The 143,866-nt window shown below is 36.3% G+C and overlaps 1 long non-coding RNA gene and 38 other non-coding genes across 39 annotated transcripts; 38 read left to right on the top strand and 1 right to left on the bottom strand.

Annotated features, from left to right (window-relative positions):
* The first annotated feature begins 4,440 nt into the window (after nucleotides 1–4,440).
* LOC135764523 (U2 spliceosomal RNA) lies at nucleotides 4,441–4,631 on the top strand. The gene has a single exon (XR_010540070.1). It is a non-coding gene; the product is annotated as a U2 spliceosomal RNA (small nuclear RNA).
* Nucleotides 4,632–5,413: 782 nt separating this feature from the next.
* Nucleotides 5,414–5,578, top strand: LOC135764359 (U1 spliceosomal RNA). Its single transcript, XR_010539911.1, has one exon. It is a non-coding gene; the product is annotated as a U1 spliceosomal RNA (small nuclear RNA).
* Nucleotides 5,579–11,261: 5,683 nt separating this feature from the next.
* Nucleotides 11,262–11,452, top strand: LOC135764504 (U2 spliceosomal RNA). Its single transcript, XR_010540051.1, has one exon. It is a non-coding gene; the product is annotated as a U2 spliceosomal RNA (small nuclear RNA).
* Nucleotides 11,453–12,234: 782 nt separating this feature from the next.
* On the top strand, nucleotides 12,235–12,399 carry LOC135764358 (U1 spliceosomal RNA). The gene has a single exon (XR_010539910.1). It is a non-coding gene; the product is annotated as a U1 spliceosomal RNA (small nuclear RNA).
* A 5,680-nt stretch (nucleotides 12,400–18,079) lies between these two features.
* Nucleotides 18,080–18,270, top strand: LOC135764503 (U2 spliceosomal RNA). The gene has a single exon (XR_010540050.1). It is a non-coding gene; the product is annotated as a U2 spliceosomal RNA (small nuclear RNA).
* Nucleotides 18,271–19,052: 782 nt separating this feature from the next.
* On the top strand, nucleotides 19,053–19,217 carry LOC135764357 (U1 spliceosomal RNA). The gene has a single exon (XR_010539909.1). It is a non-coding gene; the product is annotated as a U1 spliceosomal RNA (small nuclear RNA).
* Nucleotides 19,218–24,901: 5,684 nt separating this feature from the next.
* LOC135764502 (U2 spliceosomal RNA) lies at nucleotides 24,902–25,092 on the top strand. The gene has a single exon (XR_010540049.1). It is a non-coding gene; the product is annotated as a U2 spliceosomal RNA (small nuclear RNA).
* A 782-nt stretch (nucleotides 25,093–25,874) lies between these two features.
* Nucleotides 25,875–26,039, top strand: LOC135764392 (U1 spliceosomal RNA). The gene has a single exon (XR_010539942.1). It is a non-coding gene; the product is annotated as a U1 spliceosomal RNA (small nuclear RNA).
* A 5,680-nt stretch (nucleotides 26,040–31,719) lies between these two features.
* Nucleotides 31,720–31,910, top strand: LOC135764501 (U2 spliceosomal RNA). Its single transcript, XR_010540048.1, has one exon. It is a non-coding gene; the product is annotated as a U2 spliceosomal RNA (small nuclear RNA).
* A 782-nt stretch (nucleotides 31,911–32,692) lies between these two features.
* Nucleotides 32,693–32,857, top strand: LOC135764391 (U1 spliceosomal RNA). Its single transcript, XR_010539941.1, has one exon. It is a non-coding gene; the product is annotated as a U1 spliceosomal RNA (small nuclear RNA).
* A 5,673-nt stretch (nucleotides 32,858–38,530) lies between these two features.
* LOC135764499 (U2 spliceosomal RNA) lies at nucleotides 38,531–38,721 on the top strand. Its single transcript, XR_010540047.1, has one exon. It is a non-coding gene; the product is annotated as a U2 spliceosomal RNA (small nuclear RNA).
* A 782-nt stretch (nucleotides 38,722–39,503) lies between these two features.
* Nucleotides 39,504–39,668, top strand: LOC135760835 (U1 spliceosomal RNA). The gene has a single exon (XR_010537605.2). It is a non-coding gene; the product is annotated as a U1 spliceosomal RNA (small nuclear RNA).
* An 11,406-nt stretch (nucleotides 39,669–51,074) lies between these two features.
* On the top strand, nucleotides 51,075–51,272 carry LOC135764538 (U2 spliceosomal RNA). The gene has a single exon (XR_010540084.1). It is a non-coding gene; the product is annotated as a U2 spliceosomal RNA (small nuclear RNA).
* A 782-nt stretch (nucleotides 51,273–52,054) lies between these two features.
* On the top strand, nucleotides 52,055–52,219 carry LOC135764355 (U1 spliceosomal RNA). Its single transcript, XR_010539907.1, has one exon. It is a non-coding gene; the product is annotated as a U1 spliceosomal RNA (small nuclear RNA).
* A 5,673-nt stretch (nucleotides 52,220–57,892) lies between these two features.
* On the top strand, nucleotides 57,893–58,083 carry LOC135764498 (U2 spliceosomal RNA). Its single transcript, XR_010540046.1, has one exon. It is a non-coding gene; the product is annotated as a U2 spliceosomal RNA (small nuclear RNA).
* Nucleotides 58,084–58,865: 782 nt separating this feature from the next.
* LOC135764354 (U1 spliceosomal RNA) lies at nucleotides 58,866–59,030 on the top strand. Its single transcript, XR_010539906.1, has one exon. It is a non-coding gene; the product is annotated as a U1 spliceosomal RNA (small nuclear RNA).
* A 5,682-nt stretch (nucleotides 59,031–64,712) lies between these two features.
* Nucleotides 64,713–64,903, top strand: LOC135764497 (U2 spliceosomal RNA). Its single transcript, XR_010540045.1, has one exon. It is a non-coding gene; the product is annotated as a U2 spliceosomal RNA (small nuclear RNA).
* Nucleotides 64,904–65,685: 782 nt separating this feature from the next.
* LOC135764390 (U1 spliceosomal RNA) lies at nucleotides 65,686–65,850 on the top strand. Its single transcript, XR_010539940.1, has one exon. It is a non-coding gene; the product is annotated as a U1 spliceosomal RNA (small nuclear RNA).
* Nucleotides 65,851–71,525: 5,675 nt separating this feature from the next.
* On the top strand, nucleotides 71,526–71,716 carry LOC135764496 (U2 spliceosomal RNA). The gene has a single exon (XR_010540044.1). It is a non-coding gene; the product is annotated as a U2 spliceosomal RNA (small nuclear RNA).
* Nucleotides 71,717–72,498: 782 nt separating this feature from the next.
* LOC135764353 (U1 spliceosomal RNA) lies at nucleotides 72,499–72,663 on the top strand. The gene has a single exon (XR_010539905.1). It is a non-coding gene; the product is annotated as a U1 spliceosomal RNA (small nuclear RNA).
* A 5,675-nt stretch (nucleotides 72,664–78,338) lies between these two features.
* Nucleotides 78,339–78,529, top strand: LOC135764495 (U2 spliceosomal RNA). Its single transcript, XR_010540043.1, has one exon. It is a non-coding gene; the product is annotated as a U2 spliceosomal RNA (small nuclear RNA).
* A 782-nt stretch (nucleotides 78,530–79,311) lies between these two features.
* LOC135764351 (U1 spliceosomal RNA) lies at nucleotides 79,312–79,476 on the top strand. The gene has a single exon (XR_010539903.1). It is a non-coding gene; the product is annotated as a U1 spliceosomal RNA (small nuclear RNA).
* Nucleotides 79,477–85,151: 5,675 nt separating this feature from the next.
* Nucleotides 85,152–85,342, top strand: LOC135764493 (U2 spliceosomal RNA). The gene has a single exon (XR_010540040.1). It is a non-coding gene; the product is annotated as a U2 spliceosomal RNA (small nuclear RNA).
* A 782-nt stretch (nucleotides 85,343–86,124) lies between these two features.
* LOC135764349 (U1 spliceosomal RNA) lies at nucleotides 86,125–86,289 on the top strand. The gene has a single exon (XR_010539902.1). It is a non-coding gene; the product is annotated as a U1 spliceosomal RNA (small nuclear RNA).
* Nucleotides 86,290–91,968: 5,679 nt separating this feature from the next.
* LOC135764492 (U2 spliceosomal RNA) lies at nucleotides 91,969–92,159 on the top strand. Its single transcript, XR_010540039.1, has one exon. It is a non-coding gene; the product is annotated as a U2 spliceosomal RNA (small nuclear RNA).
* Nucleotides 92,160–92,941: 782 nt separating this feature from the next.
* LOC135764348 (U1 spliceosomal RNA) lies at nucleotides 92,942–93,106 on the top strand. Its single transcript, XR_010539901.1, has one exon. It is a non-coding gene; the product is annotated as a U1 spliceosomal RNA (small nuclear RNA).
* A 6,549-nt stretch (nucleotides 93,107–99,655) lies between these two features.
* LOC135764491 (U2 spliceosomal RNA) lies at nucleotides 99,656–99,846 on the top strand. Its single transcript, XR_010540038.1, has one exon. It is a non-coding gene; the product is annotated as a U2 spliceosomal RNA (small nuclear RNA).
* A 782-nt stretch (nucleotides 99,847–100,628) lies between these two features.
* On the top strand, nucleotides 100,629–100,793 carry LOC135764347 (U1 spliceosomal RNA). Its single transcript, XR_010539900.1, has one exon. It is a non-coding gene; the product is annotated as a U1 spliceosomal RNA (small nuclear RNA).
* A 5,675-nt stretch (nucleotides 100,794–106,468) lies between these two features.
* On the top strand, nucleotides 106,469–106,659 carry LOC135764490 (U2 spliceosomal RNA). The gene has a single exon (XR_010540037.1). It is a non-coding gene; the product is annotated as a U2 spliceosomal RNA (small nuclear RNA).
* Nucleotides 106,660–107,441: 782 nt separating this feature from the next.
* Nucleotides 107,442–107,606, top strand: LOC135764346 (U1 spliceosomal RNA). The gene has a single exon (XR_010539899.1). It is a non-coding gene; the product is annotated as a U1 spliceosomal RNA (small nuclear RNA).
* Nucleotides 107,607–113,279: 5,673 nt separating this feature from the next.
* On the top strand, nucleotides 113,280–113,470 carry LOC135764489 (U2 spliceosomal RNA). Its single transcript, XR_010540034.1, has one exon. It is a non-coding gene; the product is annotated as a U2 spliceosomal RNA (small nuclear RNA).
* Nucleotides 113,471–114,252: 782 nt separating this feature from the next.
* Nucleotides 114,253–114,417, top strand: LOC135764345 (U1 spliceosomal RNA). The gene has a single exon (XR_010539898.1). It is a non-coding gene; the product is annotated as a U1 spliceosomal RNA (small nuclear RNA).
* Nucleotides 114,418–120,091: 5,674 nt separating this feature from the next.
* On the top strand, nucleotides 120,092–120,282 carry LOC135764488 (U2 spliceosomal RNA). The gene has a single exon (XR_010540033.1). It is a non-coding gene; the product is annotated as a U2 spliceosomal RNA (small nuclear RNA).
* A 781-nt stretch (nucleotides 120,283–121,063) lies between these two features.
* LOC135764344 (U1 spliceosomal RNA) lies at nucleotides 121,064–121,228 on the top strand. The gene has a single exon (XR_010539897.1). It is a non-coding gene; the product is annotated as a U1 spliceosomal RNA (small nuclear RNA).
* A 5,673-nt stretch (nucleotides 121,229–126,901) lies between these two features.
* LOC135764487 (U2 spliceosomal RNA) lies at nucleotides 126,902–127,092 on the top strand. Its single transcript, XR_010540032.1, has one exon. It is a non-coding gene; the product is annotated as a U2 spliceosomal RNA (small nuclear RNA).
* A 783-nt stretch (nucleotides 127,093–127,875) lies between these two features.
* Nucleotides 127,876–128,040, top strand: LOC135764389 (U1 spliceosomal RNA). Its single transcript, XR_010539939.1, has one exon. It is a non-coding gene; the product is annotated as a U1 spliceosomal RNA (small nuclear RNA).
* Nucleotides 128,041–133,714: 5,674 nt separating this feature from the next.
* LOC135764486 (U2 spliceosomal RNA) lies at nucleotides 133,715–133,905 on the top strand. Its single transcript, XR_010540031.1, has one exon. It is a non-coding gene; the product is annotated as a U2 spliceosomal RNA (small nuclear RNA).
* Nucleotides 133,906–134,690: 785 nt separating this feature from the next.
* Nucleotides 134,691–134,855, top strand: LOC135764343 (U1 spliceosomal RNA). Its single transcript, XR_010539896.1, has one exon. It is a non-coding gene; the product is annotated as a U1 spliceosomal RNA (small nuclear RNA).
* Nucleotides 134,856–135,472: 617 nt separating this feature from the next.
* Nucleotides 135,473–136,578, bottom strand: LOC135764296 (uncharacterized). The gene is made up of 3 exons (XR_010539850.2): nucleotides 136,539–136,578; nucleotides 136,129–136,196; nucleotides 135,473–136,001 (listed from the first exon to the last, which is right to left on the bottom strand). It is a non-coding gene; the product is annotated as an uncharacterized lncRNA (long non-coding RNA).
* Between the last annotated feature and the right edge of the window lie 7,288 nt (nucleotides 136,579–143,866).

Raw genomic sequence — 143,866 nt, 5'->3', positions numbered from 1 at the left:
CAGGTAAACAAGTAAAATAATCACTATTTACTTTTAAAAGCATTTTGAAAATTGCTTGCTTATGCTGGGAGTAAAGGTATTTCATGCAAAAGGTATTTCCTCTTTAAAAGGTAATGTATGCTTCTTTTAAAGCTGACACATTTGCCACATTAAAATAACAGAAATGTGTACTGTTTAAACTTTTTGGAGCCGGTGTGTCTGTGTTCTTGGGGCACACATCTACATGTAAAAGCAGAATTGCTTATTATTCTTCTCTATTTCTTGTATAGGTCAATTATGAGTGAAGAACCGTTCACCAAATGAAGACCGCAGCCAGGTGACGGGATCCTGTGGTAATCACAAACAGGTAAACCAGTAAAATAATCATCATTTAATGTTAAAATAATTTTGAAAATTGAAGTTCTGTGTGTTCTTATTGTACTTTATTTATTTCTGCAGGTAAGCACCATACCGTAAGCTTCATTCCCTTTATAACAGGTAAGGTTCATACTGTTTTATTCTTTTGTACTGTTTTATTCGTACTGTTTTAAATCATTCAGTAAATGCAAAGTTAAACTGATGTGTTTTTAATCTAGATTTAAAAGTGTCTACTGTTGAAGCACATCTGATCTCTTCTGAAAGCTGATAATAACTGAATGCTGAGGCACCTTGTTTTGAGTGAACCCTTGTTTTTTCTAAATGACCTGATCCTATTGATCCGAGTAATCGGTTTCATATTCGATTAGCATATCTGTCATGTATTGTAGCCATGAAGTGGTTTTTAAACAAGAAACAGTACTTTTTAAATCCATTGACCATTGCAATAATCGGCCCTGCTGGTGATGAAAGCATGAACAAGTTTCTCTAAGTCCTGTCTTGAGACAAAACCTCTAATTCTGGCAATATTTCTGAGATGGTAGTAAAAGCAGAATTCCTTATTATTTTTCTCTATCTCAGGCTCTACGGCATATATGTCATGATTTTATTTGTCTATTTATATGTCTATTTACAAGGACTGCCTTGGCCAAATGTTATTGTTAATTAATATTGAAGCAGTTATTTAACATAGGTCCTTTGAGTAGTGATTTGTGTAATGATCCATATGTCTATTTTTATGTATATTTTTAACTTAGGAATGTGATTTTAAAGCTCATATTTGTTATTGTATGACACCTCTCATGTTATGAAAGTAAAAAATAAATGTATTTTCTGATGTCTTGCATTTCTGTTTTTAAACTGTTAATCCTTATCAAGTGCTATACATTAGAAAGTGGATATAGAGTGAAATGCACACGGTGAATAATGAACGCAGACCTTCAGTGCCGGACCTCTGACCCGCTAACCTCCATCCCGACAGCCAGCGCCTTCTCCGGATGCCATTGCGGTATCGCTTCTCGGCTTTTTGGGTAAGATCGAGTGGACACCGGGGACTACACGTTTAAATGGATTTTTGACCTTCGGCTATGGAAGCGAGGCTTGTTCCGTCCACTCCGTGCATCGACTCTGGCGCTTTCCGGGGACAAATAAGGTGAGTTTAAAATCAGAGTTTGCTTCTTTAGTGCGTGGTTGCCAGTTTGTTTGCCAGTCCGTGGTCCATAATACGTTCCGCGTTCGTGGTCTCTCCATCGCTCAGTACTTTTCTGTGTTTCTATTTTACGTAAAGCTAACACCAAAACGATTGTGGAAGGCGCTATATAGATTGTTCTCAAAGAAAAAAAACGAGAAACAAACCCATGTGAATATGGGTCAAATTATCTAGGCGGAGCACTTCGTTCAAAGAAAAACGCAACAGAATTGTTTGCGTTGAACAAAGACAATGGTGCCTGCAGACATCGAATGTGTATTGTGGATAAAAAATGGCCAGTGGGGTGGGACAATTTTTCTTGAATTAAGTGTTTATGGGAAAAGTTCACGAATTTTTTCTTACCCTGTAGTCAGATTTATTTGCTTGTTTTAAGCATAAAATAACAGGAGAAGAAATTGTGTAGCGGGAGCAGAGGGTTTTTTTTCGTTCAAAGAAAAGCAGCGTGGCACGAATGAATGTTTGGCTGAAATGCTATCGTAATTTCCCCCTTAATTTTCCTTACAAACATGAAACCAGAGAGAAGGGTCAGTTGGCATCGAATTGCACCTTGTATTCGGTGATTGATTGAGGAAAAATATGCGTATGTGTATATATATACTTGTTTTGTTGAACAGAGACAATGGCCGCGTGCTCCAGCGTCACCTATATGCCTATTTCACAAAATGGCGGCTTTGACCGGAAGTAGGGAAAACATCGTTCAGGTTGCACCACTACGATGGCCACTCAATATAGTATGGACTGACAGCTGCTTTGTTTTCTCCTACACATGAATTTACTTGTAAAAATAACAATAACAGATATTGTCGATTGGTGTTATATTATTTTTTTAGCATTTCGTATTATCAAAATATATCATATGTTAGACAGCTTATCAATTTTAAATAAAATAACGAGACATACATAACTATTCGTGTCTGCTCCCGTTTATTGTAATGAGTGTGCACATTTGGAGAAATACTTAGACATTTTACTTCTTATTTCTTTAGACTGAATAATTATTTCTTATTAATTCCAAAGTATGCGACCCGATGATCTAATCGTGGTGTTGTATGTGCTATTCCTCGTTTGTTTGCCTGCATCCATTGCTTTACGGCTTGCTTGTTGCGTTTAAATGCACATTTGATTTCTTTACCAGCATTGGATTTAGACCATTCAATGAGAAGAGTTAACAGCGTTTATTATGATTGATAAGCCCTCAACGGAGAATGAGGTCGGCATACATTAAAAGCCTTATTTTGTTTTTATCGTGTGCCTTCCAAAATGTATGCGACGAAACTTAAATCACGCAAAATATGAATGGTAACTAGACGTGCTTGTTGTGTGCAAGGAGTGCATTTATTTGTAAACTTTTGCTAAATCAAAATGGTTTATTTGTATTTGCTTTTTACCTGGGTTTTATCAGGTTCGCAGTCGGGACATTTTTAATCCATAGTGTATGCATAATTAATTTCAAAGAAATAAGAAGTAAAATGTGTAAGTATTCCTCAAAATGTGCTTTGGACTAAGTCCCCCGTCATCACAGCAAACGGGAGCAGACCCGAATAGGTATGGCTAGTTATTTTATTAAAAATTTCCAGCCGTCTGTAAATTTATGTTTGAAAGAAAAAAGTAAATTAATATCTTACTTACTGTTTTTGTCTTGTTTTCTAGTGAATATCTGACAATGCTTAAATGGAGATACATTTACTTGGTAAGCAAAGTGGCTTAAGATATTATGTATTGTAATAGAAAATTGTTATAAAAACGTTTTGTTTTTGCTGGGAATTCTTGTATATATTTCACAGCTATATAATTAATTATAATAACGCACTTTTTGTTGATAAACATGTTAAAAAATACATTAACACATAATAATGTGGCAACAAATCAAATGTGCATTTAAATGCAACAAGCAAAAATAAATAAATAAAGCAAATGCACGGAAAAGAAACGAGGAATAAAAGAAACACCGCGATTAAAAAAATCAGATCGCATACTTTGTAAAATAATTGAAATAAATTATAAAAATCAACAGGTTTATATTTAAAACAAATTAAAAATATCTGCCAGCGGGGTAAGAAAAATAAACTTAATTCTAGTTTCAACTTAATTCAATAATAAACTCAATTTAGGTTTATTTTTCTTACCCCACTGGCAGATATTTTTACTTGTTTTAAGCCTTAACCTATTACATTTTAGAATTTATTTCAGTAAACAAGACTTAAATTCTAAGCCACTTTGCTTATTAAGTAAATGTATCTCGATTTAAGAATTATTTTTTAACTCGAAAACATTAAGAAAATACTAAGTAAACGAACAAATTGGGATGTTCAAAACACTTAAATATTTTTTTTCACTCTACCCTTCATATTACAGCTGTCGAAAAACCACAGCAACGTTGACAGACCCGGAAGCCATGATACATTAGCAGTTTTTAAAATAAGTTAAATCTAGAATCCTTATTGGTTTTAGATACTTTAAAGCAATGAATGATCTTCTTTCTTTTGAATTGATTTGGTATTATGGAGGAGCTCTGTGTCTGGTTATTGAAGATGATTTGTTCTTTGCTCCTATGTTGGCTTATTTTTTTGTTATTTCCGTTACTATATATATTTTTTTCTTTGTTTTTTCTGATTTGAGGTTATGAAAATGTTTTAATTTGTAATAAAGGTTTTTTGAAAATTCTAAATTCTCTCTATCTCTCTCTCTCTCTCTCTCTCTCTCTCTCTCATGAGCGTGGATCAGATCCTGCATTAAAACATGAACTTCTGATTTGCTAGCTCAACGTTCTACCTCTGGGTTATACAATGAGAACGTATAGAGTTAAATGCCCGCTAGCCTCCACCCCAAAAGCCAGCGCCTTCGCCGGCTCCCCCTTTGGCTGCGTCTATTCCGGTATCGCTTCTCGGCCTTTTGGCTAAGATCAAGTGTATTATCTGTTCTTATCAGTTTAATGTCTGATACGTCTCCTATCCGGGGACTATATGTTAAATGGATTTTTGACCTTCGGAAATGGAAGCGGAGCTTGCTCCTTCCACTCCATGCATCAACATGGTATTGCAGTGTTTCCATGAATGGTGCGCTCCCCATCTCGGGGATAAATAAGTCAAGTATAAAAAAAGAATTTGCTTCTTTTGTGCGTGAGTGACGGTGTTTTTTCTAATCCGTGTGTTTTAAAATTGCTGTGGTTTCGTTGGCTTTATTGGTTTAACGAAAAGCTTGCGTGGAAATGAACACGCTGATAAAGAAATGTTTTTGTAATGTATTTAATTATTTTCTTTACAAGTTTGCGGAGGTGATACGAGGACGAATTAAACATCCTCGACACAGCTGAAGGCGCAACAAAAGCGAACGAGACCGATTGGAATGTTAAAAACACCTGAAAACTTTTTTCACTACCCTTCATACTACAGCTGTCGAAACACCACAGCAACGTCGACAGACCTGGAAGCATAGCTGTACTTGTTTAACTCACAACGACAACGGGTAAGTCATTGAGCCCTGTGTTTTTATTTATCCACGTTCTAAAATTGCTATGCTTTCGTTGTTTCTTGATTGCTCTGTACATTTCTTTGTTTCTATTCCACGTAAAGTTACTTTGTAATAACGAAACCATATATTTGAATGCGCAATTTAAATCCATTTGATTTAAATTGTTTCACATATTTCACTCTACACGGTTCAACCGGGCTGGAAACGGAATAAAAACAGGGTAGATCTCGAAGAATGTTTGGTCTCAGACGTGGCTTCGTGCGCTTTCCACCTGGTCACACACAGTAAATGAAATGTTAGTCGGACGGCCTCCGGGGGCGCCGTCGATGTGATCGGTCACAGGAAGATGCGGCCGTCTGGCCTCAAAGGGTGTCGCTCATACTTACCTGGCAGGGGAGACACCATGATCATGAAGGTGGTTCACCCAGGGCGAGGCTCAGCCATTGCACTCCGGTTGGGCTGACCCTTTGCGAATTCCCCAAATGTGGGAATCTCGACTGCAAAATTTCTGATAGTGGGGGACTGCGTTCGCGCTCTCCCCTGACCTTTGTGTTAAAAATAGATTCGCTTGTCGTTTTACGTAAAATCCAAGAGACGTCTAACCACGGCCCAAGAATACATTAGTCATCAAAAAAGCGGCTATTCAACGACTACATAACTTTTAATAGACAGCGAATATGTGTCTAGGCTAAAACAAGGCTTAATTTGGGCTGTCAGTGAAAATCTAATAGCCGTTTGACCATTCCAAACGAATAGACTAGCCATTAAATAGAACCACAATCAAACGACTACATGTCTAAGAGCACAAAATAATGCTTAGATGATTCTTTTACTTCCAATATAAGAGGTTCTCGGGAATGGCAATCATCCAAACTAATAAATTATAAAGGCTTTTATAAGAAAATGACAACAGTTAAACAACCTAGACAGCGTTGGGCAATACAAAATGCTAATAAATACAAGACAAATTGAAATATTGTACATGCATGTACATTAAACAAGCCAACAAATCTGCCAATGGGCTACGACAATTTTTCTTGAATTAAGTGTTTATATCTAGATTTGTTTCTTACCCCTTTGGCAGATTTATTTGCTTGTTTTAAGCCCAAATTCTGAGTTTTTTCTCCCTAAAGGCTAGGTTTATTTTCTTAGGGCATTTTGCTCATCAAAAAATGCATCTTATTTTAAGACTTTCTAGATATTTGTATAGTTAAAACAGTTCGAAATAACAAGTAAGAAATGATTTTTTGCAATGTATTCATTCATTCGCTACCCTTCATACTACAGCTGTCGAAAAACCACAGCAACGTCGACAGACCTGGAAGCGTAGCTGTATTTGTTTAACTCACAAAGACAACGGGTAAAGTATTTTCTTGATTACCTAAATGACTTGCTGTAAGAAAATAAGTTTAGGTTTAAGGGGGGGAAATACAGTTTAAAGGGATATTTCAATTTATGATGATAATTCTGTCATCATTTACTCATGCATACAGGCTTACAACAACACGAGGATTAGTTTTTTTCTGAGTAACACAAAAGAAGGTATTTTGAGGAATGATGGTAAACCCACAGCAGATAGTCACCATTGACTTCCATAGTAGGAATAAAAAAATATGATGGAATTTAATAGGTACCATCAACCGTGTGCTAACCATCACTTTGCAAAATATTTTCTTCATCATTTATCACGATACTTCCAAAATATTTTTTCCTACTAAGTCAATATTTCATTATTTGCTTTACAAGCTTAAAAATGATGGTGACAGGATTCCATGGTAATCACAAACAGGTAAACAAGTAAAATAATCACTATTTACTTTTAAAAGCATTTTGAAAATTGCTTGCTTATGCTGGGAGTAAAGGTATTTCATGCAAAAGGTATTTCCTCTTTAAAAGGTAATGTATGCTTCTTTTAAAGCTGACACATTTGCCACATTAAAATAACAGAAATGTGTACTGTTTAAACTTTTTGGAGCCGGTGTGTCTGTGTTCTTGGGGCACACATCTACATGTAAAAGCAGAATTGCTTATTATTCTTCTCTATTTCTTGTATAGGTCAATTATGAGTGAAGAACCGTTCACCAAATGAAGACCGCAGCCAGGTGACGGGATCCTGTGGTAATCACAAACAGGTAAACCAGTAAAATAATCATCATTTAATGTTAAAATAATTTTGAAAATTGAAGTTCTGTGTGTTCTTATTGTACTTTATTTATTTCTGCAGGTAAGCACCATACCGTAAGCTTCATTCCCTTTATAACAGGTAAGGTTCATACTGTTTTATTCTTTTGTACTGTTTTATTCGTACTGTTTTAAATCATTCAGTAAATGCAAAGTTAAACTGATGTGTTTTTAATCTAGATTTAAAAGTGTCTACTGTTGAAGCACATCTGATCTCTTCTGAAAGCTGATAATAACTGAATGCTGAGGCACCTTGTTTTGAGTGAACCCTTGTTTTTTCTAAATGACCTGATCCTATTGATCCGAGTAATCGGTTTCATATTCGATTAGCATATCTGTCATGTATTGTAGCCATGAAGTGGTTTTTAAACAAGAAACAGTACTTTTTAAATCCATTGACCATTGCAATAATCGGCCCTGCTGGTGATGAAAGCATGAACAAGTTTCTCTAAGTCCTGTCTTGAGACAAAACCTCTAATTCTGGCAATATTTCTGAGATGGTAGTAAAAGCAGAATTCCTTATTATTTTTCTCTATCTCAGGCTCTACGGCATATATGTCATGATTTTATTTGTCTATTTATATGTCTATTTACAAGGACTGCCTTGGCCAAATGTTATTGTTAATTAATATTGAAGCAGTTATTTAACATAGGTCCTTTGAGTAGTGATTTGTGTAATGATCCATATGTCTATTTTTATGTATATTTTTAACTTAGGAATGTGATTTTAAAGCTCATATTTGTTATTGTATGACACCTCTCATGTTATGAAAGTAAAAAATAAATGTATTTTCTGATGTCTTGCATTTCTGTTTTTAAACTGTTAATCCTTATCAAGTGCTATACATTAGAAAGTGGATATAGAGTGAAATGCACACGGTGAATAATGAACGCAGACCTTCAGTGCCGGACCTCTGACCCGCTAACCTCCATCCCGACAGCCAGCGCCTTCTCCGGATGCCATTGCGGTATCGCTTCTCGGCTTTTTGGGTAAGATCGAGTGGACACCGGGGACTACACGTTTAAATGGATTTTTGACCTTCGGCTATGGAAGCGAGGCTTGTTCCGTCCACTCCGTGCATCGACTCTGGCGCTTTCCGGGGACAAATAAGGTGAGTTTAAAATCAGAGTTTGCTTCTTTAGTGCGTGGTTGCCAGTTTGTTTGCCAGTCCGTGGTCCATAATACGTTCCGCGTTCGTGGTCTCTCCATCGCTCAGTACTTTTCTGTGTTTCTATTTTACGTAAAGCTAACACCAAAACGATTGTGGAAGGCGCTATATAGATTGTTCTCAAAGAAAAAAAACGAGAAACAAACCCATGTGAATATGGGTCAAATTATCTAGGCGGAGCACTTCGTTCAAAGAAAAACGCAACAGAATTGTTTGCGTTGAACAAAGACAATGGTGCCTGCAGACATCGAATGTGTATTGTGGATAAAAAATGGCCAGTGGGGTGGGACAATTTTTCTTGAATTAAGTGTTTATGGGAAAAGTTCACGAATTTTTTCTTACCCTGTAGTCAGATTTATTTGCTTGTTTTAAGCATAAAATAACAGGAGAAGAAATTGTGTAGCGGGAGCAGAGGGTTTTTTTTCGTTCAAAGAAAAGCAGCGTGGCACGAATGAATGTTTGGCTGAAATGCTATCGTAATTTCCCCCTTAATTTTCCTTACAAACATGAAACCAGAGAGAAGGGTCAGTTGGCATCGAATTGCACCTTGTATTCGGTGATTGATTGAGGAAAAATATGCGTATGTGTATATATATACTTGTTTTGTTGAACAGAGACAATGGCCGCGTGCTCCAGCGTCACCTATATGCCTATTTCACAAAATGGCGGCTTTGACCGGAAGTAGGGAAAACATCGTTCAGGTTGCACCACTACGATGGCCACTCAATATAGTATGGACTGACAGCTGCTTTGTTTTCTCCTACACATGAATTTACTTGTAAAAATAACAATAACAGATATTGTCGATTGGTGTTATATTATTTTTTTAGCATTTCGTATTATCAAAATATATCATATGTTAGACAGCTTATCAATTTTAAATAAAATAACGAGACATACATAACTATTCGTGTCTGCTCCCGTTTATTGTAATGAGTGTGCACATTTGGAGAAATACTTAGAAATTTTACTTCTTATTTCTTTAGACTGAATAATTATTTCTTATTAATTCCAAAGTATGCGACCCGATGATCTAATCGTGGTGTTGTATGTGCTATTCCTCGTTTGTTTGCCTGCATCCATTGCTTTACGGCTTGCTTGTTGCGTTTAAATGCACATTTGATTTCTTTACCAGCATTGGATTTAGACCATTCAATGAGAAGAGTTAACAGCGTTTATTATGATTGATAAGCCCTCAACGGAGAATGAGGTCGGCATACATTAAAAGCCTTATTTTGTTTTTATCGTGTGCCTTCCAAAATGTATGCGACGAAACTTAAATCACGCAAAATATGAATGGTAACTAGACGTGCTTGTTGTGTGCAAGGAGTGCATTTATTTGTAAACTTTTGCTAAATCAAAATGGTTTATTTGTATTTGCTTTTTACCTGGGTTTTATCAGGTTCGCAGTCGGGACATTTTTAATCCATAGTGTATGCATAATTAATTTCAAAGAAATAAGAAGTAAAATGTGTAAGTATTCCTCAAAATGTGCTTTGGACTAAGTCCCCCGTCATCACAGCAAACGGGAGCAGACCCGAATAGGTATGGCTAGTTATTTTATTAAAAATTTCCAGCCGTCTGTAAATTTATGTTTGAAAGAAAAAAGTAAATTAATATCTTACTTACTGTTTTTGTCTTGTTTTCTAGTGAATATCTGACAATGCTTAAATGGAGATACATTTACTTGGTAAGCAAAGTGGCTTAAGATATTATGTATTGTAATAGAAAATTGTTATAAAAACGTTTTGTTTTTGCTGGGAATTCTTGTATATATTTCACAGCTATATAATTAATTATAATAACGCACTTTTTGTTGATAAACATGTTAAAAAATACATTAACACATAATAATGTGGCAACAAATCAAATGTGCATTTAAATGCAACAAGCAAAAATAAATAAATAAAGCAAATGCACGGAAAAGAAACGAGGAATAAAAGAAACACCGCGATTAAAAAAATCAGATCGCATACTTTGTAAAATAATTGAAATAAATTATAAAAATCAACAGGTTTATATTTAAAACAAATTAAAAATATCTGCCAGCGGGGTAAGAAAAATAAACTTAATTCTAGTTTCAACTTAATTCAATAATAAACTCAATTTAGGTTTATTTTTCTTACCCCACTGGCAGATATTTTTACTTGTTTTAAGCCTTAACCTATTACATTTTAGAATTTATTTCAGTAAACAAGACTTAAATTCTAAGCCACTTTGCTTATTAAGTAAATGTATCTCGATTTAAGAATTATTTTTTAACTCGAAAACATTAAGAAAATACTAAGTAAACGAACAAATTGGGATGTTCAAAACACTTAAATATTTTTTTTCACTCTACCCTTCATATTACAGCTGTCGAAAAACCACAGCAACGTTGACAGACCCGGAAGCCATGATACATTAGCAGTTTTTAAAATAAGTTAAATCTAGAATCCTTATTGGTTTTAGATACTTTAAAGCAATGAATGATCTTCTTTCTTTTGAATTGATTTGGTATTATGGAGGAGCTCTGTGTCTGGTTATTGAAGATGATTTGTTCTTTGCTCCTATGTTGGCTTATTTTTTTGTTATTTCCGTTACTATATATATTTTTTTCTTTGTTTTTTCTGATTTGAGGTTATGAAAATGTTTTAATTTGTAATAAAGGTTTTTTGAAAATTCTAAATTCTCTCTATCTCTCTCTCTCTCTCTCTCTCTCTCTCTCTCATGAGCGTGGATCAGATCCTGCATTAAAACATGAACTTCTGATTTGCTAGCTCAACGTTCTACCTCTGGGTTATACAATGAGAACGTATAGAGTTAAATGCCCGCTAGCCTCCACCCCAAAAGCCAGCGCCTTCGCCGGCTCCCCCTTTGGCTGCGTCTATTCCGGTATCGCTTCTCGGCCTTTTGGCTAAGATCAAGTGTAGTATCTGTTCTTATCAGTTTAATGTCTGATACGTCTCCTATCCGGGGACTATATGTTAAATGGATTTTTGACCTTCGGAAATGGAAGCGGAGCTTGCTCCTTCCACTCCATGCATCAACATGGTATTGCAGTGTTTCCATGAATGGTGCGCTCCCCATCTCGGGGATAAATAAGTCAAGTATAAAAAAAGAATTTGCTTCTTTTGTGCGTGAGTGACGGTGTTTTTTCTAATCCGTGTGTTTTAAAATTGCTGTGGTTTCGTTGGCTTTATTGGTTTAACGAAAAGCTTGCGTGGAAATGAACACGCTGATAAAGAAATGTTTTTGTAATGTATTTAATTATTTTCTTTACAAGTTTGCGGAGGTGATACGAGGACGAATTAAACATCCTCGACACAGCTGAAGGCGCAACAAAAGCGAACGAGACCGATTGGAATGTTAAAAACACCTGAAAACTTTTTTCACTACCCTTCATACTACAGCTGTCGAAACACCACAGCAACGTCGACAGACCTGGAAGCATAGCTGTACTTGTTTAACTCACAACGACAACGGGTAAGTCATTGAGCCCTGTGTTTTTATTTATCCACGTTCTAAAATTGCTATGCTTTCGTTGTTTCTTGATTGCTCTGTACATTTCTTTGTTTCTATTCCACGTAAAGTTACTTTGTAATAACGAAACCATATATTTGAATGCGCAATTTAAATCCATTTGATTTAAATTGTTTCACATATTTCACTCTACACGGTTCAACCGGGCTGGAAACGGAATAAAAACAGGGTAGATCTCGAAGAATGTTTGGTCTCAGACGTGGCTTCGTGCGCTTTCCACCTGGTCACACACAGTAAATGAAATGTTAGTCGGACGGCCTCCGGGGGCGCCGTCGATGTGATCGGTCACAGGAAGATGCGGCCGTCTGGCCTCAAAGGGTGTCGCTCATACTTACCTGGCAGGGGAGACACCATGATCATGAAGGTGGTTCACCCAGGGCGAGGCTCAGCCATTGCACTCCGGTTGGGCTGACCCTTTGCGAATTCCCCAAATGTGGGAATCTCGACTGCAAAATTTCTGATAGTGGGGGACTGCGTTCGCGCTCTCCCCTGACCTTTGTGTTAAAAATAGATTCGCTTGTCGTTTTACGTAAAATCCAAGAGACGTCTAACCACGGCCCAAGAATACATTAGTCATCAAAAAAGCGGCTATTCAACGACTACATAACTTTTAATAGACAGCGAATATGTGTCTAGGCTAAAACAAGGCTTAATTTGGGCTGTCAGTGAAAATCTAATAGCCGTTTGACCATTCCAAACGAATAGACTAGCCATTAAATAGAACCACAATCAAACGACTACATGTCTAAGAGCACAAAATAATGCTTAGATGATTCTTTTACTTCCAATATAAGAGGTTCTCGGGAATGGCAATCATCCAAACTAATAAATTATAAAGGCTTTTATAAGAAAATGACAACAGTTAAACAACCTAGACAGCGTTGGGCAATACAAAATGCTAATAAATACAAGACAAATTGAAATATTGTACATGCATGTACATTAAACAAGCCAACAAATCTGCCAATGGGCTACGACAATTTTTCTTGAATTAAGTGTTTATATCTAGATTTGTTTCTTACCCCTTTGGCAGATTTATTTGCTTGTTTTAAGCCCAAATTCTGAGTTTTTTCTCCCTAAAGGCTAGGTTTATTTTCTTAGGGCATTTTGCTCATCAAAAAATGCATCTTATTTTAAGACTTTCTAGATATTTGTATAGTTAAAACAGTTCGAAATAACAAGTAAGAAATGATTTTTTGCAATGTATTCATTCATTCGCTACCCTTCATACTACAGCTGTCGAAAAACCACAGCAACGTCGACAGACCTGGAAGCGTAGCTGTATTTGTTTAACTCACAAAGACAACGGGTAAAGTATTTTCTTGATTACCTAAATGACTTGCTGTAAGAAAATAAGTTTAGGTTTAAGGGGGGGAAATACAGTTTAAAGGGATATTTCAATTTATGATGATAATTCTGTCATCATTTACTCATGCATACAGGCTTACAACAACACGAGGATTAGTTTTTTTCTGAGTAACACAAAAGAAGGTATTTTGAGGAATGATGGTAAACCCACAGCAGATAGTCACCATTGACTTCCATAGTAGGAATAAAAAAATATGATGGAATTTAATAGGTACCATCAACCGTGTGCTAACCATCACTTTGCAAAATATTTTCTTCATCATTTATCACGATACTTCCAAAATATTTTTTCCTACTAAGTCAATATTTCATTATTTGCTTTACAAGCTTAAAAATGATGGTGACAGGATTCCATGGTAATCACAAACAGGTAAACAAGTAAAATAATCACTATTTACTTTTAAAAGCATTTTGAAAATTGCTTGCTTATGCTGGGAGTAAAGGTATTTCATGCAAAAGGTATTTCCTCTTTAAAAGGTAATGTATGCTTCTTTTAAAGCTGACACATTTGCCACATTAAAATAACAGAAATGTGTACTGTTTAAACTTTTTGGAGCCGGTGTGTCTGTGTTCTTGGGGCACACATCTACATGTAAAAGCAGAATTGCTTATTATTCTTCTCTATTTCTTGTATAGGTCAATTATGAGTGAAGAACCGTTCACCAAATGAAGACCGCAGCCAGGTGACGGGATCCTGTGGTAATCACAAACAGGTAAACCAGTAAAATAATCATCATTTAATGTTAAAATAATTTTGAAAATTGAAGTTCTGTGTGTTCTTATTGTACTTTATTTATTTCTGCAGGTAAGCACCATACCGTAAGCTTCATTCCCTTTATAACAGGTAAGGTTCATACTGTTTTATTCTTTTGTACTGTTTTATTCGTACTGTTTTAAATCATTCAGTAAATGCAAAGTTAAACTGATGTGTTTTTAATCTAGATTTAAAAGTGTCTACTGTTGAAGCACATCTGATCTCTTCTGAAAGCTGATAATAACTGAATGCTGAGGCACCTTGTTTTGAGTGAACCCTTGTTTTTTCTAAATGACCTTGACCCTATTGATCCGAGTAATCGGTTTCATATTCGATTAGCATATCTGTCATGTATTGTAGCCATGAAGTGGTTTTTAAACAAGAAACAGTACTTTTTAAATCCATTGACCATTGCAATAATCGGCCCTGCTGGTGATGAAAGCATGAACAAGTTTCTCTAAGTCCTGTCTTGAGACAAAACCTCTAATTCTGGCAATATTTCTGAGATGGTAGTAAAAGCAGAATTCCTTATTATTTTTCTCTATCTCAGGCTCTACGGCATATATGTCATGATTTTATTTGTCTATTTATATGTCTATTTACAAGGACTGCCTTGGCCAAATGTTATTGTTAATTAATATTGAAGCAGTTATTTAACATAGGTCCTTTGAGTAGTGATTTGTGTAATGATCCATATGTCTATTTTTATGTATATTTTTAACTTAGGAATGTGATTTTAAAGCTCATATTTGTTATTGTATGACACCTCTCATGTTATGAAAGTAAAAAATAAATGTATTTTCTGATGTCTTGCATTTCTGTTTTTAAACTGTTAATCCTTATCAAGTGCTATACATTAGAAAGTGGATATAGAGTGAAATGCACACGGTGAATAATGAACGCAGACCTTCAGTGCCGGACCTCTGACCCGCTAACCTCCATCCCGACAGCCAGCGCCTTCTCCGGATGCCATTGCGGTATCGCTTCTCGGCTTTTTGGGTAAGATCGAGTGGACACCGGGGACTACACGTTTAAATGGATTTTTGACCTTCGGCTATGGAAGCGAGGCTTGTTCCGTCCACTCCGTGCATCGACTCTGGCGCTTTCCGGGGACAAATAAGGTGAGTTTAAAATCAGAGTTTGCTTCTTTAGTGCGTGGTTGCCAGTTTGTTTGCCAGTCCGTGGTCCATAATACGTTCCGCGTTCGTGGTCTCTCCATCGCTCAGTACTTTTCTGTGTTTCTATTTTACGTAAAGCTAACACCAAAACGATTGTGGAAGGCGCTATATAGATTGTTCTCAAAGAAAAAAAACGAGAAACAAACCCATGTGAATATGGGTCAAATTATCTAGGCGGAGCACTTCGTTCAAAGAAAAACGCAACAGAATTGTTTGCGTTGAACAAAGACAATGGTGCCTGCAGACATCGAATGTGTATTGTGGATAAAAAATGGCCAGTGGGGTGGGACAATTTTTCTTGAATTAAGTGTTTATGGGAAAAGTTCACGAATTTTTTCTTACCCTGTAGTCAGATTTATTTGCTTGTTTTAAGCATAAAATAACAGGAGAAGAAATTGTGTAGCGGGAGCAGAGGGTTTTTTTTCGTTCAAAGAAAAGCAGCGTGGCACGAATGAATGTTTGGCTGAAATGCTATCGTAATTTCCCCCTTAATTTTCCTTACAAACATGAAACCAGAGAGAAGGGTCAGTTGGCATCGAATTGCACCTTGTATTCGGTGATTGATTGAGGAAAAATATGCGTATGTGTATATATATACTTGTTTTGTTGAACAGAGACAATGGCCGCGTGCTCCAGCGTCACCTATATGCCTATTTCACAAAATGGCGGCTTTGACCGGAAGTAGGGAAAACATCGTTCAGGTTGCACCACTACGATGGCCACTCAATATAGTATGGACTGACAGCTGCTTTGTTTTCTCCTACACATGAATTTACTTGTAAAAATAACAATAACAGATATTGTCGATTGGTGTTATATTATTTTTTTAGCATTTCGTATTATCAAAATATATCATATGTTAGACAGCTTATCAATTTTAAATAAAATAACGAGACATACATAACTATTCGTGTCTGCTCCCGTTTATTGTAATGAGTGTGCACATTTGGAGAAATACTTAGAAATTTTACTTCTTATTTCTTTAGACTGAATAATTATTTCTTATTAATTCCAAAGTATGCGACCCGATGATCTAATCGTGGTGTTGTATGTGCTATTCCTCGTTTGTTTGCCTGCATCCATTGCTTTACGGCTTGCTTGTTGCGTTTAAATGCACATTTGATTTCTTTACCAGCATTGGATTTAGACCATTCAATGAGAAGAGTTAACAGCGTTTATTATGATTGATAAGCCCTCAACGGAGAATGAGGTCGGCATACATTAAAAGCCTTATTTTGTTTTTATCGTGTGCCTTCCAAAATGTATGCGACGAAACTTAAATCACGCAAAATATGAATGGTAACTAGACGTGCTTGTTGTGTGCAAGGAGTGCATTTATTTGTAAACTTTTGCTAAATCAAAATGGTTTATTTGTATTTGCTTTTTACCTGGGTTTTATCAGGTTCGCAGTCGGGACATTTTTAATCCATAGTGTATGCATAATTAATTTCAAAGAAATAAGAAGTAAAATGTGTAAGTATTCCTCAAAATGTGCTTTGGACTAAGTCCCCCGTCATCACAGCAAACGGGAGCAGACCCGAATAGGTATGGCTAGTTATTTTATTAAAAATTTCCAGCCGTCTGTAAATTTATGTTTGAAAGAAAAAAGTAAATTAATATCTTACTTACTGTTTTTGTCTTGTTTTCTAGTGAATATCTGACAATGCTTAAATGGAGATACATTTACTTGGTAAGCAAAGTGGCTTAAGATATTATGTATTGTAATAGAAAATTGTTATAAAAACGTTTTGTTTTTGCTGGGAATTCTTGTATATATTTCACAGCTATATAATTAATTATAATAACGCACTTTTTGTTGATAAACATGTTAAAAAATACATTAACACATAATAATGTGGCAACAAATCAAATGTGCATTTAAATGCAACAAGCAAAAATAAATAAATAAAGCAAATGCACGGAAAAGAAACGAGGAATAAAAGAAACACCGCGATTAAAAAAATCAGATCGCATACTTTGTAAAATAATTGAAATAAATTATAAAAATCAACAGGTTTATATTTAAAACAAATAAAAAATATCTGCCAGCGGGGTAAGAAAAATAAACTTAATTCTAGTTTCAACTTAATTCAATAATAAACTCAATTTAGGTTTATTTTTCTTACCCCACTGGCAGATATTTTTACTTGTTTTAAGCCTTAACCTATTACATTTTAGAATTTATTTCAGTAAACAAGACTTAAATTCTAAGCCACTTTGCTTATTAAGTAAATGTATCTCGATTTAAGAATTATTTTTTAACTCGAAAACATTAAGAAAATACTAAGTAAACGAACAAATTGGGATGTTCAAAACACTTAAATATTTTTTTTCACTCTACCCTTCATATTACAGCTGTCGAAAAACCACAGCAACGTTGACAGACCCGGAAGCCATGATACATTAGCAGTTTTTAAAATAAGTTAAATCTAGAATCCTTATTGGTTTTAGATACTTTAAAGCAATGAATGATCTTCTTTCTTTTGAATTGATTTGGTATTATGGAGGAGCTCTGTGTCTGGTTATTGAAGATGATTTGTTCTTTGCTCCTATGTTGGCTTATTTTTTTGTTATTTCCGTTACTATATATATTTTTTTCTTTGTTTTTTCTGATTTGAGGTTATGAAAATGTTTTAATTTGTAATAAAGGTTTTTTGAAAATTCTAAATTCTCTCTATCTCTCTCTCTCTCTCTCTCTCTCTCTCATGAGCGTGGATCAGATCCTGCATTAAAACATGAACTTCTGATTTGCTAGCTCAACGTTCTACCTCTGGGTTATACAATGAGAACGTATAGAGTTAAATGCCCGCTAGCCTCCACCCCAAAAGCCAGCGCCTTCGCCGGCTCCCCCTTTGGCTGCGTCTATTCCGGTATCGCTTCTCGGCCTTTTGGCTAAGATCAAGTGTAGTATCTGTTCTTATCAGTTTAATGTCTGATACGTCTCCTATCCGGGGACTATATGTTAAATGGATTTTTGACCTTCGGAAATGGAAGCGGAGCTTGCTCCTTCCACTCCATGCATCAACATGGTATTGCAGTGTTTCCATGAATGGTGCGCTCCCCATCTCGGGGATAAATAAGTCAAGTATAAAAAAAGAATTTGCTTCTTTTGTGCGTGAGTGACGGTGTTTTTTCTAATCCGTGTGTTTTAAAATTGCTGTGGTTTCGTTGGCTTTATTGGTTTAACGAAAAGCTTGCGTGGAAATGAACACGCTGATAAAGAAATGTTTTTGTAATGTATTTAATTATTTTCTTTACAAGTTTGCGGAGGTGATACGAGGACGAATTAAACATCCTCGACACAGCTGAAGGCGCAACAAAAGCGAACGAGACCGATTGGAATGTTAAAAACACCTGAAAACTTTTTTCACTACCCTTCATACTACAGCTGTCGAAACACCACAGCAACGTCGACAGACCTGGAAGCATAGCTGTACTTGTTTAACTCACAACGACAACGGGTAAGTCATTGAGCCCTGTGTTTTTATTTATCCACGTTCTAAAATTGCTATGCTTTCGTTGTTTCTTGATTGCTCTGTACATTTCTTTGTTTCTATTCCACGTAAAGTTACTTTGTAATAACGAAACCATATATTTGAATGCGCAATTTAAATCCATTTGATTTAAATTGTTTCACATATTTCACTCTACACGGTTCAACCGGGCTGGAAACGGAATAAAAACAGGGTAGATCTCGAAGAATGTTTGGTCTCAGACGTGGCTTCGTGCGCTTTCCACCTGGTCACACACAGTAAATGAAATGTTAGTCGGACGGCCTCCGGGGGCGCCGTCGATGTGATCGGTCACAGGAAGATGCGGCCGTCTGGCCTCAAAGGGTGTCGCTCATACTTACCTGGCAGGGGAGACACCATGATCATGAAGGTGGTTCACCCAGGGCGAGGCTCAGCCATTGCACTCCGGTTGGGCTGACCCTTTGCGAATTCCCCAAATGTGGGAATCTCGACTGCAAAATTTCTGATAGTGGGGGACTGCGTTCGCGCTCTCCCCTGACCTTTGTGTTAAAAATAGATTCGCTTGTCGTTTTACGTAAAATCCAAGAGACGTCTAACCACGGCCCAAGAATACATTAGTCATCAAAAAAGCGGCTATTCAACGACTACATAACTTTTAATAGACAGCGAATATGTGTCTAGGCTAAAACAAGGCTTAATTTGGGCTGTCAGTGAAAATCTAATAGCCGTTTGACCATTCCAAACGAATAGACTAGCCATTAAATAGAACCACAATCAAACGGCTACATGTCTAAGAGCACAAAATAATGCTTAGATGATTCTTTTACTTCCAATATAAGAGGTTCTCGGGAATGGCAATCATCCAAACTAATAAATTATAAAGGCTTTTATAAGAAAATGACAACAGTTAAACAACCTAGACAGCGTTGGGCAATACAAAATGCTAATAAATACAAGACAAATTGAAATATTGTACATGCATGTACATTAAACAAGCCAACAAATCTGCCAATGGGCTACGACAATTTTTCTTGAATTAAGTGTTTATATCTAGATTTGTTTCTTACCCCTTTGGCAGATTTATTTGCTTGTTTTAAGCCCAAATTCTGAGTTTTTTCTCCCTAAAGGCTAGGTTTATTTTCTTAGGGCATTTTGCTCATCAAAAAATGCATCTTATTTTAAGACTTTCTAGATATTTGTATAGTTAAAACAGTTCGAAATAACAAGTAAGAAATGATTTTTTGCAATGTATTCATTCATTCGCTACCCTTCATACTACAGCTGTCGAAAAACCACAGCAACGTCGACAGACCTGGAAGCGTAGCTGTATTTGTTTAACTCACAAAGACAACGGGTAAAGTATTTTCTTGATTACCTAAATGACTTGCTGTAAGAAAATAAGTTTAGGTTTAAGGGGGGGAAATACAGTTTAAAGGGATATTTCAATTTATGATGATAATTCTGTCATCATTTACTCATGCATACAGGCTTACAACAACACGAGGATTAGTTTTTTTCTGAGTAACACAAAAGAAGGTATTTTGAGGAATGATGGTAAACCCACAGCAGATAGTCACCATTGACTTCCATAGTAGGAATAAAAAAATATGATGGAATTTAATAGGTACCATCAACCGTGTGCTAACCATCACTTTGCAAAATATTTTCTTCATCATTTATCACGATACTTCCAAAATATTTTTTCCTACTAAGTCAATATTTCATTATTTGCTTTACAAGCTTAAAAATGATGGTGACAGGATTCCATGGTAATCACAAACAGGTAAACAAGTAAAATAATCACTATTTACTTTTAAAAGCATTTTGAAAATTGCTTGCTTATGCTGGGAGTAAAGGTATTTCATGCAAAAGGTATTTCCTCTTTAAAAGGTAATGTATGCTTCTTTTAAAGCTGACACATTTGCCACATTAAAATAACAGAAATGTGTACTGTTTAAACTTTTTGGAGCCGGTGTGTCTGTGTTCTTGGGGCACACATCTACATGTAAAAGCAGAATTGCTTATTATTCTTCTCTATTTCTTGTATAGGTCAATTATGAGTGAAGAACCGTTCACCAAATGAAGACCGCAGCCAGGTGACGGGATCCTGTGGTAATCACAAACAGGTAAACCAGTAAAATAATCATCATTTAATGTTAAAATAATTTTGAAAATTGAAGTTCTGTGTGTTCTTATTGTACTTTATTTATTTCTGCAGGTAAGCACCATACCGTAAGCTTCATTCCCTTTATAACAGGTAAGGTTCATACTGTTTTATTCTTTTGTACTGTTTTATTCGTACTGTTTTAAATCATTCAGTAAATGCAAAGTTAAACTGATGTGTTTTTAATCTAGATTTAAAAGTGTCTACTGTTGAAGCACATCTGATCTCTTCTGAAAGCTGATAATAACTGAATGCTGAGGCACCTTGTTTTGAGTGAACCCTTGTTTTTTCTAAATGACCTGACCCTATTGATCCGAGTAATCGGTTTCATATTCGATTAGCATATCTGTCATGTATTGTAGCCATGAAGTGGTTTTTAAACAAGAAACAGTACTTTTTAAATCCATTGACCATTGCAATAATCGGCCCTGCTGGTGATGAAAGCATGAACAAGTTTCTCTAAGTCCTGTCTTGAGACAAAACCTCTAATTCTGGCAATATTTCTGAGATGGTAGTAAAAGCAGAATTCCTTATTATTTTTCTCTATCTCAGGCTCTACGGCATATATGTCATGATTTTATTTGTCTATTTATATGTCTATTTACAAGGACTGCCTTGGCCAAATGTTATTGTTAATTAATATTGAAGCAGTTATTTAACATAGGTCCTTTGAGTAGTGATTTGTGTAATGATCCATATGTCTATTTTTATGTATATTTTTAACTTAGGAATGTGATTTTAAAGCTCATATTTGTTATTGTATGACACCTCTCATGTTATGAAAGTAAAAAATAAATGTATTTTCTGATGTCTTGCATTTCTGTTTTTAAACTGTTAATCCTTATCAAGTGCTATACATTAGAAAGTGGATATAGAGTGAAATGCACACGGTGAATAATGAACGCAGACCTTCAGTGCCGGACCTCTGACCCGCTAACCTCCATCCCGACAGCCAGCGCCTTCTCCGGATGCCATTGCGGTATCGCTTCTCGGCTTTTTGGGTAAGATCGAGTGGACACCGGGGACTACACGTTTAAATGGATTTTTGACCTTCGGCTATGGAAGCGAGGCTTGTTCCGTCCACTCCGTGCATCGACTCTGGCGCTTTCCGGGGACAAATAAGGTGAGTTTAAAATCAGAGTTTGCTTCTTTAGTGCGTGGTTGCCAGTTTGTTTGCCAGTCCGTGGTCCATAATACGTTCCGCGTTCGTGGTCTCTCCATCGCTCAGTACTTTTCTGTGTTTCTATTTTACGTAAAGCTAACACCAAAACGATTGTGGAAGGCGCTATATAGATTGTTCTCAAAGAAAAAAAACGAGAAACAAACCCATGTGAATATGGGTCAAATTATCTAGGCGGAGCACTTCGTTCAAAGAAAAACGCAACAGAATTGTTTGCGTTGAACAAAGACAATGGTGCCTGCAGACATCGAATGTGTATTGTGGATAAAAAATGGCCAGTGGGGTGGGACAATTTTTCTTGAATTAAGTGTTTATGGGAAAAGTTCACGAATTTTTTCTTACCCTGTAGTCAGATTTATTTGCTTGTTTTAAGCATAAAATAACAGGAGAAGAAATTGTGTAGGGGGAGCAGAGGGTTTTTTTTCGTTCAAAGAAAAGCAGCGTGGCACGAATGAATGTTTGGCTGAAATGCTATCGTAATTTCCCCCTTAATTTTCCTTACAAACATGAAACCAGAGAGAAGGGTCAGTTGGCATCGAATTGCACCTTGTATTCGGTGATTGATTGAGGAAAAATATGCGTATGTGTATATATATACTTGTTTTGTTGAACAGAGACAATGGCCGCGTGCTCCAGCGTCACCTATATGCCTATTTCACAAAATGGCGGCTTTGACCGGAAGTAGGGAAAACATCGTTCAGGTTGCACCACTACGATGGCCACTCAATATAGTATGGACTGACAGCTGCTTTGTTTTCTCCTACACATGAATTTACTTGTAAAAATAACAATAACAGATATTGTCGATTGGTGTTATATTATTTTTTTAGCATTTCGTATTATCAAAATATATCATATGTTAGACAGCTTATCAATTTTAAATAAAATAACGAGACATACATAACTATTCGTGTCTGCTCCCGTTTATTGTAATGAGTGTGCACATTTGGAGAAATACTTAGACATTTTACTTCTTATTTCTTTAGACTGAATAATTATTTCTTATTAATTCCAAAGTATGCGACCCGATGATCTAATCGTGGTGTTGTATGTGCTATTCCTCGTTTGTTTGCCTGCATCCATTGCTTTACGGCTTGCTTGTTGCGTTTAAATGCACATTTGATTTCTTTACCAGCATTGGATTTAGACCATTCAATGAGAAGAGTTAACAGCGTTTATTATGATTGATAAGCCCTCAACGGAGAATGAGGTCGGCATACATTAAAAGCCTTATTTTGTTTTTATCGTGTGCCTTCCAAAATGTATGCGACGAAACTTAAATCACGCAAAATATGAATGGTAACTAGACGTGCTTGTTGTGTGCAAGGAGTGCATTTATTTGTAAACTTTTGCTAAATCAAAATGGTTTATTTGTATTTGCTTTTTACCTGGGTTTTATCAGGTTCGCAGTCGGGACATTTTTAATCCATAGTGTATGCATAATTAATTTCAAAGAAATAAGAAGTAAAATGTGTAAGTATTCCTCAAAATGTGCTTTGGACTAAGTCCCCCGTCATCACAGCAAACGGGAGCAGACCCGAATAGGTATGGCTAGTTATTTTATTAAAAATTTCCAGCCGTCTGTAAATTTATGTTTGAAAGAAAAAAGTAAATTAATATCTTACTTACTGTTTTTGTCTTGTTTTCTAGTGAATATCTGACAATGCTTAAATGGAGATACATTTACTTGGTAAGCAAAGTGGCTTAAGATATTATGTATTGTAATAGAAAATTGTTATAAAAACGTTTTGTTTTTGCTGGGAATTCTTGTATATATTTCACAGCTATATAATTAATTATAATAACGCACTTTTTGTTGATAAACATGTTAAAAAATACATTAACACATAATAATGTGGCAACAAATCAAATGTGCATTTAAATGCAACAAGCAAAAATAAATAAATAAAGCAAATGCACGGAAAAGAAACGAGGAATAAAAGAAACACCGCGATTAAAAAAATCAGATCGCATACTTTGTAAAATAATTGAAATAAATTATAAAAATCAACAGGTTTATATTTAAAACAAATTAAAAATATCTGCCAGCAGGGTAAGAAAAATAAACTTAATTCTAGTTTCAACTTAATTCAATAATAAACTCAATTTAGGTTTATTTTTCTTACCCCACTGGCAGATATTTTTACTTGTTTTAAGCCTTAACCTATTACATTTTAGAATTTATTTCAGTAAACAAGACTTAAATTCTAAGCCACTTTGCTTATTAAGTAAATGTATCTCGATTTAAGAATTATTTTTTAACTCGAAAACATTAAGAAAATACTAAGTAAACGAACAAATTGGGATGTTCAAAACACTTAAATATTTTTTTTCACTCTACCCTTCATATTACAGCTGTCGAAAAACCACAGCAACGTTGACAGACCCGGAAGCCATGATACATTAGCAGTTTTTAAAATAAGTTAAATCTAGAATCCTTATTGGTTTTAGATACTTTAAAGCAATGAATGATCTTCTTTCTTTTGAATTGATTTGGTATTATGGAGGAGCTCTGTGTCTGGTTATTGAAGATGATTTGTTCTTTGCTCCTATGTTGGCTTATTTTTTTGTTATTTCCGTTACTATATATATTTTTTCTTTGTTTTTTCTGATTTGAGGTTATGAAAATGTTTTAATTTGTAATAAAGGTTTTTTGAAAATTCTAAATTCTCTCTATCTCTCTCTCTCTCTCTCTCTCTCTCTCTCTCTCATGAGCGTGGATCAGATCCTGCATTAAAACATGAACTTCTGATTTGCTAGCTCAACGTTCTACCTCTGGGTTATACAATGAGAACGTATAGAGTTAAATGCCCGCTAGCCTCCACCCCAAAAGCCAGCGCCTTCGCCGGCTCCCCCTTTGGCTGCGTCTATTCCGGTATCGCTTCTCGGCCTTTTGGCTAAGATCAAGTGTAGTATCTGTTCTTATCAGTTTAATGTCTGATACGTCTCCTATCCGGGGACTATATGTTAAATGGATTTTTGACCTTCGGAAATGGAAGCGGAGCTTGCTCCTTCCACTCCATGCATCAACATGGTATTGCAGTGTTTCCATGAATGGTGCGCTCCCCATCTCGGGGATAAATAAGTCAAGTATAAAAAAAGAATTTGCTTCTTTTGTGCGTGAGTGACGGTGTTTTTTCTAATCCGTGTGTTTTAAAATTGCTGTGGTTTCGTTGGCTTTATTGGTTTAACGAAAAGCTTGCGTGGAAATGAACACGCTGATAAAGAAATGTTTTTGTAATGTATTTAATTATTTTCTTTACAAGTTTGCGGAGGTGATACGAGGACGAATTAAACATCCTCGACACAGCTGAAGGCGCAACAAAAGCGAACGAGACCGATTGGAATGTTAAAAACACCTGAAAACTTTTTTCACTACCCTTCATACTACAGCTGTCGAAACACCACAGCAACGTCGACAGACCTGGAAGCATAGCTGTACTTGTTTAACTCACAACGACAACGGGTAAGTCATTGAGCCCTGTGTTTTTATTTATCCACGTTCTAAAATTGCTATGCTTTCGTTGTTTCTTGATTGCTCTGTACATTTCTTTGTTTCTATTCCACGTAAAGTTACTTTGTAATAACGAAACCATATATTTGAATGCGCAATTTAAATCCATTTGATTTAAATTGTTTCACATATTTCACTCTACACGGTTCAACCGGGCTGGAAACGGAATAAAAACAGGGTAGATCTCGAAGAATGTTTGGTCTCAGACGTGGCTTCGTGCGCTTTCCACCTGGTCACACACAGTAAATGAAATGTTAGTCGGACGGCCTCCGGGGGCGCCGTCGATGTGATCGGTCACAGGAAGATGCGGCCGTCTGGCCTCAAAGGGTGTCGCTCATACTTACCTGGCAGGGGAGACACCATGATCATGAAGGTGGTTCACCCAGGGCGAGGCTCAGCCATTGCACTCCGGTTGGGCTGACCCTTTGCGAATTCCCCAAATGTGGGAATCTCGACTGCAAAATTTCTGATAGTGGGGCACTGCGTTCGCGCTCTCCCCTGACCTTTGTGTTAAAAATAGATTCGCTTGTCGTTTTACGTAAAATCCAAGAGACGTCTAACCACGGCCCAAGAATACATTAGTCATCAAAAAAGCGGCTATTCAACGACTACATAACTTTTAATAGACAGCGAATAAGTGTCTAGGCTAAAACAAGGCTTAATTTGGGCTGTCAGTGAAAATCTAATAGCCGTTTGACCATTCCAAAATGAATAGACTAGCCATTAAATAGAACCACAATCAAACGGCTACATGTCTAAGAGCATAAAATAATGCTTAGATGATTCTTTTACTTCCAATATAAGAGGTTCTCGGGAACGGCAATCATCCAAACTAATAAATTATAAAGGCTTTTATAAGAAAATGACAACAGTTAAACAACCTAGACAGCGTTGGGCAATACAAAATGCTAATAAATACAAGACAAATTGAAATATTGTACATGCATGTACATTAAACAAGCCAACAAATCTGCCAATGGGCTACGACAATTTTTCTTGAATTAAGTGTTTATATCTAGATTTGTTTCTTACCCCTTTGGCAGATTTATTTGCTTGTTTTAAGCCCAAATTCTGAGTTTTTTCTCCCTAAAGGCTAGGTTTATTTTCTTAGGGCATTTTGCTCATCAAAAAATGCATCTTATTTTAAGACTTTCTAGATATTTGTATAGTTAAAACAGTTCGAAATAACAAGTAAGAAAAGATTTTTTGCAATGTATTCATTCATTCGCTACCCTTCATACTACAGCTGTCGAAAAACCACAGCAACGTCGACAGACCTGGAAGCGTAGCTGTATTTGTTTAACTCACAAAGACAACGGGTAAAGTATTTTCTTGATTACCTAAATGACTTGCTGTAGGAAAATAAGTTTAGGTTTAAGGGGGGAAATACAGTTTAAAGGGATATTTCAATTTATGATGATAATTCTGTCATCATTTACTCATGCATACAGGCTTACAACAACACGAGGATTACTTTTTTTCTGAGTAACACAAAAGAAGGTATTTTGAGGAATGATGGTAAACCCACAGCAGATAGTCACCATTGACTTCCATAGTAGGAATAAAAAAATATGATGGAATTTAATAGGTACCATCAACCGTGTGCTAACCATCACTTTGCAAAATATTTTCTTCATCATTTATCACGATACTTCCAAAATAATTTTTCCTACTAAGTCAATATTTCATTATTTGCTTTACAAGCTTAAAAATGATGGTGACAGGATTCCATGGTAATCACAAACAGGTAAACAAGTAAAATAATCACTATTTACTTTTAAAAGCATTTTGAAAATTGCTTGCTTATGCTGGGAGTAAAGGTATTTCATGCAAAAGGTATTTCCTCTTTAAAAGGTAATGTATGCTGCTTTTAAAGCTGACACATTTGCCACATTAAAATAACAGAAATGTGTACTGTTTAAACTTTTTGGAGCCGGTGTGTCTGTGTTCTTGGGGCACACATCTACATGTAAAAGCAGAATTGCTTATTATTCTTCTCTATTTCTTGTATAGGTCAATTATGAGTGAAGAACCGTTCACCAAATGAAGACCGCAGCCAGGTGACGGGATCCTGTGGTAATCACAAACAGGTAAACCAGTAAAATAATCATCATTTAATGTTAAAATAATTTTGAAAATTGAAGTTCTGTGTGTTCTTATTGTACTTTATTTATTTCTGCAGGTAAGCACCATACCGTAAGCTTCATTCCCTTTATAACAGGTAAGGTTCATACTGTTTTATTCTTTTGTACTGTTTTATTCGTACTGTTTTAAATCATTCAGTAAATGCAAAGTTAAACTGATGTGTTTTTAATCTAGATTTAAAAGTGTCTACTGTTGAAGCACATCTGATCTCTTCTGAAAGCTGATAATAACTGAATGCTGAGGCACCTTGTTTTGAGTGAACCCTTGTTTTTTCTAAATGACCTGACCCTATTGATCCGAGTAATCGGTTTCATATTCGATTAGCATATCTGTCATGTATTGTAGCCATGAAGTGGTTTTTAAACAAGAAACAGTACTTTTTAAATCCATTGACCATTGCAATAATCGGCCCTGCTGGTGATGAAAGCATGAACAAGTTTCTCTAAGTCCTGTCTTCAGACAAAACCTCTAATTCTGGCAATATTTCTGAGATGGTAGTAAAAGCAGAATTCCTTATTATTTTTCTCTATCTCAGGCTCTACGGCATATATGTCATGATTTTATTTGTCTATTTATATGTCTATTTACAAGGACTGCCTTGGCCAAATGTTATTGTTAATTAATATTGAAGCAGTTATTTAACATAGGTCCTTTGAGTAGTGATTTGTGTAATGATCCATATGTCTATTTTTATGTATATTTTTAACTTAGGAATGTGATTTTAAAGCTCATATTTGTTATTGTATGACACCTCTCATGTTATGAAAGTAAAAAATAAATGTATTTTCTGATGTCTTGCATTTCTGTTTTTAAACTGTTAATCCTTATCAAGTGCTATACATTAGAAAGTGGATATAGAGTGAAATGCACACGGCGAATAATGAACGCAGACCTTCAGTGCCGGACCTCTGACCCGCTAACCTCCATCCCGACAGCCAGCGCCTTCTCCGGATGCCATTGCGGTATCGCTTCTCGTCTTTTTGGGTAAGATCGAGTGGACACCGGGGACTACACGTTTAAATGGATTTTTGACCTTCGGCTATGGAAGCGAGGCTTGTTCCGTCCACTCCGTGCATCGACTCTGGCGCTTTCCGGGGACAAATAAGGTGAGTTTAAAATCAGAGTTTGCTTCTTTAGTGCGTGGTTGCCAGTTTGTTTGCCAGTCCGTGGTCCATAATACGTTCCGCGTTCGTGGTCTCTCCATCGCTCAGTACTTTTCTGTGTTTCTATTTTACGTAAAGCTAACACCAAAACGATTGTGGAAGGCGCTATATAGATTGTTCTCAAAGAAAAAAAACGAGAAACAAACCCATGTGAATATGGGTCAAATTATCTAGGCGGAGCACTTCGTTCAAAGAAAAACGCAACAGAATTGTTTGCGTTGAACAAAGACAATGGTGCCTGCAGACATCGAATGTGTATTGTGGATAAAAAATGGCCAGTGGGGTGGGACAATTTTTCTTGAATTAAGTGTTTATGGGAAAAGTTCACGAATTTTTTCTTACCCTGTAGTCAGATTTATTTGCTTGTTTTAAGCATAAAATAACAGGAGAAGAAATTGTGTAGGGGGAGCAGAGGGTTTTTTTTCGTTCAAAGAAAAGCAGCGTGGCACGAATGAATGTTTGGCTGAAATGCTATCGTAATTTCCCCCTTAATTTTCCTTACAAACATGAAACCAGAGAGAAGGGTCAGTTGGCATCGAATTGCACCTTGTATTCGGTGATTGATTGAGGAAAAATATGCGTATGTGTATATATATACTTGTTTTGTTGAACAGAGACAATGGCCGCGTGCTCCAGCGTCACCTATATGCCTATTTCACAAAATGGCGGCTTTGACCGGAAGTAGGGAAAACATCGTTCAGGTTGCACCACTACGATGGCCACTCAATATAGTATGGACTGACAGCTGCTTTGTTTTCTCCTACACATGAATTTACTTGTAAAAATAACAATAACAGATATTGTCGATTGGTGTTATATTATTTTTTTAGCATTTCGTATTATCAAAATATATCATATGTTAGACAGCTTATCAATTTTAAATAAAATAACGAGACATACATAACTATTCGTGTCTGCTCCCGTTTATTGTAATGAGTGTGCACATTTGGAGAAATACTTAGACATTTTACTTCTTATTTCTTTAGACTGAATAATTATTTCTTATTAATTCCAAAGTATGCGACCCGATGATCTAATCGTGGTGTTGTATGTGCTATTCCTCGTTTGTTTGCCTGCATCCATTGCTTTACGGCTTGCTTGTTGCGTTTAAATGCACATTTGATTTCTTTACCAGCATTGGATTTAGACCATTCAATGAGAAGAGTTAACAGCGTTTATTATGATTGATAAGCCCTCAACGGAGAATGAGGTCGGCATACATTAAAAGCCTTATTTTGTTTTTATCGTGTGCCTTCCAAAATGTATGCGACGAAACTTAAATCACGCAAAATATGAATGGTAACTAGACGTGCTTGTTGTGTGCAAGGAGTGCATTTATTTGTAAACTTTTGCTAAATCAAAATGGTTTATTTGTATTTGCTTTTTACCTGGGTTTTATCAGGTTCGCAGTCGGGACATTTTTAATCCATAGTGTATGCATAATTAATTTCAAAGAAATAAGAAGTAAAATGTGTAAGTATTCCTCAAAATGTGCTTTGGACTAAGTCCCCCGTCATCACAGCAAACGGGAGCAGACCCGAATAGGTATGGCTAGTTATTTTATTAAAAATTTCCAGCCGTCTGTAAATTTATGTTTGAAAGAAAAAAGTAAATTAATATCTTACTTACTGTTTTTGTCTTGTTTTCTAGTGAATATCTGACAATGCTTAAATGGAGATACATTTACTTGGTAAGCAAAGTGGCTTAAGATATTATGTATTGTAATAGAAAATTGTTATAAAAACGTTTTGTTTTTGCTGGGAATTCTTGTATATATTTCACAGCTATATAATTAATTATAATAACGCACTTTTTGTTGATAAACATGTTAAAAAATACATTAACACATAATAATGTGGCAACAAATCAAATGTGCATTTAAATGCAACAAGCAAAAATAAATAAATAAAGCAAATGCACGGAAAAGAAACGAGGAATAAAAGAAACACCGCGATTAAAAAAATCAGATCGCATACTTTGTAAAATAATTGAAATAAATTATAAAAATCAACAGGTTTATATTTAAAACAAATAAAAAATATCTGCCAGCGGGGTAAGAAAAATAAACTTAATTCTAGTTTCAACTTAATTCAATAATAAACTCAATTTAGGTTTATTTTTCTTACCCCACTGGCAGATATTTTTACTTGTTTTAAGCCTTAACCTATTACATTTTAGAATTTATTTCAGTAAACAAGACTTAAATTCTAAGCCACTTTGCTTATTAAGTAAATGTATCTCGATTTAAGAATTATTTTTTAACTCGAAAACATTAAGAAAATACTAAGTAAACGAACAAATTGGGATGTTCAAAACACTTAAATATTTTTTTTCACTCTACCCTTCATATTACAGCTGTCGAAAAACCACAGCAACGTTGACAGACCCGGAAGCCATGATACATTAGCAGTTTTTAAAATAAGTTAAATCTAGAATCCTTATTGGTTTTAGATACTTTAAAGCAATGAATGATCTTCTTTCTTTTGAATTGATTTGGTATTATGGAGGAGCTCTGTGTCTGGTTATTGAAGATGATTTGTTCTTTGCTCCTATGTTGGCTTATTTTTTTGTTATTTCCGTTACTATATATATTTTTTTCTTTGTTTTTTTCTGATTTGAGGTTATGAAAATGTTTTAATTTGTAATAAAGGTTTTTTGAAAATTCTAAATTCTCTCTATCTCTCTCTCTCTCTCTCTCTCTCTCTCATGAGCGTGGATCAGATCCTGCATTAAAACATGAACTTCTGATTTGCTAGCTCAACGTTCTACCTCTGGGTTATACAATGAGAACGTATAGAGTTAAATGCCCGCTAGCCTCCACCCCAAAAGCCAGCGCCTTCGCCGGCTCCCCCTTTGGCTGCGTCTATTCCGGTATCGCTTCTCGGCCTTTTGGCTAAGATCAAGTGTAGTATCTGTTCTTATCAGTTTAATGTCTGATACGTCTCCTATCCGGGGACTATATGTTAAATGGATTTTTGACCTTCGGAAATGGAAGCGGAGCTTGCTCCTTCCACTCCATGCATCAACATGGTATTGCAGTGTTTCCATGAATGGTGCGCTCCCCATCTCGGGGATAAATAAGTCAAGTATAAAAAAAGAATTTGCTTCTTTTGTGCGTGAGTGACGGTGTTTTTTCTAATCCGTGTGTTTTAAAATTGCTGTGGTTTCGTTGGCTTTATTGGTTTAACGAAAAGCTTGCGTGGAAATGAACACGCTGATAAAGAAATGTTTTTGTAATGTATTTAATTATTTTCTTTACAAGTTTGCGGAGGTGATACGAGGACGAATTAAACATCCTCGACACAGCTGAAGGCGCAACAAAAGCGAACGAGACCGATTGGAATGTTAAAAACACCTGAAAACTTTTTTCACTACCCTTCATACTACAGCTGTCGAAACACCACAGCAACGTCGACAGACCTGGAAGCATAGCTGTACTTGTTTAACTCACAACGACAACGGGTAAGTCATTGAGCCCTGTGTTTTTATTTATCCACGTTCTAAAATTGCTATGCTTTCGTTGTTTCTTGATTGCTCTGTACATTTCTTTGTTTCTATTCCACGTAAAGTTACTTTGTAATAACGAAACCATATATTTGAATGCGCAATTTAAATCCATTTGATTTAAATTGTTTCACATATTTCACTCTACACGGTTCAACCGGGCTGGAAACGGAATAAAAACAGGGTAGATCTCGAAGAATGTTTGGTCTCAGACGTGGCTTCGTGCGCTTTCCACCTGGTCACACACAGTAAATGAAATGTTAGTCGGACGGCCTCCGGGGGCGCCGTCGATGTGATCGGTCACAGGAAGATGCGGCCGTCTGGCCTCAAAGGGTGTCGCTCATACTTACCTGGCAGGGGAGACACCATGATCATGAAGGTGGTTCACCCAGGGCGAGGCTCAGCCATTGCACTCCGGTTGGGCTGACCCTTTGCGAATTCCCCAAATGTGGGAATCTCGACTGCAAAATTTCTGATAGTGGGGCACTGCGTTCGCGCTCTCCCCTGACCTTTGTGTTAAAAATAGATTCGCTTGTCGTTTTACGTAAAATCCAAGAGACGTCTAACCACGGCCCAAGAATACATTAGTCATCAAAAAAGCGGCTATTCAACGACTACATAACTTTTAATAGACAGCGAATAAGTGTCTAGGCTAAAACAAGGCTTAATTTGGGCTGTCAGTGAAAATCTAATAGCCGTTTGACCATTCCAAACGAATAGACTAGCCATTAAATAGAACCACAATCAAACGGCTACATGTCTAAGAGCACAAAATAATGCTTAGATGATTCTTTTACTTCCAATATAAGAGGTTCTCGGGAATGGCAATCATCCAAACTAATAAATTATAAAGGCTTTTATAAGAAAATGACAACAGTTAAACAACCTAGACAGCGTTGGGCAATACAAAATGCTAATAAATACAAGACAAATTGAAATATTGTACATGCATGTACATTAAACAAGCCAACAAATCTGCCAATGGGCTACGACAATTTTTCTTGAATTAAGTGTTTATATCTAGATTTGTTTCTTACCCCTTTGGCAGATTTATTTGCTTGTTTTAAGCCCAAATTCTGAGTTTTTTCTCCCTAAAGGCTAGGTTTATTTTCTTAGGGCATTTTGCTCATCAAAAAATGCATCTTATTTTAAGACTTTCTAGATATTTGTATAGTTAAAACAGTTCGAAATAACAAGTAAGAAAAGATTTTTTGCAATGTATTCATTCATTCGCTACCCTTCATACTACAGCTGTCGAAAAACCACAGCAACGTCGACAGACCTGGAAGCGTAGCTGTATTTGTTTAACTCACAAAGACAACGGGTAAAGTATTTTCTTGATTACCTAAATGACTTGCTGTAGGAAAATAAGTTTAGGTTTAAGGGGGGAAATACAGTTTAAAGGGATATTTCAATTTATGATGATAATTCTGTCATCATTTACTCATGCATACAGGCTTACAACAACACGAGGATTAGTTTTTTTCTGAGTAACACAAAAGAAGGTATTTTGAGGAATGATGGTAAACCCACAGCAGATAGTCACCATTGACTTCCATATTAGGAATAAAAAAATATGATGGAATTTAATAGGTACCATCAACCGTGTGCTAACCATCACTTTGCAAAATATTTTCTTCATCATTTATCACGATACTTCCAAAATATTTTTTCCTACTAAGTCAATATTTCATTATTTGCTTTACAAGCTTAAAAATGATGGTGACAGGATTCCATGGTAATCACAAACAGGTAAACAAGTAAAATAATCACTATTTACTTTTAAAAGCATTTTGAAAATTGCTTGCTTATGCTGGGAGTAAAGGTATTTCATGCAAAAGGTATTTCCTCTTTAAAAGGTAATGTATGCTTCTTTTAAAGCTGACACATTTGCCACATTAAAATAACAGAAATGTGTACTGTTTAAACTTTTTGGAGCCGGTGTGTCTGTGTTCTTGGGGCACACATCTACATGTAAAAGCAGAATTGCTTATTATTCTTCTCTATTTCTTGTATAGGTCAATTATGAGTGAAGAACCGTTCACCAAATGAAGACCGCAGCCAGGTGACGGGATCCTGTGGTAATCACAAACAGGTAAACCAGTAAAATAATCATCATTTAATGTTAAAATAATTTTGAAAATTGAAGTTCTGTGTGTTCTTATTGTACTTTATTTATTTCTGCAGGTAAGCACCATACCGTAAGCTTCATTCCCTTTATAACAGGTAAGGTTCATACTGTTTTATTCTTTTGTACTGTTTTATTCGTACTGTTTTAAATCATTCAGTAAATGCAAAGTTAAACTGATGTGTTTTTAATCTAGATTTAAAAGTGTCTACTGTTGAAGCACATCTGATCTCTTCTGAAAGCTGATAATAACTGAATGCTGAGGCACCTTGTTTTGAGTGAACCCTTGTTTTTTCTAAATGACCTGACCCTATTGATCCGAGTAATCGGTTTCATATTCGATTAGCATATCTGTCATGTATTGTAGCCATGAAGTGGTTTTTAAACAAGAAACAGTACTTTTTAAATCCATTGACCATTGCAATAATCGGCCCTGCTGGTGATGAAAGCATGAACAAGTTTCTCTAAGTCCTGTCTTGAGACAAAACCTCTAATTCTGGCAATATTTCTGAGATGGTAGTAAAAGCAGAATTCCTTATTATTTTTCTCTATCTCAGGCTCTACGGCATATATGTCATGATTTTATTTGTCTATTTATATGTCTATTTACAAGGACTGCCTTGGCCAAATGTTATTGTTAATTAATATTGAAGCAGTTATTTAACATAGGTCCTTTGAGTAGTGATTTGTGTAATGATCCATATATCTATTTTTATGTATATTTTTAACTTAGGAATGTGATTTTAAAGCTCATATTTGTTATTGTATGACACCTCTCATGTTATGAAAGTAAAAAATAAATGTATTTTCTGATGTCTTGCATTTCTGTTTTTAAACTGTTAATCCTTATCAAGTGCTATACATTAGAAAGTGGATATAGAGTGAAATGCACACGGCGAATAATGAACGCAGACCTTCAGTGCCGGACCTCTGACCCGCTAACCTCCATCCCGACAGCCAGCGCCTTCTCCGGATGCCATTGCGGTATCGCTTCTCGGCTTTTTGGGTGAGATCGAGTGGACACCGGGGACTACACGTTTAAATGGATTTTTGACCTTCGGCTATGGAAGCGAGGCTTGTTCCGTCCACTCCGTGCATCGACTCTGGCGCTTTCCGGGGACAAATAAGGTGAGTTTAAAATCAGAGTTTGCTTCTTTAGTGCGTGGTTGCCAGTTTGTTTGCCAGTCCGTGGTCCATAATACGTTCCGCGTTCGTGGTCTCTCCATCGCTCAGTACTTTTCTGTGTTTCTATTTTACGTAAAGCTAACACCAAAACGATTGTGGAAGGCGCTATATAGATTGTTCTCAAAGAAAAAAAACGAGAAACAAACCCATGTGAATATGGGTCAAATTATCTAGGCGGAGCACTTCGTTCAAAGAAAAACGCAACAGAATTGTTTGCGTTGAACAAAGACAATGGTGCCTGCAGACATCGAATGTGTATTGTGGATAAAAAATGGCCAGTGGGGTGGGACAATTTTTCTTGAATTAAGTGTTTATGGGAAAAGTTCACGAATTTTTTCTTACCCTGTAGTCAGATTTATTTGCTTGTTTTAAGCATAAAATAACAGGAGAAGAAATTGTGTAGGGGGAGCAGAGGGTTTTTTTTCGTTCAAAGAAAAGCAGCGTGGCACGAATGAATGTTTGGCTGAAATGCTATCGTAATTTCCCCCTTAATTTTCCTTACAAACATGAAACCAGAGAGAAGGGTCAGTTGGCATCGAATTGCACCTTGTATTCGGTGATTGATTGAGGAAAAATATGCGTATGTGTATATATATACTTGTTTTGTTGAACAGAGACAATGGCCGCGTGCTCCAGCGTCACCTATATGCCTATTTCACAAAATGGCGGCTTTGACCGGAAGTAGGGAAAACATCGTTCAGGTTGCACCACTACGATGGCCACTCAATATAGTATGGACTGACAGCTGCTTTGTTTTCTCCTACACATGAATTTACTTGTAAAAATAACAATAACAGATATTGTCGATTGGTGTTATATTATTTTTTTAGCATTTCGTATTATCAAAATATATCATATGTTAGACAGCTTATCAATTTTAAATAAAATAACGAGACATACATAACTATTCGTGTCTGCTCCCGTTTATTGTAATGAGTGTGCACATTTGGAGAAATACTTAGACATTTTACTTCTTATTTCTTTAGACTGAATAATTATTTCTTATTAATTCCAAAGTATGCGACCCGATGATCTAATCGTGGTGTTGTATGTGCTATTCCTCGTTTGTTTGCCTGCATCCATTGCTTTACGGCTTGCTTGTTGCGTTTAAATGCACATTTGATTTCTTTACCAGCATTGGATTTAGACCATTCAATGAGAAGAGTTAACAGCGTTTATTATGATTGATAAGCCCTCAACGGAGAATGAGGTCGGCATACATTAAAAGCCTTATTTTGTTTTTATCGTGTGCCTTCCAAAATGTATGCGACGAAACTTAAATCACGCAAAATATGAATGGTAACTAGACGTGCTTGTTGTGTGCAAGGAGTGCATTTATTTGTAAACTTTTGCTAAATCAAAATGGTTTATTTGTATTTGCTTTTTACCTGGGTTTTATCAGGTTCGCAGTCGGGACATTTTTAATCCATAGTGTATGCATAATTAATTTCAAAGAAATAAGAAGTAAAATGTGTAAGTATTCCTCAAAATGTGCTTTGGACTAAGTCCCCCGTCATCACAGCAAACGGGAGCAGACCCGAATAGGTATGGCTAGTTATTTTATTAAAAATTTCCAGCCGTCTGTAAATTTATGTTTGAAAGAAAAAAGTAAATTAATATCTTACTTACTGTTTTTGTCTTGTTTTCTAGTGAATATCTGACAATGCTTAAATGGAGATACATTTACTTGGTAAGCAAAGTGGCTTAAGATATTATGTATTGTAATAGAAAATTGTTATAAAAACGTTTTGTTTTTGCTGGGAATTCTTGTATATATTTCACAGCTATATAATTAATTATAATAACGCACTTTTTGTTGATAAACATGTTAAAAAATACATTAACACATAATAATGTGGCAACAAATCAAATGTGCATTTAAATGCAACAAGCAAAAATAAATAAATAAAGCAAATGCACGGAAAAGAAACGAGGAATAAAAGAAACACCGCGATTAAAAAAATCAGATCGCATACTTTGTAAAATAATTGAAATAAATTATAAAAATCAACAGGTTTATATTTAAAACAAATAAAAAATATCTGCCAGCGGGGTAAGAAAAATAAACTTAATTCTAGTTTCAACTTAATTCAATAATAAACTCAATTTAGGTTTATTTTTCTTACCCCACTGGCAGATATTTTTACTTGTTTTAAGCCTTAACCTATTACATTTTAGAATTTATTTCAGTAAACAAGACTTAAATTCTAAGCCACTTTGCTTATTAAGTAAATGTATCTCGATTTAAGAATTATTTTTTAACTCGAAAACATTAAGAAAATACTAAGTAAACGAACAAATTGGGATGTTCAAAACACTTAAATATTTTTTTTCACTCTACCCTTCATATTACAGCTGTCGAAAAACCACAGCAACGTTGACAGACCCGGAAGCCATGATACATTAGCAGTTTTTAAAATAAGTTAAATCTAGAATCCTTATTGGTTTTAGATACTTTAAAGCAATGAATGATCTTCTTTCTTTTGAATTGATTTGGTATTATGGAGGAGCTCTGTGTCTGGTTATTGAAGATGATTTGTTCTTTGCTCCTATGTTGGCTTATTTTTTTGTTATTTCCGTTACTATATATATTTTTTCTTTGTTTTTTCTGATTTGAGGTTATGAAAATGTTTTAATTTGTAATAAAGGTTTTTTGAAAATTCTAAATTCTCTCTATCTCTCTCTCTCTCTCTCTCTCTCATGAGCGTGGATCAGATCCTGCATTAAAACATGAACTTCTGATTTGCTAGCTCAACGTTCTACCTCTGGGTTATACAATGAGAACGTATAGAGTTAAATGCCCGCTAGCCTCCACCCCAAAAGCCAGCGCCTTCGCCGGCTCCCCCTTTGGCTGCGTCTATTCCGGTATCGCTTCTCGGCCTTTTGGCTAAGATCAAGTGTAGTATCTGTTCTTATCAGTTTAATGTCTGATACGTCTCCTATCCGGGGACTATATGTTAAATGGATTTTTGACCTTCGGAAATGGAAGCGGAGCTTGCTCCTTCCACTCCATGCATCAACATGGTATTGCAGTGTTTCCATGAATGGTGCGCTCCCCATCTCGGGGATAAATAAGTCAAGTATAAAAAAAGAATTTGCTTCTTTTGTGCGTGAGTGACGGTGTTTTTTCTAATCCGTGTGTTTTAAAATTGCTGTGGTTTCGTTGGCTTTATTGGTTTAACGAAAAGCTTGCGTGGAAATGAACACGCTGATAAAGAAATGTTTTTGTAATGTATTTAATTATTTTCTTTACAAGTTTGCGGAGGTGATACGAGGACGAATTAAACATCCTCGACACAGCTGAAGGCGCAACAAAAGCGAACGAGACCGATTGGAATGTTAAAAACACCTGAAAACTTTTTTCACTACCCTTCATACTACAGCTGTCGAAACACCACAGCAACGTCGACAGACCTGGAAGCATAGCTGTACTTGTTTAACTCACAACGACAACGGGTAAGTCATTGAGCCCTGTGTTTTTATTTATCCACGTTCTAAAATTGCTATGCTTTCGTTGTTTCTTGATTGCTCTGTACATTTCTTTGTTTCTATTCCACGTAAAGTTACTTTGTAATAACGAAACCATATATTTGAATGCGCAATTTAAATCCATTTGATTTAAATTGTTTCACATATTTCACTCTACACGGTTCAACCGGGCTGGAAACGGAATAAAAACAGGGTAGATCTCGAAGAATGTTTGGTCTCAGACGTGGCTTCGTGCGCTTTCCACCTGGTCACACACAGTAAATGAAATGTTAGTCGGACGGCCTCCGGGGGCGCCGTCGATGTGATCGGTCACAGGAAGATGCGGCCGTCTGGCCTCAAAGGGTGTCGCTCATACTTACCTGGCAGGGGAGACACCATGATCATGAAGGTGGTTCACCCAGGGCGAGGCTCAGCCATTGCACTCCGGTTGGGCTGACCCTTTGCGAATTCCCCAAATGTGGGAATCTCGACTGCAAAATTTCTGATAGTGGGGGACTGCGTTCGCGCTCTCCCCTGACCTTTGTGTTAAAAATAGATTCGCTTGTCGTTTTACGTAAAATCCAAGAGACGTCTAACCACGGCCCAAGAATACATTAGTCATCAAAAAAGCGGCTATTCAACGACTACATAACTTTTAATAGACAGCGAATAAGTGTCTAGGCTAAAACAAGGCTTAATTTGGGCTGTCAGTGAAAATCTAATAGCCGTTTGACCATTCCAAACGAATAGACTAGCCATTAAATAGAACCACAATCAAACGGCTACATGTCTAAGAGCACAAAATAATGCTTAGATGATTCTTTTACTTCCAATATAAGAGGTTCTCGGGAATGGCAATCATCCAAACTAATAAATTATAAAGGCTTTTATAAGAAAATGACAACAGTTAAACAACCTAGACAGCGTTGGGCAATACAAAATGCTAATAAATACAAGACAAATTGAAATATTGTACATGCATGTACATTAAACCAGCCAACAAATCTGCCAATGGGCTACGACAATTTTTCTTGAATTAAGTGTTTATATCTAGATTTGTTTCTTACCCCTTTGGCAGATTTATTTGCTTGTTTTAAGCCCAAATTCTGAGTTTTTTCTCCCTAAAGGCTAGGTTTATTTTCTTAGGGCATTTTGCTCATCAAAAAATGCATCTTATTTTAAGACTTTCTAGATATTTGTATAGTTAAAACAGTTCGAAATAACAAGTAAGAAATGATTTTTTGCAATGTATTCATTCATTCGCTACCCTTCATACTACAGCTGTCGAAAAACCACAGCAACGTCGACAGACCTGGAAGCGTAGCTGTATTTGTTTAACTCACAAAGACAACGGGTAAAGTATTTTCTTGATTACCTAAATGACTTGCTGTAGGAAAATAAGTTTAGGTTTAAGGGGGGAAATACAGTTTAAAGGGATATTTCAATTTATGATGATAATTCTGTCATCATTTACTCATGCATACAGGCTTACAACAACACGAGGATTAGTTTTTTTCTGAGTAACACAAAAGAAGGTATTTTGAGGAATGATGGTAAACCCACAGCAGATAGTCACCATTGACTTCCATAGTAGGAATAAAAAAATATGATGGAATTTAATAGGTACCATCAACCGTGTGCTAACCATCACTTTGCAAAATATTTTCTTCATCATTTATCACGATACTTCCAAAATAATTTTTCCTACTAAGTCAATATTTCATTATTTGCTTTACAAGCTTAAAAATGATGGTGACAGGATTCCATGGTAATCACAAACAGGTAAACAAGTAAAATAATCACTATTTACTTTTAAAAGCATTTTGAAAATTGCTTGCTTATGCTGGGAGTAAAGGTATTTCATGCAAAAGGTATTTCCTCTTTAAAAGGTAATGTATGCTTCTTTTAAAGCTGACACATTTGCCACATTAAAATAACAGAAATGTGTACTGTTTAAACTTTTTGGAGCCGGTGTGTCTGTGTTCTTGGGGCACACATCTACATGTAAAAGCAGAATTGCTTATTATTCTTCTCTATTTCTTGTATAGGTCAATTATGAGTGAAGAACCGTTCACCAAATGAAGACCGCAGCCAGGTGACGGGATCCTGTGGTAATCACAAACAGGTAAACCAGTAAAATAATCATCATTTAATGTTAAAATAATTTTGAAAATTGAAGTTCTGTGTGTTCTTATTGTACTTTATTTATTTCTGCAGGTAAGCACCATACCGTAAGCTTCATTCCCTTTATAACAGGTAAGGTTCATACTGTTTTATTCTTTTGTACTGTTTTATTCGTACTGTTTTAAATCATTCAGTAAATGCAAAGTTAAACTGATGTGTTTTTAATCTAGATTTAAAAGTGTCTACTGTTGAAGCACATCTGATCTCTTCTGAAAGCTGATAATAACTGAATGCTGAGGCACCTTGTTTTGAGTGAACCCTTGTTTTTTCTAAATGACCTGATCCTATTGATCCGAGTAATCGGTTTCATATTCGATTAGCATATCTGTCATGTATTGTAGCCATGAAGTGGTTTTTAAACAAGAAACAGTACTTTTTAAATCCATTGACCATTGCAATAATCGGCCCTGCTGGTGATGAAAGCATGAACAAGTTTCTCTAAGTCCTGTCTTGAGACAAAACCTCTAATTCTGGCAATATTTCTGAGATGGTAGTAAAAGCAGAATTCCTTATTATTTTTCTCTATCTCAGGCTCTACGGCATATATGTCATGATTTTATTTGTCTATTTATATGTCTATTTACAAGGACTGCCTTGGCCAAATGTTATTGTTAATTAATATTGAAGCAGTTATTTAACATAGGTCCTTTGAGTAGTGATTTGTGTAATGATCCATATATCTATTTTTATGTATATTTTTAACTTAGGAATGTGATTTTAAAGCTCATATTTGTTATTGTATGACACCTCTCATGTTATGAAAGTAAAAAATAAATGTATTTTCTGATGTCTTGCATTTCTGTTTTTAAACTGTTAATCCTTATCAAGTGCTATACATTAGAAAGTGGATATAGAGTGAAATGCACACGGTGAATAATGAACGCAGACCTTCAGTGCCGGACCTCTGACCCGCTAACCTCCATCCCGACAGCCAGCGCCTTCTCCGGATGCCATTGCGGTATCGCTTCTCGGCTTTTTGGGTGAGATCGAGTGGACACCGGGGACTACACGTTTAAATGGATTTTTGACCTTCGGCTATGGAAGCGAGGCTTGTTCCGTCCACTCCGTGCATCGACTCTGGCGCTTTCCGGGGACAAATAAGGTGAGTTTAAAATCAGAGTTTGCTTCTTTAGTGCGTGGTTGCCAGTTTGTTTGCCAGTCCGTGGTCCATAATACGTTCCGCGTTCGTGGTCTCTCCATCGCTCAGTACTTTTCTGTGTTTCTATTTTACGTAAAGCTAACACCAAAACGATTGTGGAAGGCGCTATATAGATTGTTCTCAAAGAAAAAAAACGAGAAACAAACCCATGTGAATATGGGTCAAATTATCTAGGCGGAGCACTTCGTTCAAAGAAAAACGCAACAGAATTGTTTGCGTTGAACAAAGACAATGGTGCCTGCAGACATCGAATGTGTATTGTGGATAAAAAATGGCCAGTGGGGTGGGACAATTTTTCTTGAATTAAGTGTTTATGGGAAAAGTTCACGAATTTTTTCTTACCCTGTAGTCAGATTTATTTGCTTGTTTTAAGCATAAAATAACAGGAGAAGAAATTGTGTAGGGGGAGCAGAGGGTTTTTTTTCGTTCAAAGAAAAGCAGCGTGGCACGAATGAATGTTTGGCTGAAATGCTATCGTAATTTCCCCCTTAATTTTCCTTACAAACATGAAACCAGAGAGAAGGGTCAGTTGGCATCGAATTGCACCTTGTATTCGGTGATTGATTGAGGAAAAATATGCGTATGTGTATATATATACTTGTTTTGTTGAACAGAGACAATGGCCGCGTGCTCCAGCGTCACCTATATGCCTATTTCACAAAATGGCGGCTTTGACCGGAAGTAGGGAAAACATCGTTCAGGTTGCACCACTACGATGGCCACTCAATATAGTATGGACTGACAGCTGCTTTGTTTTCTCCTACACATGAATTTACTTGTAAAAATAACAATAACAGATATTGTCGATTGGTGTTATATTATTTTTTTAGCATTTCGTATTATCAAAATATATCATATGTTAGACAGCTTATCAATTTTAAATAAAATAACGAGACATACATAACTATTCGTGTCTGCTCCCGTTTATTGTAATGAGTGTGCACATTTGGAGAAATACTTAGACATTTTACTTCTTATTTCTTTAGACTGAATAATTATTTCTTATTAATTCCAAAGTATGCGACCCGATGATCTAATCGTGGTGTTGTATGTGCTATTCCTCGTTTGTTTGCCTGCATCCATTGCTTTACGGCTTGCTTGTTGCGTTTAAATGCACATTTGATTTCTTTACCAGCATTGGATTTAGACCATTCAATGAGAAGAGTTAACAGCGTTTATTATGATTGATAAGCCCTCAACGGAGAATGAGGTCGGCATACATTAAAAGCCTTATTTTGTTTTTATCGTGTGCCTTCCAAAATGTATGCGACGAAACTTAAATCACGCAAAATATGAATGGTAACTAGACGTGCTTGTTGTGTGCAAGGAGTGCATTTATTTGTAAACTTTTGCTAAATCAAAATGGTTTATTTGTATTTGCTTTTTACCTGGGTTTTATCAGGTTCGCAGTCGGGACATTTTTAATCCATAGTGTATGCATAATTAATTTCAAAGAAATAAGAAGTAAAATGTGTAAGTATTCCTCAAAATGTGCTTTGGACTAAGTCCCCCGTCATCACAGCAAACGGGAGCAGACCCGAATAGGTATGGCTAGTTATTTTATTAAAAATTTCCAGCCGTCTGTAAATTTATGTTTGAAAGAAAAAAGTAAATTAATATCTTACTTACTGTTTTTGTCTTGTTTTCTAGTGAATATCTGACAATGCTTAAATGGAGATACATTTACTTGGTAAGCAAAGTGGCTTAAGATATTATGTATTGTAATAGAAAATTGTTATAAAAACGTTTTGTTTTTGCTGGGAATTCTTGTATATATTTCACAGCTATATAATTAATTATAATAACGCACTTTTTGTTGATAAACATGTTAAAAAATACATTAACACATAATAATGTGGCAACAAATCAAATGTGCATTTAAATGCAACAAGCAAAAATAAATAAATAAAGCAAATGCACGGAAAAGAAACGAGGAATAAAAGAAACACCGCGATTAAAAAAATCAGATCGCATACTTTGTAAAATAATTGAAATAAATTATAAAAATCAACAGGTTTATATTTAAAACAAATAAAAAATATCTGCCAGCGGGGTAAGAAAAATAAACTTAATTCTAGTTTCAACTTAATTCAATAATAAACTCAATTTAGGTTTATTTTTCTTACCCCACTGGCAGATATTTTTACTTGTTTTAAGCCTTAACCTATTACATTTTAGAATTTATTTCAGTAAACAAGACTTAAATTCTAAGCCACTTTGCTTATTAAGTAAATGTATCTCGATTTAAGAATTATTTTTTAACTCGAAAACATTAAGAAAATACTAAGTAAACGAACAAATTGGGATGTTCAAAACACTTAAATATTTTTTTTCACTCTACCCTTCATATTACAGCTGTCGAAAAACCACAGCAACGTTGACAGACCCGGAAGCCATGATACATTAGCAGTTTTTAAAATAAGTTAAATCTAGAATCCTTATTGGTTTTAGATACTTTAAAGCAATGAATGATCTTCTTTCTTTTGAATTGATTTGGTATTATGGAGGAGCTCTGTGTCTGGTTATTGAAGATGATTTGTTCTTTGCTCCTATGTTGGCTTATTTTTTTGTTATTTCCGTTACTATATATATTTTTTCTTTGTTTTTTCTGATTTGAGGTTATGAAAATGTTTTAATTTGTAATAAAGGTTTTTTGAAAATTCTAAATTCTCTCTATCTCTCTCTCTCTCTCTCTCTCTCTCATGAGCGTGGATCAGATCCTGCATTAAAACATGAACTTCTGATTTGCTAGCTCAACGTTCTACCTCTGGGTTATACAATGAGAACGTATAGAGTTAAATGCCCGCTAGCCTCCACCCCAAAAGCCAGCGCCTTCGCCGGCTCCCCCTTTGGCTGCGTCTATTCCGGTATCGCTTCTCGGCCTTTTGGCTAAGACTGCGATCGACTTCTCTGTTTGGGAAGTAGATTATTGCTAAACAGTGGCATTAATCTTTACCAACGGAGGGAAATTTTGGACATACTTGTGGATCATTTTCTGTTTGTACGGAATTACAGTTTTTTTCAGGGTAAATAACATCTCGCCGTAAAAGGAGAAAAACTCGCGTCTACGGGTAAGTGCCTCTTATTCCTTTCGCTTTTACTATTTATTGCTTTGTGTAGTTTTTTAGTTATTTATTTGGTAGTTTAATCTTTTAGATATTTATTGTTGGTTTTAGTTATTTATTGGCTGGCGGTGCCTCCAGCATGGCGGCTGCTAGGGCCGGTATGCGGAGGCACCATAGCGTGCGCTTTTTGTTTAATAAAAATAACGATGGGACGTTAATGGTAATGTCTAGGCTTGATTTCTCACGTAAGTTAGTACAAAAAGTGTTGGGTTTCTCGGTGACTGACGTGAACTGCTTATTGACTTTGCCCCAAAACCGTGGATTTGATTTAAGTTTTAATAGCGCTTCACTGCTCAACGTTTTCTGGTCTCGGTTTGAAACGTTAAAAGCCAATTTTTCCATGTTCACAGTGGAGAAACTGACTGATAATTCGCTTAAGGTAGTAATTGTCAGGATGTTTAATGAAACTGTGAGTGGAGAGGACATTTATGTGTGGTTGGCTAGATATTGCTCTATTCGTGGACAGCCAGTTAAGGTGTTAGATGAAGACGGCATCTGGAACTGCGCTTGGAGAGTGCCCATTAAACAATGGGAGAATCCAAGCGGGTTTCACGGCTTGAGTCAAATACCTTCCATGATTGTGCTGGGCGAAAATAGAGGTTACATTCATTATCAAGGGATGCCCAAATTGTGCCGCAAGTGTGGCCAAAATGGGCATCTCGCCGAGGCATGCCAGGAAATAGTGTGTGGAAAGTGCAGAGAAATTGGTCACGTTTTTGATGAATGTACCAATGGCAGGAAGTGCAATCTCTGTGGGGAATTTAACCATCTTTATAGAGATTGCCCTAAATCGTTTGCCAACATACTGAAAGCTAAAATGGCCGCCCCAAACAACCCGATCAGAGAGGAAGAGGCGGTCCCTGAGGTTTTGGAGGGAATTTCAAATACTCATTCAAGCCCAGGGATTGGCCAAAACGGAGCGGAGGGGGCGGTCCAAGGGGCGGAGCCAGAAGCGAGTAACGGCCGGGAAGATGAAGCTCCTCCCCCCCAACAAGACAAGGTAAAGTTATGTGTGGTGGCAGACAAGGAAAGGGAAGAGGAGGAGTCAGATGAATCAGACGCCTCCTCTTTGATAACAGTACCAGAAGTAGAAATGGAAGAAAATTATATTGAAAGCACCGGTGATATAACTTCTGATTGGTTACCAAATGCACAATTGCAAAAAAGACCTGCGGGGTCCCCTTTGTGTCAAACAGAGGAGAAAAAATTGAGGTCCACCAGTTCGGGTGACAATGAGGAGGACAGGGTGTGGCCCTCAGTATCCCCGAATGAGGTATCTTTTCTGCAAATACAGCTGAGAACATCATCGCCAAAGGAGCCGCAAGAGAATTTCTCTGCGGATCCCAAGGTGATAGGCACTCCTCCTCCTGAACCTAAAACTATTAGTATTAAAGAGGAGCAAGTGTCACAAGAGATTTCATGACCTCAACGAAATGCGTAGTCTTTTAAATAATATGTTTTAATTTCCTTTAAGCTCATGCCTTTTTTACTTAATTTTATCATGGCACTCACAATTTCCACTATTAATGTAAGAAGTGTAAAGTCTATGATAAAAGCACAAATGGTTTTATCATTTTTAAAATCTCAAAAGTCTGATATCTTTTTATTACAAGAATGTGGCTTACCTTTTTTATCTAGTTACAGGATGTGGGAGGAGAAATGGACGCCGGGACCCTCCATATGGAGCGGGTCAAATTTTAACAAAAACGACGGAGTGGCGATTTTACTAAATAACCCTCATATCTTGGTGAAGGGGAGCACGGTGGTGAGAGATGGACGGGCCATTTTAGCAAACTTGACTTTTTTAGATAGAGATTTTAAAGTGTTAAATGTGTATGGTTTTACAGGTAAAAATGATAGGTATGAGCTTTTAGAGGAACTGCAGTCCCACATGCTTGGGAGGGCACCTTTAGTGGTTGGGGGGGATTTTAATTGTGTCTTAGCTAAGACAGACAGGAAGAGGGCAGGGGAAGATTTTAAGGTTGACAAGACGTCAGTTTTAATGCAAAGTTTGGTTAAGGATTTTAAATTAGTTGACTGTTTTAAGACTTTGCATCCAAGAGAGCCGGGCTACACCTGGGTCAGTGGTGATGGCACCAATGCCTCGCGCATCGACTACATCTTCGTGCGCGACTGTCCGCCAACTGATGCTAGATTAACACCCTTGTTTTTTACTGATCACGCTATGTTGTCTTGCACACTTTCCCTCACCAGCAACCTGACGATAGGGAGAGGGATCTGGAAACTGAATTGCTCCCTGTTGCAGAACGAGGAGATAGTTAGAGAATACAGGGAGCAATTCAGTCAATGGCAGACCCTCCAGGACTTTTTTGATTCACATGCACAGTGGTGGGAAATGGTGAAGCATCGGACAAAACTGTTTTTTAGACAGAAAGGGACGGAAAAAAAGAACAAAGAAAAGCGATGCATGTTGGGACTGCAAAAAAGACTACAAAAGTATTTTAAGTTAGTAAATGAGGGCTTTGATTTTAATGAAGAATTAAAAGAGGTTAAGAAGAAAATGGCTGAGATCGAAAAAGAAAGAAATAAAGGGGTGATTTTAAGGAGTCAAGAAAAAGATATAGAAGAAGGTGAAAAATGTACACGATACTTTTTTAAGAAAATTATAACAAACAAGGGGCTAATAGCTAAACTTAAAAATGGCGACAAGGAAGTCAGTAACACTGAAGGAATTTTAGAGGAAGTGGAAACATTTTATAAGGATTTATACAAAAAGAAAGAAGTAACTGATGAAGCAATAAGTAAAGTTCTGGAAAACTTAAATAAGAAAATTGATAATGAGTGTGATGTTTTAACCCAAGATTTTACTATTTTAGAGCTCACTAAAGGCATGAAGGATTTCAAAACAGGTAAGTCACCGGGAAGTGATGGCCTTCCGGTGGAGTTTTATGCAAAATTTTGGGACATTTTAGCACCAGAACTTTTAAAGGCTTTTAATGACTTTGACAGACTGGACCGACTCCCTGACAGTTTTAGAATAGGTATTGTTTCACTTCTACACAAAAAAGGGGATAAGACCGATTTGAAAACGTGGAGACCAATCAGCCTTTTAAACCTTGACTGTAAACTTTTTAGTAAGCTTTTAGCATCACGAATGTCTATGTTTTTAAAAGATGTGATCCACCCGGATCAAGCATGCGCTGTGCCCGGGAAGAGGATCACAGACAGCCTGATATTGATTAGAGACGTCATCTGTTTTGCGAGAGACAGAAACATTGGCCTAATAGTGTTAAATTTAGACTTTGAAAAAGCTTTTGACCGTGTCTCGCACCAGTACCTTTTGCAGGTACTGTGTAAAATGGGGTTCCCAGGGAGGTTCTTAGCATGGGTGGGATTGCTGTATAACGATATAACCAGCAAAATCCTTGTTAACGGGCATCTAACAAATGCTGTCAATATACACAGCGGCGTCCGTCAGGGCTGCCCGTTATCTCCGCTCCTGTATGTGGCTTGCATAGAGCCACTGGCACAGCTCTTGAGAAGGGACCAACGGATCGAAGGTTTTAAAGTACCAGGAATGGGAGGAGTGACAACAAAATGTGTGTTATATATGGATGACGTGACAATTTTAACTACTGACTTTTTATCTGTCCGGAGAGCTTTGGAGTTAACAGACTTTTATGGACAGGCCTCAGGCTCAATATTAAACAGGAACAAGTCTGAGGCCCAGCTCTTTGGACAGTTGGGTGATATAGACTTGGGAGGACTGGACGTGACACTCAGAAAAACGGACATAAAAATTTTAGGTGTAAAATTTGACAGTGAGGGTGGGGGAAGTGGTAACTGGAGTGGAATTTTAGGCAAAGTGAGACAGCGACTAGGACTGTGGGGACTGAGGACTTTGACTATGGAGGGAAAGATTTTAGTTTTTAAAGCTGTGATTTTACCCCTGTTTTTATTATTGTGTTCTGTTTTTAGCCCCCCCAGGTTCTTCATTTTAGCTGTAGAAAGAGCAGTTTTTTATTTCCTTTGGGCTTCTAAGTGGGAGAGGACACGAAGAGAAATCATCAAAAAGAGAAAGGAAAACGGAGGGAAAGGTCTTCCGGACCTCAGCTTGTTTTTAGGGAGTAATTTCACAGCATTACACATCAAGTACGCTACGGCCCCATCAAGTAGTGCGACCACAGCAATGGTTAAGTTTTGGATGGGGTCGTATTTACGCACTTTAAAAGTTTTAAAAGTAGATCTCAGAGCCCCAGTGTCTTTTAACTTGCCAAAAGAATATGGTTTTATTAAGAAATTTTTAAAGAAATATGATTGTGAAAACCAAAATTTGAACGTTTTAACTAATCATAAAAAAATAATCTCTGTTGTGCAGGATCGGGAGAAGGTGAGCCCAGTGTCAGGCCTAATGGAGAACGAGGCAAAGACTGCGTGGAGGAACGCAGCCCACCCTGCCCTCCAGAACCGGCATAAGGACCTTTCGTGGATGGCGGCCCATGAGATCCTCCCGACCAGGGCGGTTATGCACTCCAGGGGCATGTCCACCAACGCAAAATGCCCACGGCCTGGGTGTGATCAACAGGAGACCGTGCGGCATGTCCTCTGGGAGTGCGGCGCTGCACAGGACCAGTGGACCGCGACCGGCCCCCTAGTTTTCCCGTGCCTGCCAGCGGGTGGAGTCCAGATGGACTACAAACTCGCCGTCCTAGGGGTGGGCTGGAGCATGAAGGACTTAACAAAAAAACAGTTTACACAGCTCTGGCTCACCCTGAACGCTATAAAGCATGCAATCTGGACTGCCAGAAACCTGCTGGTGGGGAAACGGGTGACGGTGCCCCTCCACGCCACTGTAAGGACGGTCGAGTACATGCTGCAGGGGCACCGCACCTAATCATTCGGATGGGGGGGCCGGGGTTGCCACAGAGAGGGTCCTGGCCGCCACCGACCCTGGTCGCCCGTAGATGCACCCTCACCACCATTGGCTACGGGAACAGCGGGCCAGCGGGTGGGGATCTCCTCTGGGTCCCTGAAGCAGGGTCTGATGGCTTGAAACTGAGGGCCAGGGGTGGGCCGGAAGGGAAGGCTCACCTCCCCGGTCCAGTATAATAGAACACTGTTTTCACCCCATTTTATCTTGCTTTTACTGATTAGAGGCTTACAAATTACTGTTTTAAATGCTATTTTAACACTGTTTTTTATCCTGGTTCTTAAAACACACTGGAAGCACTTGCAAATAGCTAATGTTATTCTAAAAAATTAAGTATATTGAACTGTAGTTATTTTTAATGGTTTTAAAGATAACATAAATTGTATAGAGGTGCTTTTAAATAGCATGTGGATATCTTATATTTTGTGTTTTAGAGTTTCAGGATTTAAATTGCGTTTTTAATCCTCATTAAAATTATGTTTTATTTCAGATCTATTTTTTGTTTTTAGACCTGCATGTGCAGGGGTATAAAATGTTTTATGTAACCTGACTTGTTTACAGCATGTGCTGTTATTTATATGATGATCTTGTTTCAATAAACAAAAATAGAAAAAAAAAAAAAAAAAAAATCTGTTCTTATCAGTTTAATGTCTGATACGTCTCCTATCCGGAGACTATATGTTAAATGGATTTTTGACCTTCGGAAATGGAAGCGGAGCTTGCTCCTTCCACTCCATGCATCAACATGGTATTGCAGTGTTTCCATGAATGGTGCGCTCCCCATCTCGGGGATAAATAAGTCAAGTATAAAAAAAGAATTTGCTTCTTTTGTGCGTGAGTGACGGTGTTTTTTCTAATCCGTGTGTTTTAAAATTGCTGTGGTTTCGTTGGCTTTATTGGTTTAACGAAAAGCTTGCGTGGAAATGAACACGCTGATAAAGAAATGTTTTTGTAATGTATTTAATTATTTTCTTTACAAGTTTGCGGAGGTGATACGAGGACGAATTAAACATCCTCGACACAGCTGAAGGCGCAACAAAAGCGAACGAGACCGATTGGAATGTTAAAAACACCTGAAAACTTTTTTCACTACCCTTCATACTACAGCTGTCGAAACACCACAGCAACGTCGACAGACCTGGAAGCATAGCTGTACTTGTTTAACTCACAACGACAACGGGTAAGTCATTGAGCCCTGTGTTTTTATTTATCCACGTTCTAAAATTGCTATGCTTTCGTTGTTTCTTGATTGCTCTGTACATTTCTTTGTTTCTATTCCACGTAAAGTTACTTTGTAATAACGAAACCATATATTTGAATGCGCAATTTAAATCCATTTGATTTAAATTGTTTCACATATTTCACTCTACACGGTTCAACCGGGCTGGAAACGGAATAAAAACAGGGTAGATCTCGAAGAATGTTTGGTCTCAGACGTGGCTTCGTGCGCTTTCCACCTGGTCACACACAGTAAATGAAATGTTAGTCGGACGGCCTCCGGGGGCGCCGTCGATGTGATCGGTCACAGGAAGATGCGGCCGTCTGGCCTCAAAGGGTGTCGCTCATACTTACCTGGCAGGGGAGACACCATGATCATGAAGGTGGTTCACCCAGGGCGAGGCTCAGCCATTGCACTCCGGTTGGGCTGACCCTTTGCGAATTCCCCAAATGTGGGAATCTCGACTGCAAAATTTCTGATAGTGGGGGACTGCGTTCGCGCTCTCCCCTGACCTTTGTGTTAAAAATAGATTCGCTTGTCGTTTTACGTAAAATCCAAGAGACGTCTAACCACGGCCCAAGAATACATTAGTCATCAAAAAAGCGGCTATTCAACGACTACATAACTTTTAATAGACAGCGAATAAGTGTCTAGGCTAAAACAAGGCTTAATTTGGGCTGTCAGTGAAAATCTAATAGCCGTTTGACCATTCCAAACGAATAGACTAGCCATTAAATAGAACCACAATCAAACGGCTACATGTCTAAGAGCACAAAATAATGCTTAGATGATTCTTTTACTTCCAATATAAGAGGTTCTCGGGAATGGCAATCATCCAAACTAATAAATTATAAAGGCTTTTATAAGAAAATGACAACAGTTAAACAACCTAGACAGCGTTGGGCAATACAAAATGCTAATAAATACAAGACAAATTGAAATATTGTACATGCATGTACATTAAACCAGCCAACAAATCTGCCAATGGGCTACGACAATTTTTCTTGAATTAAGTGTTTATATCTAGATTTGTTTCTTACCCCTTTGGCAGATTTATTTGCTTGTTTTAAGCCCAAATTCTGAGTTTTTTCTCCCTAAAGGCTAGGTTTATTTTCTTAGGGCATTTTGCTCATCAAAAAATGCATCTTATTTTAAGACTTTCTAGATATTTGTATAGTTAAAACAGTTCGAAATAACAAGTAAGAAATGATTTTTTGCAATGTATTCATTCATTCGCTACCCTTCATACTACAGCTGTCGAAAAACCACAGCAACGTCGACAGACCTGGAAGCGTAGCTGTATTTGTTTAACTCACAAAGACAACGGGTAAAGTATTTTCTTGATTACCTAAATGACTTGCTGTAGGAAAATAAGTTTAGGTTTAAGGGGGGAAATACAGTTTAAAGGGATATTTCAATTTATGATGATAATTCTGTCATCATTTACTCATGCATACAGGCTTACAACAACACGAGGATTAGTTTTTTTCTGAGTAACACAAAAGAAGGTATTTTGAGGAATGATGGTAAACCCACAGCAGATAGTCACCATTGACTTCCATAGTAGGAATAAAAAAATATGATGGAATTTAATAGGTACCATCAACCGTGTGCTAACCATCACTTTGCAAAATATTTTCTTCATCATTTATCACGATACTTCCAAAATATTTTTTCCTACTAAGTCAATATTTCATTATTTGCTTTACAAGCTTAAAAATGATGGTGACAGGATTCCATGGTAATCACAAACAGGTAAACAAGTAAAATAATCACTATTTACTTTTAAAAGCATTTTGAAAATTGCTTGCTTATGCTGGGAGTAAAGGTATTTCATGCAAAAGGTATTTCCTCTTTAAAAGGTAATGTATGCTTCTTTTAAAGCTGACACATTTGCCACATTAAAATAACAGAAATGTGTACTGTTTAAACTTTTTGGAGCCGGTGTGTCTGTGTTCTTGGGGCACACATCTACATGTAAAAGCAGAATTGCTTATTATTCTTCTCTATTTCTTGTATAGGTCAATTATGAGTGAAGAACCGTTCACCAAATGAAGACCGCAGCCAGGTGACGGGATCCTGTGGTAATCACAAACAGGTAAACCAGTAAAATAATCATCATTTAATGTTAAAATAATTTTGAAAATTGAAGTTCTGTGTGTTCTTATTGTACTTTATTTATTTCTGCAGGTAAGCACCATACCGTAAGCTTCATTCCCTTTATAACAGGTAAGGTTCATACTGTTTTATTCTTTTGTACTGTTTTATTCGTACTGTTTTAAATCATTCAGTAAATGCAAAGTTAAACTGATGTGTTTTTAATCTAGATTTAAAAGTGTCTACTGTTGAAGCACATCTGATCTCTTCTGAAAGCTGATAATAACTGAATGCTGAGGCACCTTGTTTTGAGTGAACCCTTGTTTTTTCTAAATGACCTGATCCTATTGATCCGAGTAATCGGTTTCATATTCGATTAGCATATCTGTCATGTATTGTAGCCATGAAGTGGTTTTTAAACAAGAAACAGTACTTTTAAAATCCATTGACCATTGCAATAATCGGCCCTGCTGGTGATGAAAGCATGAACAAGTTTCTCTAAGTCCTGTCTTGAGACAAAACCTCTAATTCTGGCAATATTTCTGAGATGGTAGTAAAAGCAGAATTCCTTATTATTTTTCTCTATCTCAGGCTCTACGGCATATATGTCATGATTTTATTTGTCTATTTATATGTCTATTTACAAGGACTGCCTTGGCCAAATGTTATTGTTAATTAATATTGAAGCAGTTATTTAACATAGGTCCTTTGAGTAGTGATTTGTGTAATGATCCATATATCTATTTTTATGTATATTTTTAACTTAGGAATGTGATTTTAAAGCTCATATTTGTTATTGTATGACACCTCTCATGTTATGAAAGTAAAAAATAAATGTATTTTCTGATGTCTTGCATTTCTGTTTTTAAACTGTTAATCCTTATCAAGTGCTATACATTAGAAAGTGGATATAGAGTGAAATGCACACGGTGAATAATGAACGCAGACCTTCAGTGCCGGACCTCTGACCCGCTAACCTCCATCCCGACAGCCAGCGCCTTCTCCGGATGCCATTGCGGTATCGCTTCTCGGCTTTTTGGGTAAGATCGAGTGGACACCGGGGACTACACGTTTAAATGGATTTTTGACCTTCGGCTATGGAAGCGAGGCTTGTTCCGTCCACTCCGTGCATCGACTCTGGCGCTTTCCGGGGACAAATAAGGTGAGTTTAAAATCAGAGTTTGCTTCTTTAGTGCGTGGTTGCCAGTTTGTTTGCCAGTCCGTGGTCCATAATACGTTCCGCGTTCGTGGTCTCTCCATCGCTCAGTACTTTTCTGTGTTTCTATTTTACGTAAAGCTAACACCAAAACGATTGTGGAAGGCGCTATATAGATTGTTCTCAAAGAAAAAAAACGAGAAACAAACCCATGTGAATATGGGTCAAATTATCTAGGCGGAGCACTTCGTTCAAAGAAAAACGCAACAGAATTGTTTGCGTTGAACAAAGACAATGGTGCCTGCAGACATCGAATGTGTATTGTGGATAAAAAATGGCCAGTGGGGTGGGACAATTTTTCTTGAATTAAGTGTTTATGGGAAAAGTTCACGAATTTTTTCTTACCCTGTAGTCAGATTTATTTGCTTGTTTTAAGCATAAAATAACAGGAGAAGAAATTGTGTAGGGGGAGCAGAGGGTTTTTTTTCGTTCAAAGAAAAGCAGCGTGGCACGAATGAATGTTTGGCTGAAATGCTATCGTAATTTCCCCCTTAATTTTCCTTACAAACATGAAACCAGAGAGAAGGGTCAGTTGGCATCGAATTGCACCTTGTATTCGGTGATTGATTGAGGAAAAATATGCGTATGTGTATATATATACTTGTTTTGTTGAACAGAGACAATGGCCGCGTGCTCCAGCGTCACCTATATGCCTATTTCACAAAATGGCGGCTTTGACCGGAAGTAGGGAAAACATCGTTCAGGTTGCACCACTACGATGGCCACTCAATATAGTATGGACTGACAGCTGCTTTGTTTTCTCCTACACATGAATTTACTTGTAAAAATAACAATAACAGATATTGTCGATTGGTGTTATATTATTTTTTTAGCATTTCGTATTATCAAAATATATCATATGTTAGACAGCTTATCAATTTTAAATAAAATAACGAGACATACATAACTATTCGTGTCTGCTCCCGTTTATTGTAATGAGTGTGCACATTTGGAGAAATACTTAGACATTTTACTTCTTATTTCTTTAGACTGAATAATTATTTCTTATTAATTCCAAAGTATGCGACCCGATGATCTAATCGTGGTGTTGTATGTGCTATTCCTCGTTTGTTTGCCTGCATCCATTGCTTTACGGCTTGCTTGTTGCGTTTAAATGCACATTTGATTTCTTTACCAGCATTGGATTTAGACCATTCAATGAGAAGAGTTAACAGCGTTTATTATGATTGATAAGCCCTCAACGGAGAATGAGGTCGGCATACATTAAAAGCCTTATTTTGTTTTTATCGTGTGCCTTCCAAAATGTATGCGACGAAACTTAAATCACGCAAAATATGAATGGTAACTAGACGTGCTTGTTGTGTGCAAGGAGTGCATTTATTTGTAAACTTTTGCTAAATCAAAATGGTTTATTTGTATTTGCTTTTTACCTGGGTTTTATCAGGTTCGCAGTCGGGACATTTTTAATCCATAGTGTATGCATAATTAATTTCAAAGAAATAAGAAGTAAAATGTGTAAGTATTCCTCAAAATGTGCTTTGGACTAAGTCCCCCGTCATCACAGCAAACGGGAGCAGACCCGAATAGGTATGGCTAGTTATTTTATTAAAAATTTCCAGCCGTCTGTAAATTTATGTTTGAAAGAAAAAAGTAAATTAATATCTTACTTACTGTTTTTGTCTTGTTTTCTAGTGAATATCTGACAATGCTTAAATGGAGATACATTTACTTGGTAAGCAAAGTGGCTTAAGATATTATGTATTGTAATAGAAAATTGTTATAAAAACGTTTTGTTTTTGCTGGGAATTCTTGTATATATTTCACAGCTATATAATTAATTATAATAACGCACTTTTTGTTGATAAACATGTTAAAAAATACATTAACACATAATAATGTGGCAACAAATCAAATGTGCATTTAAATGCAACAAGCAAAAATAAATAAATAAAGCAAATGCACGGAAAAGAAACGAGGAATAAAAGAAACACCGCGATTAAAAAAATCAGATCGCATACTTTGTAAAATAATTGAAATAAATTATAAAAATCAACAGGTTTATATTTAAAACAAATAAAAAATATCTGCCAGCGGGGTAAGAAAAATAAACTTAATTCTAGTTTCAACTTAATTCAATAATAAACTCAATTTAGGTTTATTTTTCTTACCCCACTGGCAGATATTTTTACTTGTTTTAAGCCTTAACCTATTACATTTTAGAATTTATTTCAGTAAACAAGACTTAAATTCTAAGCCACTTTGCTTATTAAGTAAATGTATCTCGATTTAAGAATTATTTTTTAACTCGAAAACATTAAGAAAATACTAAGTAAACGAACAAATTGGGATGTTCAAAACACTTAAATATTTTTTTTCACTCTACCCTTCATATTACAGCTGTCGAAAAACCACAGCAACGTTGACAGACCCGGAAGCCATGATACATTAGCAGTTTTTAAAATAAGTTAAATCTAGAATCCTTATTGGTTTTAGATACTTTAAAGCAATGAATGATCTTCTTTCTTTTGAATTGATTTGGTATTATGGAGGAGCTCTGTGTCTGGTTATTGAAGATGATTTGTTCTTTGCTCCTATGTTGGCTTATTTTTTTGTTATTTCCGTTACTATATATATTTTTTCTTTGTTTTTTCTGATTTGAGGTTATGAAAATGTTTTAATTTGTAATAAAGGTTTTTTGAAAATTCTAAATTCTCTCTATCTCTCTCTCTCTCTCTCTCTCTCATGAGCGTGGATCAGATCCTGCATTAAAACATGAACTTCTGATTTGCTAGCTCAACGTTCTACCTCTGGGTTATACAATGAGAACGTATAGAGTTAAATGCCCGCTAGCCTCCACCCCAAAAGCCAGCGCCTTCGCCGGCTCCCCCTTTGGCTGCGTCTATTCCGGTATCGCTTCTCGGCCTTTTGGCTAAGATCAAGTGTAGTATCTGTTCTTATCAGTTTAATGTCTGATACGTCTCCTATCCGGGGACTATATGTTAAATGGATTTTTGACCTTCGGAAATGGAAGCGGAGCTTGCTCCTTCCACTCCATGCATCAACATGGTATTGCAGTGTTTCCATGAATGGTGCGCTCCCCATCTCGGGGATAAATAAGTCAAGTATAAAAAAAGAATTTGCTTCTTTTGTGCGTGAGTGACGGTGTTTTTTCTAATCCGTGTGTTTTAAAATTGCTGTGGTTTCGTTGGCTTTATTGGTTTAACGAAAAGCTTGCGTGGAAATGAACACGCTGATAAAGAAATGTTTTTGTAATGTATTTAATTATTTTCTTTACAAGTTTGCGGAGGTGATACGAGGACGAATTAAACATCCTCGACACAGCTGAAGGCGCAACAAAAGCGAACGAGACCGATTGGAATGTTAAAAACACCTGAAAACTTTTTTCACTACCCTTCATACTACAGCTGTCGAAACACCACAGCAACGTCGACAGACCTGGAAGCATAGCTGTACTTGTTTAACTCACAACGACAACAGGTAAGTCATTGAGCCCTGTGTTTTTATTTATCCACGTTCTAAAATTGCTATGCTTTCGTTGTTTCTTGATTGCTCTGTACATTTCTTTGTTTCTATTCCACGTAAAGTTACTTTGTAATAACGAAACCATATATTTGAATGCGCAATTTAAATCCATTTGATTTAAATTGTTTCACATATTTCACTCTACACGGTTCAACCGGGCTGGAAACGGAATAAAAACAGGGTAGATCTCGAAGAATGTTTGGTCTCAGACGTGGCTTCGTGCGCTTTCCACCTGGTCACACACAGTAAATGAAATGTTAGTCGGACGGCCTCCGGGGGCGCCGTCGATGTGATCGGTCACAGGAAGATGCGGCCGTCTGGCCTCAAAGGGTGTCGCTCATACTTACCTGGCAGGGGAGACACCATGATCATGAAGGTGGTTCACCCAGGGCGAGGCTCAGCCATTGCACTCCGGTTGGGCTGACCCTTTGCGAATTCCCCAAATGTGGGAATCTCGACTGCAAAATTTCTGATAGTGGGGGACTGCGTTCGCGCTCTCCCCTGACCTTTGTGTTAAAAATAGATTCGCTTGTCGTTTTACGTAAAATCCAAGAGACGTCTAACCACGGCCCAAGAATACATTAGTCATCAAAAAAGCGGCTATTCAACGACTACATAACTTTTAATAGACAGCGAATAAGTGTCTAGGCTAAAACAAGGCTTAATTTGGGCTGTCAGTGAAAATCTAATAGCCGTTTGACCATTCCAAACGAATAGACTAGCCATTAAATAGAACCACAATCAAACGGCTACATGTCTAAGAGCACAAAATAATGCTTAGATGATTCTTTTACTTCCAATATAAGAGGTTCTCGGGAATGGCAATCATCCAAACTAATAAATTATAAAGGCTTTTATAAGAAAATGACAACAGTTAAACAACCTAGACAGCGTTGGGCAATACAAAATGCTAATAAATACAAGACAAATTGAAATATTGTACATGCATGTACATTAAACCAGCCAACAAATCTGCCAATGGGCTACGACAATTTTTCTTGAATTAAGTGTTTATATCTAGATTTGTTTCTTACCCCTTTGGCAGATTTATTTGCTTGTTTTAAGCCCAAATTCTGAGTTTTTTCTCCCTAAAGGCTAGGTTTATTTTCTTAGGGCATTTTGCTCATCAAAAAATGCATCTTATTTTAAGACTTTCTAGATATTTGTATAGTTAAAACAGTTCGAAATAACAAGTAAGAAATGATTTTTTGCAATGTATTCATTCATTCGCTACCCTTCATACTACAGCTGTCGAAAAACCACAGCAACGTCGACAGACCTGGAAGCGTAGCTGTATTTGTTTAACTCACAAAGACAACGGGTAAAGTATTTTCTTGATTACCTAAATGACTTGCTGTAGGAAAATAAGTTTAGGTTTAAGGGGGGAAATACAGTTTAAAGGGATATTTCAATTTATGATGATAATTCTGTCATCATTTACTCATGCATACAGGCTTACAACAACACGAGGATTAGTTTTTTTCTGAGTAACACAAAAGAAGGTATTTTGAGGAATGATGGTAAACCCACAGCAGATAGTCACCATTGACTTCCATAGTAGGAATAAAAAAATATGATGGAATTTAATAGGTACCATCAACCGTGTGCTAACCATCACTTTGCAAAATATTTTCTTCATCATTTATCACGATACTTCCAAAATATTTTTTCCTACTAAGTCAATATTTCATTATTTGCTTTACAAGCTTAAAAATGATGGTGACAGGATTCCATGGTAATCACAAACAGGTAAACAAGTAAAATAATCACTATTTACTTTTAAAAGCATTTTGAAAATTGCTTGCTTATGCTGGGAGTAAAGGTATTTCATGCAAAAGGTATTTCCTCTTTAAAAGGTAATGTATGCTTCTTTTAAAGCTGACACATTTGCCACATTAAAATAACAGAAATGTGTACTGTTTAAACTTTTTGGAGCCGGTGTGTCTGTGTTCTTGGGGCACACATCTACATGTAAAAGCAGAATTGCTTATTATTCTTCTCTATTTCTTGTATAGGTCAATTATGAGTGAAGAACCGTTCACCAAATGAAGACCGCAGCCAGGTGACGGGATCCTGTGGTAATCACAAACAGGTAAACCAGTAAAATAATCATCATTTAATGTTAAAATAATTTTGAAAATTGAAGTTCTGTGTGTTCTTATTGTACTTTATTTATTTCTGCAGGTAAGCACCATACCGTAAGCTTCATTCCCTTTATAACAGGTAAGGTTCATACTGTTTTATTCTTTTGTACTGTTTTATTCGTACTGTTTTAAATCATTCAGTAAATGCAAAGTTAAACTGATGTGTTTTTAATCTAGATTTAAAAGTGTCTACTGTTGAAGCACATCTGATCTCTTCTGAAAGCTGATAATAACTGAATGCTGAGGCACCTTGTTTTGAGTGAACCCTTGTTTTTTCTAAATGACCTGATCCTATTGATCCGAGTAATCGGTTTCATATTCGATTAGCATATCTGTCATGTATTGTAGCCATGAAGTGGTTTTTAAACAAGAAACAGTACTTTTTAAATCCATTGACCATTGCAATAATCGGCCCTGCTGGTGATGAAAGCATGAACAAGTTTCTCTAAGTCCTGTCTTGAGACAAAACCTCTAATTCTGGCAATATTTCTGAGATGGTAGTAAAAGCAGAATTCCTTATTATTTTTCTCTATCTCAGGCTCTACGGCATATATGTCATGATTTTATTTGTCTATTTATATTTCTATTTACAAGGACTGCCTTGGCCAAATGTTATTGTTAATTAATATTGAAGCAGTTATTTAACATAGGTCCTTTGAGTAGTGATTTGTGTAATGATCCATATATCTATTTTTATGTATATTTTTAACTTAGGAATGTGATTTTAAAGCTCATATTTGTTATTGTATGACACCTCTCATGTTATGAAAGTAAAAAATAAATGTATTTTCTGATGTCTTGCATTTCTGTTTTTAAACTGTTAATCCTTATCAAGTGCTATACATTAGAAAGTGGATATAGAGTGAAATGCACACGGTGAATAATGAACGCAGACCTTCAGTGCCGGACCTCTGACCCGCTAACCTCCATCCCGACAGCCAGCGCCTTCTCCGGATGCCATTGCGGTATCGCTTCTCGGCTTTTTGGGTGAGATCGAGTGGACACCGGGGACTACACGTTTAAATGGATTTTTGACCTTCGGCTATGGAAGCGAGGCTTGTTCCGTCCACTCCGTGCATCGACTCTGGCGCTTTCCGGGGACAAATAAGGTGAGTTTAAAATCAGAGTTTGCTTCTTTAGTGCGTGGTTGCCAGTTTGTTTGCCAGTCCGTGGTCCATAATACGTTCCGCGTTCGTGGTCTCTCCATCGCTCAGTACTTTTCTGTGTTTCTATTTTACGTAAAGCTAACACCAAAACGATTGTGGAAGGCGCTATATAGATTGTTCTCAAAGAAAAAAAACGAGAAACAAACCCATGTGAATATGGGTCAAATTATCTAGGCGGAGCACTTCGTTCAAAGAAAAACGCAACAGAATTGTTTGCGTTGAACAAAGACAATGGTGCCTGCAGACATCGAATGTGTATTGTGGATAAAAAATGGCCAGTGGGGTGGGACAATTTTTCTTGAATTAAGTGTTTATGGGAAAAGTTCACGAATTTTTTCTTACCCTGTAGTCAGATTTATTTGCTTGTTTTAAGCATAAAATAACAGGAGAAGAAATTGTGTAGGGGGAGCAGAGGGTTTTTTTTCGTTCAAAGAAAAGCAGCGTGGCACGAATGAATGTTTGGCTGAAATGCTATCGTAATTTCCCCCTTAATTTTCCTTACAAACATGAAACCAGAGAGAAGGGTCAGTTGGCATCGAATTGCACCTTGTATTCGGTGATTGATTGAGGAAAAATATGCGTATGTGTATATATATACTTGTTTTGTTGAACAGAGACAATGGCCGCGTGCTCCAGCGTCACCTATATGCCTATTTCACAAAATGGCGGCTTTGACCGGAAGTAGGGAAAACATCGTTCAGGTTGCACCACTACGATGGCCACTCAATATAGTATGGACTGACAGCTGCTTTGTTTTCTCCTACACATGAATTTACTTGTAAAAATAACAATAACAGATATTGTCGATTGGTGTTATATTATTTTTTTAGCATTTCGTATTATCAAAATATATCATATGTTAGACAGCTTATCAATTTTAAATAAAATAACGAGACATACATAACTATTCGTGTCTGCTCCCGTTTATTGTAATGAGTGTGCACATTTGGAGAAATACTTAGACATTTTACTTCTTATTTCTTTAGACTGAATAATTATTTCTTATTAATTCCAAAGTATGCGACCCGATGATCTAATCGTGGTGTTGTATGTGCTATTCCTCGTTTGTTTGCCTGCATCCATTGCTTTACGGCTTGCTTGTTGCGTTTAAATGCACATTTGATTTCTTTACCAGCATTGGATTTAGACCATTCAATGAGAAGAGTTAACAGCGTTTATTATGATTGATAAGCCCTCAACGGAGAATGAGGTCGGCATACATTAAAAGCCTTATTTTGTTTTTATCGTGTGCCTTCCAAAATGTATGCGACGAAACTTAAATCACGCAAAATATGAATGGTAACTAGACGTGCTTGTTGTGTGCAAGGAGTGCATTTATTTGTAAACTTTTGCTAAATCAAAATGGTTTATTTGTATTTGCTTTTTACCTGGGTTTTATCAGGTTCGCAGTCGGGACATTTTTAATCCATAGTGTATGCATAATTAATTTCAAAGAAATAAGAAGTAAAATGTGTAAGTATTCCTCAAAATGTGCTTTGGACTAAGTCCCCCGTCATCACAGCAAACGGGAGCAGACCCGAATAGGTATGGCTAGTTATTTTATTAAAAATTTCCAGCCGTCTGTAAATTTATGTTTGAAAGAAAAAAGTAAATTAATATCTTACTTACTGTTTTTGTCTTGTTTTCTAGTGAATATCTGACAATGCTTAAATGGAGATACATTTACTTGGTAAGCAAAGTGGCTTAAGATATTATGTATTGTAATAGAAAATTGTTATAAAAACGTTTTGTTTTTGCTGGGAATTCTTGTATATATTTCACAGCTATATAATTAATTATAATAACGCACTTTTTGTTGATAAACATGTTAAAAAATACATTAACACATAATATTGTGGCAACAAATCAAATGTGCATTTAAATGCAACAAGCAAAAATAAATAAATAAAGCAAATGCACGGAAAAGAAACGAGGAATAAAAGAAACACCGCGATTAAAAAAATCAGATCGCATACTTTGTAAAATAATTGAAATAAATTATAAAAATCAACAGGTTTATATTTAAAACAAATAAAAAATATCTGCCAGCGGGGTAAGAAAAATAAACTTAATTCTAGTTTCAACTTAATTCAATAATAAACTCAATTTAGGTTTATTTTTCTTACCCCACTGGCAGATATTTTTACTTGTTTTAAGCCTTAACCTATTACATTTTAGAATTTATTTCAGTAAACAAGACTTAAATTCTAAGCCACTTTGCTTATTAAGTAAATGTATCTCGATTTAAGAATTATTTTTTAACTCGAAAACATTAAGAAAATACTAAGTAAACGAACAAATTGGGATGTTCAAAACACTTAAATATTTTTTTTCACTCTACCCTTCATATTACAGCTGTCGAAAAACCACAGCAACGTTGACAGACCTGGAAGCCATGATACATTAGCAGTTTTTAAAATAAGTTAAATCTAGAATCCTTATTGGTTTTAGATACTTTAAAGCAATGAATGATCTTCTTTCTTTTGAATTGATTTGGTATTATGGAGGAGCTCTGTGTCTGGTTATTGAAGATGATTTGTTCTTTGCTCCTATGTTGGCTTATTTTTTTGTTATTTCCGTTACTATATATATTTTTTTCTTTGTTTTTTCTGATTTGAGGTTATGAAAATGTTTTAATTTGTAATAAAGGTTTTTTGAAAATTCTAAATTTTCTCTATCTCTCTCTCTCTCTCTCTCTCTCTCTCTCTCATGAGCGTGGATCAGATCCTGCATTAAAACATGAACTTCTGATTTGCTAGCTCAACGTTCTACTTCTGGGTTATACAATGAGAACGTATAGAGTTAAATGCCCGCTAGCCTCCACCCCAAAAGCCAGCGCCTTCGCCGGCTCCCCCTTTGGCTGCGTCTATTCCGGTATCGCTTCTCGGCCTTTTGGCTAAGATCAAGTGTAGTATCTGTTCTTATCAGTTTAATGTCTGATACGTCTCCTATCCGGGGACTATATGTTAAATGGATTTTTGACCTTCGGAAATGGAAGCGGAGCTTGCTCCTTCCACTCCATGCATCAACATGGTATTGCAGTGTTTCCATGAATGGTGCGCTCCCCATCTCGGGGATAAATAAGTCAAGTATAAAAAAAGAATTTGCTTCTTTTGTGCGTGAGTGACGGTGTTTTTTCTAATCCGTGTGTTTTAAAATTGCTGTGGTTTCGTTGGCTTTATTGGTTTAACGAAAAGCTTGCGTGGAAATGAACACGCTGATAAAGAAATGTTTTTGTAATGTATTTAATTATTTTCTTTACAAGTTTGCGGAGGTGATACGAGGACGAATTAAACATCCTCGACACAGCTGAAGGCGCAACAAAAGCGAACGAGACCGATTGGAATGTTAAAAACACCTGAAAACTTTTTTCACTACCCTTCATACTACAGCTGTCGAAACACCACAGCAACGTCGACAGACCTGGAAGCATAGCTGTACTTGTTTAACTCACAACGACAACGGGTAAGTCATTGAGCCCTGTGTTTTTATTTATCCACGTTCTAAAATTGCTATGCTTTCGTTGTTTCTTGATTGCTCTGTACATTTCTTTGTTTCTATTCCACGTAAAGTTACTTTGTAATAACGAAACCATATATTTGAATGCGCAATTTAAATCCATTTGATTTAAATTGTTTCACATATTTCACTCTACACGGTTCAACCGGGCTGGAAACGGAATAAAAACAGGGTAGATCTCGAAGAATGTTTGGTCTCAGACGTGGCTTCGTGCGCTTTCCACCTGGTCACACACAGTAAATGAAATGTTAGTCGGACGGCCTCCGGGGGCGCCGTCGATGTGATCGGTCACAGGAAGATGCGGCCGTCTGGCCTCAAAGGGTGTCGCTCATACTTACCTGGCAGGGGAGACACCATGATCATGAAGGTGGTTCACCCAGGGCGAGGCTCAGCCATTGCACTCCGGTTGGGCTGACCCTTTGCGAATTCCCCAAATGTGGGAATCTCGACTGCAAAATTTCTGATAGTGGGGCACTGCGTTCGCGCTCTCCCCTGACCTTTGTGTTAAAAATAGATTCGCTTGTCGTTTTACGTAAAATCCAAGAGACGTCTAACCACGGCCCAAGAATACATTAGTCATCAAAAAAGCGGCTATTCAACGACTACATAACTTTTAATAGACAGCGAATAAGTGTCTAGGCTAAAACAAGGCTTAATTTGGGCTGTCAGTGAAAATCTAATAGCCGTTTGACCATTCCAAACGAATAGACTAGCCATTAAATAGAACCACAATCAAACGGCTACATGTCTAAGAGCACAAAATAATGCTTAGATGATTCTTTTACTTCCAATATAAGAGGTTCTCGGGAATGGCAATCATCCAAACTAATAAATTATAAAGGCTTTTATAAGAAAATGACAACAGTTAAACAACCTAGACAGCGTTGGGCAATACAAAATGCTAATAAATACAAGACAAATTGAAATATTGTACATGCATGTACATTAAACAAGCCAACAAATCTGCCAATGGGCTACGACAATTTTTCTTGAATTAAGTGTTTATATCTAGATTTGTTTCTTACCCCTTTGGCAGATTTATTTGCTTGTTTTAAGCCCAAATTCTGAGTTTTTTCTCCCTAAAGGCTAGGTTTATTTTCTTAGGGCATTTTGCTCATCAAAAAATGCATCTTATTTTAAGACTTTCTAGATATTTGTATAGTTAAAACAGTTCGAAATAACAAGTAAGAAATGATTTTTTGCAATGTATTCATTCATTCGCTACCCTTCATACTACAGCTGTCGAAAAACCACAGCAACGTCGACAGACCTGGAAGCGTAGCTGTATTTGTTTAACTCACAAAGACAACGGGTAAAGTATTTTCTTGATTACCTAAATGACTTGCTGTAGGAAAATAAGTTTAGGTTTAAGGGGGGAAATACAGTTTAAAGGGATATTTCAATTTATGATGATAATTCTGTCATCATTTACTCATGCATACAGGCTTACAACAACACGAGGATTAGTTTTTTTCTGAGTAACACAAAAGAAGGTATTTTGAGGAATGATGGTAAACCCACAGCAGATAGTCACCATTGACTTCCATAGTAGGAATAAAAAAATATGATGGAATTTAATAGGTACCATCAACCGTGTGCTAACCATCACTTTGCAAAATATTTTCTTCATCATTTATCACGATACTTCCAAAATAATTTTTCCTACTAAGTCAATATTTCATTATTTGCTTTACAAGCTTAAAAATGATGGTGACAGGATTCCATGGTAATCACAAACAGGTAAACAAGTAAAATAATCACTATTTACTTTTAAAAGCATTTTGAAAATTGCTTGCTTATGCTGGGAGTAAAGGTATTTCATGCAAAAGGTATTTCCTCTTTAAAAGGTAATGTATGCTTCTTTTAAAGCTGACACATTTGCCACATTAAAATAACAGAAATGTGTACTGTTTAAACTTTTTGGAGCCGGTGTGTCTGTGTTCTTGGGGCACACATCTACATGTAAAAGCAGAATTGCTTATTATTCTTCTCTATTTCTTGTATAGGTCAATTATGAGTGAAGAACCGTTCACCAAATGAAGACCGCAGCCAGGTGACGGGATCCTGTGGTAATCACAAACAGGTAAACCAGTAAAATAATCATCATTTAATGTTAAAATAATTTTGAAAATTGAAGTTCTGTGTGTTCTTATTGTACTTTATTTATTTCTGCAGGTAAGCACCATACCGTAAGCTTCATTCCCTTTATAACAGGTAAGGTTCATACTGTTTTATTCTTTTGTACTGTTTTATTCGTACTGTTTTAAATCATTCAGTAAATGCAAAGTTAAACTGATGTGTTTTTAATCTAGATTTAAAAGTGTCTACTGTTGAAGCACATCTGATCTCTTCTGAAAGCTGATAATAACTGAATGCTGAGGCACCTTGTTTTGAGTGAACCCTTGTTTTTTCTAAATGACCTGATCCTATTGATCCGAGTAATCGGTTTCATATTCGATTAGCATATCTGTCATGTATTGTAGCCATGAAGTGGTTTTTAAACAAGAAACAGTACTTTTTAAATCCATTGACCATTGCAATAATCGGCCCTGCTGGTGATGAAAGCATGAACAAGTTTCTCTAAGTCCTGTCTTGAGACAAAACCTCTAATTCTGGCAATATTTCTGAGATGGTAGTAAAAGCAGAATTCCTTATTATTTTTCTCTATCTCAGGCTCTACGGCATATATGTCATGATTTTATTTGTCTATTTATATGTCTATTTACAAGGACTGCCTTGGCCAAATGTTATTGTTAATTAATATTGAAGCAGTTATTTAACATAGGTCCTTTGAGTAGTGATTTGTGTAATGATCCATATATCTATTTTTATGTATATTTTTAACTTAGGAATGTGATTTTAAAGCTCATATTTGTTATTGTATGACACCTCTCATGTTATGAAAGTAAAAAATAAATGTATTTTCTGATGTCTTGCATTTCTGTTTTTAAACTGTTAATCCTTATCAAGTGCTATACATTAGAAAGTGGATATAGAGTGAAATGCACACGGTGAATAATGAACGCAGACCTTCAGTGCCGGACCTCTGACCCGCTAACCTCCATCCCGACAGCCAGCGCCTTCTCCGGATGCCATTGCGGTATCGCTTCTCGGCTTTTTGGGTGAGATCGAGTGGACACCGGGGACTACACGTTTAAATGGATTTTTGACCTTCGGCTATGGAAGCGAGGCTTGTTCCGTCCACTCCGTGCATCGACTCTGGCGCTTTCCGGGGACAAATAAGGTGAGTTTAAAATCAGAGTTTGCTTCTTTAGTGCGTGGTTGCCAGTTTGTTTGCCAGTCCGTGGTCCATAATACGTTCCGCGTTCGTGGTCTCTCCATCGCTCAGTACTTTTCTGTGTTTCTATTTTACGTAAAGCTAACACCAAAACGATTGTGGAAGGCGCTATATAGATTGTTCTCAAAGAAAAAAAACGAGAAACAAACCCATGTGAATATGGGTCAAATTATCTAGGCGGAGCACTTCGTTCAAAGAAAAACGCAACAGAATTGTTTGCGTTGAACAAAGACAATGGTGCCTGCAGACATCGAATGTGTATTGTGGATAAAAAATGGCCAGTGGGGTGGGACAATTTTTCTTGAATTAAGTGTTTATGGGAAAAGTTCACGAATTTTTTCTTACCCTGTAGTCAGATTTATTTGCTTGTTTTAAGCATAAAATAACAGGAGAAGAAATTGTGTAGGGGGAGCAGAGGGTTTTTTTTCGTTCAAAGAAAAGCAGCGTGGCACGAATGAATGTTTGGCTGAAATGCTATCGTAATTTCCCCCTTAATTTTCCTTACAAACATGAAACCAGAGAGAAGGGTCAGTTGGCATCGAATTGCACCTTGTATTCGGTGATTGATTGAGGAAAAATATGCGTATGTGTATATATATACTTGTTTTGTTGAACAGAGACAATGGCCGCGTGCTCCAGCGTCACCTATATGCCTATTTCACAAAATGGCGGCTTTGACCGGAAGTAGGGAAAACATCGTTCAGGTTGCACCACTACGATGGCCACTCAATATAGTATGGACTGACAGCTGCTTTGTTTTCTCCTACACATGAATTTACTTGTAAAAATAACAATAACAGATATTGTCGATTGGTGTTATATTATTTTTTTAGCATTTCGTATTATCAAAATATATCATATGTTAGACAGCTTATCAATTTTAAATAAAATAACGAGACATACATAACTATTCGTGTCTGCTCCCGTTTATTGTAATGAGTGTGCACATTTGGAGAAATACTTAGACATTTTACTTCTTATTTCTTTAGACTGAATAATTATTTCTTATTAATTCCAAAGTATGCGACCCGATGATCTAATCGTGGTGTTGTATGTGCTATTCCTCGTTTGTTTGCCTGCATCCATTGCTTTACGGCTTGCTTGTTGCGTTTAAATGCACATTTGATTTCTTTACCAGCATTGGATTTAGACCATTCAATGAGAAGAGTTAACAGCGTTTATTATGATTGATAAGCCCTCAACGGAGAATGAGGTCGGCATACATTAAAAGCCTTATTTTGTTTTTATCGTGTGCCTTCCAAAATGTATGCGACGAAACTTAAATCACGCAAAATATGAATGGTAACTAGACGTGCTTGTTGTGTGCAAGGAGTGCATTTATTTGTAAACTTTTGCTAAATCAAAATGGTTTATTTGTATTTGCTTTTTACCTGGGTTTTATCAGGTTCGCAGTCGGGACATTTTTAATCCATAGTGTATGCATAATTAATTTCAAAGAAATAAGAAGTAAAATGTGTAAGTATTCCTCAAAATGTGCTTTGGACTAAGTCCCCCGTCATCACAGCAAACGGGAGCAGACCCGAATAGGTATGGCTAGTTATTTTATTAAAAATTTCCAGCCGTCTGTAAATTTATGTTTGAAAGAAAAAAGTAAATTAATATCTTACTTACTGTTTTTGTCTTGTTTTCTAGTGAATATCTGACAATGCTTAAATGGAGATACATTTACTTGGTAAGCAAAGTGGCTTAAGATATTATGTATTGTAATAGAAAATTGTTATAAAAACGTTTTGTTTTTGCTGGGAATTCTTGTATATATTTCACAGCTATATAATTAATTATAATAACGCACTTTTTGTTGATAAACATGTTAAAAAATACATTAACACATAATAATGTGGCAACAAATCAAATGTGCATTTAAATGCAACAAGCAAAAATAAATAAATAAAGCAAATGCACGGAAAAGAAACGAGGAATAAAAGAAACACCGCGATTAAAAAAATCAGATCGCATACTTTGTAAAATAATTGAAATAAATTATAAAAATCAACAGGTTTATATTTAAAACAAATAAAAAATATCTGCCAGCGGGGTAAGAAAAATAAACTTAATTCTAGTTTCAACTTAATTCAATAATAAACTCAATTTAGGTTTATTTTTCTTACCCCACTGGCAGATATTTTTACTTGTTTTAAGCCTTAACCTATTACATTTTAGAATTTATTTCAGTAAACAAGACTTAAATTCTAAGCCACTTTGCTTATTAAGTAAATGTATCTCGATTTAAGAATTATTTTTTAACTCGAAAACATTAAGAAAATACTAAGTAAACGAACAAATTGGGATGTTCAAAACACTTAAATATTTTTTTTCACTCTACCCTTCATATTACAGCTGTGGAAAAACCACAGCAACGTTGACAGACCCGGAAGCCATGATACATTAGCAGTTTTTAAAATAAGTTAAATCTAGAATCCTTATTGGTTTTAGATACTTTAAAGCAATGAATGATCTTCTTTCTTTTGAATTGATTTGGTATTATGGAGGAGCTCTGTGTCTGGTTATTGAAGATGATTTGTTCTTTGCTCCTATGTTGGCTTATTTTTTTGTTATTTCCGTTACTATATATATTTTTTCTTTGTTTTTTCTGATTTGAGGTTATGAAAATGTTTTAATTTGTAATAAAGGTTTTTTGAAAATTCTAAATTCTCTCTATCTCTCTCTCTCTCTCTCTCTCTCTCATGAGCGTGGATCAGATCCTGCATTAAAACATGAACTTCTGATTTGCTAGCTCAACGTTCTACCTCTGGGTTATACAATGAGAACGTATAGAGTTAAATGCCCGCTAGCCTCCACCCCAAAAGCCAGCGCCTTCGCCGGCTCCCCCTTTGGCTGCGTCTATTCCGGTATCGCTTCTCGGCCTTTTGGCTAAGATCAAGTGTAGTATCTGTTCTTATCAGTTTAATGTCTGATACGTCTCCTATCCGGGGACTATATGTTAAATGGATTTTTGACCTTCGGAAATGGAAGCGGAGCTTGCTCCTTCCACTCCATGCATCAACATGGTATTGCAGTGTTTCCATGAATGGTGCGCTCCCCATCTCGGGGATAAATAAGTCAAGTATAAAAAAAGAATTTGCTTCTTTTGTGCGTGAGTGATGGTGTTTTTTCTAATCCGTGTGTTTTAAAATTGCTGTGGTTTCGTTGGCTTTATTGGTTTAACGAAAAGCTTGCGTGGAAATGAACACGCTGATAAAGAAATGTTTTTGTAATGTATTTAATTATTTTCTTTACAAGTTTGCGGAGGTGATACGAGGACGAATTAAACATCCTCGACACAGCTGAAGGCGCAACAAAAGCGAACGAGACCGATTGGAATGTTAAAAACACCTGAAAACTTTTTTCACTACCCTTCATACTACAGCTGTCGAAACACCACAGCAACGTCGACAGACCTGGAAGCATAGCTGTACTTGTTTAACTCACAACGACAACGGGTAAGTCATTGAGCCCTGTGTTTTTATTTATCCACGTTCTAAAATTGCTATGCTTTCGTTGTTTCTTGATTGCTCTGTACATTTCTTTGTTTCTATTCCACGTAAAGTTACTTTGTAATAACGAAACCATATATTTGAATGCGCAATTTAAATCCATTTGATTTAAATTGTTTCACATATTTCACTCTACACGGTTCAACCGGGCTGGAAACGGAATAAAAACAGGGTAGATCTCGAAGAATGTTTGGTCTCAGACGTGGCTTCGTGCGCTTTCCACCTGGTCACACACAGTAAATGAAATGTTAGTCGGACGGCCTCCGGGGGCGCCGTCGATGTGATCGGTCACAGGAAGATGCGGCCGTCTGGCCTCAAAGGGTGTCGCTCATACTTACCTGGCAGGGGAGACACCATGATCATGAAGGTGGTTCACCCAGGGCGAGGCTCAGCCATTGCACTCCGGTTGGGCTGACCCTTTGCGAATTCCCCAAATGTGGGAATCTCGACTGCAAAATTTCTGATAGTGGGGGACTGCGTTCGCGCTCTCCCCTGACCTTTGTGTTAAAAATAGATTCGCTTGTCGTTTTACGTAAAATCCAAGAGACGTCTAACCACGGCCCAAGAATACATTAGTCATCAAAAAAGCGGCTATTCAACGACTACATAACTTTTAATAGACAGCGAATAAGTGTCTAGGCTAAAACAAGGCTTAATTTGGGCTGTCAGTGAAAATCTAATAGCCGTTTGACCATTCCAAACGAATAGACTAGCCATTAAATAGAACCACAATCAAACGGCTACATGTCTAAGAGCACAAAATAATGCTTAGATGATTCTTTTACTTCCAATATAAGAGGTTCTCGGGAATGGCAATCATCCAAACTAATAAATTATAAAGGCTTTTATAAGAAAATGACAACAGTTAAACAACCTAGACAGCGTTGGGCAATACAAAATGCTAATAAATACAAGACAAATTGAAATATTGTACATGCATGTACATTAAACCAGCCAACAAATCTGCCAATGGGCTACGACAATTTTTCTTGAATTAAGTGTTTATATCTAGATTTGTTTCTTACCCCTTTGGCAGATTTATTTGCTTGTTTTAAGCCCAAATTCTGAGTTTTTTCTCCCTAAAGGCTAGGTTTATTTTCTTAGGGCATTTTGCTCATCAAAAAATGCATCTTATTTTAAGACTTTCTAGATATTTGTATAGTTAAAACAGTTCGAAATAACAAGTAAGAAATGATTTTTTGCAATGTATTCATTCATTCGCTACCCTTCATACTACAGCTGTCGAAAAACCACAGCAACGTCGACAGACCTGGAAGCGTAGCTGTATTTGTTTAACTCACAAAGACAACGGGTAAAGTATTTTCTTGATTACCTAAATGACTTGCTGTAGGAAAATAAGTTTAGGTTTAAGGGGGGAAATACAGTTTAAAGGGATATTTCAATTTATGATGATAATTCTGTCATCATTTACTCATGCATACAGGCTTACAACAACACGAGGATTAGTTTTTTTCTGAGTAACACAAAAGAAGGTATTTTGAGGAATGATGGTAAACCCACAGCAGATAGTCACCATTGACTTCCATAGTAGGAATAAAAAAATATGATGGAATTTAATAGGTACCATCAACCGTGTGCTAACCATCACTTTGCAAAATATTTTCTTCATCATTTATCACGATACTTCCAAAATAATTTTTCCTACTAAGTCAATATTTCATTATTTGCTTTACAAGCTTAAAAATGATGGTGACAGGATTCCATGGTAATCACAAACAGGTAAACAAGTAAAATAATCACTATTTACTTTTAAAAGCATTTTGAAAATTGCTTGCTTATGCTGGGAGTAAAGGTATTTCATGCAAAAGGTATTTCCTCTTTAAAAGGTAATGTATGCTTCTTTTAAAGCTGACACATTTGCCACATTAAAATAACAGAAATGTGTACTGTTTAAACTTTTTGGAGCCGGTGTGTCTGTGTTCTTGGGGCACACATCTACATGTAAAAGCAGAATTGCTTATTATTCTTCTCTATTTCTTGTATAGGTCAATTATGAGTGAAGAACCGTTCACCAAATGAAGACCGCAGCCAGGTGACGGGATCCTGTGGTAATCACAAACAGGTAAACCAGTAAAATAATCATCATTTAATGTTAAAATAATTTTGAAAATTGAAGTTCTGTGTGTTCTTATTGTACTTTATTTATTTCTGCAGGTAAGCACCATACCGTAAGCTTCATTCCCTTTATAACAGGTAAGGTTCATACTGTTTTATTCTTTTGTACTGTTTTATTCGTACTGTTTTAAATCATTCAGTAAATGCAAAGTTAAACTGATGTGTTTTTAATCTAGATTTAAAAGTGTCTACTGTTGAAGCACATCTGATCTCTTCTGAAAGCTGATAATAACTGAATGCTGAGGCACCTTGTTTTGAGTGAACCCTTGTTTTTTCTAAATGACCTGATCCTATTGATCCGAGTAATCGGTTTCATATTCGATTAGCATATCTGTCATGTATTGTAGCCATGAAGTGGTTTTTAAACAAGAAACAGTACTTTTTAAATCCATTGACCATTGCAATAATCGGCCCTGCTGGTGATGAAAGCATGAACAAGTTTCTCTAAGTCCTGTCTTGAGACAAAACCTCTAATTCTGGCAATATTTCTGAGATGGTAGTAAAAGCAGAATTCCTTATTATTTTTCTCTATCTCAGGCTCTACGGCATATATGTCATGATTTTATTTGTCTATTTATATGTCTATTTACAAGGACTGCCTTGGCCAAATGTTATTGTTAATTAATATTGAAGCAGTTATTTAACATAGGTCCTTTGAGTAGTGATTTGTGTAATGATCCATATATCTATTTTTATGTATATTTTTAACTTAGGAATGTGATTTTAAAGCTCATATTTGTTATTGTATGACACCTCTCATGTTATGAAAGTAAAAAATAAATGTATTTTCTGATGTCTTGCATTTCTGTTTTTAAACTGTTAATCCTTATCAAGTGCTATACATTAGAAAGTGGATATAGAGTGAAATGCACACGGTGAATAATGAACGCAGACCTTCAGTGCCGGACCTCTGACCCGCTAACCTCCATCCCGACAGCCAGCGCCTTCTCCGGATGCCATTGCGGTATCGCTTCTCGGCTTTTTGGGTGAGATCGAGTGGACACCGGGGACTACACGTTTAAATGGATTTTTGACCTTCGGCTATGGAAGCGAGGCTTGTTCCGTCCACTCCGTGCATCGACTCTGGCGCTTTCCGGGGACAAATAAGGTGAGTTTAAAATCAGAGTTTGCTTCTTTAGTGCGTGGTTGCCAGTTTGTTTGCCAGTCCGTGGTCCATAATACGTTCCGCGTTCGTGGTCTCTCCATCGCTCAGTACTTTTCTGTGTTTCTATTTTACGTAAAGCTAACACCAAAACGATTGTGGAAGGCGCTATATAGATTGTTCTCAAAGAAAAAAAACGAGAAACAAACCCATGTGAATATGGGTCAAATTATCTAGGCGGAGCACTTCGTTCAAAGAAAAACGCAACAGAATTGTTTGCGTTGAACAAAGACAATGGTGCCTGCAGACATCGAATGTGTATTGTGGATAAAAAATGGCCAGTGGGGTGGGACAATTTTTCTTGAATTAAGTGTTTATGGGAAAAGTTCACGAATTTTTTCTTACCCTGTAGTCAGATTTATTTGCTTGTTTTAAGCATAAAATAACAGGAGAAGAAATTGTGTAGGGGGAGCAGAGGGTTTTTTTTCGTTCAAAGAAAAGCAGCGTGGCACGAATGAATGTTTGGCTGAAATGCTATCGTAATTTCCCCCTTAATTTTCCTTACAAACATGAAACCAGAGAGAAGGGTCAGTTGGCATCGAATTGCACCTTGTATTCGGTGATTGATTGAGGAAAAATATGCGTATGTGTATATATATACTTGTTTTGTTGAACAGAGACAATGGCCGCGTGCTCCAGCGTCACCTATATGCCTATTTCACAAAATGGCGGCTTTGACCGGAAGTAGGGAAAACATCGTTCAGGTTGCACCACTACGATGGCCACTCAATATAGTATGGACTGACAGCTGCTTTGTTTTCTCCTACACATGAATTTACTTGTAAAAATAACAATAACAGATATTGTCGATTGGTGTTATATTATTTTTTTAGCATTTCGTATTATCAAAATATATCATATGTTAGACAGCTTATCAATTTTAAATAAAATAACGAGACATACATAACTATTCGTGTCTGCTCCCGTTTATTGTAATGAGTGTGCACATTTGGAGAAATACTTAGACATTTTACTTCTTATTTCTTTAGACTGAATAATTATTTCTTATTAATTCCAAAGTATGCGACCCGATGATCTAATCGTGGTGTTGTATGTGCTATTCCTCGTTTGTTTGCCTGCATCCATTGCTTTACGGCTTGCTTGTTGCGTTTAAATGCACATTTGATTTCTTTACCAGCATTGGATTTAGACCATTCAATGAGAAGAGTTAACAGCGTTTATTATGATTGATAAGCCCTCAACGGAGAATGAGGTCGGCATACATTAAAAGCCTTATTTTGTTTTTATCGTGTGCCTTCCAAAATGTATGCGACGAAACTTAAATCACGCAAAATATGAATGGTAACTAGACGTGCTTGTTGTGTGCAAGGAGTGCATTTATTTGTAAACTTTTGCTAAATCAAAATGGTTTATTTGTATTTGCTTTTTACCTGGGTTTTATCAGGTTCGCAGTCGGGACATTTTTAATCCATAGTGTATGCATAATTAATTTCAAAGAAATAAGAAGTAAAATGTGTAAGTATTCCTCAAAATGTGCTTTGGACTAAGTCCCCCGTCATCACAGCAAACGGGAGCAGACCCGAATAGGTATGGCTAGTTATTTTATTAAAAATTTCCAGCCGTCTGTAAATTTATGTTTGAAAGAAAAAAGTAAATTAATATCTTACTTACTGTTTTTGTCTTGTTTTCTAGTGAATATCTGACAATGCTTAAATGGAGATACATTTACTTGGTAAGCAAAGTGGCTTAAGATATTATGTATTGTAATAGAAAATTGTTATAAAAACGTTTTGTTTTTGCTGGGAATTCTTGTATATATTTCACAGCTATATAATTAATTATAATAACGCACTTTTTGTTGATAAACATGTTAAAAAATACATTAACACATAATAATGTGGCAACAAATCAAATGTGCATTTAAATGCAACAAGCAAAAATAAATAAATAAAGCAAATGCACGGAAAAGAAACGAGGAATAAAAGAAACACCGCGATTAAAAAAATCAGATCGCATACTTTGTAAAATAATTGAAATAAATTATAAAAATCAACAGGTTTATATTTAAAACAAATAAAAAATATCTGCCAGCGGGGTAAGAAAAATAAACTTAATTCTAGTTTCAACTTAATTCAATAATAAACTCAATTTAGGTTTATTTTTCTTACCCCACTGGCAGATATTTTTACTTGTTTTAAGCCTTAACCTATTACATTTTAGAATTTATTTCAGTAAACAAGACTTAAATTCTAAGCCACTTTGCTTATTAAGTAAATGTATCTCGATTTAAGAATTATTTTTTAACTCGAAAACATTAAGAAAATACTAAGTAAACGAACAAATTGGGATGTTCAAAACACTTAAATATTTTTTTTCACTCTACCCTTCATATTACAGCTGTCGAAAAACCACAGCAACGTTGACAGACCCGGAAGCCATGATACATTAGCAGTTTTTAAAATAAGTTAAATCTAGAATCCTTATTGGTTTTAGATACTTTAAAGCAATGAATGATCTTCTTTCTTTTGAATTGATTTGGTATTATGGAGGAGCTCTGTGTCTGGTTATTGAAGATGATTTGTTCTTTGCTCCTATGTTGGCTTATTTTTTTGTTATTTCCGTTACTATATATATTTTTTCTTTGTTTTTTCTGATTTGAGGTTATGAAAATGTTTTAATTTGTAATAAAGGTTTTTTGAAAATTCTAAATTCTCTCTATCTCTCTCTCTCTCTCTCTCTCTCTCATGAGCGTGGATCAGATCCTGCATTAAAACATGAACTTCTGATTTGCTAGCTCAACGTTCTACCTCTGGGTTATACAATGAGAACGTATAGAGTTAAATGCCCGCTAGCCTCCACCCCAAAAGCCAGCGCCTTCGCCGGCTCCCCCTTTGGCTGCGTCTATTCCGGTATCGCTTCTCGGCCTTTTGGCTAAGATCAAGTGTAGTATCTGTTCTTATCAGTTTAATGTCTGATACGTCTCCTATCCGGGGACTATATGTTAAATGGATTTTTGACCTTCGGAAATGGAAGCGGAGCTTGCTCCTTCCACTCCATGCATCAACATGGTATTGCAGTGTTTCCATGAATGGTGCGCTCCCCATCTCGGGGATAAATAAGTCAAGTATAAAAAAAGAATTTGCTTCTTTTGTGCGTGAGTGACGGTGTTTTTTCTAATCCGTGTGTTTTAAAATTGCTGTGGTTTCGTTGGCTTTATTGGTTTAACGAAAAGCTTGCGTGGAAATGAACACGCTGATAAAGAAATGTTTTTGTAATGTATTTAATTATTTTCTTTACAAGTTTGCGGAGGTGATACGAGGACGAATTAAACATCCTCGACACAGCTGAAGGCGCAACAAAAGCGAACGAGACCGATTGGAATGTTAAAAACACCTGAAAACTTTTTTCACTACCCTTCATACTACAGCTGTCGAAACACCACAGCAACGTCGACAGACCTGGAAGCATAGCTGTACTTGTTTAACTCACAACGACAACGGGTAAGTCATTGAGCCCTGTGTTTTTATTTATCCACGTTCTAAAATTGCTATGCTTTCGTTGTTTCTTGATTGCTCTGTACATTTCTTTGTTTCTATTCCACGTAAAGTTACTTTGTAATAACGAAACCATATATTTGAATGCGCAATTTAAATCCATTTGATTTAAATTGTTTCACATATTTCACTCTACACGGTTCAACCGGGCTGGAAACGGAATAAAAACAGGGTAGATCTCGAAGAATGTTTGGTCTCAGACGTGGCTTCGTGCGCTTTCCACCTGGTCACACACAGTAAATGAAATGTTAGTCGGACGGCCTCCGGGGGCGCCGTCGATGTGATCGGTCACAGGAAGATGCGGCCGTCTGGCCTCAAAGGGTGTCGCTCATACTTACCTGGCAGGGGAGACACCATGATCATGAAGGTGGTTCACCCAGGGCGAGGCTCAGCCATTGCACTCCGGTTGGGCTGACCCTTTGCGAATTCCCCAAATGTGGGAATCTCGACTGCAAAATTTCTGATAGTGGGGGACTGCGTTCGCGCTCTCCCCTGACCTTTGTGTTAAAAATAGATTCGCTTGTCGTTTTACGTAAAATCCAAGAGACGTCTAACCACGGCCCAAGAATACATTAGTCATCAAAAAAGCGGCTATTCAACGACTACATAACTTTTAATAGACAGCGAATAAGTGTCTAGGCTAAAACAAGGCTTAATTTGGGCTGTCAGTGAAAATCTAATAGCCGTTTGACCATTCCAAACGAATAGACTAGCCATTAAATAGAACCACAATCAAACGGCTACATGTCTAAGAGCACAAAATAATGCTTAGATGATTCTTTTACTTCCAATATAAGAGGTTCTCGGGAATGGCAATCATCCAAACTAATAAATTATAAAGGCTTTTATAAGAAAATGACAACAGTTAAACAACCTAGACAGCGTTGGGCAATACAAAATGCTAATAAATACAAGACAAATTGAAATATTGTACATGCATGTACATTAAACCAGCCAACAAATCTGCCAATGGGCTACGACAATTTTTCTTGAATTAAGTGTTTATATCTAGATTTGTTTCTTACCCCTTTGGCAGATTTATTTGCTTGTTTTAAGCCCAAATTCTGAGTTTTTTCTCCCTAAAGGCTAGGTTTATTTTCTTAGGGCATTTTGCTCATCAAAAAATGCATCTTATTTTAAGACTTTCTAGATATTTGTATAGTTAAAACAGTTCGAAATAACAAGTAAGAAATGATTTTTTGCAATGTATTCATTCATTCGCTACCCTTCATACTACAGCTGTCGAAAAACCACAGCAACGTCGACAGACCTGGAAGCGTAGCTGTATTTGTTTAACTCACAAAGACAACGGGTAAAGTATTTTCTTGATTACCTAAATGACTTGCTGTAGGAAAATAAGTTTAGGTTTAAGGGGGGAAATACAGTTTAAAGGGATATTTCAATTTATGATGATAATTCTGTCATCATTTACTCATGCATACAGGCTTACAACAACACGAGGATTAGTTTTTTTCTGAGTAACACAAAAGAAGGTATTTTGAGGAATGATGGTAAACCCACAGCAGATAGTCACCATTGACTTCCATAGTAGGAATAAAAAAATATGATGGAATTTAATAGGTACCATCAACCGTGTGCTAACCATCACTTTGCAAAATATTTTCTTCATCATTTATCACGATACTTCCAAAATAATTTTTCCTACTAAGTCAATATTTCATTATTTGCTTTACAAGCTTAAAAATGATGGTGACAGGATTCCATGGTAATCACAAACAGGTAAACAAGTAAAATAATCACTATTTACTTTTAAAAGCATTTTGAAAATTGCTTGCTTATGCTGGGAGTAAAGGTATTTCATGCAAAAGGTATTTCCTCTTTAAAAGGTAATGTATGCTTCTTTTAAAGCTGACACATTTGCCACATTAAAATAACAGAAATGTGTACTGTTTAAACTTTTTGGAGCCGGTGTGTCTGTGTTCTTGGGGCACACATCTACATGTAAAAGCAGAATTGCTTATTATTCTTCTCTATTTCTTGTATAGGTCAATTATGAGTGAAGAACCGTTCACCAAATGAAGACCGCAGCCAGGTGACGGGATCCTGTGGTAATCACAAACAGGTAAACCAGTAAAATAATCATCATTTAATGTTAAAATAATTTTGAAAATTGAAGTTCTGTGTGTTCTTATTGTACTTTATTTATTTCTGCAGGTAAGCACCATACCGTAAGCTTCATTCCCTTTATAACAGGTAAGGTTCATACTGTTTTATTCTTTTGTACTGTTTTATTCGTACTGTTTTAAATCATTCAGTAAATGCAAAGTTAAACTGATGTGTTTTTAATCTAGATTTAAAAGTGTCTACTGTTGAAGCACATCTGATCTCTTCTGAAAGCTGATAATAACTGAATGCTGAGGCACCTTGTTTTGAGTGAACCCTTGTTTTTTCTAAATGACCTGATCCTATTGATCCGAGTAATCGGTTTCATATTCGATTAGCATATCTGTCATGTATTGTAGCCATGAAGTGGTTTTTAAACAAGAAACAGTACTTTTTAAATCCATTGACCATTGCAATAATCGGCCCTGCTGGTGATGAAAGCATGAACAAGTTTCTCTAAGTCCTGTCTTGAGACAAAACCTCTAATTCTGGCAATATTTCTGAGATGGTAGTAAAAGCAGAATTCCTTATTATTTTTCTCTATCTCAGGCTCTACGGCATATATGTCATGATTTTATTTGTCTATTTATATGTCTATTTACAAGGACTGCCTTGGCCAAATGTTATTGTTAATTAATATTGAAGCAGTTATTTAACATAGGTCCTTTGAGTAGTGATTTGTGTAATGATCCATATATCTATTTTTATGTATATTTTTAACTTAGGAATGTGATTTTAAAGCTCATATTTGTTATTGTATGACACCTCTCATGTTATGAAAGTAAAAAATAAATGTATTTTCTGATGTCTTGCATTTCTGTTTTTAAACTGTTAATCCTTATCAAGTGCTATACATTAGAAAGTGGATATAGAGTGAAATGCACACGGTGAATAATGAACGCAGACCTTCAGTGCCGGACCTCTGACCCGCTAACCTCCATCCCGACAGCCAGCGCCTTCTCCGGATGCCATTGCGGTATCGCTTCTCGGCTTTTTGGGTGAGATCGAGTGGACACCGGGGACTACACGTTTAAATGGATTTTTGACCTTCGGCTATGGAAGCGAGGCTTGTTCCGTCCACTCCGTGCATCGACTCTGGCGCTTTCCGGGGACAAATAAGGTGAGTTTAAAATCAGAGTTTGCTTCTTTAGTGCGTGGTTGCCAGTTTGTTTGCCAGTCCGTGGTCCATAATACGTTCCGCGTTCGTGGTCTCTCCATCGCTCAGTACTTTTCTGTGTTTCTATTTTACGTAAAGCTAACACCAAAACGATTGTGGAAGGCGCTATATAGATTGTTCTCAAAGAAAAAAAACGAGAAACAAACCCATGTGAATATGGGTCAAATTATCTAGGCGGAGCACTTCGTTCAAAGAAAAACGCAACAGAATTGTTTGCGTTGAACAAAGACAATGGTGCCTGCAGACATCGAATGTGTATTGTGGATAAAAAATGGCCAGTGGGGTGGGACAATTTTTCTTGAATTAAGTGTTTATGGGAAAAGTTCACGAATTTTTTCTTACCCTGTAGTCAGATTTATTTGCTTGTTTTAAGCATAAAATAACAGGAGAAGAAATTGTGTAGGGGGAGCAGAGGGTTTTTTTTCGTTCAAAGAAAAGCAGCGTGGCACGAATGAATGTTTGGCTGAAATGCTATCGTAATTTCCCCCTTAATTTTCCTTACAAACATGAAACCAGAGAGAAGGGTCAGTTGGCATCGAATTGCACCTTGTATTCGGTGATTGATTGAGGAAAAATATGCGTATGTGTATATATATACTTGTTTTGTTGAACAGAGACAATGGCCGCGTGCTCCAGCGTCACCTATATGCCTATTTCACAAAATGGCGGCTTTGACCGGAAGTAGGGAAAACATCGTTCAGGTTGCACCACTACGATGGCCACTCAATATAGTATGGACTGACAGCTGCTTTGTTTTCTCCTACACATGAATTTACTTGTAAAAATAACAATAACAGATATTGTCGATTGGTGTTATATTATTTTTTTAGCATTTCGTATTATCAAAATATATCATATGTTAGACAGCTTATCAATTTTAAATAAAATAACGAGACATACATAACTATTCGTGTCTGCTCCCGTTTATTGTAATGAGTGTGCACATTTGGAGAAATACTTAGACATTTTACTTCTTATTTCTTTAGACTGAATAATTATTTCTTATTAATTCCAAAGTATGCGACCCGATGATCTAATCGTGGTGTTGTATGTGCTATTCCTCGTTTGTTTGCCTGCATCCATTGCTTTACGGCTTGCTTGTTGCGTTTAAATGCACATTTGATTTCTTTACCAGCATTGGATTTAGACCATTCAATGAGAAGAGTTAACAGCGTTTATTATGATTGATAAGCCCTCAACGGAGAATGAGGTCGGCATACATTAAAAGCCTTATTTTGTTTTTATCGTGTGCCTTCCAAAATGTATGCGACGAAACTTAAATCACGCAAAATATGAATGGTAACTAGACGTGCTTGTTGTGTGCAAGGAGTGCATTTATTTGTAAACTTTTGCTAAATCAAAATGGTTTATTTGTATTTGCTTTTTACCTGGGTTTTATCAGGTTCGCAGTCGGGACATTTTTAATCCATAGTGTATGCATAATTAATTTCAAAGAAATAAGAAGTAAAATGTGTAAGTATTCCTCAAAATGTGCTTTGGACTAAGTCCCCCGTCATCACAGCAAACGGGAGCAGACCCGAATAGGTATGGCTAGTTATTTTATTAAAAATTTCCAGCCGTCTGTAAATTTATGTTTGAAAGAAAAAAGTAAATTAATATCTTACTTACTGTTTTTGTCTTGTTTTCTAGTGAATATCTGACAATGCTTAAATGGAGATACATTTACTTGGTAAGCAAAGTGGCTTAAGATATTATGTATTGTAATAGAAAATTGTTATAAAAACGTTTTGTTTTTGCTGGGAATTCTTGTATATATTTCACAGCTATATAATTAATTATAATAACGCACTTTTTGTTGATAAACATGTTAAAAAATACATTAACACATAATAATGTGGCAACAAATCAAATGTGCATTTAAATGCAACAAGCAAAAATAAATAAATAAAGCAAATGCACGGAAAAGAAACGAGGAATAAAAGAAACACCGCGATTAAAAAAATCAGATCGCATACTTTGTAAAATAATTGAAATAAATTATAAAAATCAACAGGTTTATATTTAAAACAAATAAAAAATATCTGCCAGCGGGGTAAGAAAAATAAACTTAATTCTAGTTTCAACTTAATTCAATAATAAACTCAATTTAGGTTTATTTTTCTTACCCCACTGGCAGATATTTTTACTTGTTTTAAGCCTTAACCTATTACATTTTAGAATTTATTTCAGTAAACAAGACTTAAATTCTAAGCCACTTTGCTTATTAAGTAAATGTATCTCGATTTAAGAATTATTTTTTAACTCGAAAACATTAAGAAAATACTAAGTAAACGAACAAATTGGGATGTTCAAAACACTTAAATATTTTTTTTCACTCTACCCTTCATATTACAGCTGTCGAAAAACCACAGCAACGTTGACAGACCCGGAAGCCATGATACATTAGCAGTTTTTAAAATAAGTTAAATCTAGAATCCTTATTGGTTTTAGATACTTTAAAGCAATGAATGATCTTCTTTCTTTTGAATTGATTTGGTATTATGGAGGAGCTCTGTGTCTGGTTATTGAAGATGATTTGTTCTTTGCTCCTATGTTGGCTTATTTTTTTGTTATTTCCGTTACTATATATATTTTTTCTTTGTTTTTTCTGATTTGAGGTTATGAAAATGTTTTAATTTGTAATAAAGGTTTTTTGAAAATTCTAAATTCTCTCTATCTCTCTCTCTCTCTCTCTCTCTCTCATGAGCGTGGATCAGATCCTGCATTAAAACATGAACTTCTGATTTGCTAGCTCAACGTTCTACCTCTGGGTTATACAATGAGAACGTATAGAGTTAAATGCCCGCTAGCCTCCACCCCAAAAGCCAGCGCCTTCGCCGGCTCCCCCTTTGGCTGCGTCTATTCCGGTATCGCTTCTCGGCCTTTTGGCTAAGATCAAGTGTAGTATCTGTTCTTATCAGTTTAATGTCTGATACGTCTCCTATCCGGGGACTATATGTTAAATGGATTTTTGACCTTCGGAAATGGAAGCGGAGCTTGCTCCTTCCACTCCATGCATCAACATGGTATTGCAGTGTTTCCATGAATGGTGCGCTCCCCATCTCGGGGATAAATAAGTCAAGTATAAAAAAAGAATTTGCTTCTTTTGTGCGTGAGTGACGGTGTTTTTTCTAATCCGTGTGTTTTAAAATTGCTGTGGTTTCGTTGGCTTTATTGGTTTAACGAAAAGCTTGCGTGGAAATGAACACGCTGATAAAGAAATGTTTTTGTAATGTATTTAATTATTTTCTTTACAAGTTTGCGGAGGTGATACGAGGACGAATTAAACATCCTCGACACAGCTGAAGGCGCAACAAAAGCGAACGAGACCGATTGGAATGTTAAAAACACCTGAAAACTTTTTTCACTACCCTTCATACTACAGCTGTCGAAACACCACAGCAACGTCGACAGACCTGGAAGCATAGCTGTACTTGTTTAACTCACAACGACAACGGGTAAGTCATTGAGCCCTGTGTTTTTATTTATCCACGTTCTAAAATTGCTATGCTTTCGTTGTTTCTTGATTGCTCTGTACATTTCTTTGTTTCTATTCCACGTAAAGTTACTTTGTAATAACGAAACCATATATTTGAATGCGCAATTTAAATCCATTTGATTTAAATTGTTTCACATATTTCACTCTACACGGTTCAACCGGGCTGGAAACGGAATAAAAACAGGGTAGATCTCGAAGAATGTTTGGTCTCAGACGTGGCTTCGTGCGCTTTCCACCTGGTCACACACAGTAAATGAAATGTTAGTCGGACGGCCTCCGGGGGCGCCGTCGATGTGATCGGTCACAGGAAGATGCGGCCGTCTGGCCTCAAAGGGTGTCGCTCATACTTACCTGGCAGGGGAGACACCATGATCATGAAGGTGGTTCACCCAGGGCGAGGCTCAGCCATTGCACTCCGGTTGGGCTGACCCTTTGCGAATTCCCCAAATGTGGGAATCTCGACTGCAAAATTTCTGATAGTGGGGGACTGCGTTCGCGCTCTCCCCTGACCTTTGTGTTAAAAATAGATTCGCTTGTCGTTTTACGTAAAATCCAAGAGACGTCTAACCACGGCCCAAGAATACATTAGTCATCAAAAAAGCGGCTATTCAACGACTACATAACTTTTAATAGACAGCGAATAAGTGTCTAGGCTAAAACAAGGCTTAATTTGGGCTGTCAGTGAAAATCTAATAGCCGTTTGACCATTCCAAACGAATAGACTAGCCATTAAATAGAACCACAATCAAACGGCTACATGTCTAAGAGCACAAAATAATGCTTAGATGATTCTTTTACTTCCAATATAAGAGGTTCTCGGGAATGGCAATCATCCAAACTAATAAATTATAAAGGCTTTTATAAGAAAATGACAACAGTTAAACAACCTAGACAGCGTTGGGCAATACAAAATGCTAATAAATACAAGACAAATTGAAATATTGTACATGCATGTACATTAAACCAGCCAACAAATCTGCCAATGGGCTACGACAATTTTTCTTGAATTAAGTGTTTATATCTAGATTTGTTTCTTACCCCTTTGGCAGATTTATTTGCTTGTTTTAAGCCCAAATTCTGAGTTTTTTCTCCCTAAAGGCTAGGTTTATTTTCTTAGGGCATTTTGCTCATCAAAAAATGCATCTTATTTTAAGACTTTCTAGATATTTGTATAGTTAAAACAGTTCGAAATAACAAGTAAGAAATGATTTTTTGCAATGTATTCATTCATTCGCTACCCTTCATACTACAGCTGTCGAAAAACCACAGCAACGTCGACAGACCTGGAAGCGTAGCTGTATTTGTTTAACTCACAAAGACAACGGGTAAAGTATTTTCTTGATTACCTAAATGACTTGCTGTAGGAAAATAAGTTTAGGTTTAAGGGGGGAAATACAGTTTAAAGGGATATTTCAATTTATGATGATAATTCTGTCATCATTTACTCATGCATACAGGCTTACAACAACACGAGGATTAGTTTTTTTCTGAGTAACACAAAAGAAGGTATTTTGAGGAATGATGGTAAACCCACAGCAGATAGTCACCATTGACTTCCATAGTAGGAATAAAAAAATATGATGGAATTTAATAGGTACCATCAACCGTGTGCTAACCATCACTTTGCAAAATATTTTCTTCATCATTTATCACGATACTTCCAAAATAATTTTTCCTACTAAGTCAATATTTCATTATTTGCTTTACAAGCTTAAAAATGATGGTGACAGGATTCCATGGTAATCACAAACAGGTAAACAAGTAAAATAATCACTATTTACTTTTAAAAGCATTTTGAAAATTGCTTGCTTATGCTGGGAGTAAAGGTATTTCATGCAAAAGGTATTTCCTCTTTAAAAGGTAATGTATGCTTCTTTTAAAGCTGACACATTTGCCACATTAAAATAACAGAAATGTGTACTGTTTAAACTTTTTGGAGCCGGTGTGTCTGTGTTCTTGGGGCACACATCTACATGTAAAAGCAGAATTGCTTATTATTCTTCTCTATTTCTTGTATAGGTCAATTATGAGTGAAGAACCGTTCACCAAATGAAGACCGCAGCCAGGTGACGGGATCCTGTGGTAATCACAAACAGGTAAACCAGTAAAATAATCATCATTTAATGTTAAAATAATTTTGAAAATTGAAGTTCTGTGTGTTCTTATTGTACTTTATTTATTTCTGCAGGTAAGCACCATACCGTAAGCTTCATTCCCTTTATAACAGGTAAGGTTCATACTGTTTTATTCTTTTGTACTGTTTTATTCGTACTGTTTTAAATCATTCAGTAAATGCAAAGTTAAACTGATGTGTTTTTAATCTAGATTTAAAAGTGTCTACTGTTGAAGCACATCTGATCTCTTCTGAAAGCTGATAATAACTGAATGCTGAGGCACCTTGTTTTGAGTGAACCCTTGTTTTTTCTAAATGACCTGATCCTATTGATCCGAGTAATCGGTTTCATATTCGATTAGCATATCTGTCATGTATTGTAGCCATGAAGTGGTTTTTAAACAAGAAACAGTACTTTTTAAATCCATTGACCATTGCAATAATCGGCCCTGCTGGTGATGAAAGCATGAACAAGTTTCTCTAAGTCCTGTCTTGAGACAAAACCTCTAATTCTGGCAATATTTCTGAGATGGTAGTAAAAGCAGAATTCCTTATTATTTTTCTCTATCTCAGGCTCTACGGCATATATGTCATGATTTTATTTGTCTATTTATATGTCTATTTACAAGGACTGCCTTGGCCAAATGTTATTGTTAATTAATATTGAAGCAGTTATTTAACATAGGTCCTTTGAGTAGTGATTTGTGTAATGATCCATATATCTATTTTTATGTATATTTTTAACTTAGGAATGTGATTTTAAAGCTCATATTTGTTATTGTATGACACCTCTCATGTTATGAAAGTAAAAAATAAATGTATTTTCTGATGTCTTGCATTTCTGTTTTTAAACTGTTAATCCTTATCAAGTGCTATACATTAGAAAGTGGATATAGAGTGAAATGCACACGGTGAATAATGAACGCAGACCTTCAGTGCCGGACCTCTGACCCGCTAACCTCCATCCCGACAGCCAGCGCCTTCTCCGGATGCCATTGCGGTATCGCTTCTCGGCTTTTTGGGTGAGATCGAGTGGACACCGGGGACTACACGTTTAAATGGATTTTTGACCTTCGGCTATGGAAGCGAGGCTTGTTCCGTCCACTCCGTGCATCGACTCTGGCGCTTTCCGGGGACAAATAAGGTGAGTTTAAAATCAGAGTTTGCTTCTTTAGTGCGTGGTTGCCAGTTTGTTTGCCAGTCCGTGGTCCATAATACGATCCGCGTTCGTGGTCTCTCCATCGCTCAGTACTTTTCTGTGTTTCTATTTTACGTAAAGCTAACACCAAAACGATTGTGGAAGGCGCTATATAGATTGTTCTCAAAGAAAAAAAACGAGAAACAAACCCATGTGAATATGGGTCAAATTATCTAGGCGGAGCACTTCGTTCAAAGAAAAACGCAACAGAATTGTTTGCGTTGAACAAAGACAATGGTGCCTGCAGACATCGAATGTGTATTGTGGATAAAAAATGGCCAGTGGGGTGGGACAATTTTTCTTGAATTAAGTGTTTATGGGAAAAGTTCACGAATTTTTTCTTACCCTGTAGTCAGATTTATTTGCTTGTTTTAAGCATAAAATAACAGGAGAAGAAATTGTGTAGGGGGAGCAGAGGGTTTTTTTTCGTTCAAAGAAAAGCAGCGTGGCACGAATGAATGTTTGGCTGAAATGCTATCGTAATTTCCCCCTTAATTTTCCTTACAAACATGAAACCAGAGAGAAGGGTCAGTTGGCATCGAATTGCACCTTGTATTCGGTGATTGATTGAGGAAAAATATGCGTATGTGTATATATATACTTGTTTTGTTGAACAGAGACAATGGCCGCGTGCTCCAGCGTCACCTATATGCCTATTTCACAAAATGGCGGCTTTGACCGGAAGTAGGGAAAACATCGTTCAGGTTGCACCACTACGATGGCCACTCAATATAGTATGGACTGACAGCTGCTTTGTTTTCTCCTACACATGAATTTACTTGTAAAAATAACAATAACAGATATTGTCGATTGGTGTTATATTATTTTTTTAGCATTTCGTATTATCAAAATATATCATATGTTAGACAGCTTATCAATTTTAAATAAAATAACGAGACATACATAACTATTCGTGTCTGCTCCCGTTTATTGTAATGAGTGTGCACATTTGGAGAAATACTTAGACATTTTACTTCTTATTTCTTTAGACTGAATAATTATTTCTTATTAATTCCAAAGTATGCGACCCGATGATCTAATCGTGGTGTTGTATGTGCTATTCCTCGTTTGTTTGCCTGCATCCATTGCTTTACGGCTTGCTTGTTGCGTTTAAATGCACATTTGATTTCTTTACCAGCATTGGATTTAGACCATTCAATGAGAAGAGTTAACAGCGTTTATTATGATTGATAAGCCCTCAACGGAGAATGAGGTCGGCATACATTAAAAGCCTTATTTTGTTTTTATCGTGTGCCTTCCAAAATGTATGCGACGAAACTTAAATCACGCAAAATATGAATGGTAACTAGACGTGCTTGTTGTGTGCAAGGAGTGCATTTATTTGTAAACTTTTGCTAAATCAAAATGGTTTATTTGTATTTGCTTTTTACCTGGGTTTTATCAGGTTCGCAGTCGGGACATTTTTAATCCATAGTGTATGCATAATTAATTTCAAAGAAATAAGAAGTAAAATGTGTAAGTATTCCTCAAAATGTGCTTTGGACTAAGTCCCCCGTCATCACAGCAAACGGGAGCAGACCCGAATAGGTATGGCTAGTTATTTTATTAAAAATTTCCAGCCGTCTGTAAATTTATGTTTGAAAGAAAAAAGTAAATTAATATCTTACTTACTGTTTTTGTCTTGTTTTCTAGTGAATATCTGACAATGCTTAAATGGAGATACATTTACTTGGTAAGCAAAGTGGCTTAAGATATTATGTATTGTAATAGAAAATTGTTATAAAAAAGTTTTGTTTTTGCTGGGAATTCTTGTATATATTTCACAGCTATATAATTAATTATAATAACGCACTTTTTGTTGATAAACATGTTAAAAAATACATTAACACATAATAATGTGGCAACAAATCAAATGTGCATTTAAATGCAACAAGCAAAAATAAATAAATAAAGCAAATGCACGGAAAAGAAACGAGGAATAAAAGAAACACCGCGATTAAAAAAATCAGATCGCATACTTTGTAAAATAATTGAAATAAATTATAAAAATCAACAGGTTTATATTTAAAACAAATAAAAAATATCTGCCAGCGGGGTAAGAAAAATAAACTTAATTCTAGTTTCAACTTAATTCAATAATAAACTCAATTTAGGTTTATTTTTCTTACCCCACTGGCAGATATTTTTACTTGTTTTAAGCCTTAACCTATTACATTTTAGAATTTATTTCAGTAAACAAGACTTAAATTCTAAGCCACTTTGCTTATTAAGTAAATGTATCTCGATTTAAGAATTATTTTTTAACTCGAAAACATTAAGAAAATACTAAGTAAACGAACAAATTGGGATGTTCAAAACACTTAAATATTTTTTTTCACTCTACCCTTCATATTACAGCTGTCGAAAAACCACAGCAACGTTGACAGACCCGGAAGCCATGATACATTAGCAGTTTTTAAAATAAGTTAAATCTAGAATCCTTATTGGTTTTAGATACTTTAAAGCAATGAATGATCTTCTTTCTTTTGAATTGATTTGGTATTATGGAGGAGCTCTGTGTCTGGTTATTGAAGATGATTTGTTCTTTGCTCCTATGTTGGCTTATTTTTTTGTTATTTCCGTTACTATATATATTTTTTCTTTGTTTTTTCTGATTTGAGGTTATGAAAATGTTTTAATTTGTAATAAAGGTTTTTTGAAAATTCTAAATTCTCTCTATCTCTCTCTCTCTCTCTCTCTCTCTCTCTCATGAGCGTGGATCAGATCCTGCATTAAAACATGAACTTCTGATTTGCTAGCTCAACGTTCTACCTCTGGGTTATACAATGAGAACGTATAGAGTTAAATGCCCGCTAGCCTCCACCCCAAAAGCCAGCGCCTTCGCCGGCTCCCCCTTTGGCTGCGTCTATTCCGGTATCGCTTCTCGGCCTTTTGGCTAAGATCAAGTGTAGTATCTGTTCTTATCAGTTTAATGTCTGATACGTCTCCTATCCGGGGACTATATGTTAAATGGATTTTTGACCTTCGGAAATGGAAGCGGAGCTTGCTCCTTCCACTCCATGCATCAACATGGTATTGCAGTGTTTCCATGAATGGTGCGCTCCCCATCTCGGGGATAAATAAGTCAAGTATAAAAAAAGAATTTGCTTCTTTTGTGCGTGAGTGACGGTGTTTTTTCTAATCCGTGTGTTTTAAAATTGCTGTGGTTTCGTTGGCTTTATTGGTTTAACGAAAAGCTTGCGTGGAAATGAACACGCTGATAAAGAAATGTTTTTGTAATGTATTTAATTATTTTCTTTACAAGTTTGCGGAGGTGATACGAGGACGAATTAAACATCCTCGACACAGCTGAAGGCGCAACAAAAGCGAACGAGACCGATTGGAATGTTAAAAACACCTGAAAACTTTTTTCACTACCCTTCATACTACAGCTGTCGAAACACCACAGCAACGTCGACAGACCTGGAAGCATAGCTGTACTTGTTTAACTCACAACGACAACGGGTAAGTCATTGAGCCCTGTGTTTTTATTTATCCACGTTCTAAAATTGCTATGCTTTCGTTGTTTCTTGATTGCTCTGTACATTTCTTTGTTTCTATTCCACGTAAAGTTACTTTGTAATAACGAAACCATATATTTGAATGCGCAATTTAAATCCATTTGATTTAAATTGTTTCACATATTTCACTCTACACGGTTCAACCGGGCTGGAAACGGAATAAAAACAGGGTAGATCTCGAAGAATGTTTGGTCTCAGACGTGGCTTCGTGCGCTTTCCACCTGGTCACACACAGTAAATGAAATGTTAGTCGGACGGCCTCCGGGGGCGCCGTCGATGTGATCGGTCACAGGAAGATGCGGCCGTCTGGCCTCAAAGGGTGTCGCTCATACTTACCTGGCAGGGGAGACACCATGATCATGAAGGTGGTTCACCCAGGGCGAGGCTCAGCCATTGCACTCCGGTTGGGCTGACCCTTTGCGAATTCCCCAAATGTGGGAATCTCGACTGCAAAATTTCTGATAGTGGGGGACTGCGTTCGCGCTCTCCCCTGACCTTTGTGTTAAAAATAGATTCGCTTGTCGTTTTACGTAAAATCCAAGAGACGTCTAACCACGGCCCAAGAATACATTAGTCATCAAAAAAGCGGCTATTCAACGACTACATAACTTTTAATAGACAGCGAATAAGTGTCTAGGCTAAAACAAGGCTTAATTTGGGCTGTCAGTGAAAATCTAATAGCCGTTTGACCATTCCAAACGAATAGACTAGCCATTAAATAGAACCACAATCAAACGGCTACATGTCTAAGAGCACAAAATAATGCTTAGATGATTCTTTTACTTCCAATATAAGAGGTTCTCGGGAATGGCAATCATCCAAACTAATAAATTATAAAGGCTTTTATAAGAAAATGACAACAGTTAAACAACCTAGACAGCGTTGGGCAATACAAAATGCTAATAAATACAAGACAAATTGAAATATTGTACATGCATGTACATTAAACCAGCCAACAAATCTGCCAATGGGCTACGACAATTTTTCTTGAATTAAGTGTTTATATCTAGATTTGTTTCTTACCCCTTTGGCAGATTTATTTGCTTGTTTTAAGCCCAAATTCTGAGTTTTTTCTCCCTAAAGGCTAGGTTTATTTTCTTAGGGCATTTTGCTCATCAAAAAATGCATCTTATTTTAAGACTTTCTAGATATTTGTATAGTTAAAACAGTTCGAAATAACAAGTAAGAAATGATTTTTTGCAATGTATTCATTCATTCGCTACCCTTCATACTACAGCTGTCGAAAAACCACAGCAACGTCGACAGACCTGGAAGCGTAGCTGTATTTGTTGTAGATAGGAGTTTTCCTTACTCAAACATGTTCTGAGGGCAGCAAGAATATGTTCACAAAAACGACCAATCAAAATGCTCGTTACTGGTTTAAGCCCTCAGCGGAGCCTTCAAGGCAGCTTCTGCAGTGAAGCAGTTCGAGCTCACCGTCGGTCAGATGAGTAGCGCAGATATGGTAAGATAGGAACGAGACTGTTTTTGAATTCAGCTCGAAACGTTCCGAGCATTTAAGTGACGCGTTTTCACGTGTCCGTGGCACGACTTTCTTTTTCGTGCCAGTTTCACGGATTGGTTACTCAATTTTTTTTCCTTTTTTCAAACCATTGTCGATTGGGATTGGGGTTAGATTTGTGGTTTTCGTCACATTTTTAAACTATTCTCGCGCAAGGATAAAGTTGGGTTTGGGTTACAATGACATTGTTTATACATTTATTTGTCAGAAAATTAAATTGTTCTTGCTTGGAGTTGGGGTTAGAGTTGGGTTAGGGTAAGGATGTCATTTTATGTAACAGAAAGTTGTTCTAACCCCAATCCCAAGCGACAATGGTAAGAAAATAGGAAAAACAATTGAATAAACAATACATGAAACTGGCACGAAAAAGAAAGGTGTGCCACGGACACGTGAAAACGCGCCACTTAAATGCTCGAAACGTTTCGAGCTGAATTCAAAATCAGTCTCATTCCTATCTTACCATATCTGCGCTACTCATCTGACCAACGGTGAGCTCGAACTGCTTCACTGCAGAAGCTGCCTTGAAGGCTCCGCTGAGGGCTTAAACCAGTAACGAGCATTTTGATTGGTCGTTTTTGTGAACATATTCTTGCTGCCCTCAGAACATGTTTGAGTAAGGAAAACTCCTACGTGCGTATTTGTTTAACTCACAAAGACAACGGGTAAAGTATTTTCTTGATTACCTAAATGACTTGCTGTAGGAAAATAAGTTTAGGTTTAAGGGGGGAAATACAGTTTAAAGGGATATTTCAATTTATGATGATAATTCTGTCATCATTTACTCATGCATACAGGCTTACAACAACACGAGGATTAGTTTTTTTCTGAGTAACACAAAAGAAGGTATTTTGAGGAATGATGGTAAACCCACAGCAGATAGTCACCATTGACTTCCATAGTAGGAATAAAAAAATATGATGGAATTTAATAGGTACCATCAACCGTGTGCTAACCATCACTTTGCAAAATATTTTCTTCATCATTTATCACGATACTTCCAAAATATTTTTTCCTACTAAGTCAATATTTCATTATTTGCTTTACAAGCTTAAAAATGATGGTGACAGGATTCCATGGTAATCACAAACAGGTAAACAAGTAAAATAATCACTATTTACTTTTAAAAGCATTTTGAAAATTGCTTGCTTATGCTGGGAGTAAAGGTATTTCATGCAAAAGGTATTTCCTCTTTAAAAGGTAATGTATGCTTCTTTTAAAGCTGACACATTTGCCACATTAAAATAACAGAAATGTGTACTGTTTAAACTTTTTGGAGCCGGTGTGTCTGTGTTCTTGGGGCACACATCTACATGTAAAAGCAGAATTGCTTATTATTCTTCTCTATTTCTTGTATAGGTCAATTATGAGTGAAGAACCGTTCACCAAATGAAGACCGCAGCCAGGTGACGGGATCCTGTGGTAATCACAAACAGGTAAACCAGTAAAATAATCATCATTTAATGTTAAAATAATTTTGAAAATTGAAGTTCTGTGTGTTCTTATTGTACTTTATTTATTTCTGCAGGTAAGCACCATACCGTAAGCTTCATTCCCTTTATAACAGGTAAGGTTCATACTGTTTTATTCTTTTGTACTGTTTTATTCGTACTGTTTTAAATCATTCAGTAAATGCAAAGTTAAACTGATGTGTTTTTAATCTAGATTTAAAAGTGTCTACTGTTGAAGCACATCTGATCTCTTCTGAAAGCTGATAATAACTGAATGCTGAGGCACCTTGTTTTGAGTGAACCCTTGTTTTTTCTAAATGACCTGATCCTATTGATCCGAGTAATCGGTTTCATATTCGATTAGCATATCTGTCATGTATTGTAGCCATGAAGTGGTTTTTAAACAAGAAACAGTACTTTTAAAATCCATTGACCATTGCAATAATCGGCCCTGCTGGTGATGAAAGCATGAACAAGTTTCTCTAAGTCCTGTCTTGAGACAAAACCTCTAATTCTGGCAATATTTCTGAGATGGTAGTAAAAGCAGAATTCCTTATTATTTTTCTCTATCTCAGGCTCTACGGCATATATGTCATGATTTTATTTGTCTATTTATATGTCTATTTACAAGGACTGCCTTGGCCAAATGTTATTGTTAATTAATATTGAAGCAGTTATTTAACATAGGTCCTTTGAGTAGTGATTTGTGTAATGATCCATATATCTATTTTTATGTATATTTTTAACTTAGGAATGTGATTTTAAAGCTCATATTTGTTATTGTATGACACCTCTCATGTTATGAAAGTAAAAAATAAATGTATTTTCTGATGTCTTGCATTTCTGTTTTTAAACTGTTAATCCTTATCAAGTGCTATACATTAGAAAGTGGATATAGAGTGAAATGCACACGGTGAATAATGAACGCAGACCTTCAGTGCCGGACCTCTGACCCGCTAACCTCCATCCCGACAGCCAGCGCCTTCTCCGGATGCCATTGCGGTATCGCTTCTCGGCTTTTTGGGTAAGATCGAGTGGACACCGGGGACTACACGTTTAAATGGATTTTTGACCTTCGGCTATGGAAGCGAGGCTTGTTCCGTCCACTCCGTGCATCGACTCTGGCGCTTTCCGGGGACAAATAAGGTGAGTTTAAAATCAGAGTTTGCTTCTTTAGTGCGTGGTTGCCAGTTTGTTTGCCAGTCCGTGGTCCATAATACGTTCCGCGTTCGTGGTCTCTCCATCGCTCAGTACTTTTCTGTGTTTCTATTTTACGTAAAGCTAACACCAAAACGATTGTGGAAGGCGCTATATAGATTGTTCTCAAAGAAAAAAAACGAGAAACAAACCCATGTGAATATGGGTCAAATTATCTAGGCGGAGCACTTCGTTCAAAGAAAAACGCAACAGAATTGTTTGCGTTGAACAAAGACAATGGTGCCTGCAGACATCGAATGTGTATTGTGGATAAAAAATGGCCAGTGGGGTGGGACAATTTTTCTTGAATTAAGTGTTTATGGGAAAAGTTCACGAATTTTTTCTTACCCTGTAGTCAGATTTATTTGCTTGTTTTAAGCATAAAATAACAGGAGAAGAAATTGTGTAGGGGGAGCAGAGGGTTTTTTTTCGTTCAAAGAAAAGCAGCGTGGCACGAATGAATGTTTGGCTGAAATGCTATCGTAATTTCCCCCTTAATTTTCCTTACAAACATGAAACCAGAGAGAAGGGTCAGTTGGCATCGAATTGCACCTTGTATTCGGTGATTGATTGAGGAAAAATATGCGTATGTGTATATATATACTTGTTTTGTTGAACAGAGACAATGGCCGCGTGCTCCAGCGTCACCTATATGCCTATTTCACAAAATGGCGGCTTTGACCGGAAGTAGGGAAAACATCGTTCAGGTTGCACCACTACGATGGCCACTCAATATAGTATGGACTGACAGCTGCTTTGTTTTCTCCTACACATGAATTTACTTGTAAAAATAACAATAACAGATATTGTCGATTGGTGTTATATTATTTTTTTAGCATTTCGTATTATCAAAATATATCATATGTTAGACAGCTTATCAATTTTAAATAAAATAACGAGACATACATAACTATTCGTGTCTGCTCCCGTTTATTGTAATGAGTGTGCACATTTGGAGAAATACTTAGACATTTTACTTCTTATTTCTTTAGACTGAATAATTATTTCTTATTAATTCCAAAGTATGCGACCCGATGATCTAATCGTGGTGTTGTATGTGCTATTCCTCGTTTGTTTGCCTGCATCCATTGCTTTACGGCTTGCTTGTTGCGTTTAAATGCACATTTGATTTCTTTACCAGCATTGGATTTAGACCATTCAATGAGAAGAGTTAACAGCGTTTATTATGATTGATAAGCCCTCAACGGAGAATGAGGTCGGCATACATTAAAAGCCTTATTTTGTTTTTATCGTGTGCCTTCCAAAATGTATGCGACGAAACTTAAATCACGCAAAATATGAATGGTAACTAGACGTGCTTGTTGTGTGCAAGGAGTGCATTTATTTGTAAACTTTTGCTAAATCAAAATGGTTTATTTGTATTTGCTTTTTACCTGGGTTTTATCAGGTTCGCAGTCGGGACATTTTTAATCCATAGTGTATGCATAATTAATTTCAAAGAAATAAGAAGTAAAATGTGTAAGTATTCCTCAAAATGTGCTTTGGACTAAGTCCCCCGTCATCACAGCAAACGGGAGCAGACCCGAATAGGTATGGCTAGTTATTTTATTAAAAATTTCCAGCCGTCTGTAAATTTATGTTTGAAAGAAAAAAGTAAATTAATATCTTACTTACTGTTTTTGTCTTGTTTTCTAGTGAATATCTGACAATGCTTAAATGGAGATACATTTACTTGGTAAGCAAAGTGGCTTAAGATATTATGTATTGTAATAGAAAATTGTTATAAAAACGTTTTGTTTTTGCTGGGAATTCTTGTATATATTTCACAGCTATATAATTAATTATAATAACGCACTTTTTGTTGATAAACATGTTAAAAAATACATTAACACATAATAATGTGGCAACAAATCAAATGTGCATTTAAATGCAACAAGCAAAAATAAATAAATAAAGCAAATGCACGGAAAAGAAACGAGGAATAAAAGAAACACCGCGATTAAAAAAATCAGATCGCATACTTTGTAAAATAATTGAAATAAATTATAAAAATCAACAGGTTTATATTTAAAACAAATAAAAAATATCTGCCAGCGGGGTAAGAAAAATAAACTTAATTCTAGTTTCAACTTAATTCAATAATAAACTCAATTTAGGTTTATTTTTCTTACCCCACTGGCAGATATTTTTACTTGTTTTAAGCCTTAACCTATTACATTTTAGAATTTATTTCAGTAAACAAGACTTAAATTCTAAGCCACTTTGCTTATTAAGTAAATGTATCTCGATTTAAGAATTATTTTTTAACTCGAAAACATTAAGAAAATACTAAGTAAACGAACAAATTGGGATGTTCAAAACACTTAAATATTTTTTTTCACTCTACCCTTCATATTACAGCTGTCGAAAAACCACAGCAACGTTGACAGACCCGGAAGCCATGATACATTAGCAGTTTTTAAAATAAGTTAAATCTAGAATCCTTATTGGTTTTAGATACTTTAAAGCAATGAATGATCTTCTTTCTTTTGAATTGATTTGGTATTATGGAGGAGCTCTGTGTCTGGTTATTGAAGATGATTTGTTCTTTGCTCCTATGTTGGCTTATTTTTTTGTTATTTCCGTTACTATATATATTTTTTCTTTGTTTTTTCTGATTTGAGGTTATGAAAATGTTTTAATTTGTAATAAAGGTTTTTTGAAAATTCTAAATTCTCTCTATCTCTCTCTCTCTCTCTCTCTCTCTCATGAGCGTGGATCAGATCCTGCATTAAAACATGAACTTCTGATTTGCTAGCTCAACGTTCTACCTCTGGGTTATACAATGAGAACGTATAGAGTTAAATGCCCGCTAGCCTCCACCCCAAAAGCCAGCGCCTTCGCCGGCTCCCCCTTTGGCTGCGTCTATTCCGGTATCGCTTCTCGGCCTTTTGGCTAAGATCAAGTGTAGTATCTGTTCTTATCAGTTTAATGTCTGATACGTCTCCTATCCGGGGACTATATGTTAAATGGATTTTTGACCTTCGGAAATGGAAGCGGAGCTTGCTCCTTCCACTCCATGCATCAACATGGTATTGCAGTGTTTCCATGAATGGTGCGCTCCCCATCTCGGGGATAAATAAGTCAAGTATAAAAAAAGAATTTGCTTCTTTTGTGCGTGAGTGACGGTGTTTTTTCTAATCCGTGTGTTTTAAAATTGCTGTGGTTTCGTTGGCTTTATTGGTTTAACGAAAAGCTTGCGTGGAAATGAACACGCTGATAAAGAAATGTTTTTGTAATGTATTTAATTATTTTCTTTACAAGTTTGCGGAGGTGATACGAGGACGAATTAAACATCCTCGACACAGCTGAAGGCGCAACAAAAGCGAACGAGACCGATTGGAATGTTAAAAACACCTGAAAACTTTTTTCACTACCCTTCATACTACAGCTGTCGAAACACCACAGCAACGTCGACAGACCTGGAAGCATAGCTGTACTTGTTTAACTCACAACGACAACGGGTAAGTCATTGAGCCCTGTGTTTTTATTTATCCACGTTCTAAAATTGCTATGCTTTCGTTGTTTCTTGATTGCTCTGTACATTTCTTTGTTTCTATTCCACGTAAAGTTACTTTGTAATAACGAAACCATATATTTGAATGCGCAATTTAAATCCATTTGATTTAAATTGTTTCACATATTTCACTCTACACGGTTCAACCGGGCTGGAAACGGAATAAAAACAGGGTAGATCTCGAAGAATGTTTGGTCTCAGACGTGGCTTCGTGCGCTTTCCACCTGGTCACACACAGTAAATGAAATGTTAGTCGGACGGCCTCCGGGGGCGCCGTCGATGTGATCGGTCACAGGAAGATGCGGCCGTCTGGCCTCAAAGGGTGTCGCTCATACTTACCTGGCAGGGGAGACACCATGATCATGAAGGTGGTTCACCCAGGGCGAGGCTCAGCCATTGCACTCCGGTTGGGCTGACCCTTTGCGAATTCCCCAAATGTGGGAATCTCGACTGCAAAATTTCTGATAGTGGGGGACTGCGTTCGCGCTCTCCCCTGACCTTTGTGTTAAAAATAGATTCGCTTGTCGTTTTACGTAAAATCCAAGAGACGTCTAACCACGGCCCAAGAATACATTAGTCATCAAAAAAGCGGCTATTCAACGACTACATAACTTTTAATAGACAGCGAATAAGTGTCTAGGCTAAAACAAGGCTTAATTTGGGCTGTCAGTGAAAATCTAATAGCCGTTTGACCATTCCAAACGAATAGACTAGCCATTAAATAGAACCACAATCAAACGGCTACATGTCTAAGAGCACAAAATAATGCTTAGATGATTCTTTTACTTCCAATATAAGAGGTTCTCGGGAATGGCAATCATCCAAACTAATAAATTATAAAGGCTTTTATAAGAAAATGACAACAGTTAAACAACCTAGACAGCGTTGGGCAATACAAAATGCTAATAAATACAAGACAAATTGAAATATTGTACATGCATGTACATTAAACCAGCCAACAAATCTGCCAATGGGCTACGACAATTTTTCTTGAATTAAGTGTTTATATCTAGATTTGTTTCTTACCCCTTTGGCAGATTTATTTGCTTGTTTTAAGCCCAAATTCTGAGTTTTTTCTCCCTAAAGGCTAGGTTTATTTTCTTAGGGCATTTTGCTCATCAAAAAATGCATCTTATTTTAAGACTTTCTAGATATTTGTATAGTTAAAACAGTTCGAAATAACAAGTAAGAAATGATTTTTTGCAATGTATTCATTCATTCGCTACCCTTCATACTACAGCTGTCGAAAAACCACAGCAACGTCGACAGACCTGGAAGCGTAGCTGTATTTGTTTAACTCACAAAGACAACGGGTAAAGTATTTTCTTGATTACCTAAATGACTTGCTGTAGGAAAATAAGTTTAGGTTTAAGGGGGGAAATACAGTTTAAAGGGATATTTCAATTTATGATGATAATTCTGTCATCATTTACTCATGCATACAGGCTTACAACAACACGAGGATTAGTTTTTTTCTGAGTAACACAAAAGAAGGTATTTTGAGGAATGATGGTAAACCCACAGCAGATAGTCACCATTGACTTCCATAGTAGGAATAAAAAAATATGATGGAATTTAATAGGTACCATCAACCGTGTGCTAACCATCACTTTGCAAAATATTTTCTTCATCATTTATCACGATACTTCCAAAATAATTTTTCCTACTAAGTCAATATTTCATTATTTGCTTTACAAGCTTAAAAATGATGGTGACAGGATTCCATGGTAATCACAAACAGGTAAACAAGTAAAATAATCACTATTTACTTTTAAAAGCATTTTGAAAATTGCTTGCTTATGCTGGGAGTAAAGGTATTTCATGCAAAAGGTATTTCCTCTTTAAAAGGTAATGTATGCTTCTTTTAAAGCTGACACATTTGCCACATTAAAATAACAGAAATGTGTACTGTTTAAACTTTTTGGAGCCGGTGTGTCTGTGTTCTTGGGGCACACATCTACATGTAAAAGCAGAATTGCTTATTATTCTTCTCTATTTCTTGTATAGGTCAATTATGAGTGAAGAACCGTTCACCAAATGAAGACCGCAGCCAGGTGACGGGATCCTGTGGTAATCACAAACAGGTAAACCAGTAAAATAATCATCATTTAATGTTAAAATAATTTTGAAAATTGAAGTTCTGTGTGTTCTTATTGTACTTTATTTATTTCTGCAGGTAAGCACCATACCGTAAGCTTCATTCCCTTTATAACAGGTAAGGTTCATACTGTTTTATTCTTTTGTACTGTTTTATTCGTACTGTTTTAAATCATTCAGTAAATGCAAAGTTAAACTGATGTGTTTTTAATCTAGATTTAAAAGTGTCTACTGTTGAAGCACATCTGATCTCTTCTGAAAGCTGATAATAACTGAATGCTGAGGCACCTTGTTTTGAGTGAACCCTTGTTTTTTCTAAATGACCTGATCCTATTGATCCGAGTAATCGGTTTCATATTCGATTAGCATATCTGTCATGTATTGTAGCCATGAAGTGGTTTTTAAACAAGAAACAGTACTTTTTAAATCCATTGACCATTGCAATAATCGGCCCTGCTGGTGATGAAAGCATGAACAAGTTTCTCTAAGTCCTGTCTTGAGACAAAACCTCTAATTCTGGCAATATTTCTGAGATGGTAGTAAAAGCAGAATTCCTTATTATTTTTCTCTATCTCAGGCTCTACGGCATATATGTCATGATTTTATTTGTCTATTTATATGTCTATTTACAAGGACTGCCTTGGCCAAATGTTATTGTTAATTAATATTGAAGCAGTTATTTAACATAGGTCCTTTGAGTAGTGATTTGTGTAATGATCCATATATCTATTTTTATGTATATTTTTAACTTAGGAATGTGATTTTAAAGCTCATATTTGTTATTGTATGACACCTCTCATGTTATGAAAGTAAAAAATAAATGTATTTTCTGATGTCTTGCATTTCTGTTTTTAAACTGTTAATCCTTATCAAGTGCTATACATTAGAAAGTGGATATAGAGTGAAATGCACACGGTGAATAATGAACGCAGACCTTCAGTGCCGGACCTCTGACCCGCTAACCTCCATCCCGACAGCCAGCGCCTTCTCCGGATGCCATTGCGGTATCGCTTCTCGGCTTTTTGGGTGAGATCGAGTGGACACCGGGGACTACACGTTTAAATGGATTTTTGACCTTCGGCTATGGAAGCGAGGCTTGTTCCGTCCACTCCGTGCATCGACTCTGGCGCTTTCCGGGGACAAATAAGGTGAGTTTAAAATCAGAGTTTGCTTCTTTAGTGCGTGGTTGCCAGTTTGTTTGCCAGTCCGTGGTCCATAATACGTTCCGCGTTCGTGGTCTCTCCATCGCTCAGTACTTTTCTGTGTTTCTATTTTACGTAAAGCTAACACCAAAACGATTGTGGAAGGCGCTATATAGATTGTTCTCAAAGAAAAAAAACGAGAAACAAACCCATGTGAATATGGGTCAAATTATCTAGGCGGAGCACTTCGTTCAAAGAAAAACGCAACAGAATTGTTTGCGTTGAACAAAGACAATGGTGCCTGCAGACATCGAATGTGTATTGTGGATAAAAAATGGCCAGTGGGGTGGGACAATTTTTCTTGAATTAAGTGTTTATGGGAAAAGTTCACGAATTTTTTCTTACCCTGTAGTCAGATTTATTTGCTTGTTTTAAGCATAAAATAACAGGAGAAGAAATTGTGTAGGGGGAGCAGAGGGTTTTTTTTCGTTCAAAGAAAAGCAGCGTGGCACGAATGAATGTTTGGCTGAAATGCTATCGTAATTTCCCCCTTAATTTTCCTTACAAACATGAAACCAGAGAGAAGGGTCAGTTGGCATCGAATTGCACCTTGTATTCGGTGATTGATTGAGGAAAAATATGCGTATGTGTATATATATACTTGTTTTGTTGAACAGAGACAATGGCCGCGTGCTCCAGCGTCACCTATATGCCTATTTCACAAAATGGCGGCTTTGACCGGAAGTAGGGAAAACATCGTTCAGGTTGCACCACTACGATGGCCACTCAATATAGTATGGACTGACAGCTGCTTTGTTTTCTCCTACACATGAATTTACTTGTAAAAATAACAATAACAGATATTGTCGATTGGTGTTATATTATTTTTTTAGCATTTCGTATTATCAAAATATATCATATGTTAGACAGCTTATCAATTTTAAATAAAATAACGAGACATACATAACTATTCGTGTCTGCTCCCGTTTATTGTAATGAGTGTGCACATTTGGAGAAATACTTAGACATTTTACTTCTTATTTCTTTAGACTGAATAATTATTTCTTATTAATTCCAAAGTATGCGACCCGATGATCTAATCGTGGTGTTGTATGTGCTATTCCTCGTTTGTTTGCCTGCATCCATTGCTTTACGGCTTGCTTGTTGCGTTTAAATGCACATTTGATTTCTTTACCAGCATTGGATTTAGACCATTCAATGAGAAGAGTTAACAGCGTTTATTATGATTGATAAGCCCTCAACGGAGAATGAGGTCGGCATACATTAAAAGCCTTATTTTGTTTTTATCGTGTGCCTTCCAAAATGTATGCGACGAAACTTAAATCACGCAAAATATGAATGGTAACTAGACGTGCTTGTTGTGTGCAAGGAGTGCATTTATTTGTAAACTTTTGCTAAATCAAAATGGTTTATTTGTATTTGCTTTTTACCTGGGTTTTATCAGGTTCGCAGTCGGGACATTTTTAATCCATAGTGTATGCATAATTAATTTCAAAGAAATAAGAAGTAAAATGTGTAAGTATTCCTCAAAATGTGCTTTGGACTAAGTCCCCCGTCATCACAGCAAACGGGAGCAGACCCGAATAGGTATGGCTAGTTATTTTATTAAAAATTTCCAGCCGTCTGTAAATTTATGTTTGAAAGAAAAAAGTAAATTAATATCTTACTTACTGTTTTTGTCTTGTTTTCTAGTGAATATCTGACAATGCTTAAATGGAGATACATTTACTTGGTAAGCAAAGTGGCTTAAGATATTATGTATTGTAATAGAAAATTGTTATAAAAACGTTTTGTTTTTGCTGGGAATTCTTGTATATATTTCACAGCTATATAATTAATTATAATAACGCACTTTTTGTTGATAAACATGTTAAAAAATACATTAACACATAATAATGTGGCAACAAATCAAATGTGCATTTAAATGCAACAAGCAAAAATAAATAAATAAAGCAAATGCACGGAAAAGAAACGAGGAATAAAAGAAACACCGCGATTAAAAAAATCAGATCGCATACTTTGTAAAATAATTGAAATAAATTATAAAAATCAACAGGTTTATATTTAAAACAAATAAAAAATATCTGCCAGCGGGGTAAGAAAAATAAACTTAATTCTAGTTTCAACTTAATTCAATAATAAACTCAATTTAGGTTTATTTTTCTTACCCCACTGGCAGATATTTTTACTTGTTTTAAGCCTTAACCTATTACATTTTAGAATTTATTTCAGTAAACAAGACTTAAATTCTAAGCCACTTTGCTTATTAAGTAAATGTATCTCGATTTAAGAATTATTTTTTAACTCGAAAACATTAAGAAAATACTAAGTAAACGAACAAATTGGGATGTTCAAAACACTTAAATATTTTTTTTCACTCTACCCTTCATATTACAGCTGTCGAAAAACCACAGCAACGTTGACAGACCCGGAAGCCATGATACATTAGCAGTTTTTAAAATAAGTTAAATCTAGAATCCTTATTGGTTTTAGATACTTTAAAGCAATGAATGATCTTCTTTCTTTTGAATTGATTTGGTATTATGGAGGAGCTCTGTGTCTGGTTATTGAAGATGATTTGTTCTTTGCTCCTATGTTGGCTTATTTTTTTGTTATTTCCGTTACTATATATATTTTTTCTTTGTTTTTTCTGATTTGAGGTTATGAAAATGTTTTAATTTGTAATAAAGGTTTTTTGAAAATTCTAAATTCTCTCTATCTCTCTCTCTCTCTCTCTCTCTCTCATGAGCGTGGATCAGATCCTGCATTAAAACATGAACTTCTGATTTGCTAGCTCAACGTTCTACCTCTGGGTTATACAATGAGAACGTATAGAGTTAAATGCCCGCTAGCCTCCACCCCAAAAGCCAGCGCCTTCGCCGGCTCCCCCTTTGGCTGCGTCTATTCCGGTATCGCTTCTCGGCCTTTTGGCTAAGATCAAGTGTAGTATCTGTTCTTATCAGTTTAATGTCTGATACGTCTCCTATCCGGGGACTATATGTTAAATGGATTTTTGACCTTCGGAAATGGAAGCGGAGCTTGCTCCTTCCACTCCATGCATCAACATGGTATTGCAGTGTTTCCATGAATGGTGCGCTCCCCATCTCGGGGATAAATAAGTCAAGTATAAAAAAAGAATTTGCTTCTTTTGTGCGTGAGTGACGGTGTTTTTTCTAATCCGTGTGTTTTAAAATTGCTGTGGTTTCGTTGGCTTTATTGGTTTAACGAAAAGCTTGCGTGGAAATGAACACGCTGATAAAGAAATGTTTTTGTAATGTATTTAATTATTTTCTTTACAAGTTTGCGGAGGTGATACGAGGACGAATTAAACATCCTCGACACAGCTGAAGGCGCAACAAAAGCGAACGAGACCGATTGGAATGTTAAAAACACCTGAAAACTTTTTTCACTACCCTTCATACTACAGCTGTCGAAACACCACAGCAACGTCGACAGACCTGGAAGCATAGCTGTACTTGTTTAACTCACAACGACAACGGGTAAGTCATTGAGCCCTGTGTTTTTATTTATCCACGTTCTAAAATTGCTATGCTTTCGTTGTTTCTTGATTGCTCTGTACATTTCTTTGTTTCTATTCCACGTAAAGTTACTTTGTAATAACGAAACCATATATTTGAATGCGCAATTTAAATCCATTTGATTTAAATTGTTTCACATATTTCACTCTACACGGTTCAACCGGGCTGGAAACGGAATAAAAACAGGGTAGATCTCGAAGAATGTTTGGTCTCAGACGTGGCTTCGTGCGCTTTCCACCTGGTCACACACAGTAAATGAAATGTTAGTCGGACGGCCTCCGGGGGCGCCGTCGATGTGATCGGTCACAGGAAGATGCGGCCGTCTGGCCTCAAAGGGTGTCGCTCATACTTACCTGGCAGGGGAGACACCATGATCATGAAGGTGGTTCACCCAGGGCGAGGCTCAGCCATTGCACTCCGGTTGGGCTGACCCTTTGCGAATTCCCCAAATGTGGGAATCTCGACTGCAAAATTTCTGATAGTGGGGGACTGCGTTCGCGCTCTCCCCTGACCTTTGTGTTAAAAATAGATTCGCTTGTCGTTTTACGTAAAATCCAAGAGACGTCTAACCACGGCCCAAGAATACATTAGTCATCAAAAAAGCGGCTATTCAACGACTACATAACTTTTAATAGACAGCGAATAAGTGTCTAGGCTAAAACAAGGCTTAATTTGGGCTGTCAGTGAAAATCTAATAGCCGTTTGACCATTCCAAACGAATAGACTAGCCATTAAATAGAACCACAATCAAACGGCTACATGTCTAAGAGCACAAAATAATGCTTAGATGATTCTTTTACTTCCAATATAAGAGGTTCTCGGGAATGGCAATCATCCAAACTAATAAATTATAAAGGCTTTTATAAGAAAATGACAACAGTTAAACAACCTAGACAGCGTTGGGCAATACAAAATGCTAATAAATACAAGACAAATTGAAATATTGTACATGCATGTACATTAAACCAGCCAACAAATCTGCCAATGGGCTACGACAATTTTTCTTGAATTAAGTGTTTATATCTAGATTTGTTTCTTACCCCTTTGGCAGATTTATTTGCTTGTTTTAAGCCCAAATTCTGAGTTTTTTCTCCCTAAAGGCTAGGTTTATTTTCTTAGGGCATTTTGCTCATCAAAAAATGCATCTTATTTTAAGACTTTCTAGATATTTGTATAGTTAAAACAGTTCGAAATAACAAGTAAGAAATGATTTTTTGCAATGTATTCATTCATTCGCTACCCTTCATACTACAGCTGTCGAAAAACCACAGCAACGTCGACAGACCTGGAAGCGTAGCTGTATTTGTTTAACTCACAAAGACAACGGGTAAAGTATTTTCTTGATTACCTAAATGACTTGCTGTAGGAAAATAAGTTTAGGTTTAAGGGGGGAAATACAGTTTAAAGGGATATTTCAATTTATGATGATAATTCTGTCATCATTTACTCATGCATACAGGCTTACAACAACACGAGGATTAGTTTTTTTCTGAGTAACACAAAAGAAGGTATTTTGAGGAATGATGGTAAACCCACAGCAGATAGTCACCATTGACTTCCATAGTAGGAATAAAAAAATATGATGGAATTTAATAGGTACCATCAACCGTGTGCTAACCATCACTTTGCAAAATATTTTCTTCATCATTTATCACGATACTTCCAAAATAATTTTTCCTACTAAGTCAATATTTCATTATTTGCTTTACAAGCTTAAAAATGATGGTGACAGGATTCCATGGTAATCACAAACAGGTAAACAAGTAAAATAATCACTATTTACTTTTAAAAGCATTTTGAAAATTGCTTGCTTATGCTGGGAGTAAAGGTATTTCATGCAAAAGGTATTTCCTCTTTAAAAGGTAATGTATGCTTCTTTTAAAGCTGACACATTTGCCACATTAAAATAACAGAAATGTGTACTGTTTAAACTTTTTGGAGCCGGTGTGTCTGTGTTCTTGGGGCACACATCTACATGTAAAAGCAGAATTGCTTATTATTCTTCTCTATTTCTTGTATAGGTCAATTATGAGTGAAGAACCGTTCACCAAATGAAGACCGCAGCCAGGTGACGGGATCCTGTGGTAATCACAAACAGGTAAACCAGTAAAATAATCATCATTTAATGTTAAAATAATTTTGAAAATTGAAGTTCTGTGTGTTCTTATTGTACTTTATTTATTTCTGCAGGTAAGCACCATACCGTAAGCTTCATTCCCTTTATAACAGGTAAGGTTCATACTGTTTTATTCTTTTGTACTGTTTTATTCGTACTGTTTTAAATCATTCAGTAAATGCAAAGTTAAACTGATGTGTTTTTAATCTAGATTTAAAAGTGTCTACTGTTGAAGCACATCTGATCTCTTCTGAAAGCTGATAATAACTGAATGCTGAGGCACCTTGTTTTGAGTGAACCCTTGTTTTTTCTAAATGACCTGATCCTATTGATCCGAGTAATCGGTTTCATATTCGATTAGCATATCTGTCATGTATTGTAGCCATGAAGTGGTTTTTAAACAAGAAACAGTACTTTTTAAATCCATTGACCATTGCAATAATCGGCCCTGCTGGTGATGAAAGCATGAACAAGTTTCTCTAAGTCCTGTCTTGAGACAAAACCTCTAATTCTGGCAATATTTCTGAGATGGTAGTAAAAGCAGAATTCCTTATTATTTTTCTCTATCTCAGGCTCTACGGCATATATGTCATGATTTTATTTGTCTATTTATATGTCTATTTACAAGGACTGCCTTGGCCAAATGTTATTGTTAATTAATATTGAAGCAGTTATTTAACATAGGTCCTTTGAGTAGTGATTTGTGTAATGATCCATATATCTATTTTTATGTATATTTTTAACTTAGGAATGTGATTTTAAAGCTCATATTTGTTATTGTATGACACCTCTCATGTTATGAAAGTAAAAAATAAATGTATTTTCTGATGTCTTGCATTTCTGTTTTTAAACTGTTAATCCTTATCAAGTGCTATACATTAGAAAGTGGATATAGAGTGAAATGCACACGGTGAATAATGAACGCAGACCTTCAGTGCCGGACCTCTGACCCGCTAACCTCCATCCCGACAGCCAGCGCCTTCTCCGGATGCCATTGCGGTATCGCTTCTCGGCTTTTTGGGTGAGATCGAGTGGACACCGGGGACTACACGTTTAAATGGATTTTTGACCTTCGGCTATGGAAGCGAGGCTTGTTCCGTCCACTCCGTGCATCGACTCTGGCGCTTTCCGGGGACAAATAAGGTGAGTTTAAAATCAGAGTTTGCTTCTTTAGTGCGTGGTTGCCAGTTTGTTTGCCAGTCCGTGGTCCATAATACGATCCGCGTTCGTGGTCTCTCCATCGCTCAGTACTTTTCTGTGTTTCTATTTTACGTAAAGCTAACACCAAAACGATTGTGGAAGGCGCTATATAGATTGTTCTCAAAGAAAAAAAACGAGAAACAAACCCATGTGAATATGGGTCAAATTATCTAGGCGGAGCACTTCGTTCAAAGAAAAACGCAACAGAATTGTTTGCGTTGAACAAAGACAATGGTGCCTGCAGACATCGAATGTGTATTGTGGATAAAAAATGGCCAGTGGGGTGGGACAATTTTTCTTGAATTAAGTGTTTATGGGAAAAGTTCACGAATTTTTTCTTACCCTGTAGTCAGATTTATTTGCTTGTTTTAAGCATAAAATAACAGGAGAAGAAATTGTGTAGGGGGAGCAGAGGGTTTTTTTTCGTTCAAAGAAAAGCAGCGTGGCACGAATGAATGTTTGGCTGAAATGCTATCGTAATTTCCCCCTTAATTTTCCTTACAAACATGAAACCAGAGAGAAGGGTCAGTTGGCATCGAATTGCACCTTGTATTCGGTGATTGATTGAGGAAAAATATGCGTATGTGTATATATATACTTGTTTTGTTGAACAGAGACAATGGCCGCGTGCTCCAGCGTCACCTATATGCCTATTTCACAAAATGGCGGCTTTGACCGGAAGTAGGGAAAACATCGTTCAGGTTGCACCACTACGATGGCCACTCAATATAGTATGGACTGACAGCTGCTTTGTTTTCTCCTACACATGAATTTACTTGTAAAAATAACAATAACAGATATTGTCGATTGGTGTTATATTATTTTTTTAGCATTTCGTATTATCAAAATATATCATATGTTAGACAGCTTATCAATTTTAAATAAAATAACGAGACATACATAACTATTCGTGTCTGCTCCCGTTTATTGTAATGAGTGTGCACATTTGGAGAAATACTTAGACATTTTACTTCTTATTTCTTTAGACTGAATAATTATTTCTTATTAATTCCAAAGTATGCGACCCGATGATCTAATCGTGGTGTTGTATGTGCTATTCCTCGTTTGTTTGCCTGCATCCATTGCTTTACGGCTTGCTTGTTGCGTTTAAATGCACATTTGATTTCTTTACCAGCATTGGATTTAGACCATTCAATGAGAAGAGTTAACAGCGTTTATTATGATTGATAAGCCCTCAACGGAGAATGAGGTCGGCATACATTAAAAGCCTTATTTTGTTTTTATCGTGTGCCTTCCAAAATGTATGCGACGAAACTTAAATCACGCAAAATATGAATGGTAACTAGACGTGCTTGTTGTGTGCAAGGAGTGCATTTATTTGTAAACTTTTGCTAAATCAAAATGGTTTATTTGTATTTGCTTTTTACCTGGGTTTTATCAGGTTCGCAGTCGGGACATTTTTAATCCATAGTGTATGCATAATTAATTTCAAAGAAATAAGAAGTAAAATGTGTAAGTATTCCTCAAAATGTGCTTTGGACTAAGTCCCCCGTCATCACAGCAAACGGGAGCAGACCCGAATAGGTATGGCTAGTTATTTTATTAAAAATTTCCAGCCGTCTGTAAATTTATGTTTGAAAGAAAAAAGTAAATTAATATCTTACTTACTGTTTTTGTCTTGTTTTCTAGTGAATATCTGACAATGCTTAAATGGAGATACATTTACTTGGTAAGCAAAGTGGCTTAAGATATTATGTATTGTAATAGAAAATTGTTATAAAAACGTTTTGTTTTTGCTGGGAATTCTTGTATATATTTCACAGCTATATAATTAATTATAATAACGCACTTTTTGTTGATAAACATGTTAAAAAATACATTAACACATAATAATGTGGCAACAAATCAAATGTGCATTTAAATGCAACAAGCAAAAATAAATAAATAAAGCAAATGCACGGAAAAGAAACGAGGAATAAAAGAAACACCGCGATTAAAAAAATCAGATCGCATACTTTGTAAAATAATTGAAATAAATTATAAAAATCAACAGGTTTATATTTAAAACAAATAAAAAATATCTGCCAGCGGGGTAAGAAAAATAAACTTAATTCTAGTTTCAACTTAATTCAATAATAAACTCAATTTAGGTTTATTTTTCTTACCCCACTGGCAGATATTTTTACTTGTTTTAAGCCTTAACCTATTACATTTTAGAATTTATTTCAGTAAACAAGACTTAAATTCTAAGCCACTTTGCTTATTAAGTAAATGTATCTCGATTTAAGAATTATTTTTTAACTCGAAAACATTAAGAAAATACTAAGTAAACGAACAAATTGGGATGTTCAAAACACTTAAATATTTTTTTTCACTCTACCCTTCATATTACAGCTGTCGAAAAACCACAGCAACGTTGACAGACCCGGAAGCCATGATACATTAGCAGTTTTTAAAATAAGTTAAATCTAGAATCCTTATTGGTTTTAGATACTTTAAAGCAATGAATGATCTTCTTTCTTTTGAATTGATTTGGTATTATGGAGGAGCTCTGTGTCTGGTTATTGAAGATGATTTGTTCTTTGCTCCTATGTTGGCTTATTTTTTTGTTATTTCCGTTACTATATATATTTTTTCTTTGTTTTTTCTGATTTGAGGTTATGAAAATGTTTTAATTTGTAATAAAGGTTTTTTGAAAATTCTAAATTCTCTCTATCTCTCTCTCTCTCTCTCTCTCTCATGAGCGTGGATCAGATCCTGCATTAAAACATGAACTTCTGATTTGCTAGCTCAACGTTCTACCTCTGGGTTATACAATGAGAACGTATAGAGTTAAATGCCCGCTAGCCTCCACCCCAAAAGCCAGCGCCTTCGCCGGCTCCCCCTTTGGCTGCGTCTATTCCGGTATCGCTTCTCGGCCTTTTGGCTAAGATCAAGTGTAGTATCTGTTCTTATCAGTTTAATGTCTGATACGTCTCCTATCCGGGGACTATATGTTAAATGGATTTTTGACCTTCGGAAATGGAAGCGGAGCTTGCTCCTTCCACTCCATGCATCAACATGGTATTGCAGTGTTTCCATGAATGGTGCGCTCCCCATCTCGGGGATAAATAAGTCAAGTATAAAAAAAGAATTTGCTTCTTTTGTGCGTGAGTGACGGTGTTTTTTCTAATCCGTGTGTTTTAAAATTGCTGTGGTTTCGTTGGCTTTATTGGTTTAACGAAAAGCTTGCGTGGAAATGAACACGCTGATAAAGAAATGTTTTTGTAATGTATTTAATTATTTTCTTTACAAGTTTGCGGAGGTGATACGAGGACGAATTAAACATCCTCGACACAGCTGAAGGCGCAACAAAAGCGAACGAGACCGATTGGAATGTTAAAAACACCTGAAAACTTTTTTCACTACCCTTCATACTACAGCTGTCGAAACACCACAGCAACGTCGACAGACCTGGAAGCATAGCTGTACTTGTTTAACTCACAACGACAACGGGTAAGTCATTGAGCCCTGTGTTTTTATTTATCCACGTTCTAAAATTGCTATGCTTTCGTTGTTTCTTGATTGCTCTGTACATTTCTTTGTTTCTATTCCACGTAAAGTTACTTTGTAATAACGAAACCATATATTTGAATGCGCAATTTAAATCCATTTGATTTAAATTGTTTCACATATTTCACTCTACACGGTTCAACCGGGCTGGAAACGGAATAAAAACAGGGTAGATCTCGAAGAATGTTTGGTCTCAGACGTGGCTTCGTGCGCTTTCCACCTGGTCACACACAGTAAATGAAATGTTAGTCGGACGGCCTCCGGGGGCGCCGTCGATGTGATCGGTCACAGGAAGATGCGGCCGTCTGGCCTCAAAGGGTGTCGCTCATACTTACCTGGCAGGGGAGACACCATGATCATGAAGGTGGTTCACCCAGGGCGAGGCTCAGCCATTGCACTCCGGTTGGGCTGACCCTTTGCGAATTCCCCAAATGTGGGAATCTCGACTGCAAAATTTCTGATAGTGGGGGACTGCGTTCGCGCTCTCCCCTGACCTTTGTGTTAAAAATAGATTCGCTTGTCGTTTTACGTAAAATCCAAGAGACGTCTAACCACGGCCCAAGAATACATTAGTCATCAAAAAAGCGGCTATTCAACGACTACATAACTTTTAATAGACAGCGAATAAGTGTCTAGGCTAAAACAAGGCTTAATTTGGGCTGTCAGTGAAAATCTAATAGCCGTTTGACCATTCCAAACGAATAGACTAGCCATTAAATAGAACCACAATCAAACGGCTACATGTCTAAGAGCACAAAATAATGCTTAGATGATTCTTTTACTTCCAATATAAGAGGTTCTCGGGAATGGCAATCATCCAAACTAATAAATTATAAAGGCTTTTATAAGAAAATGACAACAGTTAAACAACCTAGACAGCGTTGGGCAATACAAAATGCTAATAAATACAAGACAAATTGAAATATTGTACATGCATGTACATTAAACCAGCCAACAAATCTGCCAATGGGCTACGACAATTTTTCTTGAATTAAGTGTTTATATCTAGATTTGTTTCTTACCCCTTTGGCAGATTTATTTGCTTGTTTTAAGCCCAAATTCTGAGTTTTTTCTCCCTAAAGGCTAGGTTTATTTTCTTAGGGCATTTTGCTCATCAAAAAATGCATCTTATTTTAAGACTTTCTAGATATTTGTATAGTTAAAACAGTTCGAAATAACAAGTAAGAAATGATTTTTTGCAATGTATTCATTCATTCGCTACCCTTCATACTACAGCTGTCGAAAAACCACAGCAACGTCGACAGACCTGGAAGCGTAGCTGTATTTGTTTAACTCACAAAGACAACGGGTAAAGTATTTTCTTGATTACCTAAATGACTTGCTGTAGGAAAATAAGTTTAGGTTTAAGGGGGGAAATACAGTTTAAAGGGATATTTCAATTTATGATGATAATTCTGTCATCATTTACTCATGCATACAGGCTTACAACAACACGAGGATTAGTTTTTTTCTGAGTAACACAAAAGAAGGTATTTTGAGGAATGATGGTAAACCCACAGCAGATAGTCACCATTGACTTCCATAGTAGGAATAAAAAAATATGATGGAATTTAATAGGTACCATCAACCGTGTGCTAACCATCACTTTGCAAAATATTTTCTTCATCATTTATCACGATACTTCCAAAATAATTTTTCCTACTAAGTCAATATTTCATTATTTGCTTTACAAGCTTAAAAATGATGGTGACAGGATTCCATGGTAATCACAAACAGGTAAACAAGTAAAATAATCACTATTTACTTTTAAAAGCATTTTGAAAATTGCTTGCTTATGCTGGGAGTAAAGGTATTTCATGCAAAAGGTATTTCCTCTTTAAAAGGTAATGTATGCTTCTTTTAAAGCTGACACATTTGCCACATTAAAATAACAGAAATGTGTACTGTTTAAACTTTTTGGAGCCGGTGTGTCTGTGTTCTTGGGGCACACATCTACATGTAAAAGCAGAATTGCTTATTATTCTTCTCTATTTCTTGTATAGGTCAATTATGAGTGAAGAACCGTTCACCAAATGAAGACCGCAGCCAGGTGACGGGATCCTGTGGTAATCACAAACAGGTAAACCAGTAAAATAATCATCATTTAATGTTAAAATAATTTTGAAAATTGAAGTTCTGTGTGTTCTTATTGTACTTTATTTATTTCTGCAGGTAAGCACCATACCGTAAGCTTCATTCCCTTTATAACAGGTAAGGTTCATACTGTTTTATTCTTTTGTACTGTTTTATTCGTACTGTTTTAAATCATTCAGTAAATGCAAAGTTAAACTGATGTGTTTTTAATCTAGATTTAAAAGTGTCTACTGTTGAAGCACATCTGATCTCTTCTGAAAGCTGATAATAACTGAATGCTGAGGCACCTTGTTTTGAGTGAACCCTTGTTTTTTCTAAATGACCTGATCCTATTGATCCGAGTAATCGGTTTCATATTCGATTAGCATATCTGTCATGTATTGTAGCCATGAAGTGGTTTTTAAACAAGAAACAGTACTTTTTAAATCCATTGACCATTGCAATAATCGGCCCTGCTGGTGATGAAAGCATGAACAAGTTTCTCTAAGTCCTGTCTTGAGACAAAACCTCTAATTCTGGCAATATTTCTGAGATGGTAGTAAAAGCAGAATTCCTTATTATTTTTCTCTATCTCAGGCTCTACGGCATATATGTCATGATTTTATTTGTCTATTTATATGTCTATTTACAAGGACTGCCTTGGCCAAATGTTATTGTTAATTAATATTGAAGCAGTTATTTAACATAGGTCCTTTGAGTAGTGATTTGTGTAATGATCCATATATCTATTTTTATGTATATTTTTAACTTAGGAATGTGATTTTAAAGCTCATATTTGTTATTGTATGACACCTCTCATGTTATGAAAGTAAAAAATAAATGTATTTTCTGATGTCTTGCATTTCTGTTTTTAAACTGTTAATCCTTATCAAGTGCTATACATTAGAAAGTGGATATAGAGTGAAATGCACACGGTGAATAATGAACGCAGACCTTCAGTGCCGGACCTCTGACCCGCTAACCTCCATCCCGACAGCCAGCGCCTTCTCCGGATGCCATTGCGGTATCGCTTCTCGGCTTTTTGGGTGAGATCGAGTGGACACCGGGGACTACACGTTTAAATGGATTTTTGACCTTCGGCTATGGAAGCGAGGCTTGTTCCGTCCACTCCGTGCATCGACTCTGGCGCTTTCCGGGGACAAATAAGGTGAGTTTAAAATCAGAGTTTGCTTCTTTAGTGCGTGGTTGCCAGTTTGTTTGCCAGTCCGTGGTCCATAATACGTTCCGCGTTCGTGGTCTCTCCATCGCTCAGTACTTTTCTGTGTTTCTATTTTACGTAAAGCTAACACCAAAACGATTGTGGAAGGCGCTATATAGATTGTTCTCAAAGAAAAAAAACGAGAAACAAACCCATGTGAATATGGGTCAAATTATCTAGGCGGAGCACTTCGTTCAAAGAAAAACGCAACAGAATTGTTTGCGTTGAACAAAGACAATGGTGCCTGCAGACATCGAATGTGTATTGTGGATAAAAAATGGCCAGTGGGGTGGGACAATTTTTCTTGAATTAAGTGTTTATGGGAAAAGTTCACGAATTTTTTCTTACCCTGTAGTCAGATTTATTTGCTTGTTTTAAGCATAAAATAACAGGAGAAGAAATTGTGTAGGGGGAGCAGAGGGTTTTTTTTCGTTCAAAGAAAAGCAGCGTGGCACGAATGAATGTTTGGCTGAAATGCTATCGTAATTTCCCCCTTAATTTTCCTTACAAACATGAAACCAGAGAGAAGGGTCAGTTGGCATCGAATTGCACCTTGTATTCGGTGATTGATTGAGGAAAAATATGCGTATGTGTATATATATACTTGTTTTGTTGAACAGAGACAATGGCCGCGTGCTCCAGCGTCACCTATATGCCTATTTCACAAAATGGCGGCTTTGACCGGAAGTAGGGAAAACATCGTTCAGGTTGCACCACTACGATGGCCACTCAATATAGTATGGACTGACAGCTGCTTTGTTTTCTCCTACACATGAATTTACTTGTAAAAATAACAATAACAGATATTGTCGATTGGTGTTATATTATTTTTTTAGCATTTCGTATTATCAAAATATATCATATGTTAGACAGCTTATCAATTTTAAATAAAATAACGAGACATACATAACTATTCGTGTCTGCTCCCGTTTATTGTAATGAGTGTGCACATTTGGAGAAATACTTAGACATTTTACTTCTTATTTCTTTAGACTGAATAATTATTTCTTATTAATTCCAAAGTATGCGACCCGATGATCTAATCGTGGTGTTGTATGTGCTATTCCTCGTTTGTTTGCCTGCATCCATTGCTTTACGGCTTGCTTGTTGCGTTTAAATGCACATTTGATTTCTTTACCAGCATTGGATTTAGACCATTCAATGAGAAGAGTTAACAGCGTTTATTATGATTGATAAGCCCTCAACGGAGAATGAGGTCGGCATACATTAAAAGCCTTATTTTGTTTTTATCGTGTGCCTTCCAAAATGTATGCGACGAAACTTAAATCACGCAAAATATGAATGGTAACTAGACGTGCTTGTTGTGTGCAAGGAGTGCATTTATTTGTAAACTTTTGCTAAATCAAAATGGTTTATTTGTATTTGCTTTTTACCTGGGTTTTATCAGGTTCGCAGTCGGGACATTTTTAATCCATAGTGTATGCATAATTAATTTCAAAGAAATAAGAAGTAAAATGTGTAAGTATTCCTCAAAATGTGCTTTGGACTAAGTCCCCCGTCATCACAGCAAACGGGAGCAGACCCGAATAGGTATGGCTAGTTATTTTATTAAAAATTTCCAGCCGTCTGTAAATTTATGTTTGAAAGAAAAAAGTAAATTAATATCTTACTTACTGTTTTTGTCTTGTTTTCTAGTGAATATCTGACAATGCTTAAATGGAGATACATTTACTTGGTAAGCAAAGTGGCTTAAGATATTATGTATTGTAATAGAAAATTGTTATAAAAACGTTTTGTTTTTGCTGGGAATTCTTGTATATATTTCACAGCTATATAATTAATTATAATAACGCACTTTTTGTTGATAAACATGTTAAAAAATACATTAACACATAATAATGTGGCAACAAATCAAATGTGCATTTAAATGCAACAAGCAAAAATAAATAAATAAAGCAAATGCACGGAAAAGAAACGAGGAATAAAAGAAACACCGCGATTAAAAAAATCAGATCGCATACTTTGTAAAATAATTGAAATAAATTATAAAAATCAACAGGTTTATATTTAAAACAAATAAAAAAATATCTGCCAGCGGGGTAAGAAAAATAAACTTAATTCTAGTTTCAACTTAATTCAATAATAAACTCAATTTAGGTTTATTTTTCTTACCCCACTGGCAGATATTTTTACTTGTTTTAAGCCTTAACCTATTACATTTTAGAATTTATTTCAGTAAACAAGACTTAAATTCTAAGCCACTTTGCTTATTAAGTAAATGTATCTCGATTTAAGAATTATTTTTTAACTCGAAAACATTAAGAAAATACTAAGTAAACGAACAAATTGGGATGTTCAAAACACTTAAATATTTTTTTTCACTCTACCCTTCATATTACAGCTGTCGAAAAACCACAGCAACGTTGACAGACCCGGAAGCCATGATACATTAGCAGTTTTTAAAATAAGTTAAATCTAGAATCCTTATTGGTTTTAGATACTTTAAAGCAATGAATGATCTTCTTTCTTTTGAATTGATTTGGTATTATGGAGGAGCTCTGTGTCTGGTTATTGAAGATGATTTGTTCTTTGCTCCTATGTTGGCTTATTTTTTTGTTATTTCCGTTACTATATATATTTTTTCTTTGTTTTTTCTGATTTGAGGTTATGAAAATGTTTTAATTTGTAATAAAGGTTTTTTGAAAATTCTAAATTCTCTCTATCTCTCTCTCTCTCTCTCTCTCTCATGAGCGTGGATCAGATCCTGCATTAAAACATGAACTTCTGATTTGCTAGCTCAACGTTCTACCTCTGGGTTATACAATGAGAACGTATAGAGTTAAATGCCCGCTAGCCTCCACCCCAAAAGCCAGCGCCTTCGCCGGCTCCCCCTTTGGCTGCGTCTATTCCGGTATCGCTTCTCGGCCTTTTGGCTAAGATCAAGTGTAGTATCTGTTCTTATCAGTTTAATGTCTGATACGTCTCCTATCCGGGGACTATATGTTAAATGGATTTTTGACCTTCGGAAATGGAAGCGGAGCTTGCTCCTTCCACTCCATGCATCAACATGGTATTGCAGTGTTTCCATGAATGGTGCGCTCCCCATCTCGGGGATAAATAAGTCAAGTATAAAAAAGAATTTGCTTCTTTTGTGCGTGAGTGACGGTGTTTTTTCTAATCCGTGTGTTTTAAAATTGCTGTGGTTTCGTTGGCTTTATTGGTTTAACGAAAAGCTTGCGTGGAAATGAACACGCTGATAAAGAAATGTTTTTGTAATGTATTTAATTATTTTCTTTACAAGTTTGCGGAGGTGATACGAGGACGAATTAAACATCCTCGACACAGCTGAAGGCGCAACAAAAGCGAACGAGACCGATTGGAATGTTAAAAACACCTGAAAACTTTTTTCACTACCCTTCATACTACAGCTGTCGAAACACCACAGCAACGTCGACAGACCTGGAAGCATAGCTGTACTTGTTTAACTCACAACGACAACGGGTAAGTCATTGAGCCCTGTGTTTTTATTTATCCACGTTCTAAAATTGCTATGCTTTCGTTGTTTCTTGATTGCTCTGTACATTTCTTTGTTTCTATTCCACGTAAAGTTACTTTGTAATAACGAAACCATATATTTGAATGCGCAATTTAAATCCATTTGATTTAAATTGTTTCACATATTTCACTCTACACGGTTCAACCGGGCTGGAAACGGAATAAAAACAGGGTAGATCTCGAAGAATGTTTGGTCTCAGACGTGGCTTCGTGCGCTTTCCACCTGGTCACACACAGTAAATGAAATGTTAGTCGGACGGCCTCCGGGGGCGCCGTCGATGTGATCGGTCACAGGAAGATGCGGCCGTCTGGCCTCAAAGGGTGTCGCTCATACTTACCTGGCAGGGGAGACACCATGATCATGAAGGTGGTTCACCCAGGGCGAGGCTCAGCCATTGCACTCCGGTTGGGCTGACCCTTTGCGAATTCCCCAAATGTGGGAATCTCGACTGCAAAATTTCTGATAGTGGGGGACTGCGTTCGCGCTCTCCCCTGACCTTTGTGTTAAAAATAGATTCGCTTGTCGTTTTACGTAAAATCCAAGAGACGTCTAACCACGGCCCAAGAATACATTAGTCATCAAAAAAGCGGCTATTCAACGACTACATAACTTTTAATAGACAGCGAATAAGTGTCTAGGCTAAAACAAGGCTTAATTTGGGCTGTCAGTGAAAATCTAATAGCCGTTTGACCATTCCAAACGAATAGACTAGCCATTAAATAGAACCACAATCAAACGGCTACATGTCTAAGAGCACAAAATAATGCTTAGATGATTCTTTTACTTCCAATATAAGAGGTTCTCGGGAATGGCAATCATCCAAACTAATAAATTATAAAGGCTTTTATAAGAAAATGACAACAGTTAAACAACCTAGACAGCGTTGGGCAATACAAAATGCTAATAAATACAAGACAAATTGAAATATTGTACATGCATGTACATTAAACCAGCCAACAAATCTGCCAATGGGCTACGACAATTTTTCTTGAATTAAGTGTTTATATCTAGATTTGTTTCTTACCCCTTTGGCAGATTTATTTGCTTGTTTTAAGCCCAAATTCTGAGTTTTTTCTCCCTAAAGGCTAGGTTTATTTTCTTAGGGCATTTTGCTCATCAAAAAATGCATCTTATTTTAAGACTTTCTAGATATTTGTATAGTTAAAACAGTTCGAAATAACAAGTAAGAAATGATTTTTTGCAATGTATTCATTCATTCGCTACCCTTCATACTACAGCTGTCGAAAAACCACAGCAACGTCGACAGACCTGGAAGCGTAGCTGTATTTGTTTAACTCACAAAGACAACGGGTAAAGTATTTTCTTGATTACCTAAATGACTTGCTGTAGGAAAATAAGTTTAGGTTTAAGGGGGGAAATACAGTTTAAAGGGATATTTCAATTTATGATGATAATTCTGTCATCATTTACTCATGCATACAGGCTTACAACAACACGAGGATTAGTTTTTTTCTGAGTAACACAAAAGAAGGTATTTTGAGGAATGATGGTAAACCCACAGCAGATAGTCACCATTGACTTCCATAGTAGGAATAAAAAAATATGATGGAATTTAATAGGTACCATCAACCGTGTGCTAACCATCACTTTGCAAAATATTTTCTTCATCATTTATCACGATACTTCCAAAATAATTTTTCCTACTAAGTCAATATTTCATTATTTGCTTTACAAGCTTAAAAATGATGGTGACAGGATTCCATGGTAATCACAAACAGGTAAACAAGTAAAATAATCACTATTTACTTTTAAAAGCATTTTGAAAATTGCTTGCTTATGCTGGGAGTAAAGGTATTTCATGCAAAAGGTATTTCCTCTTTAAAAGGTAATGTATGCTTCTTTTAAAGCTGACACATTTGCCACATTAAAATAACAGAAATGTGTACTGTTTAAACTTTTTGGAGCCGGTGTGTCTGTGTTCTTGGGGCACACATCTACATGTAAAAGCAGAATTGCTTATTATTCTTCTCTATTTCTTGTATAGGTCAATTATGAGTGAAGAACCGTTCACCAAATGAAGACCGCAGCCAGGTGACGGGATCCTGTGGTAATCACAAACAGGTAAACCAGTAAAATAATCATCATTTAATGTTAAAATAATTTTGAAAATTGAAGTTCTGTGTGTTCTTATTGTACTTTATTTATTTCTGCAGGTAAGCACCATACCGTAAGCTTCATTCCCTTTATAACAGGTAAGGTTCATACTGTTTTATTCTTTTGTACTGTTTTATTCGTACTGTTTTAAATCATTCAGTAAATGCAAAGTTAAACTGATGTGTTTTTAATCTAGATTTAAAAGTGTCTACTGTTGAAGCACATCTGATCTCTTCTGAAAGCTGATAATAACTGAATGCTGAGGCACCTTGTTTTGAGTGAACCCTTGTTTTTTCTAAATGACCTGATCCTATTGATCCGAGTAATCGGTTTCATATTCGATTAGCATATCTGTCATGTATTGTAGCCATGAAGTGGTTTTTAAACAAGAAACAGTACTTTTTAAATCCATTGACCATTGCAATAATCGGCCCTGCTGGTGATGAAAGCATGAACAAGTTTCTCTAAGTCCTGTCTTGAGACAAAACCTCTAATTCTGGCAATATTTCTGAGATGGTAGTAAAAGCAGAATTCCTTATTATTTTTCTCTATCTCAGGCTCTACGGCATATATGTCATGATTTTATTTGTCTATTTATATGTCTATTTACAAGGACTGCCTTGGCCAAATGTTATTGTTAATTAATATTGAAGCAGTTATTTAACATAGGTCCTTTGAGTAGTGATTTGTGTAATGATCCATATATCTATTTTTATGTATATTTTTAACTTAGGAATGTGATTTTAAAGCTCATATTTGTTATTGTATGACACCTCTCATGTTATGAAAGTAAAAAATAAATGTATTTTCTGATGTCTTGCATTTCTGTTTTTAAACTGTTAATCCTTATCAAGTGCTATACATTAGAAAGTGGATATAGAGTGAAATGCACACGGTGAATAATGAACGCAGACCTTCAGTGCCGGACCTCTGACCCGCTAACCTCCATCCCGACAGCCAGCGCCTTCTCCGGATGCCATTGCGGTATCGCTTCTCGGCTTTTTGGGTGAGATCGAGTGGACACCGGGGACTACACGTTTAAATGGATTTTTGACCTTCGGCTATGGAAGCGAGGCTTGTTCCGTCCACTCCGTGCATCGACTCTGGCGCTTTCCGGGGACAAATAAGGTGAGTTTAAAATCAGAGTTTGCTTCTTTAGTGCGTGGTTGCCAGTTTGTTTGCCAGTCCGTGGTCCATAATACGTTCCGCGTTCGTGGTCTCTCCATCGCTCAGTACTTTTCTGTGTTTCTATTTTACGTAAAGCTAACACCAAAACGATTGTGGAAGGCGCTATATAGATTGTTCTCAAAGAAAAAAAACGAGAAACAAACCCATGTGAATATGGGTCAAATTATCTAGGCGGAGCACTTCGTTCAAAGAAAAACGCAACAGAATTGTTTGCGTTGAACAAAGACAATGGTGCCTGCAGACATCGAATGTGTATTGTGGATAAAAAATGGCCAGTGGGGTGGGACAATTTTTCTTGAATTAAGTGTTTATGGGAAAAGTTCACGAATTTTTTCTTACCCTGTAGTCAGATTTATTTGCTTGTTTTAAGCATAAAATAACAGGAGAAGAAATTGTGTAGGGGGAGCAGAGGGTTTTTTTTCGTTCAAAGAAAAGCAGCGTGGCACGAATGAATGTTTGGCTGAAATGCTATCGTAATTTCCCCCTTAATTTTCCTTACAAACATGAAACCAGAGAGAAGGGTCAGTTGGCATCGAATTGCACCTTGTATTCGGTGATTGATTGAGGAAAAATATGCGTATGTGTATATATATACTTGTTTTGTTGAACAGAGACAATGGCCGCGTGCTCCAGCGTCACCTATATGCCTATTTCACAAAATGGCGGCTTTGACCGGAAGTAGGGAAAACATCGTTCAGGTTGCACCACTACGATGGCCACTCAATATAGTATGGACTGACAGCTGCTTTGTTTTCTCCTACACATGAATTTACTTGTAAAAATAACAATAACAGATATTGTCGATTGGTGTTATATTATTTTTTTAGCATTTCGTATTATCAAAATATATCATATGTTAGACAGCTTATCAATTTTAAATAAAATAACGAGACATACATAACTATTCGTGTCTGCTCCCGTTTATTGTAATGAGTGTGCACATTTGGAGAAATACTTAGACATTTTACTTCTTATTTCTTTAGACTGAATAATTATTTCTTATTAATTCCAAAGTATGCGACCCGATGATCTAATCGTGGTGTTGTATGTGCTATTCCTCGTTTGTTTGCCTGCATCCATTGCTTTACGGCTTGCTTGTTGCGTTTAAATGCACATTTGATTTCTTTACCAGCATTGGATTTAGACCATTCAATGAGAAGAGTTAACAGCGTTTATTATGATTGATAAGCCCTCAACGGAGAATGAGGTCGGCATACATTAAAAGCCTTATTTTGTTTTTATCGTGTGCCTTCCAAAATGTATGCGACGAAACTTAAATCACGCAAAATATGAATGGTAACTAGACGTGCTTGTTGTGTGCAAGGAGTGCATTTATTTGTAAACTTTTGCTAAATCAAAATGGTTTATTTGTATTTGCTTTTTACCTGGGTTTTATCAGGTTCGCAGTCGGGACATTTTTAATCCATAGTGTATGCATAATTAATTTCAAAGAAATAAGAAGTAAAATGTGTAAGTATTCCTCAAAATGTGCTTTGGACTAAGTCCCCCGTCATCACAGCAAACGGGAGCAGACCCGAATAGGTATGGCTAGTTATTTTATTAAAAATTTCCAGCCGTCTGTAAATTTATGTTTGAAAGAAAAAAGTAAATTAATATCTTACTTACTGTTTTTGTCTTGTTTTCTAGTGAATATCTGACAATGCTTAAATGGAGATACATTTACTTGGTAAGCAAAGTGGCTTAAGATATTATGTATTGTAATAGAAAATTGTTATAAAAACGTTTTGTTTTTGCTGGGAATTCTTGTATATATTTCACAGCTATATAATTAATTATAATAACGCACTTTTTGTTGATAAACATGTTAAAAAATACATTAACACATAATAATGTGGCAACAAATCAAATGTGCATTTAAATGCAACAAGCAAAAATAAATAAATAAAGCAAATGCACGGAAAAGAAACGAGGAATAAAAGAAACACCGCGATTAAAAAAATCAGATCGCATACTTTGTAAAATAATTGAAATAAATTATAAAAATCAACAGGTTTATATTTAAAACAAATAAAAAATATCTGCCAGCGGGGTAAGAAAAATAAACTTAATTCTAGTTTCAACTTAATTCAATAATAAACTCAATTTAGGTTTATTTTTCTTACCCCACTGGCAGATATTTTTACTTGTTTTAAGCCTTAACCTATTACATTTTAGAATTTATTTCAGTAAACAAGACTTAAATTCTAAGCCACTTTGCTTATTAAGTAAATGTATCTCGATTTAAGAATTATTTTTTAACTCGAAAACATTAAGAAAATACTAAGTAAACGAACAAATTGGGATGTTCAAAACACTTAAATATTTTTTTTCACTCTACCCTTCATATTACAGCTGTCGAAAAACCACAGCAACGTTGACAGACCCGGAAGCCATGATACATTAGCAGTTTTTAAAATAAGTTAAATCTAGAATCCTTATTGGTTTTAGATACTTTAAAGCAATGAATGATCTTCTTTCTTTTGAATTGATTTGGTATTATGGAGGAGCTCTGTGTCTGGTTATTGAAGATGATTTGTTCTTTGCTCCTATGTTGGCTTATTTTTTTGTTATTTCCGTTACTATATATATTTTTTCTTTGTTTTTTCTGATTTGAGGTTATGAAAATGTTTTAATTTGTAATAAAGGTTTTTTGAAAATTCTAAATTCTCTCTATCTCTCTCTCTCTCTCTCTCTCTCATGAGCGTGGATCAGATCCTGCATTAAAACATGAACTTCTGATTTGCTAGCTCAACGTTCTACCTCTGGGTTATACAATGAGAACGTATAGAGTTAAATGCCCGCTAGCCTCCACCCCAAAAGCCAGCGCCTTCGCCGGCTCCCCCTTTGGCTGCGTCTATTCCGGTATCGCTTCTCGGCCTTTTGGCTAAGATCAAGTGTAGTATCTGTTCTTATCAGTTTAATGTCTGATACGTCTCCTATCCGGGGACTATATGTTAAATGGATTTTTGACCTTCGGAAATGGAAGCGGAGCTTGCTCCTTCCACTCCATGCATCAACATGGTATTGCAGTGTTTCCATGAATGGTGCGCTCCCCATCTCGGGGATAAATAAGTCAAGTATAAAAAAAGAATTTGCTTCTTTTGTGCGTGAGTGACGGTGTTTTTTCTAATCCGTGTGTTTTAAAATTGCTGTGGTTTCGTTGGCTTTATTGGTTTAACGAAAAGCTTGCGTGGAAATGAACACGCTGATAAAGAAATGTTTTTGTAATGTATTTAATTATTTTCTTTACAAGTTTGCGGAGGTGATACGAGGACGAATTAAACATCCTCGACACAGCTGAAGGCGCAACAAAAGCGAACGAGACCGATTGGAATGTTAAAAACACCTGAAAACTTTTTTCACTACCCTTCATACTACAGCTGTCGAAACACCACAGCAACGTCGACAGACCTGGAAGCATAGCTGTACTTGTTTAACTCACAACGACAACGGGTAAGTCATTGAGCCCTGTGTTTTTATTTATCCACGTTCTAAAATTGCTATGCTTTCGTTGTTTCTTGATTGCTCTGTACATTTCTTTGTTTCTATTCCACGTAAAGTTACTTTGTAATAACGAAACCATATATTTGAATGCGCAATTTAAATCCATTTGATTTAAATTGTTTCACATATTTCACTCTACACGGTTCAACCGGGCTGGAAACGGAATAAAAACAGGGTAGATCTCGAAGAATGTTTGGTCTCAGACGTGGCTTCGTGCGCTTTCCACCTGGTCACACACAGTAAATGAAATGTTAGTCGGACGGCCTCCGGTGGCGCCGTTCGATGTGATCGGTCACAGGAAGATGCGGCCGTCTGGCCTCAAAGGGTGTCGCTCATACTTACCTGGCAGGGGAGACACCATGATCATGAAGGTGGTTCACCCAGGGCGAGGCTCAGCCATTGCACTCCGGTTGGGCTGACCCTTTGCGAATTCCCCAAATGTGGGAATCTCGACTGCAAAATTTCTGATAGTGGGGCACTGCGTTCGCGCTCTCCCCTGACCTTTGTGTTAAAAATAGATTCGCTTGTCGTTTTACGTAAAATCCAAGAGACGTCTAACCACGGCCCAAGAATACATTAGTCATCAAAAAAGCGGCTATTCAACGACTACATAACTTTTAATAGACAGCGAATAAGTGTCTAGGCTAAAACAAGGCTTAATTTGGGCTGTCAGTGAAAATCTAATAGCCGTTTGACCATTCCAAACGAATAGACTAGCCATTAAATAGAACCACAATCAAACGGCTACATGTCTAAGAGCACAAAATAATGCTTAGATGATTCTTTTACTTCCAATATAAGAGGTTCTCGGGAATGGCAATCATCCAAACTAATAAATTATAAAGGCTTTTATAAGAAAATGACAACAGTTAAACAACCTAGACAGCGTTGGGCAATACAAAATGCTAATAAATACAAGACAAATTGAAATATTGTACATGCATGTACATTAAACCAGCCAACAAATCTGCCAATGGGCTACGACAATTTTTCTTGAATTAAGTGTTTATATCTAGATTTGTTTCTTACCCCTTTGGCAGATTTATTTGCTTGTTTTAAGCCCAAATTCTGAGTTTTTTCTCCCTAAAGGCTAGGTTTATTTTCTTAGGGCATTTTGCTCATCAAAAAATGCATCTTATTTTAAGACTTTCTAGATATTTGTATAGTTAAAACAGTTCGAAATAACAAGTAAGAAATGATTTTTTGCAATGTATTCATTCATTCGCTACCCTTCATACTACAGCTGTCGAAAAACCACAGCAACGTCGACAGACCTGGAAGCGTAGCTGTATTTGTTTAACTCACAAAGACAACGGGTAAAGTATTTTCTTGATTACCTAAATGACTTGCTGTAGGAAAATAAGTTTAGGTTTAAGGGGGGAAATACAGTTTAAAGGGATATTTCAATTTATGATGATAATTCTGTCATCATTTACTCATGCATACAGGCTTACAACAACACGAGGATTAGTTTTTTTCTGAGTAACACAAAAGAAGGTATTTTGAGGAATGATGGTAAACCCACAGCAGATAGTCACCATTGACTTCCATAGTAGGAATAAAAAAATATGATGGAATTTAATAGGTACCATCAACCGTGTGCTAACCATCACTTTGCAAAATATTTTCTTCATCATTTATCACGATACTTCCAAAATAATTTTTCCTACTAAGTCAATATTTCATTATTTGCTTTACAAGCTTAAAAATGATGGTGACAGGATTCCATGGTAATCACAAACAGGTAAACAAGTAAAATAATCACTATTTACTTTTAAAAGCATTTTGAAAATTGCTTGCTTATGCTGGGAGTAAAGGTATTTCATGCAAAAGGTATTTCCTCTTTAAAAGGTAATGTATGCTTCTTTTAAAGCTGACACATTTGCCACATTAAAATAACAGAAATGTGTACTGTTTAAACTTTTTGGAGCCGGTGTGTCTGTGTTCTTGGGGCACACATCTACATGTAAAAGCAGAATTGCTTATTATTCTTCTCTATTTCTTGTATAGGTCAATTATGAGTGAAGAACCGTTCACCAAATGAAGACCGCAGCCAGGTGACGGGATCCTGTGGTAATCACAAACAGGTAAACCAGTAAAATAATCATCATTTAATGTTAAAATAATTTTGAAAATTGAAGTTCTGTGTGTTCTTATTGTACTTTATTTATTTCTGCAGGTAAGCACCATACCGTAAGCTTCATTCCCTTTATAACAGGTAAGGTTCATACTGTTTTATTCTTTTGTACTGTTTTATTCGTACTGTTTTAAATCATTCAGTAAATGCAAAGTTAAACTGATGTGTTTTTAATCTAGATTTAAAAGTGTCTACTGTTGAAGCACATCTGATCTCTTCTGAAAGCTGATAATAACTGAATGCTGAGGCACCTTGTTTTGAGTGAACCCTTGTTTTTTCTAAATGACCTGATCCTATTGATCCGAGTAATCGGTTTCATATTCGATTAGCATATCTGTCATGTATTGTAGCCATGAAGTGGTTTTTAAACAAGAAACAGTACTTTTTAAATCCATTGACCATTGCAATAATCGGCCCTGCTGGTGATGAAAGCATGAACAAGTTTCTCTAAGTCCTGTCTTGAGACAAAACCTCTAATTCTGGCAATATTTCTGAGATGGTAGTAAAAGCAGAATTCCTTATTATTTTTCTCTATCTCAGGCTCTATCTCAGGCTCTACGGCATATATGTCATGATTTTATTTGTCTATTTATATGTCTATTTACCAAGGACTGCCTTGGCCAAATGTTATTGTTAATTAATATTGAAGCAGTTATTTAACATAGGTCCTTTGAGTAGTGATTTGTGTAATGATCCATATATCTATTTTTATGTATATTTTTAACTTAGGAATGTGATTTTAAAGCTCATATTTGTTATTGTATGACACCTCTCATGTTATGAAAGTAAAAAATAAATGTATTTTCTGATGTCTTGCATTTCTGTTTTTAAACTGTTAATCCTTATCAAGTGCTATACATTAGAAAGTGGATATAGAGTGAAATGCACACGGTGAATAATGAACGCAGACCTTCAGTGCCGGACCTCTGACCCGCTAACCTCCATCCCGACAGCCAGCGCCTTCTCCGGATGCCATTGCGGTATCGCTTCTCGGCTTTTTGGGTAAGATCGAGTGGACACCGGGGACTACACGTTTAAATGGATTTTTGACCTTCGGCTATGGAAGCGAGGCTTGTTCCGTCCACTCCGTGCATCGACTCTGGCGCTTTCCGGGGACAAATAAGGTGAGTTTAAAATCAGAGTTTGCTTCTTTAGTGCGTGGTTGCCAGTTTGTTTGCCAGTCCGTGGTCCATAATACGTTCCGCGTTCGTGGTCTCTCCATCGCTCAGTACTTTTCTGTGTTTCTATTTTACGTAAAGCTAACACCAAAACGATTGTGGAAGGCGCTATATAGATTGTTCTCAAAGAAAAAAAAAACGAGAAACAAACCCATGTGAATATGGGTCAAATTATCTAGGCGGAGCACTTCGTTCAAAGAAAAAAACGCAACAGAATTGTTTGCGTTGAACAAAGACAATGGTGCCTGCAGACATCGAATGTGTATTGTGGATAAAAAATGGCCAGTGGGGTGGGACAATTTTTCTTGAATTAAGTGTTTATGGGAAAAGTTCACGAATTTTTTCTTACCCTGTAGTCAGATTTATTTGCTTGTTTTAAGCATAAAATAACAGGAGAAGAAATTGTGTAGGGGGAGCAGAGGGTTTTTTTTTCGTTCAAAGAAAAGCAGCGTGGCACGAATGAATGTTTGGCTGAAATGCTATCGTAATTTCCCCCTTAATTTTCCTTACAAACATGAAACCAGAGAGAAGGGTCAGTTGGCATCGAATTGCACCTTGTATTCGGTGATTGATTGAGGAAAAATATGCGTATGTGTATAGAACAGAGACAATGGCCGCGTGCTCCAGCGTCACCTATATGCCTATTTCACAAAATGGCGGCTTTGACCGGAAGTAGGGAAAACATCGTTCAGGTTGCACCACTACGATGGCCACTCAATATAGTATGGACTGACAGCTGCTTTGTTTTCTCCTACACATGAATTTACTTGTAAAAATAACAATAACAGATATTGTCGATTGGTGTTATATTATTTTTTTAGCATTTCGTATTATCAAAATATATCATATGTTAGACAGCTTATCAATTTTAAATAAAATAACGAGACATACATAACTATTCGTGTCTGCTCCCGTTTATTGTAATGAGTGTGCACATTTGGAGAAATACTTAGACATTTTACTTCTTATTTCTTTAGACTGAATAATTATTTCTTATTAATTCCAAAGTATGCGACCCGATGATCTAATCGTGGTGTATGTGCTATTCCTCGTTTGTTTGCCTGCATCCATTGCTTTACGGCTTGCTTGTTGCGTTTAAATGCACATTTGATTTCTTTACCAGCATTGGATTTAGACCATTCAATGAGAAGAGTTAACAGCGTTTATTATGATTGATAAGCCCTCAACGGAGAATGAGGTCGGCATACATTAAAAGCCTTATTTTGTTTTTATCGTGTGCCTTCCAAAATGTATGCGACGAAACTTAAATCACGCAAAATATGAATGGTAACTAGACGTGCTTGTTGTGTGCAAGGAGTGCATTTATTTGTAAACTTTTGCTAAATCAAAATGGTTTATTTGTATTTGCTTTTTACCTGGGTTTTATCAGGTTCGCAGTCGGGACATTTTTAATCCATAGTGTATGCATAATTAATTTCAAAGAAATAAGAAGTAAAATGTGTAAGTATTCCTCAAAATGTGCTTTGGACTAAGTCCCCCGTCATCACAGCAAACGGGAGCAGACCCGAATAGGTATGGCTAGTTATTTTATTAAAAATTTCCAGCCGTCTGTAAATTTATGTTTGAAAGAAAAAAGTAAATTAATATCTTACTTACTGTTTTTGTCTTGTTTTCTAGTGAATATCTGACAATGCTTAAATGGAGATACATTTACTTGGTAAGCAAAGTGGCTTAAGATATTATGTATTGTAATAGAAAATTGTTATAAAAACGTTTTGTTTTTGCTGGGAATTCTTGTATATATTTCACAGCTATATAATTAATTATAATAACGCACTTTTTGTTGATAAACATGTTAAAAAATACATTAACACATAATAATGTGGCAACAAATCAAATGTGCATTTAAATGCAACAAGCAAAAATAAATAAATAAAGCAAATGCACGGAAAAGAAACGAGGAATAAAAGAAACACCGCGATTAAAAAAATCAGATCGCATACTTTGTAAAATAATTGAAATAAATTATAAAAATCAACAGGTTTATATTTAAAACAAATAAAAAATATCTGCCAGCGGGGTAAGAAAAATAAACTTAATTCTAGTTTCAACTTAATTCAATAATAAACTCAATTTAGGTTTATTTTTCTTACCCCACTGGCAGATATTTTTACTTGTTTTAAGCCTTAACCTATTACATTTTAGAATTTATTTCAGTAAACAAGACTTAAATTCTAAGCCACTTTGCTTATTAAGTAAATGTATCTCGATTTAAGAATTATTTTTTAACTCGAAAACATTAAGAAAATACTAAGTAAACGAACAAATTGGGATGTTCAAAACACTTAAATATTTTTTTTCACTCTACCCTTCATATTACAGCTGTCGAAAAACCACAGCAACGTTGACAGACCCGGAAGCCATGATACATTAGCAGTTTTTAAAATAAGTTAAATCTAGAATCCTTATTGGTTTTAGATACTTTAAAGCAATGAATGATCTTCTTTCTTTTGAATTGATTTGGTATTATGGAGGAGCTCTGTGTCTGGTTATTGAAGATGATTTGTTCTTTGCTCCTATGTTGGCTTATTTTTTTGTTATTTCCGTTACTATATATATTTTTTTCTTTGTTTTTTCTGATTTGAGGTTATGAAAATGTTTTAATTTGTAATAAAGGTTTTTTGAAAATTCTAAATTCTCTCTATCTCTCTCTCTCTCTCTCTCTCTCTCATGAGCGTGGATCAGATCCTGCATTAAAACATGAACTTCTGATTTGCTAGCTCAACGTTCTACCTCTGGGTTATACAATGAGAACGTATAGAGTTAAATGCCCGCTAGCCTCCACCCCAAAAGCCAGCGCCTTCGCCGGCTCCCCCTTTGGCTGCGTCTATTCCGGTATCGCTTCTCGGCCTTTTGGCTAAGATCAAGTGTAGTATCTGTTCTTATCAGTTTAATGTCTGATACGTCTCCTATCCGGGGACTATATGTTAAATGGATTTTTGACCTTCGGAAATGGAAGCGGAGCTTGCTCCTTCCACTCCATGCATCAACATGGTATTGCAGTGTTTCCATGAATGGTGCGCTCCCCATCTCGGGGATAAATAAGTCAAGTATAAAAAAAAGAATTTGCTTCTTTTGTGCGTGAATGACGGTGTTTTTTCTAATCCGTGTGTTTTAAAATTGCTGTGATTTCGTTGGCTTTATTGGTTTAACGAAAAGCTTGCGTGGAAATGAACACGCTGATAAAGAAATGTTTTTGTAATGTATTTAATTAATTTCTTTACAAGTTTGCGGAGGTGATACGAGGACGAATTAAACATCCTCGACACAGCTGAAGGCGCAACAAAAGCGAACGAGACCGATTGGAATGTTAAAAACACCTGAAAACTTTTTTCACTACCCTTCATACTACAGCTGTCGAAAAACCACAGCAACGTCGACAGACCTGGAAGCATAGCTGTACTTGTTTAACTCACAACGACAACGGGTAAGTCATTGAGCCCTGTGTTTTTATTTATCCACGTTCTAAAATTGCTATGCTTTCGTTGTTTCTTGATTGCTCTGTACATTTTTTTTTGTTTCTATTCCACGTAAAGTTACTTTGTAATAACGAAACCATATATTTGAATGCGCAATTTAAATCCATTTGATTTAAATTGTTTCACATATTTCACTCTACACGGTTCAACCGGGCTGGAAACGGAATAAAAACAGGGTAGATCTCGAAGAATGTTTGGTCTCAGACGTGGCTTCGTGCGCTTTCCACCTGGTCACACACAGTAAATGAAATGTTAGTCGGACGGCCTCCGGGGGCGCCGTCGATGTGATCGGTCACAGGAAGATGCGGCCGTCTGGCCTCAAAGGGTGTCGCTCATACTTACCTGGCAGGGGAGACACCATGATCATGAAGGTGGTTCACCCAGGGCGAGGCTCAGCCATTGCACTCCGGTTGGGCTGACCCTTTGCGAATTCCCCAAATGTGGGAATCTCGACTGCAAAATTTCTGATAGTGGGGGACTGCGTTCGCGCTCTCCCCTGACCTTTGTGTTAAAAATAGATTCGCTTGTCGTTTTACGTAAAATCCAAGAGACGTCTAACCACGGCCCAAGAATACATTAGTCATCAAAAAAGCGGCTATTCAACGACTACATAACTTTTAATAGACAGCGAATAACCCAGATAGCAATTTTGTTCCGGCCCAGCTCCGGCCCACACAACCAGTTTTTCCTCGGCCCACATACAACGAAGAATGACGGCCCTACAGTGGCCCAGTTCTGAATTACGGACAAAGGCCACACATGGGCCACAACTGGCCCATGTCTCTGACAGAAAATAGCCCATAATTGGCCCAAACCTGGGCCAGAACAGGTTATAACATCGGTACCAGTTCTCAGCCATAGGTCAACCATATTAAAACCAGCATTTAACCAGAACTTCCAAAACTGAGCCATAACTCAGCCTAATCTTGCCCAAATTATATTAATAAATAAATCACACGAAAAATTACTTTCAAATTGTTTGCCTTTTTATTAATCAATAGCACACAAGTCAATAACACTACAACATTGTATGTGTTAAAACTCTTCTAGTATAAACTGTCAGCAAAAAACAAAAATACTAGTTTGTTCAAATACATTATTGGCATGAATCTACCAACAACTTAAATTACAAAGCAATTTCATCCTTAGTAAACAAACAAAAGTTTAGAACAAACTGATAATAAAAAAACCTTTGTGACAGTTACATTTGTGTGTTAAACGTAGCTTGCCCAAATTGCCAGCTATACACAAATACAGAAGTTCATTGAAATTAATATATAAGCATGAATAGAAATGTAAATGAATTACCATGGGTAAATACAAGTTTAAACCAAACTGAACTAAAAAGTTAGTTAATTAGAAACTTCATGTGTATGTGAAACCAACTCTACAGCCAGCCAGCCAGCAAAGATACAAGGTCCAGTTAAAGTATTAGCATGAATCTAACTTAGGTAATTTCAAATAAAACGAAAAATTAAAACAATACAATTCATAAAAATGAAACAAACAATCAAGCACTAATAATAATCTATGTGTATGAGAAAGTGTTCCTATTCAGGATTGTCCTCAACAAGAAGTACTGCTTTCCAGCCTCTCTTTTCTTCTCAGCTCCTCTTTCCATAGATGTAAACATTACAGCAGCCCACTGTTATATAAAAGAAAACAGATGCAAATCAATAATTGTTATGAAGCAAAAGCCATATAATAAAGTTATTAAAAGCATAATGGTATACTTTAAAACAAACAGTTAGATAAACAATAAGAAGATGAACCTTTTAGGATGAACTGCTTCTGTTTTCTTCCTCAAGTTGCTTTGGATGAAAATGTCTGCGTTGAATGTCTAAATAAAATGAAACATAGCTTAGACCTTAAAGATGTACTTTTCATTTAGATACAAAGCAAATGAGCAAATGAGATATGTTCTAAGCATGTATTTAAAATATATTATATTAGGAATATCCCCATTATTAGTTAACAAGAAAATTTAGTCAAATCAATATAAATGAAAGAGAGAAGAACCATATACTGCACGTCTAAGGTCTTCACAATTGCTGTCATACTTTATCCACCTATGAGAAATTCAGCTTTGCAGAAATAATTCTAAAGATTTGTCAAGTATTGATTTTGGAAGCAATTAAATTAACATTAAATTAAATGGTGGCCCTGATGTACTGTCACTAACCTGAATGTCACCTCCTCCTGTCCTGTCAGCATCATTGTCCCACGTCTTTACCTGAAGCAAACACAGCAGATGATTAACAGAAAATAATTTCACAGTATTCCATATATTCAAAATATTTTTATTTTTACCATTTTCCTTTGTATTCAACAATGCAATTCGTGTAACTAAAGTAATGTTAGGCTATGGTCAGTTCTTACTCACTTATGAATGAAACCACTGTCCAGCTTTCTGTATTTATCAGCTTTCACTGAAATCACAATGTGACTATTTAGCCATATAGAGCAATCTTTTGATAATAAACACAAAGATGCAAACATGAGCCTCAATATTTAATTTACCTTAATGTGTCTATTTGAATATACACCCCATCATCCTTCTCTTGTCCCACTCCAGAGTCTTCATGTCTTGATGAACACAGACACACACTTTCATCAAAAAAGGAAATTAAACGTTACAGAAATACATTTTTAAATATGTTTTTTATATAAATGTTCTAACATCAGGAAGACCAGATAACCAAATTCAATTACTTCATTATAATATGATCACAGTTATTCTTAACCTGATAGAAAACAGCTAATTTAATATCAATAATATAACGTTAATTGTCACACTTTACGTTACACACGAATCACGTAAACGTTTGCATCCCTTTATACGTGTGTAAGACATTTAAACAAAAACATTTTTATGATTGTAAAAGTTTAAATATTTAAGTTCAGGTACTTACTATCTTTCATCCTGCTGCCTTTGAAATCTGTGTGTCCGTTATGATTGATTGACGCGGTGTAACTGCTACTCCTGGGGTTAACCCCGCCTATTGGTTAATTTGATTGGCCGCCGCTCGGCTTCCGTTAACAGGAAAGCTCGTCTTCTGTTATGTGCCAGTGGCACTCGCCTTTTTTGATTTGATTGGCCATCTCAATCATTTTTGACAAGGTGTTCAACGTAATGCTGAGTTGTAGGAACTGGAGAAACGGATGACGTTAAAATACCGCGAGAGTGATTTGAAATCAGAATGCTGTCCATGATCTTTCGAGTCGCTCTCGCAGTACTTTGATGTCATCCGCGTGTAGGTTCTTGTTGCACTTCATAAATAAACTGCGCATCCTTAACGTAACGCGAAGGTTAACAATACATTTTGTTTATTTCTGCAGTATCTAACATCTGATTGTACACAATGATAGTTTTGCTTAGTCATTGAAGTCAGAAATCTTCAGCACAGTAACGTTTATTTCTGCAGTATCTAACATCTGATTGTACACAATGATAGTTTAGTCATTGAAGTCAGAAATCTTCAGCAGGAATAAACTCCTGCTACAATGAAAATCGCGCAAAAGCAAGTTTAAATAGAAACGATCCATGGTGCTTCTCAAAGCAACGTTATAGAAACTTTTAAATTCAGAAAGAAAAACTTTTGGAAGTTCAGGGTCATTTGAACAAAATAATCTTGACCCATGATCTGCAGACAAGTTTATGTGATTGAAATGTAGACAAACATTATTGTCCAAATATATTAGTTTCTTTTAATACAAAACTAACATTTTACTTAATAAAGGTTAAATTAAAGGGCGTGTTGCAGGTTAACCACCACTGTTGATTAATGGGTACATAAATCACTCAATATATGTATATCATTTTTAAAATGTCTCAAAAAAGGTCTTAAAGACCCTTTTTTTAATGTTTTTGGTATTAACGTTTTTTTTTAAGTAATTCGGCGATGACGTCACGTTGGGTAGAAGTAGATGAAAGCCTCAGCCAGAGCCATAGAAATAGATGAGACATTTATTGCCGTTTTATTAATACTTACGTTTATAATATGGAAATCATATATACATAATAGGAAATATATAATGTGGTATACTGCAAAGTTACCCTGCTAATTATTATTTATGATATATGTGGAGATAAATAAAACTTTGCAAATCTGCTGATTCAATCCATTCATGTCCTGACCACCAGGCTAGAGAGTTTTAAACATCCTTAATCCACACTTACTAGTCTATCATATAATATCTAAAATATATTTTTATGTGAAATAAAAGGAAGTTTTGTTATATTGTTTATGCGATCATAACGAATCACACGATCATTTTATACACAGAAGCAGCGGTCAGCAGCTGCAGCGGGCTTGAATCCAACCGCATACTGCAATAAACAGGCGTTCGGCGGCTTTTTACATCAAAGGATGACAGGCTAGAAACCAATCACTGATCCCCGTATTTTTATAAATCCTGGACATGATTGGACCGGCCGAACGGGTTGAGCACTTTTATATTTGTTGAGCAGAGAGGCTGCATAGTTTGACCAGCGGGCTGCGGGAACCGGCCGCACATCAGACCGACAGACGGTGTTGCTAATATAACTCACAATGTATAACTATTATCAGACCGGCCAACCGGGAAAGTCCCGACTCTCCCGACTGAAACTCCGCTACTGGCTGTAGGGAAATGTGTGCGTTTTGATCGGTGTTCGAGGCTCTTACCTCGCGACCAGATGTGACGACGTGACGCCTCACTCAGCTTCCAGGATTTGAGTCATGCTGCCTGAATTCGTTTGTGCTGAAGATCGCATACACCCATTTCAGCAGGATTATGGTCCCCCTCAAACCAGCATGCACGAGTATGTTAATTGTTTGTTTACTTTCTACACGAAGTTATGCTAAGGCTATCTGGCTTTCTGCCTATCTCTCTATACTAGCCCATCTATCTGTCTGTCTGTCTGTCTATCTATCTATCTGTCTGTCTATCTATCTATCTATCTGTCGTTCTGTCTATCTAGTCTATCTATCCAGTCTATCTATATCTATGTATTTATCTATAATTTGCATTGATATAATCTGAATATTGTACTTTACTCATCTCTCTAGTCACTCTCAATGCTCTTAAGGCAAATTCTCTCCCCAACGTGACGTCATGCAGTGCGTTGAGGGGGAAAGGAGAATCCTTGCAAACCGCTGTACTTTTTCGTTTTTTATTCCGTTTTATGATAACCAACAACATAAAATACAATGGATAACAATTTAAATGTTTATTATCAACAAGCAAATTGCCCAAATTCGTGGAAAAATTTTACCTGCAAAACGCACTTTAACATTAAGATTAAGATAGCCTGAAAATCCTTCAATTCTTCTAATTATTTATTATAAATCAGTATTTTAAATGTGGCTTACAATCACTAGACTGATCTGGGCCAGAATCACTACACTGATCTGGGCCAGAATCACTACACTGATCTGGGCCAGAATCACTACACTGATCTGGGCCACATACCTCCCAATCACAACTGGCCCAAATTTTATCTGCCATCATGGATCCAGTGCCATCATTGCCACACCTGGCCCATACTTGGCTGACATGTTGCATGCCGTTGCCGGCAGCACGCCAGCAGTGCCATCATGAGGCCACATTCGGGCAGAGTCCGTCTGCTATCTGGGAAGTGTCTAGGCTAAAACAAGGCTTAATTTGGGCTGTCAGTGAAAATCTAATAGCCGTTTGACCATTCCAAACGAATAGACTAGCCATTAAATAGAACCACAATCAAACGGCTACATGTCTAAGAGCACAAAATAATGCTTAGATGATTCTTTTACTTCCAATATAAGAGGTTCTCGGGAATGGCAATCATCCAAACTAATAAATTATAAAGGCTTTTATAAGAAAATGACAACAGTTAAACAACCTAGACAGCGTTGGGCAATACAAAATGCTAATAAATACAAGACAAATTGAAATATTGTACATGCATGTACATTAAACAACCCAACAAATCTGCCAATGGGCTACGACAATTTTTCTTGAATTAAGTGTTTATATCTAGATTTGTTTCTTACCCCTTTGGCAGATTTATTTGCTTGTTTTAAGCCCAAATTCTGAGTTTTTTCTCCCTAAAGGCTAGGTTTATTTTCTTAGGGCATTTTGCTCATCAAAAAATGCATCTTATTTTAAGACTTTCTAGATATTTGTATAGTTAAAACAGTTCGAAATAACAAGTAAGAAATGATTTTTTGCAATGTATTCATTCATTCGCTACCCTTCATACTACAGCTGTCGAAAAACCACAGCAACGTCGACAGACCTGGAAGCGTAGCTGTATTTGTTTAACTCACAAAGACAACGGGTAAAGTATTTTCTTGATTACCTAAATGACTTGCTGTAGGAAAATAAGTTTAGGTTTAAGGGGGGAAATACAGTTTAAAGGGATATTTCAATTTATGATGATAATTCTGTCATCATTTACTCATGCATACAGGCTTACAACAACACGAGGATTAGTTTTTTTCTGAGTAACACAAAAGAAGGTATTTTGAGGAATGATGGTAAACCCACAGCAGATAGTCACCATTGACTTCCATAGTAGGAATAAAAAAATATGATGGAATTTAATAGGTACCATCAACCGTGTGCTAACCATCACTTTGCAAAATATTTTCTTCATCATTTATCACGATACTTCCAAAATATTTTTTCCTACTAAGTCAATATTTCATTATTTGCTTTACAAGCTTAAAAATGATGGTGACAGGATTCCATGGTAATCACAAACAGGTAAACAAGTAAAATAATCACTATTTACTTTTAAAAGCATTTTGAAAATTGCTTGCTTATGCTGGGAGTAAAGGTATTTCATGCAAAAGGTATTTCCTCTTTAAAAGGTAATGTATGCTTCTTTTAAAGCTGACACATTTGCCACATTAAAATAACAGAAATGTGTACTGTTTAAACTTTTTGGAGCCGGTGTGTCTGTGTTCTTGGGGCACACATCTACATGTAAAAGCAGAATTGCTTATTATTCTTCTCTATTTCTTGTATAGGTCAATTATGAGTGAAGAACCGTTCACCAAATGAAGACCGCAGCCAGGTGACGGGATCCTGTGGTAATCACAAACAGGTAAACCAGTAAAATAATCATCATTTAATGTTAAAATAATTTTGAAAATTGAAGTTCTGTGTGTTCTTATTGTACTTTATTTATTTCTGCAGGTAAGCACCATACCGTAAGCTTCATTCCCTTTATAACAGGTAAGGTTCATACTGTTTTATTCTTTTGTACTGTTTTATTCGTACTGTTTTAAATCATTCAGTAAATGCAAAGTTAAACTGATGTGTTTTTAATCTATATTTAAAAGTGTCTACTGTTGAAGCACATCTGATCTCTTCTGAAAGCTGATAATAACTGAATGCTGAGGCACCTTGTTTTGAGTGAACCCTTGTTTTTTCTAAATGACCTGATCCTATTGATCCGAGTAATCGGTTTCATATTCGATTAGCATATCTGTCATGTATTGTAGCCATGAAGTGGTTTTTAAACAAGAAACAGTACTTTTTAAATCCATTGACCATTGCAATAATCGGCCCTGCTGGTGATGAAAGCATGAACAAGTTTCTCTAAGTCCTGTCTTGAGACAAAACCTCTAATTCTGGCAATATTTCTGAGATGGTAGTAAAAGCAGAATTCCTTATTATTTTTCTCTATCTCAGGCTCTACGGCATATATGTCATGATTTTATTTGTCTATTTATATGTCTATTTACAAGGACTGCCTTGGCCAAATGTTATTGTTAATTAATATTGAAGCAGTTATTTAACATAGGTCCTTTGAGTAGTGATTTGTGTAATGATCCATATATCTATTTTTATGTATATTTTTAACTTAGGAATGTGATTTTAAAGCTCATATTTGTTATTGTATGACACCTCTCATGTTATGAAAGTAAAAAATAAATGTATTTTCTGATGTCTTGCATTTCTGTTTTTAAACTGTTAATCCTTATCAAGTGCTATACATTAGAAAGTGGATATAGAGTGAAATGCACACGGTGAATAATGAACGCAGACCTTCAGTGCCGGACCTCTGACCCGCTAACCTCCATCCCGACAGCCAGCGCCTTCTCCGGATGCCATTGCGGTATCGCTTCTCGGCTTTTTGGGTAAGATCGAGTGGACACCGGGGACTACACGTTTAAATGGATTTTTGACCTTCGGCTATGGAAGCGAGGCTTGTTCCGTCCACTCCGTGCATCGACTCTGGCGCTTTCCGGGGACAAATAAGGTGAGTTTAAAATCAGAGTTTGCTTCTTTAGTGCGTGGTTGCCAGTTTGTTTGCCAGTCCGTGGTCCATAATACGTTCCGCGTTCGTGGTCTCTCCATCGCTCAGTACTTTTCTGTGTTTCTATTTTACGTAAAGCTAACACCAAAACGATTGTGGAAGGCGCTATATAGATTGTTCTCAAAGAAAAAAAAACGAGAAACAAACCCATGTGAATATGGGTCAAATTATCTAGGCGGAGCACTTCGTTCAAAGAAAAACGCAACAGAATTGTTTGCGTTGAACAAAGACAATGGTGCCTGCAGACATCGAATGTGTATTGTGGATAAAAAATGGCCAGTGGGGTGGGACAATTTTTCTTGAATTAAGTGTTTATGGGAAAAGTTCACGAATTTTTTCTTACCCTGTAGTCAGATTTATTTGCTTGTTTTAAGCATAAAATAACAGGAGAAGAAATTGTGTAGGGGGAGCAGAGGGTTTTTTTTCGTTCAAAGAAAAGCAGCGTGGCACGAATGAATGTTTGGCTGAAATGCTATCGTAATTTCCCCCTTAATTTTCCTTACAAACATGAAACCAGAGAGAAGGGTCAGTTGGCATCGAATTGCACCTTGTATTCGGTGATTGATTGAGGAAAAATATGCGTATGTGTATATATATACTTGTTTTGTTGAACAGAGACAATGGCCGCGTGCTCCAGCGTCACCTATATGCCTATTTCACAAAATGGCGGCTTTGACCGGAAGTAGGGAAAACATCGTTCAGGTTGCACCACTACGATGGCCACTCAATATAGTATGGACTGACAGCTGCTTTGTTTTCTCCTACACATGAATTTACTTGTAAAAATAACAATAACAGATATTGTCGATTGGTGTTATATTATTTTTTTAGCATTTCGTATTATCAAAATATATCATATGTTAGACAGCTTATCAATTTTAAATAAAATAACGAGACATACATAACTATTCGTGTCTGCTCCCGTTTATTGTAATGAGTGTGCACATTTGGAGAAATACTTAGACATTTTACTTCTTATTTCTTTAGACTGAATAATTATTTCTTATTAATTCCAAAGTATGCGACCCGATGATCTAATCGTGGTGTATGTGCTATTCCTCGTTTGTTTGCCTGCATCCATTGCTTTACGGCTTGCTTGTTGCGTTTAAATGCACATTTGATTTCTTTACCAGCATTGGATTTAGACCATTCAATGAGAAGAGTTAACAGCGTTTATTATGATTGATAAGCCCTCAACGGAGAATGAGGTCGGCATACAT

This window comes from Paramisgurnus dabryanus, chromosome 9, assembly GCF_030506205.2.
Source record: "Paramisgurnus dabryanus chromosome 9, PD_genome_1.1, whole genome shotgun sequence".
NCBI classification, from domain to species: domain Eukaryota; kingdom Metazoa; phylum Chordata; class Actinopteri; order Cypriniformes; family Cobitidae; genus Paramisgurnus; species Paramisgurnus dabryanus.
Note: the sequence above shows the minus strand (reverse complement) of the source record. Positions and strands in the feature narration are given on the sequence as shown.